We start from the raw sequence: 101818 nt of genomic DNA, 5'->3' as shown, positions 1-101818 counted from the left end.
CAGTCCTACTTCTCATTGTCTCTACATTTCCAACCTCAACTCTCACAAATGCCTGTTCAACTGTTCCTCCTGAGTGAAGCCTTCTTGGGCCACTGCCAATGCAGCTTGTCAACTTCCCTTCCCATCCTCCACTGGACATTGCTGATGACTGCATTAAATTACCTGTCACCTGTCACAGCTCCTTGCTCACTGGCCAGCTTTCCCACTGGTTGGAGAGCACTGGGAGAACAGAATTAAGGTCTGGTTCAGCTCTGTATTCAGACTTGTATCCCAACAGAAGTTCAGGGCATGGTGGCCACTCACTAAATGTTGGCTAACTAGTGAATGAGTATGCATTACGCCCCCACTAGTCTTCTAACAATACAGGCTGCCATCATCACCGCTCCCAATTTTCTCTACCTCAGCACCCCTCTCTGTTGCACCACGGAATTTGTCACAGTCTGTAATTCAGTCTGTGTCCTTCCCCTCCCCCCAGTAATCCATACATTCAGGAGCCACTTCTGTTTTCCCACCAAGGTACTCCCTACATCTATTAAGAGGCCACACACATGTGGGCACTCAGTAAACACTTGTGAATAAGTGAATGAATCTACACTCTTTAGAGCAATCCTTACCTTTCCAGTATAATAAGTTTATTCCAGTGTCAATCATAATTGAGCAAAGCCACTTGAAATAATGTCACTGCCAGATTGTATTCATAAAGTAAGTGCTTTTTGTTCAGTGACCACTTCAAATCCAAGTCTCATCCATATTGATGATAAGACTTAAAAGGGGGGGTTGTTGAATGAGGTCCTTCTTCTCACACAATGTGGGCTCCAGTGACCACTATAGTTGCAACTACACACAGACTCCTTTTATGCCCCTCTGTTTTCATTAGCTCGGGTAACTTGCCAAAGAGTGATCCTTTTGGGCTGAAATTTTCCATGCTGGGTCTTGGCACAAGGTGAATTTTGGGGGAAAGTTTGAATAAAATCCCTTCAGCCATTTTTTAGTTTGATGAGGATTTAAAAAAAAAAAATGACATTTTTTTCTTGCCTTTAATTGGAGACATTTTTAGGACACAGGAAACTCCAAACCAGTTGAACTTTGAAAACTTGAAACTCATGTCTAAGCCCATCTAAGGAAACTGTGGGGTGATTTGGGATTCAAAAAAATTTTTTAATAAAAAAAAAAACTAAGAAGTAATTGAAAAATCTCTTTACAGCCTTAGAAATCAAGACATTTTTTCCCACTTGGGCTACATAAGTCTTTCTATGATTCTAGCAAATTGTAAAAGCTCAGAGCTGTTCAGAAGGGATCATAAAACTTGGATTTCAGTTCCTCTGCCATGACAGATGATATTAGGCCCCTTTTCTCTTTTGTCTCAAGAAGCTTCTCATAGTGTCATACCAGGAATATAGGATTTAAACAATAGTCTCAGAAAACAAAAAAACTGAGGTTCCTGGAATGAAAGGACCACTCCTTCGAAGCCAAATCTACAACTTGCTTTCCAAAGCTTTCTTAGACAAATGCTAACCAAAATATTCTATCTTACATTGGACTTTCTCACTACTCACGTCAATACCAGATTCTTGCTTTCTTATTCACTGGAAACTACCTTAGACTAGCCATCTGCTAGTTCTTACCACAGAATTATTTTCAAAGAACAGCAGTAGGCTGGCAAATCAGGAAGATCTGCGTTTGACTCTCTGCTCTGATATTTACCAAGCAAATACCTTAACCTCTTGAAAACTGAGTTTGCTCGCTTGTTGAACCGGGATAATATTTACTCAGTAGTTATCATAAGGATTAATTTAGGTCCAGTCTCCCCACAGTGCATAGTACATAATATGTGCTCAATAAATGGCACACTTTCTGCCCCTCCCCCATCCGCTGTTGACTCACATTTATCTTGTCTTTATACCACCTAGTTGGCATCTCATGTCTCTGGTTCTCAGTTCATCCGGGTGTCTAGTGCAACCTGAGGCACACGGTCATTTCTTAGCAGAGACGTTGTTGTTGTTCAGTCGTTCAGTCGTGTCCTACAGTTTGCAACCCCATAGATTGCAGCACGCCAGGCTTCCCTGTCTTTCACCATCTCCCGTGACTTGCTCCAACTCATGTCCATCAAGTTGGTGATGCCATCCAACCATCTCATCCTCTGTTGTCCCCTTTGCCTCCTGCCCTCAATCTTTCCCAGCATCAGGGTCTATTCTAATGAGTTGGCTCTTAGTGGTCAAAGTATCAGAGCTTCAGCACCAGTCCTTCCGATGAATAGTCAGGACTGATTTCCTTTCGGATTGACTGGTTTGATCTCCTTGCTGTCCAACCGACTCTCAAGAGTATTCTCCAACACTACAGTTCAAAAGCATCAATTCTTCAGCAGAGACACACAGGACGAAATCAGTGAAGTGCCGGCTGTTTCCATCAATGCTGTGTATTTCCAACAACACAAGCATATTTTCTGTCTTTACCTATTTCCTTGTCTTTCTCTCTTACCAGAAGAATCTCATCCACCTTTGTAAACCCAGGATGTAGCTGGGTAAGTGAGTGGATAAACACACCAGTCAAGGCCTCTTGTTCCTTTACATGATCTGTATCCTGAATCTTGGCCTCAATTTTCAAGTAATTTTATTTTTTAGCTCAGGTATTGCCAGACAGCCCAGATTTGTTTGGCCTGCTCACTGACCTTGGTTGTGTATTCCGAATCAGCCGCATCTCAAACGATCCTCTCTCCTTGCAGTTTGATTTAGCAGTGAGCAGGCAGGGAACCTTCCACTGAAGTCCTTTGTTGGGGCTAAAACTGCCCCTGTTTGAATTTCCCTACTCCACAGACATAAAACCACTTCAAAAGAGGAAAGCACTGTAGGAACTCAAAAGGAAACAGGAGGGGGACTTCCCCGGTGGTCCAGTGGTTAAGAGTCCACCTGCCAATGCAGGGTCCATGGGTGTGATCCCTGGTCTGAGAACTAAGATTCCACATACCCTGGGGCAACTAAGCCCATGGGCCACAACTAGTGAGCCCGCGTAGCCTAGAGCCTGTGCCCGTAACAAGAGAAGCCACCCAGAGAGGAGTCCGTGTGACGCAACGAAGGCCCAGCACAGACATAAATAAATACATACGTTTAAAAGGAAGAAGGAGGGAAAGACGGGGGAAGGGGGAGAACCCAGCTTAAGTCAGCACACCTCCACCACCACCCCTAAAATAATGTCTATCTGATCATTTGTTTATTTTCTTCTGCAAGATTGGGTAGCCTTCTTGCCTCTTCTTTAATAGTTAATTTTTTTTTAATTAAAGATAATTGCGTTCCAACCCTGTGCCATTTCTTTCGGCACATATTGTATTTCGTCCTCATCTCATTTTATAGGTGGGAAGCAAGCTCAGAGAGTTTAGGAACCTTGCCTCCAGTCAGACATCAAGATGCCCTGGTGCATTATAAAAGCCTTTCTGCTTTACAAGGTTTCTCCAGTATTATCCACCACTTCACGTCCTTCCCTTGTAACACCCAACCCTACACATGTGCTCGCACACTTGCACATACTCACAATTAATTGTGTTTCATAGAGTCGAAGAAGCCTTGAAATAAACAGGGGAGATGAGTACCATTAGGCAAAAGATAACCCCAAATCCACTACAGGATTAACTTTGAGGGTGGAGGGGAATGCAATCAGAAAAGAGTGCATAGAAAGCTTCAGCTGTTGTTTGGTCCAATTTTACCTCTTAAGCAGGGTGGTATTTATATGGGTGCTTCTTGTTGGAGTCTATAAATGTTCATTTGTCTTAAATATGTCACAATATGTTTTTTGAAGATTAAGCAGCATCGCCTGGTGCTAACTCTCAGTTCTGGCCATTCACACACACACACACACACACACAGAGTCATGCTCGGTACACACTCATCCACTGACAAGCACACTCAAGCACCGACACACACTACACATAAACATTTGCACGTTCACCTACACGTGTTCAGTCGTAAGAACCCATGCATTCAAGTAGACACACTCACACACGTACAGTGCCTGCCACCACTTCTCCACTCCCTGAGTCGGGGGCAGCAGGGTCCACACAGGGACCCTGAAACCTGGGCACAGAAATGACACCAGCTGAGGGATGGGCCCACAGGGGCAGAGGGCAGGCTGAGGATGCACGAGGCTGCTTTTGGGGGCTGACTCAGCTGATAGGACCAGCGTGCAGTGTTCTCCCTCTGCAGCTCAGCTGGGAAGGGACAGAGTTAAGGAGCACGGGGAAGGCGCTGGTCTTTCGCAGTTCAGGGTGGGAAGCAGTGACTTGTGTGGGAAACAACCTCCTCAGAAACCATAGCAACACCCATTTGGCGGCTGGGATTGGACCCTGACCAGACGTTTATTAAGCAGCCTCATAAGCTGTGGTCTCCAGAAGAACAATACCAAACTGATCAAATGTTAATAGCTTCAATCTGTTCCTCCTCCCAGAACTCCCGCCCCACCCCCCTCTCTCTGGTCTTTGCCTTTCTGCTTCCCCGGCCTCAGCTGAAAACCACCTCTGCCGCTAGCCAGCCCAGAGCTCCAGTTCAAGTCCAGATCATGAGGTGCAGGTGACTTAGGCAGGTCAACCAGGGATAGACCCTGAGGGTCCAAAGAGGTGAGCCGGCTCCAGGATCGTCTGATCCAGTCGGTCTCAAAGTGGCCGCCCTTGAGAATTACCTGGGGATCATGTTTCTGAAAAAAGGCAATGTGTGGATGCCACCCTAGTCCAGTTAAATCTGAATCTCTAGGGGGTGGTCATTTGGATTCTGTAAAACCCTCTAGAGAATTCTCATATGCAGTCAGGGTTCAGAGTCCCTGAATTACTCTGACCGCGCCCCCCCACCACTGTAGAGGTAGGAGTGGGGGAGCCCAGAGAGAGAGAGGGACTGGCCCAAGGCCCAGGGCTGGGGAGACACCAGTCTTAGAACAGAGCCCAGACATCCTCCTGCCAGCTTAGCTGTCTGTTCACTTGCCTGGGCCACAGCATTCCGTGTGAGTCTGAAAAATGTGTTTCTCCCCTTGACTCACCATGAATCCTGCTCTTTTCTGCCTGGAGCTGGAAAGTTGGGGGGTGGGGTGCAGTACAGGGAGGGGAGGGATAAAATATATCCAAGGAGGATGCAAGGAAATGTAATTTTAACAAAAATATGGGGACTGGACATTCCCAACAGCCACACTAATTGATTTCCAGTGTCTGCCACCATCACACAGAATTTATCCACCAAGTGACCTTTACCCAGACACCCAAGTCCCAAGCCCAAACCCTAGGAGACAACTTCAACTCACTTAGTTCTGTCAGTTGGCCTCCTGCAGTTGGCCTCCAAGCCATGAAGAGTTGACCTTGAAAGGCTACAGCCCGCACAGTCCAATTCCCTGGCTGATGCCCAAGTTCATGCCACCTCCAAAGCCCAAAGGCCTCCTAAGCAGTCTCCCTAAATAGGTGTATGTTCTCCAAGCCATCTTCACAGAGCCTTTTAAGTCCTGGAAGATGCTCTGTGTTTAACCTTTGGATTTCAGAAGAGTGACCAACCATCCCAGTCCCAGTATACCCAGGACCGAGGGGTTTCCCAGGATGCAGCATTTGCAGGGCTAAGATCTGGGGGATGATGAAGAGGAGTGGCTGAGGATGGTTTCCCAGGTCTCTGACCTGCACTGCCCGTGTGCTTTGGAGCCACAACTTGGAGGGACTGGGATAGGAGGGAGGGTAACAAATTCAACTGTTGAGCTTGGGAAGTTAGGGCAGTATTCAAGTGGAGATGTTGATAACTAGGCTCCTGGTTCTACGGTCTGAAGCTAGAGGTCTTCACAGAAAGATGGAGATTTGGGAGCTATCAGCATAGAAACAGCCGTTGAATTATGGGAGTGGATAAGGTGCCCAAGGATAAAATTAAAGACAGCTCACAGGAGGACTGACGTTCTAGCCTTGAGGAGTTCCAGTGTTTAAAAACCTGATAGGCATGAGTGAAACCCACCAGAAGAGACAGGAAGAGCAGCCACCATGGCAGGAGGAAAACCAAGAGCCTGTGATGTCTCAAAGCCTGAGTACAGGAGTTCAGAAGGACAGAGTGGTCTGTTGTGGCCAGTGCTGCAGGAAAAGTCAAACCAAATGGCAGGGAAGTGCCTACTGACTCAGGAACATAGAGGAAATGATGATCTTCTCAGAAGTGTTGCAATGAGGGTAGAAGCATCAATAGATCAGGCGTGAGTGGAGGGAAGGAAATGGAGGCCATAGACATAGCATAGGAAACCGATGTGGGGAATTGGCTGGGAAGGAAATTGATGGGGCAGGAGCTAGAGGGAGACATGAGGTGGACGGAGAGTTTGCTCTAAGGTGAGCGATCTGATTGTGGCTAAACACTGATGGAGAGGATGCAGCAGAAGGGCTGTCACCACGTCTCACCTCCGGCTGCACCTGCCCCAGCAAGGACTCCCTGCTGTCGGTCTGTGGGGTACTTTTCTTTTGTCCATATCAAAGGGTGACCCCAAGAGGCCTTCCCCGCTCTGTGTTTACGCAGCCCAGTGTGCACACCTCCACCTCTGCACTCAAAGCCGGGTGGTTTCCATGTCGTCGGTTCTCCAAAGACAAGACGCTCATCTCAATTCTTAGCCCACAGCATTGGCTGCCTAGAGGATGTGCTCAGAAAACGTCTGTGGAATGAATAAACAAACAAGCGCTGTTAGGAATGAATAATGATGAACTTCAGGGCGCACATGGGTGACCCTGAGGACAGTCTGGGCTGGCACGCGGAGGGGTCTCTGTTCTCCAAGAAGTGCAGCCTTGAGAGAATCCAGTTCCCAAGGTCCCCGCTAGGGGCGGGGAGGCTGGGTGGAGTGGACCCCTCACTGGGCCTGCCTTCCTCCCTTCCATTGTTCCTGACAGCTGCTCGTGGAAAGTACAGCATCCACCAGGGCCCATGTGTTCCCCCTCCTCCCCGCTCTCAGCAGGAAGGGAACAGATGGGCGTAATTTATGCCCGAGCCCTTCCCTTGGAGCCCTGGCACTGGGGAGAGGGGCTGCAGGGGCCGAGATCCACCCAGGTTCCACAAACTTCTCTCAGAATCTAGACAAGAGGACCTCAGCGGGGGCCAGATGGGGTGGGGTGCAGGAGAGGGCAGGCAGTGGACGAGGAGGGGAGAAAGAAAGGGGACCTTCATTGTGTGTGACCTTGGCATTCCTGCGCAGGAGCCACCAGGGTGCATGTGTCGCCTCAGAACAATTCTGCAACAAATGGACTCTTGCACCTGCTTCAAAGGTGAGGAAACTGAGGCTCATAGAGGAGCAGAAAGGGCTCCAAGTTCACCCAGCTGGAAACTGGCTTCATTGCCAGGATTCCAAAAAGGTCAGTCAGTTTGCAAACACTGTCCTTGCCACCAGACTCCATGTCTTCAGGCCTCCCTTCACCCTCCCTCTCGTGGGCCATCTGGGGTGACAGGTGAAAGGGACCTGAAGACAGAGGCTCCTGTACCAAGGGGATAACAGACACTGTAGAAATCACACAGATGAGCAGAAGACCAGCCTGGAAACATGAAGGGGCACCTAGAGGGTCAAGTATCGAGCCCTCTTGGGATGGGCATTCCTTTGGCTGGCCTTTGAGGTCAGTCCGCTGCAGGGGGCTGTCCTGCAGCCAACCCTCATGGCTACGTTGGGGTAGAGGTGAGAGTCTGAGGGCTTTTGAGCTCTGAGTCCCCAAAACATACCTCCCAAGCTGCCCCCCCTTGCCTCCTCACTCGATTCCACCCGAGTCGTCTGCCATAGAACCCTCAAGTGTGGGAATCAGTAAACGTGGGTTCAGACCGCACGTGCCAGCCATGTGCCTGGGGACAAACACGTCACGTCCCTGACTCTCAGTTTCTCTTTTCATAGCATTCACTTGTGAGGAGAGGACGGCAGAACCCAACCTCCAATTAGTCCATTTGGCTATTTTGATGTTATTTGATTCCTTTTGCTCTATTGTATCAGTGGTTACTTGTAAAAAAATGAGAGACTGTCCCTCAAAGTACAAATTTCCAACCTCTTAAACTAATCAGAATGCCTGCAACTTGGGCCTGCGTGGCCCATGGCCACAATTTAGAGGGACACGCACGCCTGAGTTTTCCACTGTGCCCACCATCCCATCTCATGTGCCAGTGGGATGGGGCATTTACCACCCTTGCTGTCAAAACCATTTGCCAGAGCTCTGAAACTCTTAGCACCTGGACGGCTGAGTGTCCCGCCAATTATAGTTCATCCGTATCCCCTGGAGCCCAGCACAAGGCCAGCAGATCACTCAGCCCTGCGTTTGCTTAACAAATACCTATGTGTTGAGTTCCTGCTCTGTGCCAGCACCTCATGCAGGGCTGAACCTTGAGCAACACACAAGCCAGATACAAGTCGCATCTCACAAGAATCCATAAGACCAGCTCTGTCATCACCTCCTCCACACAGATGAGAGAGGGAAACTGAGGCACCGAGAAAGGTAGAAACTCACACAAGATTTCATGAAAAAAATGAGGCAGAGGGAGGATTCAAGCTCGGTTCAGTTGGTTCAGTTTCTGAACCAGGTCTCTGCAAACTACAGCTTCTGAGCGAAATCTTGCACATCACCTGTTTTTTGTTGTTGTGGCCATTATTCTGGTTTATTTTCTGGCTGTGCTGGCAAGTCTTTGCTGTGTGGGGGCTTCCTCTGGTTGCGGTAAGTGGGGGTGACCCTTCCTTGCGGCGTGCGGGCTTCTCACTGCTGCGGCTTCTCTCTTTGCAGAGCCCTGGCTCTGGCACACACGGCTTCAGCAGTTGTGGTGCACGGCTGTAGTTGCCCCGAAGCATGTGAAGTCCTCCTGGACCAGCGATCTAACCCGTGCCCCCTGCACTGGCAGAAGGATTCTTATCCACTGGACCACCAGGGAAGTCCCCACCTGTTTTTATAAACAAAGTTTTGCTGGAGCACAAGCAGGCCTTTTGGATTACCTTGTCTGTAGCTGCTTTCCCGGGATAATGGCAGAGTCAAGCAGGGTGATACGGCTCCTCAAAGTCTAAGATATTCACTATCTTTGTTCAGTCACTCAGTCGTGTCTGACTCTTTGCAACTCCATGGACTGCAGCACTCCAGGCTTCCCTGTCCTTCACAATCTCCCAGAGTTCACTATCTAGCCCTTCACAAAACAAGTTTGCCAGCCCCTGCTCTGAGACACTATTCTAAGCATCCTGACTTCGTAAGAGGGTTGTTGTTCTCATGAAATCATACTGGGGATGGGAGTGGGGGTGTCAGATAATTTTTTAAAAATATATTTAAACGGCACATGCTCAACAACAAGGTCCTACTGTACAGCACAGGAACTATATTCAATATCCTGGGATAAACCCTAATGCAAAAGAATAGACTAAAGAATGCAGATATATGTACAACTGAGTCATTTGCTGTACGGCAGAAATTAACACAACAGTATAAATCAACTCGACTTGGATAAAAATAAGTAAATAAATGGAAAGGCATGGGCTGTGGTTGAGCAGGGCTCAGCAGCGCCTGTATCGAGTACCCAGGGAAGGCCTTTGAATAAAGGTCGTGGGGCTGGGATCTGAGTGATGGGGAGCCCATCACACAGAGAAAGGGGAGAAGAGCCTTGCAGGCAGGGATAAGAGCCAAGCAGAGGCTCCAGGGTCTGAACAAGCGTGGAAGGCTCCAGGAACACCAGGAAAGCCAGCACGCCAGAGCCCAGAGGGTGAGGAAGAGGGCACATGGGTAGAAAAGGGTCTGGCCCAAAGGACGTCCTAAAAGTGCGTGAACACATGAGCTAAGCAGGGCCTGGAGGAGCCCAGAAAGCCCCATCTGACATGCGCTGGCTTTTTGCTTCCAGATCCTCCCTTTAAACTGGCAGGACCTCCTCTCCCCGGGCTGTAAAATGAGTTCTCACTCTGAGCCGCCCTTCTGGGACTGGTGTGGGCCAGAGGCAATAAAGACATGACGGAAAAGCCCTCGGCAACCACGCAGGGCTGCTCTGAGACCTGACGGCCGCCCCTGCCCCTGACGTGTGTGCTGAAGCGTGCTGGGACACCCTCCGGACCCCCGAGAGCTGCAGACCCGGAGACCCAGCCTTGTCCCTTCCCAGCCAGGCTGACTCGCAGTATAGCCTTGGCCGACCACCTCCCCTTGACCCCGCCCTCAGCTAAAGAGGAAGGTTTGTAAAAAAGAGAGGGGGCCATTGGAGGGGGCCAAAATGGGGGTGCATGATAATATGTGACCAGAGCAAACCGAGATCTCTGTCATTTACCTAGCTCCTGGGTTTTTGCTGGAAAAGGTACTGCTAAGCACCCATTTCAATGACTGACTTGACAAATCTATGAGTAATTAAACATTGATGAATAACATGAATGATGTCCTGTTAAAGCCAGTTTGCCACTTCTTAGCTGTGTGACTTGCAGAAAAATCACATCCCATAATTATAGCCTCAGTCTCCTCACCTGTCAAATGGGAATACCACCTTAAAAGGGTTGTTTTGAGGGTTAAGTGGAATTGGAGTGATTGTGTGAAGCAGCTGGCACAGCTCTGGCTTCACCATAGCTCTCCAAAATGTCAGCAACTGTCCTTCGCCTCTTGGACGCCAGGATCTGGCCACACACCTGGCACAGCTGGGTGGGGAGATCCTGAAGAGTCTGAGACAAGGACTGGGCTTCTGAAGCCCCTGTGTGTCTGATAAACGCAGAATGGGCTGGTTCTCTGGGACACATGGATGAGAGTCCTGAGAAAGTCCAGGGTAACAAATGGTCCTGTGATGTAGCTTCATTCATTCATTCACTCAATAGTAACAATAAAAAAAATTGTATTAAAGTATAGCTGATTTACAGTGCTTACCTGGCAGGGGTGATATCATGATTTGAAGGTGATTTTCCCAAGGCAAGGCTTATCAATTTCACTCAACAAAAATTGACAGGGCATGCCCTATGTGCCCGACCCTGTAGGAAGACCGGGCATACAGAAGAGGAAGAGAAGATGTGTCAAGAAGCTATTAGACCTCCAAGCTGAAGAAGGATAAATGGCACACAGTGGGCACACGAGTTGAAAGCAATGAGTCATGGCCATTCCCTGTGTTTTCTGGGTGCTGATGTAGCTCAAACAGACAGATTGGTCTTTCCTGCTCGTGGGAAAACATCTCGTCAATCAAAAAGCAGGATAAGGGAAAGACTCAGCTTTTATCCTCCAGACAGGTCTAGATTCAAATGCCAGCTCCTCTAACATCCAACTCTGTGACCTGGGCAAGCCATTCACTCTCTGAACCTCTGATTCCTTAAGGAACTCAACTTTAAATAAGACCTCTGGCCCAGAGGCTGGGAAGGGTGGAACAGGAGGAAGGGAAGCTTGCATTTGTGCATCTGACTCTAGTTATCTTCCACTATCGACTCCCTTCTCCTCTCTCAATAACAGAACCCCTTGACGCTGGCTGAGGACATGGATACCCAGAATAAATTTCAGCCTCTCTTGCTGCTATATTTGGCCAACTGACTAAGCTCTGATCAGTGGAATATAATTGGAAATGTTTTCTGCAGCTTCCAGGAAGTATGCTGTCCTAATCTCTATCTTTCTTCCTCCCTGCTTTCTAGAATGCAGGTATAATGGCTGGAGCTACAGCTGGCATCTTGGATCAGGAGGTGATCTTGAGAACAGCAACAAGACGAGGAGCCTAAGCCCCTAACAGTGTCACTTTGTGAGGGCTTTGGAGGAAGGGCAATGTTTCAAACCTTCCAACTGAATCCAGTTCTTACTAACGAATCACATTCAGGGGGTCAGTGCACCCATGTTCTCATGACTAGTGAGCTCTCAAAGGGTCAGCGCTACTCTGTAGGTGGTGGTCTCCATTTCCTCCTGGCTGAGGATCCATCGGCCCTGGCACTTCAGTGCCTTCCATGAGCCCCTCCCTTGCTCCCAGTTCTCCTTCAGTGAGATCATAGGCCTCACAGGATGCCCTTCCCAGCTAACAATGGCTCTACTGCAGAGGTCAAGTGGTTGCAGGATTAAAAATACGGGCACATGTTTATAAATGCACCCAGATGCGAGTATTTCCAAAAGTGGGGTCCAAATTCCTACACAGACCAAGGCCAGCCGGGTGATTCAGCACCAGCGGCCTACAAAGCACTTGTTCAGTGTGTACCAGGGAATGCCTTCTCCAGCCGAGGCACCATGCCAGGCCCTGCAGGCAGAGGGAAGGAGAGGCCCCATCCCCAAGAACCAGGAGCCAATGGCCAAATGAGGACCTAACATGTTCACACAACACAGTTCATTCATCCCATTCAGTCACTCATTTATTCAGGGACTGTTTCTTGAGCACTTACTATGTACCAGGAAAGGGGCCAAGGAGAAAATAGATACAGAAGGGAATCAGGAATCCAGCCTGGGGCTGCCCATTGAACATGAAAACATCCATCCTCACTGTCTCTGTCCCACAGAAGCCACATATGCCCCTACACTCCCTCATTTTTGAAGTTCAAATATTTCTAACAATGAAAAGGGCCATGGAGCTTAACAAACAGACTTGAGTTTTCAGGAGCTGACCATGGATAGGCAGGGGTCAGAAGTGCTGGGAAAGGACCAGTGATTTTCCACAAGGCCAGAGTTGATCTGCATCGTGGATCAACTGCTGCCTCAGGCGGTAAGACCCTCCCTCACCAGCCTCAGTGTGCTCATCTGTAAAATGGGATGGTAATAAAGAGACAGCCCTGTCACTGGGCACAACCAAGATGGAATCTTGGTTTAGCCACCACCCAGCCAGCTAAGCTGTGTCACCCTGGTGGATTTGTTCAGTGTTTCTCGGGACTTCCCTGGCAGTCCAGTAGTTAGGCCTCTGAGCTTCCACTGCAGGAGTCAGAGGTTTGATCCCTGGTTTGGGAACTAAGATCCCACAAGCTGTGAGGCATGATCAAAAAAAACAACAAAAAAAGTTAATGTTTCTATAAAATGGGAACAATATGCTACCCACCTCATTTGGTACTAAGAGGATAAACTGCTCTCTGTTTATGGAAAAAAATGAAGGATCAGGAGCAGGCAGGAGTAGGGAGGGGGTTGGGGGATGGGAAGAGTCTAAGAGCTCCCACCCAGCATAAAGCTGTGTCCTATTCATGTTTTAAATCTTTTTAAAAATTACTTTTGTAAAGTATGTGTCATACGCAAGCTCCCTCCTCTCTGGGCCTCAGTCTCCCCATTCAGAAAGTGAAGGGGCTAGCCTAGAAGGATTCTGCTGTCTGGCCTCTGTTCAGGAGAAGCCGCCTGCAACATTGAACTGTAGGGTTTTCTGGACTTTCCCCTAGTGTAACTTCACAGCAGAGTTTTATATTTGCAGGGCATTTAACAGTCAGTCATCTCGAAGCAACGTCAGGTAAACATTTCAGCAGGAAGTAAAGGGAGGGGTGGGCAGGGGGCACGTGACCCAGCCGGGATGTGACAGGCATGGAGCGCAGTGTGGCAAGCACGCTGGAGGCTGCATTCCAGCCCTGCTCGCCAGACCAGCCAATTGGAGGGCTCCCACTCTATCCAGAAGTCTCGTTAAGTCCATTTTATAAGTCTTTTTTGACAAGTGAGGCCTTTAAAACATGTTCCTCATTGTGCAGAGGGTGAAGTTCAGTCTAAACATTTGTCTGCAGGAGACACTGGGAGGACCCAACTGCCTGGGGACCATCATAAACTCTGCTCACACTCTGGGACCCCAGGAAGGAGGAGCTTCTTCAAGACATCCTGTCAGGGGCTCTGCAAAGAAGAATTAAATACAAAGAATAAAAAAATTGGTGCCCAAACACCTCCCAGCTAGCTATACTTTCTACGATCTTTAACCTTTAACAGGTATTTTTATCCTAGTTTATCATCCATAGTCACACAGCTGGAGACAGGCTAAGCCAGCATCCAAATTCTGGTACCCTTGGTACCAAAGTCTTCACTCTGTGTTTCCCAGCATCCACTTGCCAGGACACAAGGGCGACACACTGCATGCTGGGAGTGGATTCCCTAACAGCCCAGTCTTTCATAAAGAGTCCTGCGGGAGCCTAAATCATTACACTTTGTGTCGGGCCCCAAAGGAAGACCACTCCCCAACGTGGCCAGTCTGTTGCATATGGAGAGCAAAGCTGAGTCAAAGTCAAATTCAGCATCCATAGGATGGGGCAGCCCTGCTGGAAGGAGATGCACCTTGTAGCAATTGGGAACCAGATTTCAAAGGTCTTGCCTGGGAAGTTTCTTGGGGCAGATCAGGTGAGACGGGCCCCTCGGTGACTCCTGAAAACCGCTAGAGTCACAAACACGCACTTGTTAAGAGAAGGTCAAGGTGGGGAAGTTCGACCCTGAGGGAACCAGGGGACAGGACAGTGGAGGGAAAGCCCACTTTCCAAGAGCCAAGAACTGCCTGGAGAGAGACTTCTCACACCCACCAGGGCAAGTCCCCAGTGCCTGCTTTAGAGGTCAAAGTCCAGCTGCCTAGAGCAAGACACACAAGTCCTTCATGGACTGGCCTCTCCTCCCAGGCAGCTGCCTTCTGCTCACTCCCTGCCATCTGTACAGGGCCATTGCTCAGCCCATTGCTCAGAAAGGTCGAGCACCTCTGATGCTTCAGGCTCTCCTCAGCTTCACACTGAACGTTTCCAAAGTCGACTCCACCCTTGATCGACCTCTGCTCATCCCTCGAGGCCAATCCAACTAGCATCTCCAAGGGAGGTCTTTCTAAGTCCCTGGTTGCTCCTGTTACCCAGTGCTGTCTGCTCCTGTGTAAACTCTTAGGCAAGTTGATGGCTCAGTTCCCACCTTTGTAAATCAGGAATAACAAAATAATAATAACAATGTATCCTTGGGTTGATGTGAAGATTCATGACATGAAATTCATGACATGAAATAAACCCAATGATGAGACACGGCCTGGCCAGCCTCAGTGCTAATCCATCTGGCACTGCCACTCTGGTACCAAGGGGACTGGTAGGGAACTTTCTAACAGGAGCTGCAACCTCAAAAGCAACCCCCTCAGCCTTTGCCTTTGGTGAGGACTCCTTGTTTCTATCAGAGCTCAAATTAAGCTTCTGGACTGCAAAGGCATCCTTAGCCATCCTAGCAGAGAAGCCCTCACCTGTCTGAGGTTCCCGTTCAGCTTGTTTATGCCACTGTGAAGCCCCCAGGCCCCTGTACAGCAACATCTGTTTCCATGCCTCTCTCCCATTACACTGAGATGGGGACCGTTTTCCAAATGCTCACTGTCTCCATGATGAAAGAATGCCAACAGGAGGACTGTTTTTTTCACACGCCCCTGGAGAAATTCCCTATAGGCGGAACACAAGTCCAGTTAGAGAGGAGCAGCAGCAGGTAAACATTTTCTCAGGAAGGAAAAGGAGGGATGGGCAGGGGGCACAAATAAAATCTGCAATTTTTGCCATAAGCTGTTGTCTGTGGAAGCGGGAAAGAGGCAAGGATTTTGTACACACATTTACTTCACTTTGATCCCAGACTTTCAGAGATTTGCAGCATCATATTTTAGCAAAAAACTGAAAGACTCCCATTGGAGGTTTAAATACCATTCAAAGAGCATACCTCCAGTGACCGGGTACTCGCTACCTATCAAAATAATCCATTCCACATTTGATATCTCTGACTACTGTAGTTTCCTTTAATGTTGATCTACAGTTTTTTCCATTAGTCATCCATCTGCCCCTTGAGCCCCGTAGAATCCGTCTGCTTCCTCTTCCCAGGACAGACCTTTCAAGGCAGGGCTCTTATACCCCCAGCCCCATCCTTCCTCCAAAGCAACACCCCAGTTTCCTCTGCCAAGGCTTCAGAGCCCTCCCCAACCTGGTCATCTACTTCCACTTCAATGGATCGCTGCCAATTGGTCCCACTCACAATGCAGAACCCAGAGCTGAGGGCAGAACTTGTGGTTGACTCCAAACAGCTCAAAACAACAATTTTGACTCTCAGAACCAGAAGGCCTTAAAGATCATCCCAGAAAGTCCAGCTCCCCTACCTTACAGATGAGACCAAAGGCTATAGACATGCAGGAATTTACCCCAGGGTGCTGATATCCCAGGAGAACAACGGAATCACCTCTGTCAACAATAAACAATATCATCATTGTTGTTGTTTTCATTGGCAGCCACATCACAGGATGAACTCATATTGGACTTCAGTCTCAGAATTGTGATGTTTTCTTCAATGATGTCAACATTAATCTTGCAATTCCTTCTAGTAAACAAATCAGTAAAAAAAAAAATAATAATAATAAATAAATCATAGATAGGTAGACAGACAGATAGAGAAAATCCTTAGAAACAGGAAGTAGATTAGTGGTTGCTGGAGAGCTGCAAGGAGAGGATGGGGAGGGATTGCTAATTGGTACAAACTCTCTTTGGGGGGTGATTAAAACGTTCTGAAATCTGATAGGAGACGGTTACACAACTCAGTGAACATACCGAAAGTCTCTGAATTATGCACTTAGAAAGGGCGAATCTTACAATATGTGACTTTTTTTTTTCACAAAAGCTGTGATCATCTGGGAAAATATAGGAATAGTTGATGTCGACTTTCTTCAGCCTTTCCGTAGAGCCCTTAGTCAACAGATCCTCAAAGGATCCCAGAGATTCAGATGACTGATATCACCAGTCAGAACAAACCTTGGAAATTCCTTCTTGGATGTTTTTTAAACTTCTGGTTCCAAGTCAGCATTCCAAGAAATGGTCTTGATCACAGTCTGGTTGGGTCTCAGATGTGAACTGCCAGCATCCAAGTTACGAACACTCCCTGTGTGTTAAAAGCCTTAAATAATCAAGTTGCTTAGTCTTCCCAGAAGTCTCTATAGGCAGTGGTTCTCAGACTTGCGAGTGCATCAGAAAGGCCCAGAGGGCCTGTTGAAATACAGACTGTTGGTCTCCACCTCAGAGTTTCTGATTCAGTAGGTCCAGGGTGGGACTCAAGTTTCCAGGTGATGCCGTTGCTTCTGGTGTGGGAATCACACACGACACTTAATTCTCCTGTTTTACAAATGAGGAAATGGAAGCTCAGGGAGAGTCAGTAAGGTGCCCAGAATCACAGGATGTGGCAGAGACTACGGTGAGCTGCCCCAAGAACGTTTCTCACCTCTCTCCCCTCTTGCTGTTCTCAAGAAACAGTTTGAGGACGTCCCTGGTGGTCCAGGAGTTAAGACTGCACTCTCAATGCGGCGGACACAGGTTCTGATGCCTGGTTGGAGAACTAAGATCCCACATGCTATAGGGCATGGCCTAAAAAGTAATTAATCCATTAATTTTAAAAAAGAATAGAGGTTGAAAGTGTTCATTATCCTTGTCCAACATTTCTTGCAGCTGGAGTTGACTAGGTGACATGATTCCAACCAGGGTCCCTCCTTCCTGTACCAAATCCTAGCAGGATGCTGGGAGATTTGTTTTCATGTCATGCTAGAGACATTGAGCAGGAGGACAAAATATCCCCAGGTCCTTGAATATTGGCAGCTGGCCCAACAATCCCAACACTACTGTACACTTTTTGCTACGTATGAAAAATAAACCCCAATTGGTTTAAGCCACTATTAGTCATACATTCCATTATTTATAGCTATCATCCCTAAAGATACACGAGAATGATCAATATGGGGGCGAGGATGTAAGCCCATCAAACCGCTGACTTATTCATTCCATTCTCCATTCTGCCACTAGAAATGGAATTTTTTGGCTCTGAAGTACTCAACACACCTAAGAAATATCTTCACTCCCATCTAATAATGTTCATCAAAGGGAAGTGGCTTGAGGAATTTGCCTCAATTCTCAAGCAAAGGAATTGGATGTGGTTTGAATCTAACCAATGTCCCATAACTGACCCGAGTAAGGGTGCCTTTAGAACCTTATACTCAAAGTGTGGTCCACCCACCACCAGCAGCAGCATCACCTTGGTGACAGAAGCCGAATTTCTGCCCCAATCCCAGTCATGGGAATCAGAATCTGTATGTTATCAAGATCCCCAGGAGCTTCATGTGCTTCACTGAAGACTGAGAACTAGAGTACTGGCTCAATGGTTCCCAAGACTGAGGGTTAGAATCACCCGGAAATCTACAACCAAATATATAAAGCAAAAAAACTGAGTCCCAGACCTCACCCCAGACCTGCTGAATCAAAATTCCACTTCGGTAGGAACCAGAAGCCACATGACTAGTTCTTGATACTATTTTGTTCAGGGACCTTTTTGAGAAATTCGTTAAAACTGTACTCTTTCTTGCAGAGAACTGAACGACTATATATATGCATTCTACTTCCAATTTCAGGAATTCAGTGAAGTCCACCCAGAGTCTTCCTAGGACATGTGAACTGCAAAAAAAAAAAAAAAAAGGAGCTCTCTTTACATGTCTAGGCAGTTACAGAAGTGCATTCAGGATCCTAATAAGAAGAGGCAGCCTTGCTCCTGTCAGCTGGACCAGCCCGGTTAGTTCTCACCTGAAGATGGTTTATGTAACCAGCGAGAGCCCAAGGTCACCATTCAGTTAGCAGCTTCTGCCGCGAGCACAGCTTTGTGCTGCCCGGGCTTTCCCATCACCACAGATTACAGAGCTTTTCATTTCATTTTCACCCAATTAACCTAATTCACATGGAGGATGACTTCCTGCTCAACCACGGCCCATGAGGATGCCATAGAGGCAGGTGCCTTGTTCAATTAAGAGGAGATTTTGAAAAACACATGCACAACACACTCTTCAAAACAAGGTCTTCAACAGGCAGGGGCAGAGCGCCTCAGCCTCCCCCAGCCGACTGGCAGCGCCATCTCCCTCCACCCACACATTTCTACTGCCACCCTTATTTCCGCATTTTCTCATGTAATTGATTACTGGTTTTTTCAGACGTCAGGCTCCTGGAGGCAAATGATGACTTTTCATCACTCATCATTTATATAGTATATAGTAGTATAAATCTAGACCGGGTAAAAGTAGGCGCTGAAAAGATGATGATTGGGTGGATGGGTAAATAGAGAGATGGAAAGATGGAGGTGCTGATCTTTAAGTATAGTAAAATCAAAAGAACAGGAAGAGTCTGGAAAACTCAAAGACAGGCTGTCCTTTGCTCCAGATAGCCATGAAGTCTCAGTCAATGCATTTAGTCTTGAGTCTTGGTTTAATCGCCCACTTCATGGATCACTGCCTTGTCATGGTAAAGGAGCTTGCTATGAACCATGCAGTGCAGGACCGGATGGGTCATAGTGGAGAGTTCTGACAAAACGTGGCCCACTGGAGGAGGCAATGGCAAACCACTCCAATATTCTTGCCACGAGAACCCTATGAACAGTATACAAAGGCAGAAAGATATGACTCCAGAAGATGAGCTCTCCAGGTCAGAAGGTGTACAGCATGCTACTGGGGAAGAGAGGAGGGCGATTACTAATGGCTCCAGGCTTAGGTGAACTCCAGGAGATGGTGAGGGACAGGGAGGCCTGGGGTGCTGCCATCCATGGGGTTGCAAACAGTTGGACACAATAAGCAACTGAACAACAACATCTTGGTTTACCCTCTACAAGATGGATGGCGTCACTAAGAACACACAACTGGACTTCTGTTTACTGTGACAACTGAGTTAGAGAATATATGTAAACACGTTTTTGGAGAGAGCAGCCCTCAGACTAGGATGTAGAAAGGGATGGGTCCCAAACTCTAGCAGAGCTGGGCTCCAGGTCTGGCTTTACCATTGCCGGGTATTTGACCTTGGGCAAGCAGTCTTAAACTCTCTGCGCTTGCTTCCTGTTTTGAGTAATGAGGATGGCAGTGATGCCCTCCCTGGGGCTCTGAAGGAGGCACTAAGACGTGGGCAGAGTGGGCTGCTGGCCAAACACACATCCCCATCACTTAAGCCCCATCACTTTATGCCACGTTGCTGGATGGCATCTATGATCTTGGAGTTGCCAATGAGATGCCAGTGGGATGTGGTTGGATAAGAAAAATTGCCATTTCAATAAATGTGATCAAATTGTGCGGGAAAGCATAATCCAAAAAGCAGATCTTTAATTAGAGGTGGGGAGGGAACAGGCTGTGCTAGAAGAATTCTCACCATGCAGGATTCACAGCTCAGCACTCTACAGAACATAAAGCTTTCAAAGCCAAGTTTCACAATTTTCCACCACATGAGCAAACTTCATTTGCCTCGATGAGGCAATAACTTCACGCTTTTATGTATTTCCCTTTTCGCCCCTTTTCCGGGCCTCCTCACTCACCCACTGCTTTCTTCACAGCCCCCTGCTTCATTCTGTTTCCCTCCAAGCCCCCGAGGTGGCCAAACTGCTCAGCGATTTGGGGCCGGAGTCCTGGGTTCAAATCCACGTGCATGACCTCCCATTTCAGTTCACCTCCCCGGACCTCAGTTCCCTTCATATCCAGGATCATCCACTCAGTCTCAGGGGCGGGAGCTGCTGTCAGCGGTTAGCAAAATATCACAGCTGCTATGGTGGGTGCTGGCAGATCATAGTTTCTCTCCTCTGTGTGTGTGTGTGTGTGTGTACAGGGGGATCCAGCTAGAAGAAGCTCCAGTGGATCTGATTCATTTGCTCACGAAGAAGGGGAAGTGAGAAATCCCCAGACTCAAACCAGTCTTGGATGGAAGCCCTTTGCTGCAAAAGCCTATAGAAACATCCTGGTATTTTACAAGCCTCTGGCGCCTTTCACCAGGGCTGGGAGGCTGATTCGGCTGGAAGGGCTAGCAGATCTCCTCTTGACTGCCGTGGGGTTCTGCCTCTCTCTCTGCCCAGCTGCTGTCTGTCCACAGGCAGTTAGGCATCAGCCCAGGAAGGGATATTCTTGGCTCAGAATGATCCTTCCCAAACACCCAACTCAAGAACCCAGACCATGGGCAAGCTTGTGTTTAGGAAGAGCTCTCACAGCAGAAGAGCAGCAAGGACGCTTGTGAAGGGGCAAGCCTCCGAAGCCCTATTCTGTGGGACAGTGGTCAACTGCCCATCCACATTGCCTGAGTGCCCCATCATCCCGGTGCGGCGCACATCAAGCCCAGGCTCACACACATGCGGCTCTGGGCAGTGCCTGCTATCATCTCCAGCCCCATCAGTTCTCGCAACAGGGAGAGGAGGAGAAACTGCTAAGTAGCCCTGGGAACCTGAGCTCAGTTCTCTGCCTACTACACCCTGGGTTCTTTCGTAGGCACCTCAAGTCACCTGCAGTGTCCTTTCCACTCCCCAGGACATGTCAGACACCCGCATCCTATTATTTTTCAGACTTTCCACCCAAGTTTCTGGCGGCCTCAAGGCCCAGCTTGAAGGGCAAGCGGAAGAAGGCACAAGGTGCCACATAGCAGAATACACACGCTGGGGGGTGAATCGGGGCTTTCCTTCTGCACAGTCACGGGGCAGGAAGACCCAGCCTTCGCCTGTAGTAGCACTGACCACGGCTCCGGAAGTCACCCCTGAGCAGAATGGGGCACAGAAACCATCTGATCAGTGCCTGGAATACCCCAAAGTTCCGGAGTTCACAAGCTGCCAAAGTCTGTAGCCTCCAGCCTACAAAATACTCTTCACACAGCCAACTTGGGCCAAACTAGCACCTCTCAAAGGCTGCACTTATAGCAGGGCAAAATGACGGATTGAGCAAATGTGGTTTGGGCCTATAGGCTAAGACTCCAGTGGTAAATAACAAGCTGGGGGGGGAGAAAACAATTTATCAGTAGAATGATAGGAAGCCCATGGGTAAAACCAGAACTGCACTTTCTCACCGTGCAGAGTGGATGTGAAATTTCCCCCCATTTCTCTGTAAATAAGGGGCTGGCGCTATCGGTGAAATAATTTATGACCCAGTGTGTTCCATTGTAAATGGCTGCTCTGTTTACGGGCTGTAAAAACATCTCTGAACACACTGACCTTCAGCAGGTGAGCCCTGGAGTTTATAGTGCTGAGGAATTGTTTTACTGCTCTCGCACCGGCCATGGTCATGCTGGACACCTGTTGGGGGTCAGAGGTGGGGGACACGGGCCTCCAGAATCTCAGGAAGACAAAACCCACAGAGGAGTAAGATGCCCTCATGCGAACCAACCCGATAAAACAAACCACCGGTACCCGGCCAGAGCCTGGCCAGGGGCAGACATCCAAGCCCAGCACGAGCCGGTTAAACTGACCCAAGCGGGAATTCCCTGGCGATCCACGGGTTAGGACATGGCATGTTCACTGCCGAGGGCCCAGGTTCAATCCCTGGTCAGGAAACTGAGATCCCACAGGGCACGTGGCATGGCCAAATAAACAAGTAAATAAATAGACAGACCTAGGCTAAGGAGTGTGGCCTGGTGGGCACGGCTAGAGTTGGAAGATCCTGTCAGAGGTTTCCCAGGTGGTGCTGGTGGTTAAGAACCCACCTACCAATTCAGGAAACACAAAAGAGATGTGGGTTCAATCCCTGGGTCGCAAAGATCCCCTGGAGGAGAGCATGACCACCCACTCTAGTATTCTTGCTTGGAGGATCCCATGGAAAGAGGAACCTGGTGGGCTGCAGTCCATAGGGTTGCAAAGAATCTGACAGAACTGAAGCAACGTAGCATGCAGGCACGTAAGAGGTCAAGAGAATGGAATCCTAGACAGGTCCTGCGGGAATGCCATGGGCCAAGCTGGGATAATCTAAGTAAATTGATAATTATGAGGAGCAGGAGCAAGAGAAAGCTTAAAGGTGGTGTATTAGGATTTCCAGAGAAATAGAGCCAATAGGATGTGAGTGTGTATGTGTGTGTGTGTGTGTACACCACCAGGCTCCTCTGTCCATGGGATTTCCTATCGCAGGGGATCTTCCTGACCCAGGGATTGAAGCCACATCTCTTGTGTGTCCTGTATTAGCAGGTGGATTCTTTACCACTGAGCCACTTCAGAAGCCCATATATGTATATAATGATATTTATACAAGGAGATTTATCCTAGGAATTGGGTCATGAAGTTATGGAGGCCGAAAGTTCCACAATCTGCCGCCAGCAAACCAGATAATCTCCGTCAGAGGTGCTGAATGCCTGACACCCGGGAACATTGAGGTCCAAGGGCAGAAGATGGATGCTTTAGCTTAAGTAGAGAAAGAACTTGTCCCTCCCCCTGCCCCCGCCATGGTGTTCTGTTCAGGCCCCAGGGGATTAGGTGATGCTCACCAGCATTGATGAGGATGACCTTTACTCAGGTTACCCATTCAAATGCTCAGCTCTCCTGAAGACACCCTCACAGATACACCCAGAAATCAGGCATTACCAGGCATCTGGGCATCCCTTAGCCTAGTCAAGTTGACACATCAAATTAACCATCACAGATAGGGCAATTCCCTGGTGGTCCAGTGGTTAGGATGCTGCCCTTCCACTGCAGGGGGCACAGGTTCAATCCCTAGTTGGAGGACTAAGATCTCACAAGATGCATGATGCAGTCAAAAAAAATATAAAAACCATCACAGATGGGAGCTACAGCCTGACAGCAAACAAATCTAGATTAGAGGCCAACTGAGAAATGTTTTAGAAAGTATTCATGAGTCAAAGAAGCAGAAATGATGCATGGGTGAACTGAATTGACAGAAAAGAGCAGGTTCAGGGCAAAGAAAAATACGTTTTCTTCTTGACCTTTCGACTTGCTCTGAGAAGGTTTCCTTTTTGCCTATCAATGCCTCCATATGGAGATTTCAGAGGGGCCTCCATATGGAGATTTCAGAGGGGCCTCAATGTGGAGCTCACATCCCCAGAGCCAATCACCAGACTCTCCAGGAGGGTGACAAGTACCAGCCTCAGCTGGGCGGATATTCTTTAAGTCTTCACCAGAAAGCTAAGGCAACATTTGGCCAAACCTCTAGAGTTTCACACCATGTTGTCAGGCACAGACCCTTTGAGAACAGATAGATTATATCAGAGACTGAAGACGGCCCAGCTAAAAGCACATTGGAGGGTTCCGAGCCCTTAAAGGTGGTGATGCAACCAAGGACTGTGTATGGTTTGTTCACTTGAAGAGTCCTGGAAGACGTCTTCCCGCTCCACAAGCATCCTGGCCAAATGAGGAAGAGTTGAAAGGGTTGGCTTGCAGTTGCCCAATACTCCAGGCCTCTGGGGAGAAAGAAGGCGGAAGCGGGCCATTGTGTCCAGACCAAGTTATAAAGCTAGTGGCTCCCATTCCTGGTGTTTTTAATACTGTGCCTTTGAAGGGAATTTTCATTTTTTAATTGAAAAACAAAAATTACGGTTGATGACCTGCCAGTTCTTCACACATACAATTATCATCGAAAGCCAGGGGCCTCCAGCTTTCTGTAAATAAACAGGTAGAACAATGTCTGAGAAGACTTGCAGCTTGGGGTTGGTGGGGTTGAGGGGGAGTCCTTCATTCCTGCTCTCCCGGTGTGCATATCACATGTGCACTCATGTGCATGAGCATACACAGACACACACACATGCACACACTTACACACATGTGACTCCTCAAGCAAGGCTTCTGCACCATCATAACCCACACTGGGCACTGGGGCTGGGCTAGTATGGCGACATAACTAATTGGCAAATAAATTATTTAATAAATAAGGGTATAAATGAAAGCTAGAAAACAGACTGTGAGGAAGAGAGAGAGGAGAGGAGACCAAGCAGATGTAGGTTGAAATCTTCCACCCAGAGTGCTCGGCAGTCTATTGGCAAAAGCAAAATTGCATAACACTTTCAAGACTACAAAGCCCCTCCACAGCCCGCATCTCTCGATTCTCATCCCCCTGCAAGAGGTAAGGTCTTTGTGCTGATGTTGTAGAAGAGGAAGCTAAAGTCCAGGAAGGTCTGCCGGTTTGTCCGAGGTGGAAAAGAACAGAGCATGGAACTGAAACTTCTGAAGTCAAAGCTCTGGTGGCTCCTGGTCTTCAGGCTTGGAACCCCTGGATTAAATCTACACAGTGTTAAGCCTGTGACTCCATCACAGTCTAGGAAGACAGGAGAAACTAACAATGTCCATCTATTCATTCATTCCTTTGCTCAATGCTTTTGTAACCGGCACTTGATATATTCCAGGTTGTTTGAGGAGCTAGAGTCACAATAAATAGGATGGTCCCTGTCCTCCCCAAAGACCAAAGAGTGATAAAGATAAACAAGATAATTAGAGACTGGGAGGAGTGCCGTTAAAGACAGAAACAAGGTGATGGAATATAAAGTAATTGTGGGACTTCCCTGGTGGTCCAGTGGTTAAGAATCTGCCTTGCAATGAGGAGACACAGGTTCAATTCCTGGTCAGGGAACTAAGATCACACATGCCAAGGGCCGGCCAAGCCCCTGCATCACAACTACCGAGCCCACACACTCGGTAAGATCCCACATGTCACAACTAAGACCCCGTAGAGCCAAAATAAATAATAAATAAATAATATTTCAAAGCTAAAGAAGGTATATTCTATTTTTTTTTTTAAAGAAAAGAAAAAAGTAATTGTAGGAGTCCATTTGGATGGGTAGCTCTAGAAGCTTCGGAGAAATGTTCATATGAACCAAGAGCTAAAGGATGAGAATGAGCCAGTCTTGCTGAGAGCATTCCCGGCAGAGGGAGGGAGCATGTGTCAAGGGCTGGAGGCAGTAAAGAGTCCGTAGAGTCCTAGATGAGGAAGGAGGCCAATGTGACAGGAATATGACTCAGGGAAAAGAGTCTTCCATGGATGTAAATGTCAGTATAGACCTGGATATTGATGGAGACCATTTGGTTTTGCCTGCCCAACTTCCCACTCCCTTCTTTTGGCTTCAGAATATCATTTTCCTTTGAATAATTATTCTTTCACTATTCTCATGCCATGAGGTTGGGTGGGTTGACCCTGCTCCCAGCACCAGAAGTGAGCAGGAAAAGCATGCTTGGATCATGATTCCCTGCCTCCATCTACCCCACATCATCCCACCAACTATCCCGCCCATCCACCCCACCAGCCTGGACACCACGTTACTCAACTAGGCCAATAAACAAGACTTCCTCCAGAACTTCTGGTAAAGATGTAAGCATGAGTTGTGACTGGGGACCATCACACCACAACAGGAGGACACGCCTTAGAATAAGCCACCCCAGAGCAGAGTAGAGCTGAGAACGAGTCCTGCAGCTATTGTCTGAGCCCCAGGATCCAGCTGTACCTAAATTTTTCGCCTATGTGAGTCATTAGATCCATTTTTTTTCTCAACCAAGTTTGAGACAGAGTTTCTCCAACTTACAATTCATGCACGATCCACCCTTACGCAGCCATACTGACTCCCAGGTGGCAAACTGGCTGAGAAGGGACAGAGTAGACCCCTCGGGAGGCCATCTGGGCGTCAGGAGAGCAGGATCCAAACTTCCACCCAACAGCATCCAGGTTTTTGGAGCAATTGATTACACTGAAACGTTTGGCCATCTGTATACTGCATCCCTCTCACAGGTCAGGTTCACCTGATGGATAGAGGCACCCACACTTCGCGTGTGTTCCCTCCACCAGCCTGGATCACTCTCATATTCTAGGTCTCAGTTCAAAGGACCCTTTCTCAGACTGGCGTCTACCCAAGTGGACTCTACCACGTCTTTTTTAAAAAAATAAATATTTATTTATTTATTTTGGCTGTACCAGGTCTTAGTTGTAGCACGGAAACTCTTAGTTTCAGCATGTGGGAGCTAGTTCCCTGACCAGGGATCGAACCTGGGTCCCCTGCATTGGGAGCACAGAGTCTTAGCTGCTGGACCACCCGGGAAGTCCCCTCACTGGTTCTTTTCCATCCCATCAGTTGGCTCATGGGTTCACAGCATATCGCCGTGGTCCATAATTATCTTGCTTACTTATTTGTTTGTCCCTTTGGTCTGTCTCTCCCAGGGGAATGAAGGCAAGCTTGAGGAAGACAGGGACATGTCTCTTCTATTCAGCTCCCCTAGCTATTGCGTCTCTTGCGCCTAAACACAGTCGGAATACAGCAGGTGCTCAATAAATACAGTCTGTCCACCCTTTGACCCCAGACCTACTCTCCTGACAATTATTCCAAAAAGGCTACTCAAAAGAAAACCATTTAATAGAAACACAGATAGTCCTTGCAAACAAAACTGTTTCAAAATCAAGGTCCTTAGGTGAATAATGCCATCGCCACAAAGTGGTTACTGCAGTCTGAGAGAATTAAAAAGATTAGAAAAATGCCCTCAAATGATATCAAGTGATAAAGGAAGGACTAAAACATTATCTGGATTGTGCTTGTATTTAAAGACAAACACCTACCTGTAATCAAAATCTAAACACATGTGGATAAGTACAGGAAGGGAGGGGAGGCACAAAAATAAACAGGTGATGTGGAGGGTGTGTGGATCCAGGTCTTTTTTTTTTTTTAACAGTACTGCTTATCTCCTTCCAAGTGGATTTAACAGTAAATGGGCAACATGGAATTGTGCAAAACGATCAGATTCAGAATAAAATTAGGAATAGTGTCGACCACAGAACTCTTGTGAAGTTTACATGGGATCCTGGATTTAGAAGTAGGTCTGGTATAAATGTTTGTTCCATAAAATTTAGTAATAAAAGAACTAAATAAAAGCATAATGCTGATAAGCATCATTATCTGAAGGTAGGAGGATGGGCTCCACTCCTACCTGTGTGACCTTGGGGAAAATATTTAACATCTAGAAGCCTCCATGTCCCCATGTGTAAAAGGAGATGATGACAGTATCTACCTTGTCCAGTTCTTTTGAAGCTTCCTTGGATCTGGCAAGAACTCAGGAGAGATCACCACCATCACCGTCAGCAGTGAGCAGTAAGAGTCGTGGGGAACGAAGTTTCAATCAGGCCTCTATTATTCTGTTCCTTGATCTAGCCGAGGCCCGCAATCCCTTTGCTGTTGTTAACTGGGTGCAGAGAAAAAGGCTTCAATGGACACAGATGTGTAGAAAGAAATGAATCACTGACCCTTCAAGAGAGGGGATTTTTTTTTATATTATTCCTATGTCACATCAAAAGGGTACTTGACTCTTGTAAAGTGCTTTGCAATCACTTATTCGCTGCTCGCTGGGAGTCGAGTGGGGGAAGCCTAAGTCATCTGCCCTCTCTTCTGCAGGCCTTCTTTACTCCTGAGCTCTGAGATCAGGCGAAGAAGCAGATGCTGTCCATGCCCAAGAGGAGCTGTCTCCCAAGATACAGAGACACATCAGGAACCACTGAAGGGGCAGGACCGCTTTGCACACGGTCCATCACTCTCCTGAGAAGCAGACAGAGATCTAATCCATCCCGTGTGCCAACGATTCGTCCTCTTAGCGTTGCTCCTAGCTGTCTCTGGCTTTCCCTGACCTCACCGCAAGCACCTTACAGCAGTCCCTGGGCCTCCCTGACCTCGTTGGAAGAACAGGTTTACAGTCAAACTGCATCTTTATCTAAATTCTTGCTCCGCCTCTTCCTAGCTGTGACTCTGGGCAAGTTATTTCAACTCCCCAAGGCCATTCTCTGCTGAGGCTATTACAAGGATTAAATAAGATTTGGGGATGATGCCTAGCACAAGTTCTGGACATAGTATGTGTTCGAAAAGCGACAGTTATTAGTAGCAGCAGTAGCAGTAGTACAAAGACTCGAGAGAGGATATCAGAAGCCAGTTAGGAAGTTATTAAAAATGAGAGGACAAAAGAAAGGAAGGGAGAGAAGGGCGGGGGAGGAGGGAATGTGACCACAAGCTTCCCCAGCATAAATCCTGCTGGTCAACCCCCTTCATTTGCAGGATGAAGTCCATCCTCTTGACACGCCCCACGTGAGGGGCTCCAGGGTCCAACCTGAGCGTCCCTCCCAGGATCCCCTCTTGCTGCTCTCAGCACTTGGACACTCTGCTCCAGCTGCACTGAGCCCCTGGATGCTCTTCCAAAGCATCATGATCTCTCATGGCTGGGCTAGGGGGTCTCATCTCTTGCTCCCTCAGAGCCTGTGTATTGCGCTCAGGAGACACTTAGACACTAAGCTTTCGGGGGATGCCTAGCTGTCAGTCTACCCCATGAGTTCCTTGAGTCCCCTCTTGCAGACTCTGATCTGATTGATTTCCCTCTCCCATGTATCTCTCACTGAGCTCAGCCTGCCTTGGATTGAATGGATATATGAGAAACCGCGCACTGTGCAGCAGAAACAATTCTGGTGGCTTCCCTGGTGGCTCAGAGGTAAAGAATCCATCTCCTGCAATGCAGAAGACGCCAGAGATGCAGGTTCAATCTCTGGGTTGGGAAGATCCCTACAGGAGGAAATGGCAACCCACTCCAGTATTCTTGCCTGGGAAATCCCATGGACAGAGGAGCCTGGCGGGCTACAGTCCATGAGGTCGCAAAGAGTTGGACGTGACTGAGCGACTGAACACACACACAAGGAGAGAGTGAACAATTGTCAAGGAGACCCCGATTCAACTGCTGGGTCAGGAAGACCCCCGGAGGAGGGATAGGCTACCCACTCCAGTATTCTTGGGCTTCCCTGGTGGCTCAGCTGGTAAAGAATCCACCTGCAATGCGGGAAATCTGGGTTCAATCCCTGGGTTGGGAAGATCCTCTGGAGAAGGGAAAGGCTACCCACTCCAGTATTCTGGCCTGGAGAATTCCACGGACTGTATAGTCCCTATGGTAGCAAAGAGCGGGACACGACCGATCGACTTTCACTCACTCACTCGAGCAAAGGCTCTGCATTTACCAAGGAACCTTGTTCCTTCCAATCGGCCCCAGCTCTGCCCAACAGGGTGAATCAGGTCGTCTGCCTTCCACCCTCGTGGGTGCCCACAAGGAGCACGCACAGGCCTCAAGCCACCGCTCTACCCTGCTGATTTTCTTCACCCGAGCTTAAAGGAAAGCAGAATGAACAGCATGTCTGCACACGCTAAAGGTCAGAATCACCACTCCCCACGTGCCAGAGGTCCTTCAACCACTTTTTCTTTTTCCCAGCCACTCTTTCTGGGGCTCAGGGATGGAGGAAGGGGATGAAAAAGAAGGAAAGTGAAAGTGAAAGTCACTCAGTTGTGTCCAACTCTTTGCAACCCAATGGACTATACAGTCCTTGGAATTCTCTAGGCCAGAATAATGGAGTGAGTAGCCTTTCCCTTCTCCAGGGGATCTTCCCAACCCAGGTATCGAACCCAGGTCTCCCGCATTGCAGGTGGATTCTTTACCAGCTGAGCCACCAGGAAAGCCCAAGAATACTGGAGTGGGTAGCCTATCCCTTCTCCAGCGGATCTTCCTGACCCAGGAATCGAACTGGGGTCTCCAGCATTGAAGGTGGATTCTTTACCAACTGAGCTATCAGAGAAAGAAGGACCAGATATTAAAGGGGCACTCCTCTGAGAAGCAAAAACACAAGTTCCAGAGAGTTGGAATCAGAGACCCGTGTCCTGAGAATTACACTATCACAAGAATGCTATTCGCTAGCTCATGACATAAAAGCAGAGTTATTCCCCCAATTCACATCTTCATTTCTCCCCAGAAATTGATCACAAGCTCAAATCCTTCAGGGCTGGATATGATTATCCCTATCCACCTGCAAAGAAAGATATTTTCCTGAAGATTAGATTTATTGTTATCTTCTATAAATACAGTGCTTTGCAGATAATGAGGTAGGAGCCAGTTAAAGTACACTAGAACATGTACAGGAGAACTGAAGATTATCACCACTGTTCCTGGGCTGGGTCATAAAGCTGAACAGATGCCCAAATGAACGCCAATAATCACTATGCATAAATGATCATGTATGCCTACTTTATACCTCAATGTAAATGTTTGTTTTTTTTTAACTATGTAAAGGACAAGATGTGGCTGTTAACATTTCCCACTCAGTGGACATATGACCAACTCAGTGGACATATCTATTGAAAGCAATGCCATATAAACCTAGATTTTCTAATGACAGTTGGAATAAATCTCTCCTTCCCTGACATATCTCAGAAGACTTGAAAATACTGATGTGACACATGTGCAGTTGCTGAGGTATTGAGATTCCCATAAGGGAGTTTGTGCATATACAGCAGCCACAGTGTTTGTCAGTTAGAACATGACTCCTCAGAGTCATGCCTCAGAGGCAGCCTCCCCACCACCCATTGTGTTCCCAGGGGCTGGCATATGGGAGGGAGGTGACAGGTTCGGATGAATGAATGAATGAATGAATGAGTAGGTGGAGTAGACCATTTCAAACATGAGCCTGCTTATCTCTAGGATTCACTGTGAAAACGTAAAGTTGAATTTTAAAAACATATCCTTTCCTGTCCCTAATCCTAGGGTTGCCCCTACACCCATTGGTCAAGCATTCACAGTTTAAAGAACATATATTAATTAGGGTGTTTTCAACAGCAAACGATAAGCCACCCAATCTAAAGTGGCTTAAGGAATTGGAACAAGAATGGGCATCCCTGGTGGCTCAGTGGTAAAGAATCCACCCACAGTGCAAGCCACATGGGTTCATTCCCTGGGTTGGGAAGATGCCCTGGAGAAAGAAATGGCAACCCGCTCCAGTACTCTTGCCCGGGAAATCTCATGGATAGAGGAGCCTGGTGGGCTAAAGTCCATGGGATCGCAAAGAGTTGGACAAGACTTACTGACTAAACAACAAATGGTCTCAAATACACCAACTACTGGGGCTTCAAAGGTTGTTACAGAAGAGGCCCTTCCCACCCCCACACACTATTAAGCATGAGTGCCCATTAAAGTAAGTTTTCAGTTTCATTATCCAAAGGTAGAGAATCTTATTGAACTCAGAGTAACCACAGTTACTCACAGTGACCACACAAGGCAGGTGTAGATCAGAGCATGTGTCTTAGTGAGGCTCCCCTGAACTTACACGGCTGTGTCACTGACTTTTCTTATTCATGGCTTGTGTCTCTAGACTAGAGGAATTTACATCTACGGCTTCTGTTCCAAGGGCGTATTCAAACCAATCACGAGTGAGTCCATTTCCTCACCTGCAGAAGAAAGCAGAGTGTGCTCAGGAATCCTCAAACATCACTCTGCCTTCAGTATCACAGGACACCAGAAAACCCATTTTCTCATATTTTATTTGGGAATTTTGATACAGAATGCTAGCCCACTGATGACAAACCCATTTTTTCCAATTCAGATAACATGAAGATGAAAGAGGTAGGGTGAGTTTGAGGTTGATTTGACAACTTCATCAAGGATCCAGAATTTTTCCATGTCGAATACATCAACTTTGTTCCCAGACTGACTCCCTTCATGGTCACAAAATGGATGCCAGGCACCACAGGAACAGAGAAATATCCAGAGACAGAACAGAGACTTAATCTTCTAGTTTCCCCTTTTGATGAGTTGAAGAAACCTTTCCAGGGAGCCTCCCAGCAGCTCCCCCTTTATTCTGTCTCTTAGGCCATACTAGATGATACACCTGCCCTAAAATCCATTGCTGAAGAAGCAAAGGGTGATTATGGTAACTAAGTAAATGAATGACAATTCACGTGAGGTAGATGCCTTTCACTACCAAACTGAGATTCTGTTAGAAAGGGGGAGTAGGCAAAGTCCGGGCAAGCAATAGGACCTGTACAAAAGGTTCCCCATGAACTGGGGCCTTTCCAATTTGAAGCTGCCTGGGTTCTAGGCATCTCTTCAGGCAGGGAGGCTATGACAGGGAAGGGCTTAGGCACTTGGGTCACCCATGTTGTCTGCTTCTGGCTCCTCCAAGGGCCTCAGCCAAGTCTGTGGTGGAGGAGTGGAGGGGAGCGCTGGTGTGACGATTTCTGGCAGTGCGGCCACTACCAGTTGTTCACGTGTTTACACCACTTCTCCAGGCTTCTGCATCTCACAGGATATGTTAGGAAAAAATATAGTCAGGGTACAAGAGCAAAAGGAGCCACTTTATTGGTACCTCGGGGACACACGGCACTTTTTTACACACCAAATCATTTAATTCTCACAGTAACTGCCAGCTAAGTTGTCACCAGCACTCTGTCATAAATGAGGAAGCTGAGGCATGATTAAACAGCTGCCAACATCCCACAGCTAGAAAGCGGCAGAGCCAGGCCTCAAGCCGCCTGACTCTAAAACCAGCAGCCTCTGAGTGCAGACGTGTTACCCTCCAGTGGGGGACGGAGCACCAAGCCGCCAGTGATGAGAAAGAGACACACACAGAAATTGTGAAGTCAGTGTAGGAACATTGCCTGAAAAGCTGAAGAAAGAGTTAACAATGTTCAGGAACCCAGAGTTGGCATCACATTATGACCCCATAAACAGATCATACACACACAAGGGCCAAACAAGGCACCCTCCACTCCCAAAGCCGCATCCATGGGTCATCACAAGTGGATTTCATAAGACCCCCTAAACCAGTGTCACTCAAAGAATGGTCCATGGACCCACGATGGGCCATAAACTGTTTGTTTCCAACTCAAGATAAATACAGAAAGGAAAGCGAGTAGAAACCTTTATAATGCTTTGACACAGCTGTGATGCTGAAGCCTATAATTAGCAGACTCTCATGGAACGGGGTCTGTTTGAGTATTGAACGCAGGTTGCATCTCCCACAGGCTATGTTCTAGCACTGGCGTGTGATGAATTTTTTAAGTGTTTACCGAAAGTAAATCAATAAATTTTTTTAAACCCCACTTCTTTACCACAGAGCACTGGAAAAGCACCGCCCTAATGTTCTCTGCGTAGACATAATTACTCCCATTTTACAGGCAAAAATAATGAGACTCAAAGAGACTGAGTCACTTGCCCAAGGTCAACACCAAGAAGCAGGAAAGACAAACTCTCTCATTCAACCAACAAATGAGAACCATGAGATCTCTCAGCTCCTAACAACAGAAAGAGTGTTGGCAAGAGGAGCGGTTAAAAGGTAAAAAGGTGGAGGCTTATTTAAAAAAAAAAAAATTTCCTCTACCTCTTCCTTTGCCAAAAGTCCAGCTAAGATGCCTCAGGGAAGAACTGTCTATAGAACAAAAGGGAAATGAATGGCTTCATTCCTGACAAAGACCAGTCTTTTGCATCCTGATGTACAGATGGGCTTACTAATTGTTACTGCAATTGCACTTCCACAAATCAGGAAGGACTCCTGAAAATCCTCCCAAGCTGGCTCTAGAACTCACCAGCCCCATCACTGACCCTAGGACCAATCCGACTGACCCACCCAGCTCCCCAGAACTTGGCCCTTCTTGCCTGGAGAATCCCAGGGACGGCGGGGCCTGGTGGCGACCCCTGCCATCTATGGGGTCGCACAGAGTCGGACACGACTGAAGTGACTTAGCAGCAGCAGAATGTTCTACCATGACCTCTTTCTGGTCCCTAATTGGAAAAACTCTGCTCTGCCTGAAAGCATTTTTAGAATAGATTATTGTTAGAGCAACACTCTGGGTTTCAAGAACTAAGAAGCCTTCATTTTCCTTTTTTATATCTTTTAACTATTAATCTTTACGGATACTATATTTATTAAAAAAAAATTCACACATCAGGTAAACTTGTGTAGTTCAAACCTGTGTTGTTCAAGGATCAAATGTATTTGTGTGTATATATAACATATATATAATATACTTTTATTTATAGATCAATAAAATAAAATCTCTATTTTTATATATATTTGCTCTTGTTAAAAACTCTCAATTCCTATTTTCTTGAGTATTTTTATCTTCCATGAATGTTGTTTTTATTGAAGGCCTTTTCAGCATCTATCAAATTCTCTTAGGTTTTTAAATATTTTTTCTCATGGATTTTTTTATTAAAGTATAGTTGATGTACAGTGTTTCAGGCATACAGCAAAGTGATTCCATACTCCCTGATAGCTCAGTAGGTAAAGATCCACCTGTAATGCAGAAGACCCTGGTTCGATCCCTGGGTTGGGAAGATCCACTGGAGAAGGGATAGGCTACCCACTCAGTGTTTTGGGGCTTCCCTTGTGGTTCAGCTGGTAAAGAATCCACCTGCAATGCAGGAGACCTGGGTTCTATCCCTGGGTTGGGAAGATCCCCTGGAGAAGGGAAAGGCTACCCACTCCAGTAATCTGGCCAGGAGAATTCCATGGACTGTATAGCCCATGGGGTCGCAGAGAGTCAAACATGATTGAGCAACTTTCACTTCATTTCACTTCATAACATATATATATATATATATATATCTCAGGTTGTTTTTCATTATTCAAGTTCATTTTAAAAGAGGGTATATATAGTGGGGCTGCTCAGAGGTCTCCTAAAGATACCCCAAGACAGGGGCAAAAGTAGAGGACCACACTGGGGACTGGAAAACTGTTGCCACCCAGGTACTTCTTGCTCCCTCTCTCGTGGAAACCACCAAGAGAAGGCAGAGTCCCAGGCTTCTCTCCACCTGTCTGCCCCAGTCTCCTTTTTCTCCCATGATCTCTGCTTATCTATTATTTTCCTGCCAATCAGAGTCATCTCCCAATCTCAACTCTACCCTGTAACTTTGTAAATGCAGTACCAGTGCCAACCAGATTCATCTCTATTCCCAAGTCAAACTTCCTGGAGAAGGCAATGGCACCTCACTCCAGTACTCTTGCCTGGAAAATCCCATGGACGGAGGAGCCTGGTAGGCTGCAGTCCATGGGGTCACGAAGAGTCAGACATGACTGTGCAACTTCACTTTCACTTTTCACGTTCATGCATTGGAGAAGGAAATGGCAACCCACTCCAGTGTTCTTGCCTGGAGAATCCCAGGAACGGGGGAGCCTGGTGGCCTGCCGTCTATGGGGTCGCACAGAGTCGGACACGACTGAAGCGACTTAGCAGCAGCAGCAGCAGCAACTTCCTGGAAAAGGACTCTGGTTGGCTGAGCACATCTTTGTAAGCTAGGTTGCTAATCAGTGGTCACCGGCCTACCTGAGAATCAGCGTCCTGGGGTCCAAGGTCGATTTCTGATCTCAACGGCCATTGACAGTAAAGGCCAGGTGTGTGATATGGAGAATGTCTGCTTCTGTGAAGGAAGCTTTAAGAAGGCAAGCCAGCACTGCTAACATGGTCTATGTAGGAATAAATGAGAAACAAATGCATTCCTATTCATCCTTCACTTCCCAACTCTGGTGACACTTTCTCTGGGAGGTCTTCCATGATTTCTCCAGGTTGGCTTTTACTCCTTACATTCTAGCAATTCAGTGTGAATCCCTCTATAGGAACACTCTCCTTGTTAACTAGAAACTGCTTTCCTGGGGCTCTGCCTTCTCCACCAGACAATGAGGACTCTAAAAATTTGGACCATAACCTGTGTTTCCTCAGTGTGTGGCATGGTGTCTGGTGCTGGGTGAAGAAGGAGCTCAATAAATGAGCCGGGAGTAAATGAATAAATGAACACCTGAGTCAGCACCTGACTGAAAGACTAGTCAGCAAATCATGATACTCAACTTGACAAATTTAAGTCCCTCTGCATCTACTCTAGATAAGGGGGTGAAGGAAGATGAGGAGGAATTAAGAGGTCAGAGGATTCTACTAGGACAGGTAAAAAGAAAAGAAGTGATTAAGAAGTAGGTAAACTGCTGGCTATGTTGCACCATCTTATTTCCAGGCACTTCATTTCAGGGTTGTTAGATTCCTTGAAATAGCACTTGAGAGTAAAGGATTAAGGCTTGGATTCAGCTTTCCCATCTATAAAATGGAGTTAATAGTAGCTGCTTTGATGGGTGGCTGAGAGGGTAAAAATGAGGTAACAGGTGAAAAGTGTCCAGCAGATCACCTGGGGGCAGGTATAAAGTGCTCCTGGGTTCTGGGAAGGGTTTTAGACCTGCTGGGACCATCCGGGCAGTCTCTTAATGGCAGATGCTAGCTTGTACGGGGACTTTCACACGGAAGCACTGAATCCTGATGAAATTGTTCTTTACCACAGGGCTTAGGGCACCGGGGAGCTGACAGCAGGGTGTGCTGCCCAATGACAGCAGGAGGCTGGCGCAGGCCAATAACAGTGTTACGATGTTAATCATTAAAATGCTCTGTCTGTTTTTGTCTGGGGACCAGTCATGTCGATCTTTGTTCTCCCTCTATTAAGATGAAAGGTGAGGTGCTACCAAAGCTGGTGACTCCAAGCTGAGCCAAGAGGGTGGCAGGCCTGCCTGGCCACCTGCAGGGCAAGGCTCTGTCTCCCTCAGTCCCCAGCATTCTTGGGGTCCTTGGGAAGGACAACTGAGTAGGGAGGAAAGGGAGGGAAGGCAGGTTAGTTCCTCCTCCCAAGAGGCCCAGATCCACTCAATCAAATGAGAGTCCTCCTTGGCTGGCTGGCAGAAGACAGTTAAAAAGCAAGAATCAAAAAATTTTAAATAATGTTAAAAATTAAAATACATTTTACAATTTTTAATTTTAAAAAACAAAAATAAAATTTTTATTAAAAAAAATTGAAAGCAGGGTGAAGATCTATACCCAAGAGAAGTGAACCATATCTTCACGCAGAAACTTGTACACAAACTTTCACAGCAACATTATTCACAAGAGCCAAAATGTGGAAACAAGCCAAATGCCCATCAACCAATGAGTGGATGATCAAAATATAGCATACACACATGGTGAATTATTATTCAACAATGAAAGGAATGGAATACTGACACTACAAGGGTGAAGTTTGAAAATATAATGCCAAGTGCAAGAAGTCAGTCCCCTCTCCCCCCAGAAAACCCCACATATGCTATGATTCCATTTATATGAAATGCCCAGAATCAGCCAATCTATAGAGAAAGAATGGAGATTAGAGTTGCCAGGGCTAGAAGACAGGGGACTGGGGAGCAGACCCTAATGGGTACATTAGGGCCCTTGTCAGGCACCTGTTGACTGATACTCCCTAGAGGCTCTGCTGCAGCCTTCTCCTCTCTTTAAGGGCCTTCCAGCTGGCTCTGAGCTCTGTTTGGCACTGATCTGAGTCGGAAGCTTGGTGAAGGAAGAAAACATGAGCAGAGGCTTTAGACTCAAGCATATCTGGATTCCAGGCAAACTTCTACTTCTTCCTGGCTAAGTGCCCTGGAAGGGGCACTTAAGGGGGATGGGGCTTCTCACCTCTAAACTCCATTGTTACCCTTTCACAGAAGAGTAATCTGAAGCTCAGACAATTAAAGTCAAGTGCCCATACTGCTAGTTGATGAAAGAACCACTGGAAGACTTGGCTTCCACTGCGGGGGACACAGGTTCATTTCCTGCTTGGGGAACTAAGATCCCACATCACAGAGAATGCAGCCCCAAAATATAAATAAATAAACCCAATAAATCTGGCTTCCAGAGCTTATGATCTTTACCACCACACACTACAACATCTCAAAACTCTGAAATTGGACAATAATGTCCGTGTAGTGCATGTTTTGGGAGAGAACTGACAGAGCCAGTGTACATAAAGCATCTTGGTGCTTGAAATACAGTGTCCAACAAACGGCACCAAGCCTGCCACACTTACTGGCACCCCTGGCATTCAAAGCACGTTCTGCTGTTGGAAGGGGTTTTTTTTTTTTTTTTTTCAGACTTCCAGGTGAGGTGTGTCTGGGGAGAGATGGACAACACTAACTGTCCGGTATTCCCTGAAGTTCCCGTGGGGTCCTGGGACTCCCCCTACAGAACAGACCCAAGAGAGTTGACTCATGCTTTCAAGGGAAACTGCTGGCATCAACTTCAAGGGATCTGGACCTGACAAGAGCTCTGAGCTAGATGGGGCTTCGTTGGCTAAGAGGAGGAGTGGGGAGGGCTCCCAGGAGGTAAGCTGAGGGTCCAGTCCACTTGGCCCTATCAGCAACAATGGTTCTCAAAGTCAACCTGGAGGCAGAAGGAAACTTTCAGTGAGAAACTTTCAAAGGAGCCTAGAACCCCAGCTTGGAAGTGGATGAGAGAGTATGGCACTTAGTCAAAGGAGAGCTGCATTTCCCCCTTTGGGGAGCAGGAGTCAGGAAAGCAGCAGAGAGACACGGAAGGAGCCTAAAATCATTTCTAGCACTTAGAAGGAAGGAACTTCTAACTGTTCCCAGACTCCATTTCTCCATTTCTGACATGAAGCAAATAACACTAACCTTACAGAGATCAGAGCACCAGATACATACAGCAAGTATCCAGCACAGGGCAGGCACATAATAATGATAAAATTTATTTGATAATTTATTTACTGTGCTAAACTTTACAGGTACATTTGATATTCTCATTGAATCCCCACAACCACTCTATGAGGGAGATCTCATTATTAGCCCCATCTCACAGACGACGAAACTGATGTTTAAAGAGTTACAAGATTGCATGTTTAAGATCATACAACTAGGGAGCTGTCAAGCTGGGATTTGAAACTGGGCAGTGAGATCTCCGAGCCTCCATCTGAACTGGTTCCACTCTCCCTGCCTCTTCTCAAGCGATCACACAATCAACCCAACGCCAGTTCACAATGACGAGGTCATTCATAGTAACTTAGACAGTGTGGAGGAATGGCCGAGACCATTTATTGACTTCAGACAAGACCAGCTCCTCCTTTATGGAGGTGACGTAGTATTATCTCGTCAAATCCTTGCAACAGTTCTGTGCAATTGTTGTTTGGTTGCTAAGTCACGTCCAACTCTGTGACGCCATGGACTGCAGCACACGAGGCTTCCCTTGTCCTTCACTATCTCCCAGAGTTTGTTCAAACGCATGTCCATTGCCTTGGTGATACCAGCTCTGTGAGAGATGTAATATATTAACTTCACTGTGCAGATGAGGGAACAGAGGCAGAGCAGTGAAGTGAATCATTCAAGGTTATGGTCAGGCAGTAAGAAGAGAAACGAGAGCCCACCTCAGCCTTAGGTTGGGTTTCAGGGAAAGAGTTGCTAGATAATAAGTTATCTCACCTCTGGGAGGCCAGGCAGCCTTGTGTCTACACAGGAAAACAAAAGTAGATAAATGCAGGAATTCACAGCCCTATAAAAAATGAATTAAGATAAAATACATGTACCCTTACTACTTAATGAGGGAGGTTTATGAACACAAATGCATGACAATGACTCAGAGGAGCATAATTATCTTATCATAAGTTAAAGGCAATCAATTTTCATCCCTAAGTAAACATCATATTTCCTTGATCCTAAAACACACCTTTTTTTTTTTTTTTTTTTGGTCATTTCTGAAGTTCAGGGATAGGCACGTTGAATTTGTGTCTTTCTTCCATCCCTTAAAAGCTGGTATTGAATGGAGCCTGGGTCCGAGAATGGGTGTTGCCTTAGAATTGAAGTTCCTGCTTCTTGCTTCTGTCCTAGGTAAAGGCCCCCCTCCCCCGCCTCTCCTCCTGTCTTCCTTTCCTTCTCTCAAGTCCAAAAAGGAAAAGTGGGCATCCTTGTTAGGAATAAGAGGTAGCTAGAGGGATCATGGAAGAATTAAGTGGTTGGGGATAGCATAAATAGAAGTCTTCTCTCCCCCAGCCCGGGACTCCCCCTATACCCTGATCCATAATGCAAAGACATGGGAGTAGTTGACTGAGCCTGGTTCCACCCATCCTAGGCCGGAGGAGTGTGGTCAGTGGAGAGAGGGTCTTTGTGAATCCAGATGCTGCAGACTCCTCAGCAATGCCACAGTAGAATTTGGTCATCAACCTGAGGTTCTGGGTTCCCAGAATGGATGCTTCTCATTCTCCTGCTTCTGATTGGTTCTCTCGACATCCCTGTGGGGAAGGACCCTGCCGCTGGCCCAGGAGAGGTGGTGCTGTCCTCCCCGAGGCAGAACAGGCTGTGTGCTCCCTGGGCAAGTCAATTATCTCCTCCCAAATGCCCCCAGCCTCACCCTGCCCCAGGTTCTCTCTCTCTCTGGATTAACAAGGGGCCTCCTTCAAGGGCCTTCAGTCTCAAATGTGGGGTTGACCGTGATCATGGACTCTCAAGGTTCTCCTCTCTCCTGAACTCTTAAAATAAAAGAAAGAAAAGACTCAAAGAAAGTACCCAGTCAGGAATCAGAAGTGCCAAGTTCAGTCCTGACCTTCACCCTTTCTTGTCTGTGAAATGGGCACAGCCCTGGCCTATCTCTGAACCTGATTTCCTACTTCCTTTCCAGCCTGGCATCCAAGGCCTACAGGCTGTGACCCCAGAGCTGCCGGCAGCCTCTGCCTGGGCAGGGACTTCCGATAAAGCCCCTGGGCTGTAAGCTTTGTGGAAGCAGCCTCTGGCCTGCCTTGTTAATGTGTGTTGATGAATCGCTCAGAAGCCACACTCTGGCCTCCTTTTAAATAGCAGACCCCAAAGACAGGCAGATACAACCTCAGTGTAGGCCTCTTAACAAAACTCTGGCCCAAGGAGCTTTGCCTCCACTCTTGGGTGCAGAGCCAAGTCTCAGCCCAAGCTGTGGGGGATGGTGTGGGGGGAGGGCAGGAAAGGGAGAGCAAGGGGGTGGGTGAAGTCCCCAAGAGCCCAAGGATAAGTCTCATCAAGGCGAATGGCTGGTGGCACCCAAATCAGCTAGAAGCCACTGAACCCAGCCAGTGCTCAACAAGCACACAGCTCCCCGGGGCAGTGAGTGCTGGGTGAGAGCCAGGCTACTGGATTCACTCTGCCGCCTACAACCTGTCTGACCTTGGGCCACAACTTCACCTACCTGTAAAATGGGAGTAAGTAGTACCTGCCTTCTAGAGCTGTGGAACGATCAAAACAATGCTAGCACAGAGCTAATTCTATGGTATTGTTCGCTGCTATTACCTGCCCGGAGGCTCACATACACTATTATCTCATAGAATCTTCAGGACAGGCCTGGGAAGAAATAATTGTTTTCTAGATGAAAAACCTGAGGCTCAAGTCACACTCCAGCTTTGTAGCAAGGCTGGGATTGAGTAGTTCCCTGTTCTTGCTCATTTCAAGTTCCACGGTCCCAGGTCCCCTCCCAGGAGGAGGGAAGAGTAAAGTACAGTGTCATGGGAAAAGGGAAAGAAAAATAATGAAGGGAAATTGATGCCACTGAGAAAGGCTCAGGGTGGGAGAAACTGGCTGGTGGGCAGGCAGATGGAGCATCTTTTCCCATCGTGAGCACTGCCTCCCATGGAGGATGCTGGCTGCAGGCTGAGGGTCTCTCAAGAGCTACAGGTCTTTCCCAGCAAGGCTGTAGTCTCTGAGGCTCAGGAAAAATCCTGCTGCCGATGATACCACAGATCAGCATCCACAAGGGAGGAAGGAGAACAGGAGGAATGAGGGCCTGTCCTCAGCCCCTTGGTCTCCAAGGAGATCCAACCAGTCCATCCTAAAGGAAATCAATCCTGAATATTCATTGGAAGGACTGGTGCTTTGAAGCTGAAGCTCCAATACTTTGGCCACCTGATGCGAAGAGCCAACTCTTTGGGAAAGACCCTGATGCTGGGAAAGGTTGAGGGCAGGAGGAGAAGGGGATGACAAACGACGAGATGGAATCACTGATTCAATGGACATGAATTTGAGCAAACTCTGGGAGATGGTGAAGGACAGGGAAATCTGGCGTGTTGCAGTCCATGGGGTCACAAAGAGTCGACACAACTGAATAATAGCAACAACAGTAAAAGGACGGGCCCCAGGATGGCCCCAGGCTCCTCGGGCCCCAGACATTTCACTCTGGAGAGGGGAATGGGGTAGGGGTGGCCACATGGGCGGGTGGACAGGCGGCACCCCTTCCCATCCCAGCCAGCAGCAGGCAGGCCTGTGGGGAGGCGAGCGGGAGTCCAGAGGGCGGGCAGCTGTGACCACAAGCCAGGCATCTTTCTGGCCACAAGGTCTGGCAAAGGGCAACCAGACTGCCTTCTCAGACTGCAAAGAGAAGGCGTCTCTTCATCTCAGAGGAATTCCTGCCTAGTGCCACTGGTCTATTCCCAGACTCGCCAAACATTGGAGCAGGAAGGGGTTTCCTGAGGTCAGCCAGCGGGACCTTCCATGTGTGGGGAGGAGAGGAAGGTCACCCAAGTCGGGAAGGTGTAAATGAGACCAGAACCTGGGTGCTCCCACACCAATGCCTAGTCCCATGGCCTTTGGGGGAAGTAGCAGAGACTCAGGTCAGGTCTCCATGACTCTGGCTCTGTTCCCAGCTAGCAGTTCTCTAGAAGCATCCTTCAGCTTGTAGATTCTATAGTTCTGAGACAGAGGGTGACCGGCACGCACCCGGGTGTGCATGTGTATCTATTCATTCAACAGTAAATATTTATCGAGGGCCTTGGGCCAGGCTCCACTTCAGGCCCTGGAGATAAAGCTGTCCACAAAAGAGATGAAGCACCTCCTCTTGGGGGGCTGACATTCCAGAGAAGAGACTTACAGTCTTCGGGGGTCTATGTAGAAGGACCCTCGTGTATCGCTGGTGCCCAGAGGCTGGTAGTTCGGAAACGTCCCATCCGTACCATTAAGAGCCACACCCTTCTCCCGGCTTCCTTGTGCATCTCAGCAAACTTGGACAAATCTTGTGAAAGCATTTCCTGGGCCCTCACCCCACACCCTGAGCCCCTGCTCCCACAGCACCCCAGACTGCTTCGTCTGACAAGCCTTGCAATCATTGATTCTGTTTGCTGACTGTGTGAACAACCTGAAAAGAGCCTGCATCACTGTCTCCTCTGGTCCCCAGTGCCTGGGAGACAGGAGTTCCCTAGAACCTCTTGTTGAATACAAGTCTGATTGAATGAAACCATTGATTCTGAGCTCTGATCGCTCATCTGGAAAAAAACAGGCGATCACTATCTGGATGACTCCTGACTGTCCCACAGATCAGATGAGACAGGAGACGAAAGGACCTTGGAACTAGCAGGCTGTTCTGCCAGCAACAGTTCTTATTATCCCCCATAAAAACGGCACCATTAAGTGCCTCTCTCTGGGAAAGGACTGAGAAGTGGTGCTCCTGGCACCGGCGGGGAGCGTATGCTGGTGCAGGAGCGGCACATGTGCACACAAGGCCCAGGGATGCTATGAGGAGGACAGGCCGCCTGGGCCAGCAGGGCCCTGCTGAGTCAGCCCATGTCAGAGGGCAAAGGGGAGGAAGGGAAAGAGAGCAGGCACCGAGTCCCCATGGCCACCCATCCATCTGTCTGCTGCAGCCAGTAACCTCCAGCAGGACGGAAGCACTGCCCGGCCGTAAATGACTGCTGGCTCCAGGCTGGCCACCCGCCCTGGCTGCCCGCACGGAAGGGCCGGACTTTACCCAGCAAATCGGGAAGGAACTGGAACCTCTGAACTTGGGACTTGGGCTCCGTCGATAAGGCCAGTGGACAAACAGAGGGCAGGGGCTGAGGTTCCCCTTTATACACACAGAAGCCCGGCTCCAGGCTGATACTGCCGAGATCTTTGCCCTTTAGTTCAAACAGGAAATCTTAAAATGGAAAATGAGCTGCGTAAGGAAGGGGCGCGGCCACCAGCTCACAGGGAAGACGGAGCAGGTTGTTCCCAATAGAGCTTTGAAAGGGGAGGGATTCAGCCAGCCAGGGGTGTCTGGGGGACAGAGAAAGTGGCGCTGGGCAGGTGAGAGCAGCCTCAGACTGTCTTCCTTGTGGCATACGAGGCCGCTGGAGGGCCAGGGAGAAGCAGAAGGCTCATCTGAGCCACAGTATACCACCTCTTCCACATGGGGCTTGTGGGGCTTGAGTTCACCCATAGGAACCTCAGTTTCTCCATCCATAAATTGGGCTAGTAATGCCATCCCCATCAGAGAGCAAACAAAAGGATCCAAATGAAGGCATGAGTGTGTGCTGCAAACTGCAATGGGCTTGACTGGCATCCTGGCAGAGCCCCCCCGCAGCCCAACCACCACCAACACACACACACCCCTGCATCCCACCAGCCCCCAAAGGTATTTCACAATTGAGAGGGGAAATCCCAAATAATATCTCCTGCTCCCCAAGCCACCCCCATCCACCCCCGTGGTAGCAGTTCAAAGAAGAGAAAATTGAGAGAAGATAAATAATTAGAGAACCCCAGCAGTCTCCCTGCTGAGGTTTCCAAGTAATTATTCATCTGTAAATTACCCCCTCTCGCCTTAATTCTATCTCCAGATCCTTTTGACAAGGTAAATTCATTTATTTACATCTCTAACTATCCTGCTTTGGTAAACATTCCAACAAGCTTGGATGGCCCATTAAAGAAACAAAAAGTTGGAAGAAGTAAGGCCGACAGGAGAGAGAGAGAGAAATTAACTCGTGGTCATTACTGGCACTTACAGAATTAACCTTGGAGGGTAATTAATGAAGACTCCAAGCCAAGGCAAACCTCATCCCCTGCCAAAAGGGAGCCCGTCACGGCGGGGTGGGAGCTGCCGGAGGCCCCTGTTCTACTTGGCCCATACCTCCCACCAGCAGTAGGGCTGGAGGGGAGATGACTGGAAGGTTCCAGGCACGGGGGTGGGCTGCACTTTCATTTTCAGGAAGAACACTCCTTATCTGGTGAAGTCACTTCCTTCTCATTCACCGACCCCCAACCCTGCCAGACCACCCCCTGCCAAGGCCTGGCCACTTCCGGACCTGGCACATTTTAGCTGCTGAATGCATGGGTCAATGTACTGTTCATCCTGGTGTCTGAAGGCATGTCAGATGTGTTCAGTTCCACAGCTGCCCCTCTGATGAAGGCCACCATCCTCCTTTGCCTAGACCAGTCCTCTCAGCCTCCACACAGAATTACCTCCTAAAAAGCAAACCAAAAAAAATCCAGCAAGGTAATACACTTCAGTTCTGATCACCAAGGAGAAAGTCATGGTTAAGACAGGGATCTCTGGGTGATTCTCCAGTGCTTAGGTGGTTAGGGTTTTGCAGGAGGTCCAGTGGTAAAGAATCCGCCTGACACAAGAGACGTGGGTTTGATCTCTGGGTAGGGAAGATCCTCTGGAGAAGGATATGGTGACCCACGCCAGTATTCTTGCCTGGAAAATTCCATGGACAGAGGAGTTTGGTGAGCTACAGTCCATGGGGTCACAAAGAATCGGACACGACTGAGCATGCATGAACCATATCCAGTGCTTAGGGCTCAGAGCTTTCACTGCTGGGGCCCAGGTTCAATCCCTAGACAAGGAAGTAAGATCCCGCAAGCTCTACTGCCAAAAAACAGACAAAGATCCCTGGGCTTGAAGTCTCGGCCTTAACAGACCATCTGTGAGGCCTCGGGTAAGTTACTTGACATCTCTGAACCTTAGCTTCCTCTTCTAAGAAGAAAATAGCAATAGTATCTATTTCTTTACAGTTGTTGTTTGTGTTATAAGTTAGTGAAGGGATGCTGAGCACTTAATAAATATTAGCTATCAGCAGCAGCACGATTATTATTGTCATCAACATCACTGCTTAAAATGCCTTCACTGTTTTCCCATTGTCTTTGGATTAAAAGTCAAGCTCTTTAGCTCAGCACCTGGACCTGCTGGCCTCCCAGCCTCAGTTCTCACTCCTTCCCCACTCTTTCTAGTCCAGCCACAGAAATCCTTGTTGTTCAGTCGCTAAGTCGTGTCTGACTCTTTGTGACCCCTTGAATTGCAGCACGCCAGGCCTCCTTGTCCTTCAAGAAGTCTTTGCAATTTCCCAAATTCTCCTTTCTCTCTCCACCTCAGCTCTCTGCCTTGGCTGCTTTCTCTGCCTCCCAGGACCCAGACACGCACACATAACAAACCTAGAGAAAGTAAAAGGCTCCATCCCATAAAGAGGATCCATCCTCAGAGACTTACCCAGATTTGGGCAGAGAGTATGTGCAAAGCGGAGTTGGACCTTGAAACCAGCCTTTCTACATTTGTTGTCTTCTAAAGAGAGCTTTCCAGTTGCTTTGCAATATCCAACAATTCTATGAAAAGAGAAGGTAGATATGACCACCTCCACCTGAAAATGAAGGGACTATGGTCCACAGAAAGCCAGTGCCTTGCCTGCGCTCACTGCTTAGCAGCTGTAGGAATAGTATTTTCAGTCATCCCAAACAGCAGAATGGAGAGAAAGAACACCCACCTGAAGGTAGACCTGAGTTTGCATCCCCAAGAAGACCATGGACAAACTTTCAGCTTCAAGTTTCTTCATCTACAAAGCAGAGATAAGAATGATTCTTTTGCAGGATGCTTTGGAAAGATGATTGAGATACCTGCTGTAAAAGAAAAGGGCTCAGCCTATTGGAAACAAGAGCAGAGGCATGAGAGGAGAGGGGGGCTGCATGGAGGGATGTGGAAGTGGCCAGAGGAAAACAGGAGAAGCAGCCTCTGCCTTCATCCCTGGGCTCAACCACCTTCACTGTCTTCAGTTCACTCTCAAAGGTCAAGGGCAAATGGCATCCTTGGCAGAGAGGCAGGGGGCAGTTAAGACCAGAAGTAGAGGCAAGATTGGGGTTGGGGACACCAGTCTGGGGGAGCCAGCATCCACGAGGAAGCCACAGTGATGGGACTGGGTGCAACTTCCTAGGAGAATGCTAAAGACGGAGGCCGCAGGCACACCTGGGGCCAGGAGGCAGGAGAGACTTGGAAAGGGCAGGGGCCTAAGACACAGCAATGATTTTGGAATTGTTACCATGACCACCAGCCCAGAAGTAGCAGTTCTATTTAATCCACATTTTCTTTCTTCCAAGTGTTTTCTAAGAGAGTTTTGCTTAAAAGAACAAATGATCCCACCAATGCTATGATTCATGTTAGGGGAAAGTAAGACAAGTTCACTTCACCGTCCAACTAGGACATGGATTTCTCAGAACAAGGTTTAGATCCAGAGCCTGGCCCAATTATCTGGCCCCAGCCTCAATATAGTGAATGAATGAAGAAATTAAAGAAGAGTGAACACTAGGATTAAAAGGGGAAATACCTAGAGAGCCCTTAAGTTCATATTTTCTTCGTATGAATATTATTGTAGTTATATAATAACAATAATAATCTGATTATTATTATTATTTTACCTTATTTTCCAAATTACAGAGTAAGCTATTACATGAATAGAAAAACAGTTTTGAGTTAAACTAACCTGAATTAACTCTTGCCTTTTCTGCTTACTTCCCTGAGCCTCAATTTTCTTGTCTGTTCAATAAATATTGTTTTTTATTTGGAATCAGAATTGGGAAGATTCAAGATTATGTATATAAAGGGCCAGCCATATGTTTTTCACTTAAAACATGAAAACTTGTCTTCCAAACCATAAATCAAGTCCAACAAAATTCACAAGCACAGCACATATGCTGCATTCTCTGACCACAGAGCAATTCAGTTGAAAATAAATAATGAAAAGATAACAAAGAATCTTATGGTTTTGGAAATTTATGAGCATACTTCTACAGAAGTCAAAGATCAAAGAAAGAATTAAAGTAGAAATTAGAACATAGATAGAACTGGTTGTCAATGAAAACGTTATATATCAAAATGGATTGAACACAGCTAAATCAACACTCAGTGAGGATACGTAACCTTAAATGATTAGTTGAGCAAAGAAGAAAGGTTGAAATGCCATGAGCTAAATACTTAATTTAAGGATTAAAAAAACAACCACAGGATAAACCCAAGGAGAGCAGACATAGGAAAGAAATGAAAATAAGAGCAGAAATTAATGAAGTAAAAGATAAAAATAAGATAGCCCCAACAGAAATTGATTTTTTATGAAGTCTAATAAAACTGATAAACTTTCAGTGAGAATGGTCAAGAAAAAAAATGACAAGGCTTAAATAAATAAGATTAAGAATAATAAAAGGGGGAAATCATGGATAGGTAGAAATTAAAAAGATGAGTCATGTGGATGTGAGAGTTGGACTATAAAGAAAGCTGAGCGCTGAAGAATTGATGCTTTTGAACTGTGGTGTTGGAGAAGACTCTTGAGAGTCCATTGGACTGCAAGGAGATCCAACCAGTCCATCCTAAAGGAAATCAGTCCTGAATATTCATTGGAAGGACTGATGCTGAAGCTGAAACTCCAATACTTTGGCCACCTGATGTGAAGAACTAACTCATTGGCAAAGACCCTTGGAAAGATTGAAGGCAGAGAGATGACAGAGGGTGAGGTGGTTGGATGGCATCACCAACTTGATGAACATGAGTTTGAGCAAGCTCCGGGAGTTGGTGATGGACAGGGAATCCTAGCGTGCTGCAGTCCATGAGGTTGCAAAGAGTGGGAAACGACTGAGGGACTGAACTGAATGGAAGAAGACGAGAAATACTCTGAAAAACTTTCTGCCAATAAATGTAAAAATAGACAAGCTAGAAAAGCATAATCAGGGAATTCCAAAGCAGTCCAGGGGTTAGGACTCTGCATGGGTTCCATCCTGGTTGAAGAACTAAGATCCCTCATGCTGCACGGTGTAGCCAAAAAAAAAAGTGTAATCAACCAAAATTGTCTGAAAAATTAGAAAACCTGGCTTTTCCTTTAACCATTGAAGATATTAAATCTATAATTGAAAACCAACCCATAAAGAACTGACAGGCCCACTGGTCGCAAAAACAAGCTCTAACTTAATACTGAGAACAGGTAATTACAGGAAATTCTCTGGTGGTCCAGTGGTTAGGAGTCTGTGCGTCCACTGCAGGGGCAAGAATTCCATCCCTGGTCAGGGAACTAAGACCCCTGAACAATATATTAGCAAGTAAACTCCAGAAATTATAAAGAAAGATCATATACATGACCAAATGTGGTTTATCTAAGAAATGCTATGCTGGCTTAAAGTAGATATTTATTATGCTGCTGCTACTGCTGCTAAGTCGCGTCAATCGTGTCCGACTCTGTGAGACCCCATAGACGGCAGCCCACCAGGCTCTGCCGTCCCTGGGATTCTCCAGGCAAGAACACTGGAGTGGGTTGCCATTTCCTTCTCCAATGCATGAAAGTGAAAAGTCAAAGTGAAGTCGCTCAATCGTGTCCGACTCTTAGCGACCCCATGGACTGCAGCCTACCAGGCTCCTCCGTCCATGGGATTTTCCAGGCAAGAGTACTGGAGTGGGGTGCTGTTGATTTATTATGCTACTCATCGTCATAATGCATTAAGTGAGAGAAATCACAATATCATATGAGGAGACACAGAAAACTCTCTAAAACTTCAACACTAGTAAGTGTTTGGGGAAAAAAAAAAAAACTAGCAAACCAGAAATAGAAAGAAATTTCCTTAACTTGAAAAAAGGATATTTACAAAAATCCAAAATAAATATCATACTTGATGGTGAGTTATTAGAAGAATTTCCTTTACAATCAGCAAAGAAGTAGCTATTTTGGTTTAAATTTGATTTCTTTTAGAGGTCCTACCTCATGCAATTAGACAATACAAATTTTTTTAAAGTATAAAAATTATCTTTATTCCCAAATTATATGAATATCTACCAAAAAAATCAATGAAAACTATGAATTATTAGAAATAACAAGAAATTCAGAAAAATTGTTATCAAACAAAACTCAAAAAATTTCATTTAAAATAATTATACTTTTATAACCCAACACTCGTCAGTTGAAAATACAATTTAAAAAATACAATTTACCATGATAGCAAAAATGATTGTAACAAAAATTGTGCAAATCTTTATGAATAAAGCTATAAAACTTATTAGATGACATTTTAAAATATTTAAATGGAAAGAGAGAGTTCATAGATAAGAGACTATGTTCACAGATAGAAAGTTTCCATAGATTGATGTCAAACATCCCCAAACTTATCTACAGATTCAATACAATTGAAATCAAAATACCAGCAGAGTTCTCAAGGGACCTTGAACATCTCATTCGAAATGTATGACCACAAGCAAAAGGCCAATAGTAATTGAGACAATTCTGAAGAATAACAAATAATAAAACTTGCCTTTCCAAATACCAGAGCTTATTATAAAATTATGAAAGTATGGAGGGGACACATCTATACCTATGGCCAATTCATACTGATGTATGGCAAAAACCACCACAATATTGTAAAGTAATTATCCTCCAATTAAAATAAATAAATAAAATTATGAAAGTTAAGATAGGACACTATCCACATGTGGAGAGACATATATGCCAATTGGGAGATAACAGAGCCTAGAAACACACCTATGTAGAGTGAAAAAGTTGGCTTAAAGCTCAACGTTCAGAAAACGAAGATCATGGCATCCGGTCCCATCACTTCATGGGAAATAGATGGGGAAACAGTGGAAACAGTGTCAGACTTTATTTTTGGGGGCTCCAAAATCACTGCAGATGGTGACTGCAGCCATGAAATTAAAAGACACTTACTCCTTGGAAGGAAAGTTATGACCAACCTAGATAGCATATTCAAAAGCAGAGACATCACTTTGCCAACAAAGGTCCGTCTAGTCAAGGCTATGGTTTTTCCTGTGGTCATGTATGGATGTGAGAGTTGGACTGTGAAGAAGGCTGAGCTCTGAAGAATTGATGCTTTTGAACTGTGGTGTTGAAGAAGACTCTTGAGAGTCCCTTGGACTGCAAGGAGATCCAACCAGTCCATTCTAAAGGAGATCAGCCCTGGGATTTCTTTGGAAGGAATGATGCTAAAGCTGAAATTCCAGTACTTTGGCCACCTCATGAGAAGAGTTGACTCATTGAAAAAGACCCTGATGCTGGGAGGGATTTGGGGCAAGACGAGAAGGGGACGACAGAGGATGAGATGGCTGGATGGCATCACTGACTCGATGGACGTGAGTCTGGGTGAACTCTGGGAGTTGGTGATGGACAGGGAGGCCTGGCGTGCTGCGACTCATGGGGTCGAAAAGAATCGGACACGACTGAGCGACTGAACTGAACTGAACTGAACTGAAAATAGCAAAGACTTTCATGGCAGGTCAGCAGGTAGACATGGACTATTCGATAAACGGTCATGGGATGATCAGTTGTGCACACAGAAGGTGTAACAAAAGTCTTGATATCTAAGTCACCCTTACCAAAAAACCAGTTTTGGGTATTTTAGTGACTAAAATGAAAAGCAAAACTTTACAATGTTTTACCAAAAAAATATAGAATGTATTATTGATGGTTTCAGGGTAGAGAGGGAATTCTTAGATCGGAGACACTAAAAAAGCATTAGCCTTTATCAAATTGATATGTTCAACAACTTCTGTCCCTCAAAATACAATACAGAAACGTGAAAAAGCAAAAACTGGGAGAAAATATTTACAACGCTAGCCAAGGAATGGTAGTTGGAGCATATACAGTACCATTATATGGTAACTTTGTGTATCAAAGTTATACAACCATGCTTATCTTTAAATGGCAGATGTCTCTTTCTCTCTTTTTGTTTTTGGTAGTTTCTAATTTTCTACAATGAACATGTATGTCTTTTATAATCAAGGAAAGAAAGAATAAATACTTTATTTAACAAGACAGACCCCCTAATTGTGAGGGTAAATACCAGGCAGCTGAAAGGAGAAAGAAAAAACAAAACAAAACCCACGAGGTATAAAAATAACTTTCCCTGGGTTTGATCTTCCAGCAACAAGCTACAATCTCAGGAACTCTTTCTCCCCTGAGCTTTTCTGAGTCCCATGCAACAAAATAAGGCAAAATGTGCCCGTGGAATTATATTGTTCTCAGGTAGAAAAGAGAAACCTTTTGTGCATTTAAAGGAAAAAAGCATACTGGTCCTCCCAAGTCTTATTTTTAGTTTTACTATAATTCGGTCTCCCAAAGGCTCTGCAGCCAAGTGAACTCGGAAAGTTTGTTTTTCATTCTTGAAGCGTCATTTGTTGCTCTGCTTCGTGTGGCGGTGAGTGCCATGCAGCCTCACTGCAGGCAGGGACTTCCCTGGAGATTAGTGTGTTCCCTGGCATTCCTCTGATTTGGCCCCAGCCCCTAGCTGGCCTCCACAATTGCTACATTATTTCCTGGGAGGAGATTCAGAACTTGGAGCAGTAAGGGGATGAGAGCAGCGGAGAAGCTCAGCTGGGACTGTGGTCCCCCTGATACAGCCCTCAAAACCCAGACACCAAGAGGTGAGTAGTCTGCCTTTTGTCGCCCACGGGGAACCCGGTATGGAACCAGATGCCACAGGCTGTGACCAGCTTGGCCTCAAGCCTTGCCCTGACATGCCCAGATGCTGTCTTTTAGCCCCTTGGTGACATCCCGCCTACCCAGATGCCAAGAGGCCTTAAAAATCTTCTCGTGGGCAATGTATGGAGAGAGGAGGACGAGTTGGAGAAGGAAAGGAGAAAGGAGACAAGAAGAGACTTATCTCCGTAATAACAGCCAGTGCCTTCTGCGTGCCAGACTTTATCCCAGACAATTTACTCTACAGTATATCATTTAATCCTCAAAGCAACACAATGGATTCGGTAGCTGGTTTTGTTTGGTTGGTTTTGCCTGTTTTTCAGAGAACAAAACTGAACTTCACAATGTTTATGCATCTTGCCCATGTCGTTTAGTCACTCAGTCATGTCTAACTTTTGTGACCCCACGGACTGCAGCACACCAGGCTTCCCTGTCCTTCACTGTCTCCCGTATCTTGCTCAAACTCATGTCCGATGTATCGATGATGCCATCCATCTTGCCCGTAGTCATGTGCTATTAAGAGCAGGAAGTAGGACTTGACCCTGACATTATGTGTTTGGGCTTAAATCTGAGCTATGATTCCTTCTACTGACCCCTCCCCAAGCACCCATCACAGGTGCCTGGAGAGCTGAGGTTTTTCCTCCAAAACAGAAAAATAAAAATAAAAAGGTGTATGTGTGACCAGTTGTGTCTGACTGCGACACCATGGACTATAGCCCAGCAGGCTCCTCTGTCCATGGGATTTCCCAAAAGAATACTGGAGTGAGTTTTCATGTCCTTCTCCAGGGGATCTTCCCAACACAGGGATCAAACCTACATCTCTGGTGTCTCCTGCATTGGCAGGGGGAATCCTTACCACTGAGCCACCGGGAAAGCCCACATGTGGCTTGGCTGCCCCCAAATATTCAGGGGCTCCCTGTTTCCTGAACTTATTTGTCAGGATTCCATATCTACCTCTACAGTCTCTCCCCAAGATGACCCCTGCCCATCTACCCAAATCCCAGGTCTGTGCAGGATGGCTGGTCCCCACCTTGGGCCTCCACCCTTCCAAGTTCAAGGCTGTCTCTGGTTTTAATTGCCAGGTAGCTTCTCTCCTTTCTCCAGTTTCCTGGAATGACTTCTTTTCAGCCCAATAAGTCAAGAAGCCAATCATGGATTCCATTAAGTGCATTAACTCCTTCATTCAACCAGCAAATTTTCTTAAACAGCCACAATGTGACAGACCCTGTGATTTAAATCCTGAATAAATACTCCAGTGAAACTCATAGGGAAGTCGAGAAAGACTGTTCTGAAGATCTGGTGGTTGATCGGGGATCTTAAAGTTGAGCAAGAAAAGTTAACTAGAACAATTGGAGGAGGGGGTGTTACTAAGAGGATCAGACCAAAGGAACCACCATGAAACAACAGACAGACCAGAGACAAAATGTAAACTCGCTGTGGGAATAGGGCCAAGTTGTTCTACCAAGCTTTATGAATCTCAGTTACGAAATGATGTGTGTGTGTGAGTCGCTCGGTTGTGTCTTGTGACCCCAGGGGATGTAGCCCACCAGGCCCCTCTGTCCGTGGAATTCTCCAGGCAAGAATACTGGAGTGGGTTGCCATTCCCTTCTCCAGGGCATCTTCCTGACCCAGGGATGGAACCCGGGCCTCCTGCATTGCAAGCAGATCCTTTGCCATCTGAGCCACCAGGGAAGCCCTACTAGATAATAGAGTGTCATTATCCAGTCAACTCCAGATCCCTGATGTCACCACCATCTGTTATCCCTGCCCAAACCTCCACTGAAGAAAGGGACTTCACTTGTCTTGCTCACTACTCTATCTGTAGCACTGAAAAAAGTGCTAAATTGGGAGTATTTGTTGAATGAATATCTAATGGCTTTACTCATCTGCTAGACCAATGGTTCTCAAAGTCTGATTTTCTAAGCAATGGTGGCCTGGATCTTGCTAGAAACACAAATTCTCAGGCCACATCCTAAGCCTACTAAATCAGGAACTCTAGAGTGGGGGCCAAGGAATTTATATTTTTCACAAGACCTCTCCCCACCCCCACCCCCACCCCCACCGTGACTCTGGTGCCCACTTGACTTTGAGAAAACACTGATCTAGAGATGAGCTCCTAGAGTGCAAAGGCTGGCTTATTGAGTTCTAAGCACACAGTGCTGAGCAAGCGTATCAGCTCTAAAAATTGGTTGTCCTTCCCAGAACTCACATTCCAAGCAAAATTCAAGCCAACCTGAAGAATGTCAGAACCATACCCACTCAGGGAACAGGGCCTCCTCCCTTCACCAGCCCCCAGAAAGATGCTCCTACCTTTGCCAAGGATGCCCTTCCCTTCTAGGTGCAATCAAAAGAAAGAAAGAAAGTCAAGTCACTCAGTCATGCCCAATTCTTTGCAGCCCCATGGACAGGATCCTCCATCCATGGGATTTTCCAGGCAAGAATACTGGAGTGGGTTGCCATTTCCTTCTCCAGGGGATCTTCCTGACCCAGGGATTGAACCCAGGTCTCCCACATCGTAGGCAGATGCTTTACCGTCTGGGCCACCAGGGAAGTCTCCTTCTGGGTTTCCCAATGATCTAGTGGTTAAGAATCTGCCTGCCAATGAAGGGGATCCAGGTTCAATCCCTGTTCCAGGAAGACTCCACATGCCTCAGGGAAGCTAAGCCCATATCCCACAACTACTGAGTCCTAGCACCCTAGAAACAAGACACGCCACTGCAATGAGAAACCCATGCACCACAACGAAGAGTAGCCCCTGCTCGCCACAACAAAAGAAAGCCCAAGTACAGCAACGAGGACCCAGCAGAGTCAAAAAATTAAAATATTTCTATTTTTAAAAGTCTCCTCTGGAAAGACTTTGAAAGCAATTCCTAGAAATGATCTCTTGATGTGTTAGAGTAGACCCTTCATTATGGGCAGCATCCCATGGAGGCACATAAATTAATTTAGAGGCATGTCCCTTTAGACATGCACCGTCCAACATGGAAGCCACACATGTGGGTATTGAGCACTGCCAATGGGATTAGCACAAATCAAGATGTGCTATGGGTGTAAAATCCACACCTGATTTGAAAAAAGAAAATTGTAGTAGGAATAAAAGAGCGTAAATTATCTCATCAACAACTTTTATAGTGACTACATGTTGAAATGATAATTTTGGGATATATTGGGTTAAATAAATGTATTCTCAAATTAATTTCACCTGTTTCAGCTTTCAGATGACGTTATCCTATATGGCTCACTTTTTTTTTTTTTTTTTGGCTGCTCTGGGTCTTGGATCTACATTGCTGCCTGCGGGCTTTTCTCTAGTTGCAGAGAGCGGCAGCTACTTTCTAGTTGTGGAGCATAGGCTTCTCATTGCAATAGCTTCTCTTGTTACGGAATATAGACTCTAGGATGTGCGGTCTCAGTAGTTGAGGCACATGGTCTTACTGGCCCTGCAGCATGTGGGATCTTCCTGGAGCAGGGATACAACTCATGTCCCCTGCACTGGCAGGCAGATTCTTAACCACTGGACCACCAAGGAAGTCCTGGCTCGCTTTTCTAGCTCTATTGGGCAGTACTCTCTGCTGCTGCTGCTGCTAAGTCACTTCAGTCGTGTCCAACTCTGTGTGACCCCATAGACGGCAGCCCACCAGGCTCCGCCGTCCCTGGGATTCTCCAGGCAAGAACACTGGAGTGGGTTGCCATTTCCTTCTCCAATGCATGAAAGTGAAAAGTGAAAAGTGAAAGTGAAGTCGCTCAGTCATGTCCTACTCTTTGAGACCCCATGGACTGCAGCTTACTAGGCTCCTCTGTCCATGGGATTTTCCAGGCAAGAGGGCTAGAGTGGGGTGTCATTGCCTTCTCTGGCAGCACTCTCTAGACATTCAGAATTCCACTGTGGTGAAGGCCAGGGCTCACTCACCTTTGGATCTCGACAACCATCCCCTCTGTGGCATGATTCCCCTCTGATCCTTAAGAAATGAGTGTAGAAAAGTGAAAGAATTCAAAACACCTCAAGGCTTAGAAACAACTGTTGATCTTCTTAAACATCGATGCATTGCTATCAACATCTGGGACCAATTCAGCTTGTTCCAACTCAAAGTCAAAGAAGGAGGACAAGCTTGGGAGTTTAAAGGCCCTGGTTCTGGGCTGACCCCCTAAGCAGCCAGATGATCTCATGAGCAACTCAGTCTCCTTCTGAACTCCAATAATTGCTGCTTTGCCCATTCCATGAGCTTTATGGGAGCTGAATGAGAAAACGAATGGGAGCCTACTGCAGAGCCTCTCAGCATTGGAGGCGTGTAAGACATTCCCCTCCATGCCTCCAGTTGTTGTCTGGCTTAGATTTTCTAGAAAGCTACAAAGTGTGCAGACATCGTGTTCCTAGGATTTATGGCTCGGTTTACAATGTTTTGGGTGAGGCCAGGAGCTTTACATGCACTATTTTTCTTTGTTTTAAAACTAAATTTGCTTTCTCTCAAAGAGAAGAATTCAAGAAGGAGGAGGAGACTACCAAGGTGGGAAAATCTCTGGCTCCCTTCCACTTGACCCAGACAGCGTATTTTGGTCTATGCCTAGGAAACGGGAAAGAAACTTGTCTTCTTCAAGTAGCAGGCTTTAGCCTCACTAGTATCAGGAAATCCAACAGTCTAGGAACTTCTCTGGTGGTCCAATGGCCAAGAACCCGCCTTGGAATGTAGGGGTCGTGGATTCAATCCCTGGTTAGGGAACTAAGATGCCATATGCCAAGGAGCAATTAACCGCTAGCGTGACAACTCCTGAACCTGTGGACCACAACCAGTCTGTGTGCCACAGTGAAAGATCCCACATGATACAACTAAGACCAGTGCAGCAAAATAAATAAATATTTTTAAAAATTCAACAGTCTAATTCTATAGTTGTGGTTGGTACAATTGCCGTCAACCTTCATGATTCTCAAATTATTCCTCCTTATTTATGAATTCACCTAGCTACTAAAATTGATCTAGAACCCCCAAATCAAGGCTCACACGGCTATAGAGCTCATTCACAGATAATTGCAGAGCAGCAAAAAATTTGAGTTCCCTGATATATGTGGTTGTGGGTTATCCTGGGTCCCCCCAGATTCATAAATCGAAGCCCTAATCTGAGAATGTGACTCATTTTGTGACTGTTATTTGCAGATTAGGCCTGTAAAGAGGTAGTTAAGTTAAAATGAGGTTGTTAGGGTGGATCCTAATTCAATCTGACTGGTGTCCTCATATGAACGGATTTGGGACACACAGACAGACACAGAGATCATGTGAGGTTGCAGCAAGAAGGTGACCATCTACAAACCAAGGACAGTGGCCTTAGGAGAAACCAAGCCTGTCAACACCTTGATCCCAGACTTCCAGCTCCAGGACCGTGAGAAAATGAAACTCTGTTGTTTAGCCGCCTAGTTTTTACTTGTTGTTGTTATGGCGGCCCTAGCAAACTGTTACACAAACATTCCCAGCTGGGGTCGTGTGTCAGCTCTTAGACTGTAAACAAGTGTCCTTTTCATGGTCTGTTTAGCCACGTTTTTTTCACATTTTTTTTGTGCTTTCGGTTATGATTTTGTGCTTATGATTTCACTGTTTAAAATGAGCCCGAAGAGCAGTGCTAAAGTGCTATCTGATGTTCCAAAGCACAGAAAGCTGTGATGATGTGCCTTACAGAGAAAATACAAGTTAGATAAGCTTCATCCAGGCGTGATTTATGGTGCTTTTGGCTGTGAGTTCGATGTTAATGAATCAGCACTATATATTAAGTAAGATGTTTCTGAACAGAAACACATTACAACAAGGTTGTATATTGATCGATTGATGAAAATGTTGTGACCAGAGGCTTGAAAGAACCTAACCCTGTATTTCTCATAGGAGCAACAGCACAGTTCAGTTCAGTTGCTCAGCCATGTCCGACTCTTTGCGACCCCATAAATCGCAGCACGCCAGGCCTCCCTGTCCATCACCAACTCCCAGAGTTCACTAAAACTCATGTGCATTGAGTCGGTGATGCCATCCAGCCATCTCATCCTCTGCCATCCCCTTCTCCTCCTGCCCCTAATCCCTCCCAGCATTAGGGTCTTTTCCAATGAGTCAACTCTTCACATGAGGTGGCCAAATATTGGAGTTTCAGCCTCAGCATCAATCCTTCCAATGAAAACCCAGGACTGATCTCCTTTAGGATGGACTGGTTGGATCTCCTTGCAGTCCAAGGGACTCTCAAGAGTCTTCTCCAACACCACAGTTCAAAAGCATCAATTCATTGGCGCTCAGCCTTCATCACAGTCCAACTCTCACATCCATACATGACCACTGGAAAAACCATAGCCTTGACTAGACAGACCTTTGTTGGCAAAGTAATATCTCTGCTTTTGAATATGCTATCTAGATTAGTCATAACTTTCCTTCCAAGGAGTAAGTGTCTTCTAATTTCATGACTGCAATCACCATCTGCAGTGATTTTGGAGGCCAAAAAAATAAAGTCTGACATTGTTTCCACTGTTTCCCCATCTATTTCCCATGAAGCGATGGGACCAGATGCCATGATCTTCGTTTTCTGAATGTACAACAGTCACTAATTCAGTTTTCATGGTGACTTTATAGACCATTAACAGAGCAAATAATGAAAATCAACTGGATCCAGCAATTCTACTTCTGGGCATTTGTGAAAAGGAAATAAAATCACTATCTCAAGAATATATTTTCATCCCTATGTTCATTGCAGCATTATTTACAAGAGCCAAGATATGAAAACAACATGTCCATCAATAGATTAATGGATTAAAAAGATGTGAGATATATATGTAACGGAATATTATTCAGCCGTATAAAAGAAGGAAGTCCTTCCATGTCCTACAACATGAATGGACTTTGAGGGCATTGTGCTAAGTGAAATAAGTCAGACAGAGAAAGATAAATAAATACCATATGATCTCACTTATATGCTGAATCTTAAAAAGACCAAATTCATTGAAACAGAGAACAGATTGGTGGTTACCAGAGGCAGAGGAAGGGAATGGGAAAAACAAATGAAGGTGGTCAAAGGTACAAACTTCCAGTTATATGATGTTATATACCACAAGACAATTACAGTTAACAATAGTATATTGCATATTTGAAAACTGCAAACAAAATAAATCTTTTTTAACATTTTTTATCTATTTATTTTGGCTGTGCTTCGTGGCTTGTGAGATCTTAGTTCCCAACCAGGGATCGAATCCAGGCCCTTGGCAATGAGAGCACAGAGTAATAATTACTAGACCACCAGGAAATTCCCAAGAGTAGATCTTAAAAGTTCTTATCATAAGAAAAAAAAATTATAACTGTGTGGTGATGAATGTTAGCTAAACTTATTGTGGTAATCATTTCACAATATGTACATATATCAAATCTTCATGTTATACACCTAAAACTAATACAAGGCTATATATGTCAATTATACTCAATAATTTAAAAAAATGTTTTAATCAGCTATACATGTCTTTAAGTAAGTGATTTCTGAATTCTGCATTTTTCTGTGTATCGACCTCTCTGGTCTCATCTCTTTTGAACTGACAATCACCAGCTTATAACTCAGTGAAGTTCAGCAGATGTGCTCAGAAAGAGAAGGAATAGCTGATCATTTCTCACTGTTGTGAGTAGGAAATTACCCTGATTTGTTTCATATTGTTTGAGGAAGACTTATGTTGGTCAGACATAGGCATCAGTCATGTGGACTGAAGAATGGAAATTAGACCCTTATTGGGCAAATCGGCTCTAAATGTCCTGTTATTAAAACGAAATAAAATGCTGCGTCTTTACATTCTACTGGCACATGGAATCCAACACAAGATATCCAGACAATAATAAATGAGACAGCCTAGCTCATTTACTAGCTACTTGGTATGAAAGGACACTTGCCTTGAAAGAGGGGAACCTTTGATCCTACTTCCTGAGTCACTCATCTGGCATCTCTCCTGCCCAATGGAGAGGTCAGGGGTTATGGAGTCAGACAGACACAGGTTAGAATCTTGTCTGCCCCACTCCCTGGCTGTGCAAACTTTAGCCTCAGGATCTTCATCTGTTCAGTTCAGTTCAGTTCAGTTTTCAGTCACTCAGTTGTGTCCAACTCTTTGTGACCCCATGGACTGCAGCACGCCAGGCCTCCCTGTCTATCACCAACTCCCAGAGTCTACCCAAACTCATGTCCATTGAGTCGGTGATGCCATACAACCATCTCATCCTCTGTTGTCCCCTTCTTCTCCTGCCCTCAATCTTTCCCAGCATCAGGGTCTTTTCAAATGAGTCAGCTCTTCGCATCAGGTGGCCAAAGTATTGGAATTTCAGCTTCTACATCAGTCCTTCCAGTGAACACTCAGGACTGACCTTTAGGATGGACTGGTTGGATCTTGTTGCAGTTCAAGGGACTCTCAAGAGTATTCTCCAACACCACATCTCCTCATCTGTAAACTGTAGCTAATACAGTAAGTCCCCCACATAGGAACAAATTCCATTCTGAGAGCTCATTTGTTCAGTCCAATTTATTCGTAAGTCCAACAAAGTTAGGCCAGGTACTCAACTAATACAATCGGCTCTATAGTACTGTACTGTAATAGGTTTATAATATTTTTCACACAAATAATACATTAAAAACAAACACAGAAAATAAAACATTCTTAATCTTACAGTACAGTACCCTGAAAACAGTAATAGTATGGCACAATGGCTGGCATACAACGGCTGGTATGGTGTTAACAGGCAAGAAGAGTTACTGACTGGAAGAGGGAGGGGGTTGGGAGATGGTAGAACTAAAGGATCATCAGCAATAAGAGACAAAGGGCAAGCTACAGTTCCACTCATTCCTGACGCTGGTGGAACGCATATTCAAATCTGTTCACATGCAGAGGACTTAAGATCCCCAGGAGAAAGGAATGGCAACCCACCCCAGTATTCTTGCCTGGACAATTTCACGGCCAAGAGAAGCCTTGAGGGCTACAGTCCAGGGGATCACAAGGAGTCAGACACAATTGAGCAACTAACACTTTCACTTTACTGTAATACCTATTCCAGGGGTTATTGAATGGATTGAGGAAAGTTAAATATATATTGCAATCCCTAGCACATACTGGTTTATTCTGTAAGTGAGGATCATTTTGTGAGTTCACGTTTATTTGTGAATATCATCTCTTAGCAACCCTTTCTCCCTGGGAAGGAAGGACTCTGTGTCAAACTTTCAGTCCTTTAGCAAAGTTCTACTGTGTACCTACTGCTTACCAAGCCCTGTATGATATAAAGAAGCAAAAATGTAAAGTTCATGCAATCTGGTTCTGAAGGAACTCTCTCTAGTGTCCATGATAATTACCTTCATATCTTAAATAATAATGTCTTAATATCTAATATAACCCTGATGACACAAACAGCATGATAAGATAGTCAAGGAATCAGGTCTAGGGCCGTAAACATTCCACAGAAGATATTACTTGCATGGTGGTGGGGCTGGGGAAATCTGAGAAGACTTCCTGGAGGAAGGAATGCTTCATATAAGCCTTTAATAAGAGAAGTACAGCTGAGATGAGAAAGAGGGCAGATAAGAGAAAAAGTGAGTCGCTTGATTTTCATAGGAATGTGTATCAGAGCCATGAGTGGAAAACCACACAGTGAAAATACATTGGGTTAATTTCTTTCTATTGCAAGAAATTCAGCTCAATTCAATTCCTTATCTGCCATGCCAAAGCCAGTCTTACTTCTTCCCTCTTTCTTTTATTGAAGTGGGAGGAATTTTTAAAATTTATTTTCTAAATTATATAAATATTGAATGTTCAATTAGCATATTTAGACAATTCAAACAAACAAAAATAAAATTATGATCATCCATGTTCCTCCTCCATGAAGATACCCACTGTTAGAGATAAACCTCTTCCTAAAATATTATGTGTCTATTTGTGTGAGAGGGAGAGAAAGAGAGAGATACAGAATGATATTTACAAATTAAGATCTTAGTGTGTGCCTATTTCAGAGATTAATTTTTATCACTTGATTAACATGTTGAATATGTTTTCAGTGTCAGTAAAAACAGAATTCTTATCTTTAACAACTATGCAGCATTCCATTGAATGTATATACCATCATCTATTTAACTCATCCTTTCTTGAAGAATTCATTATGCACCTGTGGCTTTTTTTTTTTTTGGCCACACCGTGCAGCATGTAGAATCTTATTTCCCCAATCAGGGATCAAATTTGTGTCCTCTGCATTAGGGAGCTCAGAGTCGTAACCGCTGCTATTAACTTTCTTATAAAAAATAATTTTCAGTCAATATAAATTATCTAGAAATAACAAGGACCTAATCAATAAACTGATTTTACTTCACATCTAAGGCATCCAAGAAATTCAGACCTTGACAGTAATGCCTATCTGATAATGTGCACAGCAGTGCTAAGTTTTCCTAGTAGCTGACTTCATCCTCCTTTCTTTTCTTTTTTTTAAAGTATTTATTTATTTGGCAGTGTCAGGTCGTCATTGGGATACACAGACTCTAGAGCACACAGGGGCTTAGTTGCTCCATGCCATGTGGGATCTTAGTTCCCTGACCAGGGATTGAACCCAGTCCCCTGCATTGGAAAGTGGATTCTTAATCTCTGGACCACCAGGGAAGTCCTCATCCCCCTTTTTAATTAAAAAACAAAAACAAAAACAAAAACCAGATACTTTAATGCAGACTACCCTAAAATTGCATTATGTAGAAATCAAGTTGTCTTAGAATACATGTGGGCTTCTCTGGTGGCTCAGATGGTAAAGAACCTGCCTGCAGTGCAGAAGACCTGGATTCAATCCCTGGGTCAGGAAGATCTCCTGGAGAAGGGAATGGCAACCCACTCCAGTATTCTTCCTGGAGAATTCCATGGACAGAGGAGCCTGGTGGGGTATAGTCCATGGGGTCACAAAGAGCCGGATACAACTGAGTGACTAACACTTTCACAGGACTTTCTCCATCACCTATTTCTTTAATGCTTGCAATTTTATTCAATAAATGTGTGTTAAATTTATACCCGAACAAAGTAAAAAATTTTTAAGACATGGGAAGTTGCAAGAAAAATAAAATCCCTAATCTTCCCACCCACTGTTAATATTTTGATGTATTTCTCTCTAATCTTTTTCTATGCCTACTTGGGAAACTAATTTTACACAGCTGGGATCATAGTATCAATATAATCTTATATCCCACTTATTTCAATCATAACATCAGCATTTTCCATTTATGAGCTCTTCATAAACAGTTTTAATGACTGCATAATATTCCATGGAGCTGCTGTGTAATCATTTACATAATGCTTCCCCTATGTTTGAATATTTAGTTGTTTCAAGCTTTCCTCTATGATACATAAAGTTTCCATCTTGATGCATAAATCCGGGTCTGCACTTTAGATTATTTCCTTATGAGAAATTCCCAGAAGAGAAATGACTAGCTCTAAGGCAATGAACATTTTTCAGGCCTGTGATACACATTGCCAAATTGCTTTCCCAAAAGGACTGTACCACTTCACACTCCCACTGACACTGTTGCTCATTCCGTTTATAACAGCATCATGTGACTGAAATGGCCAATAGCAAGGTTTAAATAAATGATCATACATCTCACCAGTGAATTATACAGCCCATGAACTTGATTATGAGGCCTGCATAACAACATGGAAAAATAGTTATGTTGCAGCGTCAAACAGGAAAAGCAGAAAACAGAATTTATGTAATTGCTACTGCATTAAAAATTAAAAAAAAATAATAACTCTGCATAATGATGAGAACTGGAAGGACAAAACAGGAAACATTGACATGTAAGGATCAATGTGGCAGGGTGATGACTTCAAGATTTATCACTGCTCCTCCAGTTTTAATTATTCTCATTTTCTCTGTTAATTTCACCCTATGTTGCTATAGCACTACTTAATATTTCAAAAACTTAGCACACAGGCAAAATATTCAGGCTACAAGATGGCACAGGGCAGGACTTCTCAAAAGCAAGCTGTGCCTGCCGACGAATCCTAGCAGTTTCCAAGGCCAGCCCCAGCATTTTCACAGTTAAAGGATCATGGTGGTCTTTTCTGAATTCCCAGAAATAATGAAGTCAATGAATGGAATTTTCTCGAATGTAAATTCTCCCATGATCTTTTCCTCCAACCTCTGGCAACTGCCACCACTCTTCTGCTGGCAGATGACAAGAATGAAGACTTCACAAATAGTAACAGAAAACCACCAAACAGCTGGTCACATTCTATGGATCCTGCCCTTGTGGTTGGACCATTTTGCTCTAGTAGGGAAGAGAGTCATATTTTCTGCTAGCAAAACTGTCCCAAATCTTGTGCTGGTGCGAATATCAATATGTTATGATGATCATTCAAGAGCACTGTGATGTCAGTGGCCAGGCCTCACCATCTGAAAGACTTGGGCAAAGCTGGGTTCTGACCTTTTCTCCGCCCTGTTCTGAGTGGGAGAAATACGGAAGATGACTTAACCCAAAGCTGATAGGGTCTGAGTCCCAAAGTTGACTGGAGAAGCAACAGCCTTCTTAAAAACCAACTCCCGGTTTCCCAGTGTCTGCTTGAACATTTGCCCGCCTCCTGTCTGTCTCTGGGCTTCCCTGATAGCTCAGTTGGTAAAGAATCTGCCTGCAATGCAGGAGACCCCAGTTCGATTCCTGGGTTGGGAAGATATCCTGGAGAAGGGATAGGCTACCCACTCCAGTATTCTTGGGCTTCCCTTGTGGCTCAGCTGGTAAAGAATCCACCCGCAATTAGGGAGACCTGGGTTCGATCCCTGGGCTGGAAGATCCCCTGAAGAAGGGAAAGGCTACCCACTCCGAATTCACAGAGTCAGACACAACTAAGCGACTTTCACTTTCAGTCTCTCTCTGCATTGGCCTACAGTGACTTGAAGAAGAGCTACTTAACATCTTTCTACTTTAAGGGTGTTCCAGGAACCAGTAGCATCAGCATATCCTTGGAACTTGTTAGAAATGCAGAATGACAGGCCCCGCCTCAGACCTATGGAGTGGGAATCTGCATTTTAACAAGAAACCTAGGTGATTCACAGACACAGTACATTTGAGAACCACTGGGCTAAACCACAGGACTGATGTCATTTCTTCTGCCCAGACACTTTTAGTGGCTCCTTGTGGCCTGAAGGAAACCATCCAAGCTCAACAATTTCATCCCAGCCTACCTACTCAGCCTCTTCTCAATTAATTAATTCCCCATATTCAATACTCTCTGAGTACATAAGGCTTTCTCAAGCCCAACACAGCACAACTCTGTATGTGTAGTGTTTGCTGCAAGAATGCCCTTTTCATAAATGGTGAAATCACCCTCAGTCTTCAAAGCCCAGCTCAAAACCTCTTCCAGGAAGCCTTCTGGGACCCTCTTCCCAAGACACTCCCTACTCATCCTTCCTCTAATCTCTGAGGCCCTCAAGCATGTGCTTAGTCACTCAGTTGTATCCGACTATTTGCAACTCCATGGACTAAAGCCCTCCAGGCTCCTCTGTCCATGGGATTCTCCAGACAAGAATACTGGAGTGGGTTGCCATGCCCTCATCCAGGAAATCTTTCCAACCCAGGGATTGAACCCAGGTCTCCCACATTGCAGGCAGATTTGTTACCATCTTAGCCACCAGGGAAGTCCAAAGCCCTCATAAGCTCAGTAATCTGTGTGCATACATGTGTGTGGCAATTTCCTCAGTAAAGACCCTGATGCTGGGAAAGACTGAAGGTAAGAGAAAGGGGCAACAGAGGATGAGATGGCTGGATGGCATCATCGACTTGATGAACAGAAGTTTGAGCAAACTCCACGAGATAGTGATGGACAGGGAAGCCTGGCGTGCTGCAGTCCATGGGGTCTCAAAGAGTCGGACACGACTTAGCGACTGAACGACATCATCTCAGTAGATGTCTAATCCATGTTCCCAAAATGAAAATGGATGAATGAGTGAATGAATGAATGAATGAATGGTGCTACCTCTGGTTCCACCACAGAAGCGCTGACGTGACTTTTCCCTTTGGAAAGTGCCCTATCTCACAGGGACATTGTGAAAATCAAGTAAGCTTCGTTCTAAACCCAGCACTTCCCAAGGGCTCTGCCTGGAGCTACAGCCCCATCAGCATGACCCAAAGGGATATTAATACAAACAGATTCCAAGGCCCCACCCACAGAGATTCTGATTTGGGAGGAATTCTGCCTTTTAGCAGGCTTCCCAGGTATGTCTGTTGGTAAAGAATCTGCCTGCCAATGCAGGAGACACAAGAGACACGGGTTCAATCCCTGGGTCGGGAAGATCTCCTGGAGTAGGAAGTGACAATCTGCTCCAGTATTCTTGCCTGGAGAATCCCCATGGACAGAGGAGCCTGGAGGGCTACAGTCCATGAGGGCACAGAGAGTCAGACATAACGGGGCACTTGTGCGCTGTATTTTAACAAACTTTTCTGGTGGTTTCAGTAGAAAGCCCCATCTGGAAACAGCAGGCCCGTGAGGCTTGTGAAGTTCAGCTCACACCCCTTGACCCAGGTCAGGAATAGGGTGAAGTAAGAGTGTATGGATCAAGGAGGCCCTCACATTCAAGGTCAGGGAAGTGCAGGGTCTGAGCCTGAGAGGGAGAGCCTGTGAACCTTAAAACTATGCCCTGTGCCTCTCTGGCTGCACCCAAGTGCCGGTCCTGCCCTGACCACCCAGAAAAGCAGGCCCAGGTCCAACGGGTACCCTTGCCTGTACCCAGCCCTCAGGAGAACCCGGCCGCATGGGGAGCTCGGCCACTGGCCACAGGCAGACCCAGGGAAGCCGAGGACAAGGTGTTCTCACAGCTTTGGAATTCCAGGCCCGACCACTGCAGCCCCATTGACAGTCTGTTTTCCCTGAAGTGAGGAAGAGGCAGGCTGATGCCAGCCTCATGCCCCATGAAGTCTGACCACCTCGGGGCACCAGGGTCCTTTGAAGAAGCTGGGGCTTGGCACCTCGAGTAAGATTCCTCGGTTCTTCAGACCTGAAGCCCAGCCTTGAGGATTTCTGCTGGTGGCACACCATCAGGTGGGAATGTCCCCAGGGTAGCCGCACATGGGGCAGGTGAAGGCTAACTTTCCAGGCTGCTCACTTTCCCTTCGACTCCCCAGAGCACGTAAAGCTTGCCCCCTGATCTCCTTCTTTGTTTCTCACGGGCTGTGTGAGGACTCTGTGTCAAGCTCCATGGAAGGCACATCACACGTGTATTTCTTTAATACCATCACTATGAACCCGCTATGCTGCTGCAGCTGAAGCACCAATACTTTGGCCACCTGTTGCAAAGAGCCAACTCATTGGGAAAAACCCTGATGCTAAAAAAGATTGAAGGCAAAAGGAGAAGAGGGCAGCACAAGATGAGATGGTTAGATCACATCATGGACTCAGTGGACATGAATTTGAGCAAACTCCAGGAAATGGTGAAGGACAGGGAAGCCTGGTATGCTGCAGTCCACGGTATCGTAAAGAGTCAGACATGACTTTGCAACTGAACCCACCAGGTAGAAACTATTTCACAGATGGGGACACTGAGGCTCAGAAAGGTGAGGGAAGTTGTCCAAGATCACAGAGCGAGTCCATTTGTAGGGGTGAGATTTAAGCCCAGGAGCTCTCCCTGCTCCTCCCCCTGCCTCTCTGAATTTACTTTTTCATCTTTTATGCCCCTGCTTTGTATTTCCGAGCTCCTTCCTCTGTTTTCCTGGATCTGTAGATAACAGCAATCAGTGGCCTTGAGGTTTGGCAGTTTCCCTGGAGGGAATTTCCTGGAGTCTAAAGCTGGATTCTTAGGAATTCCCTGGCTGTCCCTGGATTAGGACTTGGTGCTTTGCTTTCAGTGTAAGGGCCCTGGTTCAATCCCTGGTCAGCGAACTAAGATCTTGCCAACTGTGTGGCACGACTAGATTCTTTAGAAGTTGTGCTGGGTGTGTGTATGTGTGTGTGCAGGTGTGTGAATGGGTGCACTGTGGTCTCTGGATATCTTCTCAAAATAATGTCCTGCCATTGAAGGAGACATAAGAGATGTGGTGTGGATTCGATCCCTGAGTCAGAAAGATCATCCCCTGGAGAAGGAAATGGCAACCCACTCCAGTATTCTTGCCTAGAGAATCCCATGGGCAGAGGAACCTAGGGGACTTAAGTTCATGGGGTTGCAGAGAGTCAGACACGCCTGAAGTGACCTAAAACGCATGTGGTAAATTACCTTTGATTACAATGGAAAGCAATTGTGCAATACCTCAATTATCAAAATATTAAAGTGCAAATTTGTGATGTAATAATACAGACTTCTTTATTATTGCATTAAATATAAGCTGTAATATGAATCTAATTTCTAAGTAGTGATACCATAAATGATTTGGAGAAATCTGCAATAATTATCATTTGAAATTAAAAATACCTCTTATATCCAGATATAGCACATATACACACTTGTACACAACTACCACACATCTGCAGAGGCCAAACGGAATGAAATCAACTACCTTCCAGGAGACTAATAGGAATACAAAAGGGGCTGCCTTGAGTTCCAGCCCAAAATTCTCCCTCTGATATCACCTTAATGCTTTTTCATTTAAAGTGCTTACACGCAAATTGTCACACGGTCTCCAGGATTGCCCAGAAGGAGGGGAGTGTGACCCTCTTCTTGAAAAGGTGGGAAATGAAGGATCTCATTCAAGGTCACAGCTAGTGAAAGAAGGAACCAATGATTTTGCAGACTTCTCCTGCCCTTTCCAGCATCCCTGCACCTTGTCAGCCCAGAGCCAGTAACACAGCATCACGTTTGAGTGGGGAGACGAGAAAGTATACGTAAATTTCCCAGATTATGCAGAACTGTGCAGAGGCTGACACTTACCCAAGCAACCTATTTCACAGGCATCACCAAGAAAAACTAGCTTCCAAAAGCAAACTGAATGGGAGTGAATTACATACCAATCCAAGACATGGTAAGAGAAGACATGAATCCCCTGAGTATCAGGCTGGCTGGCACGGGTGCCAGGGATCAAACAGGTTAGCTGAGTATGAGCTCAGCTAGTGGATAGACAGTGGAACATTTCAGATAGCAGAGAAAGAGGTTGGCAATTTCTCTGATTCACAAAAAACAGGGAGCAACTGAAGGCTTTGTGGGAAGGAGAAATCCCTTGAGCACTGTATTTCAAGTTCACAAAGCTCAGCTCAGGGCAGTCAGCACCTACGGTCCTTCACGGGGCACTGGTCAGGGTTCGAGGCAGGGAGCTGGGCGTGGACGGCTGGGGAGTGATAGAGAAAGGAAGAAGACAGAGCCCCCATCACCAGAGAGCAAACAATCCCCACAATACCTCCAGTCTAAGGACAGAAAGGAGCTCCAGGAAGGCTTATTGGGTAAGTCGAGGTCTGAATAAAGGCTGCTGCTGCTGCTGCTAAGTCGCTTCAGTCGTGTCCAACTCTGTGGGACCCCATAGACGGCAGCCCACCAGGCTCCCCCGTCCCTGGGATTCTCCAGGCAGGAACACTGGAGTGGGTTGCCATTTCCTTCTCCAGTGCATGAAAGTGAAGTGAAAGTGAAGTCGCTCAGTCGTGTCCGACTCGTAGCGACCCCAAGGACTGCAGCCTACCAGGCTCCTCCGTCCATGGGATTTTCCAGGCAAGAGTACTGGAGTGGGTGCCATTGCCGTCTCCATTGGTATTGTCTATGAAGAGCTACATATACACAGCATGCCACAAGATAATCAATTACTAACCTCCTTCGTTTTTTCCAGTTCATTCTGCAATGCTTGCTTTGCTATCTCAACTTCTATGAGCTGTTGCCTCAGTTTCTCATTTTCATCTTCCATTGTTGTTCGCTTTTCTTCCACATTTTCCAATTCATGGTGCAGTCTCACAGATGTATCCTTTGCAACCTTGAGGTCTTGCTGAATAAAAGACTAGATGATAAGTTGGCATCACCGATTCAATGGACACGAGTTTGAGCAAGCTCAGGGAGATGGTGAAGGACAGGGAAGCCTGGCCTGCTGCAATCCTTGGGGTCGTAAACAGTTGGACACAACTGAGCAACAGACAACAAAGGGTGGGGGCAGGGCATTGAGAGCAATGAGGGTCTCTTTGGAGGAGAGAGACCACCAAGCTGCATAGGGCTGTGGTACCACCAGCCCCACTCTGCATACTTCTTCACCTTACTCTGTGCCCCACGAGGCTGACCTTTACAGACTACACCAATAATAACATTGACTCTGACTGCTGTTTGGGTTCAGCCTATAGAAGACACTGGCAGGAGGCTGGAGAGGATGGGGAGAGAGCCTAGTAAACTGCCTTCCTCCTCTTGACCCTTCAGATCTGGGGGAGTAGGCAAGACGCCCCCTGCTATTAGACATAAAGTACTGCCCTAATAGCTGCTGGGTTTCCCCAAACCCCATCCAACTCTTTGTAAAAGTCATTTTTTAAAAATACCCTCCCTGGACTTCCCTGGTGGTCCAGTGATTAAGAATCCGTCTTCCAATGCAGCAGACACAGGTTCGATCCCTAGTCAGGGAAGAGCCAACCTGCCCAGGAGCAACTAAGCCCTTGAGTCGCAACTTCTTAGCCTGTGTGCTACAGCTACTGAATCCCGCATGCCTAGAGCCCATGCACTGCACTGAAGAGTAGCCTCTGCTTGTCACAACTAGAGAAAACCTACTTGCAGCAATGAAGACCCAGATCAGATCAGTCGCTCAGTCGTGTCCGACTCTTTGCGACCCCATGAATTACAGCACGCCAGGCCTCCCTGTCCATCACCAACTCCCGGAGTTCACTCGGACTCACGTCCATCGAGTCAGCGATGCCATCCAGTCTTCTCATCCTCTGTCGTGCCCTTCTCCTCCTGCCCTCAATCCCTCCCAGCATCAGAGTCTTTTCCAATGAGTCAACTCTTCGAATGAGGTGGCCAAAGTACTTGAGTTTCAGCCTCAGCATCATTCCTTCCAAAGAAATCCCAGGGCTGATCTCCTTCAGAATGGACTGGTTGGATCTCCTTGCAGTCAGGGATCAAGACCATTCCCACAGAAAAGAAATGCAAAAAAGCAAAATGGCTGTCTGGGGAGGCCTTACAAATAGCTGTGAAAAGAAGAGAAGCGAAAAGCAAAGGAGAAAAGCAAAGATATAAACATCTGAATGCAGAGTTCCAAAGAATAGCAAGAAGAGATAAAGCCTTCTTCAGCGATCAATGCAAAGAAATAGAGGAAAACAACAGAATGGGAAAGACTAGGGATCTCTTCAAGAAAATCAGAGATACCAAAGGAACATTTCATGCAAAGATGAGCTCGATAAAGGACAGAAATGAAGACCCAGCACAGTTGTAAATAAATAAATATTAAAAATATGTATGTGTGTATAAAAAGTAATACTCCCAAATTCATTATGTCCTGCGAGGACCATGCGAGATACAGCAGACCTGGAGGAGGCCCATTATCTAGAGGCCTTGTGATGAGAGCCTAAGCCAGGGGAGAAGCAAGGTTGTTACTGTATGAATGCTCAGTATTCTAGAGTTAGCAAAGTCCTTTCCCAGTCATGGATTTCGTGGTTCACAACCACCCGGTAAGCAACAGACAAGTTTGAGCAACCAACTCCACCTCACAGAAGCAGGAACGAGGCCCAGGAGTATGTGGAGACTTGACCAAGAGACTCAGCTAGTCAGCAGAGAGCCAGAGCCTCGGCTTGATTTTTGAATTGCTAAGTCAGTCCATTTTCTACCAAGGCAATTTAAAGCAGGCCTGGGATGGAGGAAGAAATTCAGGAGACCTTATATACACGTACACATTCACCAAGAATTAGTGATTCATTCAACAAACATTTATTGACTGAGTTTCCCGACTTGTATTAGAAACTGACAGATAAAAAAGATTAGATACAGGGAGAAGGAGGATGAGTCAGAGCAGAAGGGGTGGCCATGTGGAGCGGTGGACAGACAGCAGTGGCCCTGGGGTCAGAAGACCTGGCCTCCAGGCAAGTCTATGAGGTGTGGCCCTGACATTGTCCACTGCTGGACTCTCAGGGAGTTTGCAGGGGGCAACAACAGCTCCTGGTTTTAGACAAAATAGTCAAATCAATTTCAGATGGCAACTGCAAGGTTGAAATCCCTTCAGCAGCTCCAAATGTCTTAGTATGATACCCATGACCTGTGCTGTTGTGCTCAGTCGCTGAGTCATGTCCAACTCTTTGCGACCCCATGGACTGTAGACCGTCAGGCTCCTCTGTCCACGGAATCTTCCATGCAAGAATATTGGAGTTGCCATTCCCTTTTCCAGGGGATCTTCCCGACTCAGAGATCGAACCTGCATTTCTTGCATTGGCAGGCAGATTCTTTACCACTGTGCCACCTAGTTCTCGCTTATCTCTCCAGTCTTGGCTGCTGGAGGCTCTGGGATTCTTGCTACCGTGACACTAGGAGCCCCACACAGTTCCCCATAATTGCACTTCCTCTCTTACCCACAAGACTTTGCACTAGATGTTCTCTCTGCCTGACAAGCTTTCCCCTATCATCATTCCACTTTCCTCACCTGGAAAATGCTCACTCAAACTTCATGACTCAATTCAGGCAGTTACCATATCCTCAGGAGTAACCAGTACATACCAGGTACCGAGAAAGTCTCCAATTTTTTTTTTTTTTTTTTGACGGGGGGAGTTAATGATTTGATTGATTAATAAAAATAAAATAGCTAGCATATTGTGAGTATATTCTGTCTCCATGGCATAATAATAGAAATATCATACAAACTTTGTGGAACTAGAATCTTGAAAGTGGTTGAAAAGTAAGTGGCCGCACGTTCGGATGGATGAGTGTGTAGATGGATGGATAGGTGAGCTGAGGATGGGTGAGCAGATGGATGGTGAATTAAATGAATGGCTTCATGGATGGATAGCTGGGTGAATGAAATAACTTGCTTGAACCTGATCAAGTTCAGTCATCTTAAGGCAATGAGAAAAGGCAGAAGTTGAACTGGGAAGACTGGGAGTGTAGACCTTGGTATTAAAAGCACATTTGGAACCTTGCTAGCCAACATAAAATGTTCTCGTGGGCAAGGAACCATTTGTGCAAAGGCCTTAGGAAATTCAAATCTGCTGTTCCAGGTGAATCCCTAAGGATGATGCCCGTCTTCAAAGAATGACTGACTGACGGGACTTTACTTAATGGAAGCACAGCAAGGTTAGGTCAAGGAATAGAAATCTGACTTTGAGACTTCCAGGAGCTGACAAAGACATTTCTATGACTCCTGCGACAAGACAACAATGAACAAAGAGATGGAAGTACAGGGAGCATGTATGAGGGGATGTTAAACCAAGGTGGATCAGCACTTTACTATACACCTGAAATTAACACAACATTGTAAAAAAAAAAAAAAAAAACATTGTAAAAAAAAACACTGAAAAAAAATTGAAAGAAAAAAATTGCATAAAAATTTTTTAAAAAAGCAAAAACCCCAAGGTGGCAATTCCTCGCCTAGTGTCAGAGTTTCAAGATGAAATTTGTGCCCACAGCATCAGGTCCTAAACCAGCCTGCCTCCTCCTCAATCCGTCAACAGGCTCCCTCTACCATGGGCTTGCCTGAATCCCAGAGGCTTCTGACAGCTGAGTCCCACATTCCGCAGCTCCTTGGAAACCCGCAATTCACATTGCTCCCCTCCCCCAACCTTTAAGTCATCTCCTTTTCCTCCCCTGGTAAAGGGTAATCAGTAGCTTGTCAAATTCGTGCCTCTAGACCTTGCCGTGGGCTGGAGAGAGCTCCCTGGAGACCCATCCAATGCACTTGGCCCAGGATTACTAGGGTGGGGCTGGATTTCCTTTGGAGCCAAAGATGAAGCATCAGCAAGAGTCTGCTTTCTATGACGGCCTGCGTGCTGAAAGAGGAATCTTTTTTGTTTTTTTTTTAAGTATAAGAATGACTTTCCTTTTAAAGTTAAAGGGAGTGAGAATTCAGACTTAGCATGGAAAGCCAGTGAGAAGGTTTCTTTCCAAGGTTACTTCCGCCTTGATCAAGTCCTTTCCCATGGTTTTTGTTTTGATCTCTACAGGAGCCTTCTGAGTAGGCTCTCCCCTTTGACTGTATGATAGGGTTACCTGGAGAGTTGTTGTTGTTGTTTTAACCTGGAGTGTTTTTTAAAACCCTGATGCTCTGATCAGACCCAAGAACAATTTACACAGGAATCTGGGGGATGGAATAGGGCCAGGCTCCAGCTAATTCCAATTGGGCCTCCCTGGTGGCTCAAATGGTAAAGAATCTGCCTGCAATGCAGGAGACCCAGGTTTGATCCCTGAGTCAGAAAGATGGCTTGGAGAAGGGAATGGCAACTGACTCTAATATTCTTGCCTGGAGAATTCCATGGACAGAGGAGCCCAGCAGGCTACAGTCAATGGGACTGCAAAGAATCAGACACAACTGAGCGTCTAACACAACACAATTCCGATATCAGCCCAGGTAAGGACAGGTACTCTGGGTGTCAGCAGCATTTTGCCAAGGCTTGGGAAACTCCACAGGGCCAAGATAAGCTGGTCTGAGATATCACCACCAGTTGGGGGAGGTTCAAAGCCAGGACCTCTGTTCACTCACAGACCATCAGTCACTCTGTGTTCTTTGAGGAGTGGCTCTCAGGGGCACGGGAGACAAGTAGTTACTGACAAACAGCTGACCCCTGAACACCACCAGTTTGAACTGCGCAGATCCACTTATATATAGTTTTTTCAGTAAACACATACTAGAGGACCATGACACCCATAGTTGGTTGAATCTGCAGATGTGGACCACAGAAGTCTAAGAGCCACTGAAATGATACATTCCACACAATGAACCATAAAAATAATTATAACAAAAATAGGCTGTGTGAAAGTCTTTAAATCTTCCGGTTGTTATCAAATCCCATTAAAGTCATACAGCAAGGAAGATGAAGGGTTTCTTCCATCAACAAAGTGATTGGTAGGCTGTTTCTTTGTTTTTGAGTATTCTATTCTACCAAGTTTTGCCTGTTTCCGCAACATTATTATATCTGATAGGTAACTGAATGTATGATTTTCTGCTTGTCAGCCCTTGCCAAAAACCCAGCTGAGACAATTAATACTTGAAACAATCTAAGACAATGCAAACATTTCTTTTCCCTGGGGTCTCTTGAAGCTATTCCTACATCAAACAGAATACCAGAAAGCCGCACAGCTTAACTCTGACGCTTTAATTCATCATGTAGGGACTTTCCTGGTGGGCCAGTGACTAAGACTCTGTGCTCACAATTCAGGTGGCCCAGAATCGATCCCTAGTCAGGGAACTTGATCCCACACTCTGCAACTAAGGGTCCGAATGCTGCAACTAAGGGTCCCTAAATAAACATATGTATTTTTTAAAATTCATTGTTTAAGTCCATCAGAGTCTGTCATTTCTCGATGATGGAGAAAGCCACAAAAGAACACTCCTATTTCTTTGGTAACAGTTTTTTCCAGGGGGGTACTTTTTATTTCAATGCTCCTTAAAGTTTTATCTTATAACTTCTCAGAGTTTACATTGAAGGAAAAGAAAATGACTACTGAAAAAGAAAATGAGCTGGTTCACTCTTATTTATTGTCCAATGTGACCTATAATTCATCCTTTTGCATTTCCCCTTGATTGCTAGGGATCTTGGTTCTAACTTGTATGTAATAACACAACAGATACTTTTACACTATGGATCTGGACCAACTTCCTTCCCCACTACATTTCATTACTTTTGATCTGCCTTCCTTATTTTGACAGCTCTAGTTTATGCCACCTCAAATCTCTTTTAGAAAAAAAGTAATAAAGCAGAGCATAATAATTGAGTAATGGATAAAGAAGGATACCAGTACCCAGACTTAAATGTAACCACATCTGCTTTCTGAATTAAATAGAGGATTCAAAACTAATTGCTAATTTTGAGTGCCTGAAACTTAACAAAAGGCTATTGAAAGCAGATTAATGGCTTTACTCACATTAGAGATAATTATCTTCAAAAAATACTTTCTCATTCAAAAATTTACAGACTTTAGCACAGTACCTGACATACTGTCAGGACTCAGTAAATACTTGGTGAATAAATGAAGGCAAGGACAACAGCCTTCAAGGTCATCAAAGAAAGCTCAGTTGATAGAAAATTTGAAACAATAAAAATCTTTCAAAAAGATGATGATTATGATCATTAGTTGTTGGTGTATATTGTAGGCTTCCCAGCACCAGTTCTATACAAAGCACTGAACAAAGCAGCATATTAGAGCTTCCCTGGTGGTCCAGTGGTTAAGACTCCATGCTTCTACTGCAGGGGGTTCGATCCTGATCAGGGACCTTCCCACATGCTATGAAGGGCGGCCAAAAAAAAAAGTTAACAAAAATCCAGCATAATTGGGACTTCCCTGGCGGTCTGGTGGTTCAGACTTCACCTTCCACGCGGGTTTGATCCCTGGTCAGGAAGCTGAGATCCCACATGCCTCATGGTAAAAAAACAAACAAACAAAAAAAAAAAACCAAAAAAAAGTAAAACATAAGCAATACTGTAATAAATCCAATAAAGACTTCTTTAAAAAAAATAGCATATTAGTCCTCCACAAAGCCTGTATCATTATACTCCTTTCATGATTCAGAAGCCAAGGCTTAGAGTAGCTAAGCACAGCTAGGCAATGTTGGTGTTTGGATTCTGGTCTGTCTGATGCCACAGTCCACATTCTTTATCACCATGCTGTACTTCAAATATTTTTGAATATTTTTTACCACCTCTGTAACTTGGTCATGCGTCAGGACACGAGATTGTAAACAAAACTAAATGCGGCTTTTTTTCACCTTGCTGATTTTTTTAGACAGTTTCTTGCATCTGCATCCACAAAACAGGAGAGGGAGTAATAGAGGGGAGGATATATATGTACATATATGACATATATATGTATGATATGATATATATGTATATGATATCACTATATATATGAATATGTATGTTGCATAAAGCTCGGAAGTCTTCATTCAGTCATAAGTTCCTCCTCCCTTCAAGTATACCAAGTGATTTTTCACATCCATTATTTGAAGAAGGGAATAGTAAATCACTTCAGTATTCTTGCCTCTAGAGCCTCATGAGCAGTATGAAAAGGGAAAAAGATACACCAAAGATGAGCTCCCCTGCCCCAGCTCAGTAGGTGTCCAATATGCTACTGGGAAAGAGTGGAGAAATAATTCCAAAAAGAATAAAGAGGCTTCACCAAAGCAGAAATGATGTTCAGTTGTGTGTGTGTTTGGTGATAAAAAAGTCCAAAGCTGTGAAGAGCAATATTACATAGGAACCTGGAATGTTAGGTCCATGAATCAAGGAAAATTGGAAGTGGCCAAACAAGAGATGGCCAAGAGTGAACATCAACATTTTAGGAATCAGTGAATTTAACTCAGTGAACTAAAATGGACCATTATATCTATTACTGTGGGCACGAATCCCTTAGAAGAAATGGAGTGGCCCTCACAGTCAGCAAGAGTCCAAAACGCAATACTTGGGTGCAATCTCAAACACAAAAGAATGATCTCGGTTAATTTCCAAGGCAAGCCATTCAACATCACAGTAATCCAAGGCTATGCCCCAACCACTAATGCCAAAGACGCTGCAGTTGAACAGTTCTATGATGACCTACAAGACATTCTAGAACTAAAACCAAAAAAAGATGTCCTTTTTATCAAAGGGACTGGAATGCAAAAGTAGGAAGTCAAGAGACACCTGGAGTAACAGGCAAGTTTGGCCTTGGAGTACAAATGAAGCAGGGCAGAGGCTAACAGAGTTTTGCCAAGAGAACACACTGGTCACAGCAAACACCCTCTTCCAACAACATGAGAGACAGCTCTATACATGGACATCACCAGATGGTCAATACCAAAATCAGATTGATTATAGTCTCTGCAGCTGAATATGGACAAGCTCTATACAGTCAGCAAAACAAGACCGGGAGCTGACTGTGGCTCAGACCATGAACTTCTTATTGCAAAATTCAGGCTAAAATTGAAGAAAGTAAGGAAAACCACTAGACTATGGTATGACCTAAATCAAATCTCTTACAATTGTACAGTAGAGGTGAAAAATAGATTCAAGGGATTAGATTTGGTAGACAGAGTGCCTGAAGAACTATGGATGGATGTTTGTAATATTGTAGAGGAGGTGGTGACTGAAACCATGCCAAAGAAAAAGAAATGCAAAGAGGCAAAATGGCTGTCTGAGGAGGCCTTACAAATAGCCAAGAAAAGAAGAGAAGCGAAAGGCAATGGAGAAAAGGATAGATATATCCATATGAATGCAGAGTTCCAGAGAATAGCAAGGAGAGATAAGAAATTTTTTTAAGTGAACAATGCAAAGAAATAGAGAAAAACAATAGAATGGAAAAATGATAGAGCTCTTCAAAAAATTGGAGATACCAAGGGAATATTTCACGCAAGGATGGGCAAAATAAAGGATAGAAATGATAAGAAAATAACAGAAGCAGAAGAGCTGAAAAGAGATGTCAATAATATACAAAAGAACTATACCAAAAAAAAAGTCTTAATGACCCAGATAGCCACGATGATGTGGTCACTCACCTAGAGTCAGACATCCTGGAGTGTGAAGTCAAGTGGGCCTTAAGAAGCATCACTACAAACAAAGCTAGTGAAGGTGATGGAATTCCAACTGAGCTATTTCAGATTTTAAAAGATGATGTTGTTAAAGTGCAGCACTCAATATGCCAGCAAATTTGGAAAACTCAGCAATGGCCACAGGACTGGAAAAGATCAGTTTTCATTAGGGTACTTAAAGCTGGTGCACTGGGACAACCCAGAAGGACAGGATGGGGAAGAAGGTGGGAGCGGGGCTCAGGATGGGGGACACATGTATACCTGTGGCTGATTCATGTCAATGTATGGAAAAAACCACCACAATATTGTAAAGTAATTAGCCTCCAATTAAATGCATTACGTTTTAAGAAATCAGTTTTCATTCCAATCTCAAAGAAATGCAATGCCAAAGAATGTTTAAATTCCCATACAATTATGCTCATCTCACATGCTAGCAAGGTAATGCCCAAAATCCTTCAAGCTAGACTTCAACAGTATGTGAACCAAGAACTTCCAGATGTACAAGCTAATTCAGAAAAGGCAGAGGAACAAGAGATGAAATTGCCAACATCCGTTGGATCATAGAAAAAGCACGAACATCTACTTCTGCTTCATTGACTATGCTAAAGGCTTTAGCTGTGTGACTCACAACAAACTATGGAAAATACTTAAAGAGATGGGAATACCAGATGACCTTACCTGCCGCCTGCAAAACCTGTATGCACGTCAAGAAGCAACAGTTAGAATGGGACATGGAACAATGGACTGGTTTAAAATTGGGAAAAGAGTACATTAAGGCTGTATATCATCAATCTGCTTATTTAACTTCCATGCAGAGTACATCATGCAAGATGCTGGGCCAGATGAAACACAGGCTGGAATCAAGATTGCCAGGAGAAATAACAACAACCTCAGATATGCAGATGATACCATTCTAATGGCAGAACGTGAAGAGGAACTAAAGAGCCTCTTGATGAGGGTGAAAGAGGAGAGTGAAAAAGCTGCCTTAAAACACAGTGTTTAAAAAACTAACATCATGGAATCTGGTCTCATCATTTCATGGCAAATAAATCGGGGGAAAGTGGAAACAGTGGCAGATTTTATTTTTTTGGTCTCCAAAATCACCGTGGACAGTGACTGCAGCCATGAAATTAAAGGACGATTGCTCCTTGGAATAAAAGCTATGACACACCTAGACAGTGTATGAAAAAGCAGAGACATCACGTTGCTGACAAAGGTCCATATAGTCAAAGCTATGTAGCTATGTTTTCTCTAGTGGTCATGTAAAGATGTGAGAGTTGGACCATAAAGAAAGTTGAGCACTGAAGAATTGATGCTTTCGAATTGTGGTGCTGGAGAACAGTCTTGATAATCCCTTGGACAGAAAGAAGATCAAACCAGTAAATCAACCCTGATCAAACCCTGCCCCAATCAAACCAGTCAATCAACCTTGAATATTCATTGAAAAGACTGATGCTGAAGCTGAAACTCCAATACTTTGGCCACCTGATGCGAAGAGCTGACTCATTGGAAAAAACCCTGATTCTGGGAAAGATTGAGGGCAAAAGAAGGGGGCAGCAGAGGATGAGATGGTTAGACAGCATCCTCAATTCAGTGGACTTGAATTTGAGCAAACTCTGGGAGATAGTGAAGTACAGGGGATCCTGGTGTGCTGCAGTCAACGGAGTCACGGACACAGCTTAGCAACTGAACAACAAAATGTCATTTAACTCTGAAAACCTATAGGGTTGGTTCCATCATTTCTGCCTTCCAGGCGAGGAACCCAGTCCATGGAGATGGAATGATCATGATGGTGCCTGGACAGTCCCAAGCCAACCTGGTTCCAGAGCGCAGGTGCTAATGCTTTCTCACAGCTTCTTCATGCTCTCAGCCTGGTGCCATAAGGACTCACAAGATGGCATGTGTGCTGTGCTTAGTCATTCAGTTATGTTCGACGTTTTGCGAAACATGGACTGTAGCCCACCAGGCTCTTCTGTCCATGGGGATTCTCCAGGCAAGAAAACTGGAGTGAGTTGCCATGCCCTCCTCCAGGGGATCTTCTCAACCCAGGAATCAAACCCAGGTCTCCTGCATTGCAGGCAGATTCTTTACCACCTGAGCTACCAGGGAAGCCCAGATGGCTTGTAAACCATGAGAAATATATATGCAACCCAAATGTACAATCATAGACACATTTTGGGCAGAAGTGGAGGCTTTAGGTATGCAGAGGTCAGGAATATTTTGGAACAGAGATGAGCCAAAAGGAGCTGGGCCTCTTACACTGACCTGGGCTGAGCTGAGGATATGCAGATGTAAGGAAGGAAGGGCCTACATTGAAAAAGCAACTGTGTTTGGATTCAAGCGGAAGGACTATTTTTATACGATATTAACCTGTTAGCTGTTTTTGTTAACTAAAACCACCAAACTTTGGGACCTCCTTGGCAATCCAGCTATTAGGACTCCACATCTCCACCGCAAGGGGTCTAGGGTTCGATCCCTAGTTGGGGAACCAGACCCCACATGCTGCAACCAAGACCTGGCACCCGCCAAATTAATTAATTAATTGAAAAAAAAAAAAATACCACCAAGCTTTTACTTGCAGCTCACACAGCAGAGCACACCCACCCCTAAGGCCTTCAGATTTCCGGCCTTAAGCAGTTGAGTTTAAGATCTGCTGCATACATGTAAAGCCCTCCCATCCTTCCCAAGCTCCTGAGTCTCTCTTTCAACACCTTAAATTTCTCATCTCCCCTTCTCCTCTTAATCACCACCCCAGGGAGGCCTTGAAAAGAGTGAAAAGGGGCAGTCCAGGGCTCAGCTTCCCTCACACTTCAGGGGGGCCAGCTGATGAATTAGGCCATTCCTCTAGATTTTCTGGCAAGTTCCCCAGGGAGCCTGTTGGTCCAAGCCCCGATGCCGCTCTCTCTGCCTTGAAAGCCTTTCTTCCCTCCTCAGCCTGTAATTCACTCTCTCAGAAGTCAGCTCAGTCACCAAACCAGAGTCCATCTTCCTCCTCTTGCGCCCACAGCGCTGACCACATTCAAGTGAAATCACTACTTCTCACCTCTCCCGCTAGCTGGGTATGTTTCAGGTTCTGAGGTTTACACCTTACTGTTTTTGCCTCCCTAGCCTGGGGCCTTGCGCACAGTGGGCAGATTAAACAACCGGGGTCCACAGCTCAGTTCTTAAATGTGTGTCTATACATAGCAGTAGTCCTCACTGATGAGAATTCATGTTGGCAATGGGTATCTTAATGTGCACATAACTTCACATGACACCACCTGCCCCGATGCTCAGCGCGGCCTTAGGATCTGGGTATCACCAAGAATGTTTTCAGGTGAGGAAACGGAGGCTCAGAGAATGACGGTGGCCCCAGGTCACACAGTGAAAAGACGTAGGACTGGGATCCTGGCCTCCTGGCCTTTCCTGGCCCCCACCCCTGCCCCCACACACCACTGGCCCTCCAGGGACGTTCGCAAGTCTGTGCTATGCGCTGTTTCTCACACGTTGCCATGGACATCTCTAGTCCCGTCTAGGTAACATATACAGCTCACTCTTACGAGAACAGCCTCGCCCTCTGTCTGCTGTTTCTAACTTGATGTCACCAATAGACTCTGTTCCTGGACTGAGCTCATCTCTTTTCATAAAGCAGGACTGTCTGGACAACTGCTCTCTCCTTCTACCCAAGCCCGAAGCAAGTCCTGGGGAGTGAAGGATACAGATCTCCTGCTAGAGAAGGGAGATTCCAGTTCAGGAAAAAAAAAAAAAAACCCTCCCAGGAATTCCCTGGCAGTCCAGGGGTTAGGATTCCGAGCATTCACTGACGAGGGTACGGATTCAATCCCTGGCCCCATAATCCCGGGTTTTTTTGTGTGTGGCATGGTCAAAAAGGAAAGAAAACCACCTTCCTGCACACATCTGAGCCTAAGACCTCACTCTAATCTGCCACCCGAGGGAAGTGAACTGTCAGAGGGGTCCCTGCTTGCTTGTCATGCCCAAGAAGTATCCCTGGAACTGGCATGCAGACATTAAAATCCTAACTCAAATGCACGAGGAAGCTTGGTATTTAAAGGAGGTCTGCTGATATTGATTAAACTAATGGAAGATTCCTGCTATAAGTAGAATCTCTGGCCCAGAATAGTTCATTTATACCTAACGGGTTTGCTTCAAAAAAGGCCCACCAGCTCCCACTTCCATGCTTGGGGTACTAGGACATGTGATCTTCCTCAGGTCCCCACTGCCTGGAATCAGAGCTTCATTTCCTCACCCTGCTTCCTTTTGCTCCCCAAACGTCCGTGCAGATCTGAGGTCCTGGCCTTGGAGTTGAGGAGGGGCCTTGGTGTGGTACCCCTTTGGGAAAAATAAAAACATACGGCTGGCAAAGCCTGTAGTGGATGATACATAGGGAAAGAAAGACGTGTCTACATTTCATCATGGCTCCGTCTCTAAGATCAATTTCATTTTTACATCAGGGACAGAATCCGGTGGCTCTTACTCATGGTTGCGTCACTGAGGGCAGTGACCATGTTCCCTACACTGAGTGGCCCTCACACGTGTGTTGGACGGGGGAGGGTGGTGACGGCTCTGAAACATCATTCAGGACAGTCTCTTCCCCATCCCTGGTTGAGGAAGCTCCCACCCCTATTTCTCTTAGCAGCTGGTTCTAAATCTCTACCCCATCCTCAAACTCACAGCTGCATCCATCCCAAAAGGCTCCCTCATCCTCAGCAAAGAAGACATCCGGTCCTGGATTCTCAGGGTTCCTCAGCTACCCTTCCAGTCCTGTCTCTCTTCTTCCACCTGAGCCTGCCACCGCCCCAATCATCCCCTCGGTGAGTTTTATCCTCTCCCTGAAGTGTCTGGAATGGATTCCTTTCCACCAGCTCTTCCCATCAATAGTCAACCAAGCTCACATCTCTCACACGACAAAAGTAAATATCCCTTCATCCCAATTCCCCTCCAGCTAGTTCCTCAGCTTCTGCTGCAGTTGGTTCAACTCTCCCACAACCCACAAGCTGGCGTCAGACCCATTCTGCTACCGAAACAGTTCTTACGAATGTCACCGTCATCTTCTGTTGGCCAAAGCTAGTGGTCAGTCTAAGTACCAACCTCCTCCCCACTCACAGCCACTACTCCTTCCATCGTATTCCCTAACACTTCATCCTCAAATTCCTAATTGCTCCCACAGATGCCTGGCCTCAGCGGCTCCTTGAGCAAGACCAGCAGATGTTCTGCCTATAGACACACATGCCCCTGGGAAGGCATAGTAGAATCTTGGAGAGTCCCAGACACAGTCATGTGACCAGAAAGTTTAGCAGAGTTGAGTCACCGTGTCTTAGAGCATCCATCTTCAGTTTAGTTCAGTTCAGTTTAGTTGCTCAGCCGTGTCTGACTCTTTGCGACCCCATGAATCGCAGCACACCAGGCCTCCCTGTCTGTCCATCACCAACTCCTGGAGTTCACTCAGACTCCTGTCCATTGAGTCAGTGATGCCATCCAGCCATCTCATCCTCTGTCGTCCCCTTCTCGTCTTGCCCCCAATCCCTCCCAGCATCAGGGTCTTTTTCAATGAGTCAACTCTTCGCATGAGGTGGCCAAAGTACTAGAGTTTCAGCTTTAGCATCATTCCTTCCAAAGAAATCCCAGGGCTGATCTCCTTTAGAATGGACTGGTTGGAACTCCTTGCAGTCCAAGGGACTCTCAAGAGTATTCTCCAACACCACAGTTCAAAAGCATCAATTCTTCGGCGCTCAGCCTTCTTCACAGTCCAACTCTCACATCCATACATGACCACAGGAAAAACCATAGCCTTGACTAGACAGACACTTGTTGGCAAAGTAATGTCTCTGCTTTTGAATATGCTGTCTAGGTTGGTCATAACTTTCCTTCCAAGGAGTAAGCGTCTTTTAATTTCATGGCATCCATCTTCACATACCCCTAATAGAGCAAGCTGCCAACTCTGATGTTGAGATCCTGGGAGTCTCTGCAGTTCCCACTTTCCAAGATTCCAGGAATGATACAATCCTCCTTTAGATATGTTAAAATTCCAGAAAGCCTTGCCCTGGTCAGCAGCTTTATCTCTTTTTTGATTTGCATATCTCTGGTCCCATTCCTACTTTGCTAGTTTATGTTCTCCTGTTAGAATGTGACTTCATTTACAAGTGCCCATAACACTGGCATGCTGGTGTTCTGGGTATCACCAGCAAGGGATCTGTGACTGGTATGAGGTCATCCACCTGCGGTTAGTGATGTTTTCACCTACTGACTCTCAAACTGTCCCTTGATCCCTGCTCCATCTCCCTCCTCCAGTTCTTCTCAAAAGCCTCCTCAGCTCTTTTCCCATCCTATTAATACAAGGCCCCAGCCTCAGTTCAAGCAGAAAAAAATGGGTCACCCTCTGGGTTCCCTCCCATAACTATAAACTTTATCACACTTGAGTATTGATTACTCTTGACATTCTATTAGGGCCATTTAGGGCTTATTGTCACATTTATTTTCATTTTAAAACAGAGTGTTAAAAAGCAATCTATGACTGACTGATACCTACACAAACATCCAGAGTCATTATGTCAATAACCTGGTAAATGTTTCACTCACTGGTTTCCAGCTGCTATGGGGAGAGCTCTTACCATTTGCCAGATGCTCAGATGCTGCCTGAGAAACAGATCTATTAGATGCATTTAACAGGACAGAAGGGTGCAGTTAATCAACAATTTTAGGGCTGTTGAATGTTTCATATTTATTTTTCTAGAAAATAAGAAAAGTATGCTGGATAAAGGGTGAATTAAACTTGGATTCATCTTGGACAAACTGGACTCTAGTCATGACAGTACCACTGCCTGGCACTGTGCAGTCTGTGGGACTCAGTTTACTCATCTTTACAATGGGCACAAATAACAAGACTGCCTGTCTCACTGGGGATTGTTGGGCTAATAGATGCGAAAGGCTCTCATGAGCTATAAACTCAGACTGAGAATCAAACACCTTTGCCTTCACCCAACTGGGTCACTTTAGACACAAGATGCCTGCATTATGTCACAGAATTCCTTGGGGTACAGTGATATAGGAAATGACAAATAACTTTGAAAAGGCAGGAATCTGGGGCAAGTCTTGGGGCACTCAATAGCAGTAACCCTTTATACAGAAGCAAATTGAGAACACATATTCCTACCTCCCCTCCCCAGGAAGATTCACAAACAAGCAAGAAAAAAACTTCACTATCTACTTTGAGCCGAGGACCATCCAGGCCCACCCTCAACCTCCTGGCCTGGCAGCGCAAGTCTCCTGAAGTGTGGATGACCTAGGGGTGGTTACTTAAGCCCTCCGCCTCATCTCATCTGTCAACCGGATATACTGAGAGAGCCTTTGCCACATGTCAGAGCATTAAGTGAGATCATATATTTGAAAAAATGCTGGTAAACATTTAACTATCTACAGAGCTGTCTGCATGTTAACGATCAGCATATTTACAGTAAGTGTGTGGCATGAATATGAAGGAAACTCCACTAGGCAGAAGCAGAAGTTCTTTTCAAAAAACCTGATTTGGAGTAAATCTCCCTATAATGGATGGAGCTGCAGGGAAGGAACATGGATAAGGGTCAAGAAAACAGTGGCTTTGAGATTTTAGGCTTGAATCCTGTCTGTCACTAGTGGTGACAATTTGCATAATCTTAGGCAATTTATTTAATCTTTCTGAGCTTTGGGTTTCTCCTCTGTAAAATGAGAATAATAATAGTACTTACCTCACAGGATTGTCGTGGTGATTATTCAAGATTATGCGCTTTAAACAATTCACACAATGTCTGGTTCCCTGTAATAGATAGTTTCAGTCAGTAGGTGGGTTGGAGAAAGGAAGACAGACTATTAACTGGTAAATTATTTATATCTTGCTCCATACTGTGGCTCACTCTCACCTAATGAAATATATAAACAGTATACATATTGGCAAGAATTAAGCGATCATACTGGTCTTCCCTGGTAGAGCAGATGGTAAGGAATCTGCCTGCAATGTGGGAGACCCAGGTTCGATCCCCGGGTCAGGAAGATCCCCTGGAAAAGGAAATGGTAACCCACTCCAGTATTCTTGCCTGGAGAATCCCATGGATCAAGGAGCCTGGCGGGTTACAGTCCATGGGGTTGCAAAGAGTCAGACATGACTGAGCAACTAACCCTTACCCCCTAAAGAAATAGTCTTGCTTGTAATGATGGACAGATGTGGAGTGATTTTTTTTTTCCTTTCTTCAGTTCTTGTCATAATGTTGTTTACAAAAGAATACAGTTTTGACATATATACACATATATGTATATATGCTGTGCTCAGTCGCTCAGTTATGTCCTACTCTTTGTGACTCCATGGGCTGTAGCCCGCCAGGCTTCTCTGTCCTTGGGACTTTTTAGGCAAGAATACTGGAGTGGGTTGCCGTTTCCTCCCCCAGGGGATCTTCTTGACCTAGGGATCAAACTTGTGTCTCCTGTGTCTCCTGAATTGGCAGGTGGATTCTTTACCACTGCGCTACCTGGGAAGTCCATATATATACATATATATATTTAATAATTGTATTTATTTATTTTTGGCTGTGCCGGGTCTTCGTTGCTGCATGGGCTTTTCCCTGATTGCAGTGAGTGGAGGCTACTCTTGGGTGGTGGTGCACAGGCTTCTCGTCGTGGCTCCCAGGCTCAAGAGCACAGGCTCCAGAGTTGCAGAGTACGGGCTTAGTTGTTCCTTAGCATGTGAGATCTTCCTGGATCAAGGATCGAACCCTTGTCTCCTGCATCAGCAGGTGGATTCTTTACCACTGAGCTACCAGGGAAGACCCTATATATATATATTCTTTTTTTTTTTTAATTTAAAAAGAAAAAACAAACCTTACCCTGAAATGTTGTGGCAGTTGGCTCTGAAGATGCCTTCAAGACCGTAAGTCTTAAGTAGGTGGAGACAGAAATCTACAACTTGCAGGGAGAAAAGTTAGAAAGTGTTAAAGTAGTCGAGTCCCAGTGCATTTGGGAAAGCATCCATAGGGGTCTAAAAGCACCTTCTTGAACACAGAAGGTACTCAAGGACTGGGCTGTCTCCTTTCTCCCCCATGAGCACCTCCACCAGCATCACAAGCTAATCATCAGCTGACTCTCCCGAAGCCTCCTTTAATCCAGGGCAGATCTTAGTCTGTTTGCAGTTCAGGTCTCTGATCAACATTATCTCCCTCCAGAGCCCAGCCCGGATCATTCTATCTCATTATCCCTTTTTCTTTTATTCATAACACTTATACACTATCTAGAATTATCTCATTTGTTTACATGTTTATTATGTACCTTTCTTTCTCTAGAATATAAACACCATCAGATCAAGGACCTTATCTGTCTCACTTGGCCACTGTATCTCCAGCAATGGAACACTGGCAAGGCACTCACTCAGTATGAGGGGATGAGTAGGGGACAGATAAGCAATGCCCCACCTCCCACCTGACTGACATGCACACATACCTGGGCACAAATCCAGGCATTTTAGCCAAAGAGCAGATGGGAGCCAAGGCCAAGGTATAGGTAGCAACTGGCACAAGAGGCTCCGGTCATAGAAACCTGTAAGTTTCAGCAACATCAGCTTTGTGTAACTTTGGACAGAAATCTGCTGGTTAGACACAGCCACATAGACCTGGTGTCTGGGCTTTGGTGCAGGCGTGGATACGAGGCCAAAAGTCCATGTCCTTCCTTGAATTAAAAAAAAAAAAAAAAAAAACAACAAAAGACAAAATCTGGCTCAAGGGAAACAAATTCTTGGGAAATAGCACAAGCTTACTTTGATTCAACCCACATTTACTGGGCCAAGTTCTGTAGCAGGAAGAACAAGATTCAGAGTGTATGTCTCATAGGGTGATAGGCCTAGAATCGGAATAACTAACAAAGCAGAATAAGGAGAGAGTACTAAAACAGCCCTTACTTCTCCTGGAACCCCGACAAAGGATTCAGAAGCTCCATTTAAAGCTAAGTCCAGGCTCCCCATTCTTGTAGAGGTGCGAGTGCCATCAGTAGGCAAACCCACAACAAAAACAGCCCTTGAGAACCTCGGTCGTCCTTGCTGTCATTGCAGACTGTCCCACAAGTTCTGACATCCTTCTCCAGCTCTGCAAACAGTGGCAGGCCTGGGGGGCAGATTGACAAACCGCTTCCCGCTATTGGCACAAAGCAGGACAAGATCTTGAACCACGCAGTTCCTCGGAAAGAACGGCCAGTTCTTCTGACCACAGCCTGGGCGGTTCTAGGGGCTGCTGCTTAGCCCTGGCAGGTGAAGGCAGGGCTCTGTGCTCCAGGAGAAAAATATCCCGGCATCTCCTTTAGCAACAGGCCTGCTTCCGAAAGGTTGTACCTAGGGGCCTTTGTGGATCTTTTTTTAAACATTAAACAAAAAAAGAGAGAAAGAAAGAGAGAAAAAGTCCCTCCCAGCCCATCGTCTTGCGAGCACACACCTGTTGCAAAGATTTTTGGAAAGAGCTTTGGGGTCTATACATCTGACTTCAGTTCTGTTTCACTCACCACTTTTCTTAAGCAACTACCCTTCCCCTCTCTGTACCTCAGTTTCCTCATTTGTAATTAGAGGGACCAGTGGTGTTTTTCAAACTACAAGTTTTAATCCAATGATAAGCAATAAATTCAGTAGAGTGGGTTACAACCAACATGTTTTTTTTGAAAGGGAAATAGAAGAGTTTAGAATATAAAATATCTGAATGCATTGCAATTAATAGGTAAGTATTATCCTGTAGAACTTTTATTTCATCTATCGACATGCTTACCCTGAGATCAAAACAAAATGTGTTTCACACTGTGGGTTACTGTTTTGTTTTGTTTTTTTAAAGTTCAAAACATACTATTTGAGTTTTCAAGGCTAGGACCAGTAGGTTCAATTCTACTCCTGGCCTAATTGCCAATTTCCCATTGTTTGCCTGCAGACCGAGCCCAGCTCCAAGTGAACCTGTGATTTGGCTCATGAATAGATATACCTAATCTCCAAAGTGAATGAGGGTGCGCTCTTAAAAGGCCTGCACCATGACCCATCCTCCGCAAATGACAGGACTTTTGTGACTTCTCACAGTGCACGTTAGCTGGGTTTGTTTTTCGAACTTCATATAAATGGAATCACAGTATGAACCCTAACTGTGGACACAGTGACCTAGAAAGGAGATGCTCAATGCTGTGTTTATTGTCCAGCATGACATCAGCCAGAAAGCATTGCGAAAATAATAATATTATGATTATTGACTGAAGGCCTGTTGGGTGCCAGACTCTGTGCTAAGGGACTTAAAAACATTCAAGTTCATTCTCACAAGGTCTATGGGATTTGAGGTGTCTGCTACGACCCTCGTGTTTCAGAAAGAGAAACTGAGGCACAGGGAAGTTGTAATGTGATGTCCTCAAGGTCATGCAAATTGCGGAGCAGGGCTGGAGGGAGCCCTTATCTGTCTGCCCTGAGACCCCTTTCCATTAGGCACTTTTCCAAGGGGCTGGCGTACTTCGCAACAAAGTATATTGGAGACCGCTTGGAATCAGCCCTGTGGAGTCCTCTCCTACCTGGCTCTCACCCTCATTTGGTGGAATCCAGTTGGTTTACACTGCTGAGGAGGCAAGCAAACTACCCTTCACGAAGCCAGGGGGTTCCGGAAGACCTGAATTAGCCAAGAGGTTTAATTGGGGGATATTCTTACTACACGAAATTTCTTTCAGAACATTTGGTCCTTTGGGACTTCCTCAAATTGCCAACGATGCGACAGAAAATTCCATCTCCTTCTCCTTGGTTGCTTCATAGTATCCAGCAGTTCCCCTACCTTAACCTACAAGTGATTGCCGCCTTTGGCAGCTCCTTACTAACCAGAGAAATTTGACTGTTTTTTTGGGTGGGGGTGGGGGTGGGGAGGGGGTAGGGGTGGGGAGTGCTTTTGCTTCCTTAACAAATACAATTACATTTCACTACTTCATTGGTGAAGCCACATCTAACCAATGAGATTGGTTGGTAACTTGTTCAGTCTACTCAAGAATAGAGGATAAAAGGATCCATGTATCAATTTTCTTCATATTAGAGATTTTTAAGAGTCATTTTTTGGGTTGTTTTTTTTTAGTATTAGCCATCCCGATTACAACATACCTACTATTCCAGAGTTCCAAGGAAATTAGTCAGGCCTTAAAATTAAACTTTAACCTTGATTCAAATTAAAAATACAATTTGCCACATTAGTTTCATATGTTTGTATTTCCTGGCCTCAAAAACACTACTGGCCCTGACTACAGTAGTTGAAATCCTACTTAGCACTCAATAACCAACAAAACTTCCTGCACCCCCAGGCAAAGCTCAAAGAGTGGTCCTTTCGCTTCCATACTGTTCTGTAAAATAGAGGCGTGCACCTCCAGCTCCTAATCACCATCACCACCCCCAAACCCTGAACTCCCCTCAGGGCAGTAACCACACTGTATTTATATTTGTCCTGATATTTACCCCCAGCGCTGGCAGGATCAGGTTTCCCGCACATAGCAAGACTTCAGAATACATTGTCCTTGAATCGAATCAATTTCTGAGGAAACTTTTTATTGAAATATAAGATGCCCACGATCGTAAGTGTTTCAATATTCACAAAGAGAAAGAACATATATCAGGCGCTCCCAACCCCCCCAACCCCATCCCCCACCACCTCCCCCACCCACCCCAGAAGGTCTGCACCATGGCCCTTCCTCCAGCAAAGATAAGACTTTCCGGAGGTAACTTTGCTTGCTTGTTGTTGTTGTTGTTTGGAACTTTGTATAAATAGAATCACAGTGTGAGCTCCCTCGGTTTGGACTTTTTATACTAAACATCATGCTTGTGAGATTTAACCTCACTGTTTTGCAGCGTGCTGGTTAATTTATTCCCATTTGCTGGCCAGCATTCCACTGTGGCTGTGCAGTTATATATTTATCCATTCTACTGCGGATGGACACTTCACTTTTTTCTAATTTGGAGCTCTTCTGAATAGAGTTACTATGAACATTCTTGGGTATTTCTTTCTGTTAACCATTTACCCAGGAGTCCTATTGTTCGGCTTTGGTGGATGCTGCCAGTTTTTAAGGGTTTTGAGGTGGTTGTGGAAACTGAAAAGCTGTTTCTAAAATTTACATGGAAATACAAAAGGCCAAAAATATTCAAGACAATCTTGGACAAAGCTGGAGGTCTTACACTACGACATATTATAAAACTACAGGAATTAAGACAGGGTGGTTTAGGCACAAATAGGCCAGTGGCTTGGAAGAGAGAATTCAGATAGATGCAAGCATAAATATTACTTGATTTATGATACAGGTAACATAGCCATGTAGAAAAGACATAGTGATGTTTTCAATAAATGGTGCCAGATCAATTGGATAAACACATGAAAAAAAAGCTTAACCACACGTAAAAATCAATTCCAGATGGATTATAGATCTAAACGTTAAAAGGAAAACAATAAGGTTTTGTAAAAAAAAAAAATGTATAAAATTCACTAGATATGAATATGACTGGAATACTTGAAGTAGGTAAAAAATTCTTATAAATAGGACATAAAAAACTCTCATCATAAAGGAAAAATTTTGATACACTGAACTACTTCAAAAATAAGAATGATTCCTCAAAAGATACCATTAGGAATTGAAAACACAGCACTGATTAAGAAAAGATGTTTGCAAACATAGACCCAACAAAGGACTTGTAAACAGAATGTATACTGAACTCCTACATGTCAATCATAAAAGAGAACCAATAAAAAAGTGTGCAAAAGGGGAAAGAGGAAAAGGAAAAACTTGAATGGGCACTTAAACACATACACACACTATGGCCAAATGGCTAATAGACATATGAAAAGGTGCATCACGTAAATGCAAATTAAAACCCTCAAGCGACATCCCTGGACTCAGGAAAACTGCTAAAATTGAAAGTCACGTGATACCCGGTGTTGGCGAGAATGTGCAGTAACCAAGCTCTCCTACACCGCTGAGGTTAAGGAGCAAATACTGGTCTGTTCACTGAACTTTTATCAGGATCTGCCCCAATTTTTCCCTCTCCCCAGGTCCCAGGAGAGTGGGCTGGAGTGAGCGGGTGGTGGTTGGAAAGCGTGTACAAACCTCCACGTCTTCTCTTCGTTCTCTGCGTTGGCCCAGGCTTCACACACTCCCTGAACCGTATTTTCCGCTAGATCCTTTGCTAGAGCCCACGCAGACGTTAGAAGTAAGATGCACTTCGGACCAGGGTGGCCTCCCTCAAGAGCTCCTGAAACAAAAAGGCACATACTACAAAAAACATGTAATTCTTATCTCATCCAAAGACCCAAAGCTTTCTGATGCCTCTTAAATATGTCCCCAAAATGAATTCCTAGAATTCAAAGTTATGCTCATTTTTATTTCCCTACAGGTTCAAGTTGCAAAATTACCCTCCTGAAAGGTTGGATCAACTTTCACTCCCACAAGAGGCAGACACATGCCCCATTTATCAACGTGCTAGGTGAAAAACAGTATTTTGTTTCATTTAGCTCTTTGATCACTAAAAAAGCTGAACTTTTAAAAGCTGTTTATGGGTCATTTTAATTTCTTCTTTTGTAACTAGAAGTTCACATATTTTGTCCATGTTGTCAGTAATTTTGTCTTATAATTCTGAAAGAGGGCTCTATGTAGCAAGGATATGAACTTCTCACTTATTACATACTGTACATATACTGTGGATATTTTCCCCAATATTTGGTGTTTCCTCCTTTAATTTTATTTATAGCATTTGTTCTTATACAAATGAATTTTAAATATTTATATAGTTAAAAAAAAAAGAAAAATCTATCTGTTATAACCTTTGTATTTTTGCAAAGTATTTAGGAAATCTCTTTCCATTTCAAAATTATAAAAATGGTTATACATTTTTCTAATATGCTTACATTTGTTATCTTTAAATATTTGAATCACTTGGAGTTCATTTTGCATAAGTTAAGGCTCCAGTCATGTGTGTATGTACTTTTTTTTTTTTTTCTTCCAGAATGGCAGCCAGTAGTTCCAGCACCATTTATTGAAAGATGTATACTTGACCAGGTCATTTATCTGTTTTTTGGGTAATACAGTTGAATAGTAAGGTTCACTATCAGAAAGATCTCCCTGGCCTTCCAGCTGGCAGATTGACCCCAAGCCACCAGAGTGGAGATGTGGACCAGTAGGAGGTTCAGTTGCAGCAAACAGTGGGGAACAGGAGAGTGCTGGAATTACAGCAAGCACGGGGCGAGGTGAGGAGTGAGGACTGACTGCCCTCGTTCCCTCCCTCTGGTCCCCGATATTCACTTCATCTAGCTGTCTTTCCACATCTGGAAGCTTCACCAACTGTCAGGGGAGGGAATAATTAATCCCAGTAGCTAATCCTGGAGAATCTGGAATCAGATTACTGTATTTAAATCCTGACTTCGCCACTTACACCAACCTTGTGATCCCCACTTACACCAACCTTGTGATCTCAAGCAAGTGTCTTTATATTTCTGGTATTCAGTTTACCCCTGAGAAGTGGGGATCATAGTAACACCTACTGCAGAGCACATGGAGGAGGGTTTTAAGGAACTAAATCATACGCAGCTCTTAGGTTGGTGACTGGCACAGAATAAACTCACAGAGTCAACATTGTTATCAGTTAACTTTTAAAGAAATTCGTGACTGTCTAGTAGAACAAGACATTAGTCCTCCCTTGGGCTGGGTCTGAGCCTGAGCAGAGCAGTTAGAGGAGTAGGTGGAATTTCAAGCCGATGGGAAGGTTTTCAGGTCAAATGGTTGAAGGCACTGGTCTAGAAGATGTTTTCTTTAGGGAGCCTCTATTCTTTAAGGCATACTTATGCAATAAAGCTTACAAACGAAGGACTAGCATACTAATTAATGTTGCCATGTCTTGGGGCTTCCCTGGCTCTGACGGTAAAGAATCCACCTGCAGGGAGAATGGCATTGAAACATGCATATTATCATACATGAAACGGATGGCCAGTCCAGGTTCAATGCATGATACAGGAGGCTCGGGGCTGGTGCCCTGGATGACCCAGAGGGATGGTATGGGGAGGGAGGTGGGAGGGGGGTTCAGGATGGGGAACACGTGTGCACCAGTAGCAGATTCATGTTGATGTATGGCAAAACCAATACAATATTGTAAAGTAATTAGCCTCCAATTAAAATAAATAAATTTATATTTTTAAAAAAAAGAATCCACCTGCAATGCAAGAGGTCTGGGTTTGATCCCTAGGTTGAGAAGATCCCCTGGAGAAGGAAATGGCAACCCACTCCAATATTCTTGCCTGGAGAATTCCATGGACAGAGGAGCCTGGTGAGCTACAGTCCATGGGGTCTCAAAGAGTTGGACACGGCTGAGGGACTAACACTAATAGTGTATTCCACCACCCTCATCCCACTTTTAAACATAACTGCTAATTAGTTTAGGTAAAGTTTTGGTCAGAAGTGGAGCCACTGGTGTTTGTCTTTCCTTCTCATATTTTTCAGAGAATGAGATAACAGCTACAGTTGATTGATTTCATCATAGGCAGACCTTTAACAATTATTTCATATAATACTCTGTAATATATCCAAGGTTGTCATTATCATCCCCAAGGTCAAGAAGAGGAAAGGGAGCTTCCTCGAAGTGAGGAGGTAACTTGCATGCAGTTTGCCATAACTAAGAACCAAGATTCAACCCAGGTCTCTCTAACCCCAGGACTCAAGCTCTAAACTCAATGAAGAACACATGGATATTGAGCTGGAATTTTGGAAGCTGGGAAGTCCAGCTTGGCAGATGGGAGAAATTACTTTCTGAAGGATTTAGTGCCTTCTATTTATTTACAAAATGGTCATGCCTGGAAGGACTTCGGAAGGAATCTGTCCAGAGTCTTCATCGTACAGATGGAAAACCTGGAGCCCACAACAGGATGTGTCTGAGCCGATTACACAGGGAGCTCTCCGCTGAGTCTTGATCTCCTCACTCTGTACAGTAACCTCCATGTAACCTTCATGTGGCCTCAAGATAGAAGGGGAAACATGCTCAGTGCTACACAGACTGTATATCGTCCTGGCCCAAAGAAGCTTGCAAATCACCAAGGGAGAAAATTCATGCCGACAAATAACAGTCAAAAAACGAAGATCATGCCATCTAGTCCCATCACTTTATGGCAAATAGATGGAGAAAAAGTGGAAACGGTGAAAGGTATTGTTTTCTTGGGCTTCAAAGTCACTGCAGATGGTGACTGCAGCCATGAAATTAAAAGATGCTTACTCTTTGGAAGAAAAGCTATGACCAACCTAGACAGCATATTAAAAGGCAGAGAGGTCACTTTGCTGACAAAGGTCTGTGTTGTCAAGGCTATGTTTTTTCCAATAGTCATGTATGGTTGTTAGAATTGGACCATAAAGAAGGCTGAGCACTGAAGAATTGATGCTTTTGAACTGTGGTATTGTAGAAGACTCTTGAGAGTCCCTTGAACGCAAGAAGATCAAACCCAACAATCCTAAAGGAAATCAGTTATGAATATTCATTGGATGGACTGATGCTGAAGCTCCAATACTTTGGCCATCTGATGTAAAGAACTGACTTATTGGAAAAGACCCTGATGCTGGTAAAGATTGAAGGCAGAAGGAAAAGGGGAAGACAGAGGATGAGATGGTTGAATGGCATCACCGGCTCAATGGACATGAGTTTAAGCAAGCTCCGGGAGATGGTGAAGGACAGGGAAGCCTGACATTCTGCAGATCTTGGGGTGGTAAACAGTTGGACACAGCTCAGCGAATGAGCAACAAGTAGAAGGGTGAAAAGCACTTTGGGGTCTTTGGAGCACTTTATCCCTCTGACCAGAATCAGGAAAGACTTCTTGGAGGAGTTTGCATAAGAGCTGGGTCTGCAGTAGAAATGACAGGAAGGGCACTCCAGATGGAGAAGGGGCTGCTGGTAATGAAAAGCTAACATTTATTGAGCTACAGCATGCAGACTCCATTATAAACTTTACTTATTAATTCCTTTAAATCCCACAGGACACTATAAGGTGGGTACCGTAATTATCCCCATTTTAGAGAAGGGGAAATTAAGACACGTAAAGGCTAGATAGCTTGTCCATGAACATATGGCTAGGAATTGGCAGGTTCCAGGATGAGAATACCAGCCGGAATGACTCCTCATTTCTTGATGCCTGAGGGGAGGACCCAGGGAGGAGCACTGGGAAGAGGACACAGGATGAAGAAGTAGGATATAGGTTCTTTTTCCAGGACAAGTCAACTTCTAATTGACCCTGGGATTTTCCTACCATCTAGGGACTTCCTGAGATAGGCAAGGCGTACTCAGTTAATGAGAATCAGGAGCCCAGACCCACTGGCCTCTCTGGACCTTCCAGAAGCTACCAAGGCTGAGCTCAGAGACTCTGGTCAAAGGGCCACAGAAGCCATCTGGCTCACTCTAGGGCCACAATGTCCAAGAAACCATCCTGACTGATGTTATACCAGCTCCAGGGGTTTTCCTAATGCCAACCATAGCTGTGGCTCAGATCCCCTGGAGACAGCAAGGTTTGGAGATAAGAGGACAAAATACAGCAACAGCCCAAGTCCAGCACTGAGAGCTGTGTGACCTTGGGCCAGTTCTGACCCTGGTTGGATTTCCGGGAGCATCTGGCAGCGGGGATCAGCCTGACTTCTAGGCTTCTTGGGAGGAATCTGTGGAAAAAAACTAATGAGGGCGTGCACAATGCCTGGCTCCCAAAAGTGCTCAGTCAATGCTAACTTCTTGCCCTTGACCTTGAAGCTCGTCATCTTCTTGGAGAAGGCTAAAAATTGGATAGACTCACCCCATTCCTCAGTTTCTTGTTGTCCCTTAAAACAGATCCACAGGCCCTTGGAATGCTGACAATGTGACTGCTAATCACTAGAAGCAGGAGACAACAGACACCGACATGGGAGGCACCGAAGGCCTCAGCACCCATGTACATTCCCCTGTCAGCATCTCCTGCTCCAACGTGACAGCAGCCTTTCTTGGGCAGCACCCACTTCTTCAAGGCAGGAGTGGCTTTCTTCAACTCTCTTCCACCCCAGAGCTTCTCAAGTTACCATTCGAGTTCCATTCATCATTAACTGCTCATGAACACCTATCCAATATTTTTGACATGAGCTAACTCAGAGGCAAATGGGAAACCCAGAGCAGTGTCCATAGACAGATGACAGATAAACAAAATATGCTATATGCATACAATGGACTGCTAGCCTTAAAAAAAAAGAATGAAATTCTGACACATGCTGTAATACAGATCGACCTTTATGAAGATAGCAGGCTCCATGGAATAACCCTAATGCAAGAGGACAAATACTATATGATTTCACTTACGTGTGGCACCTAGAGTAGTCAAATTCATAGAGGTAGAAAGAAGTTACCAAGGGCTGAGAAGAAGGGAGGATGGGTAGTTAGTGTTCAATGCGTACAAAGTTTCAGTCTGAGAAGATGAGAAAGACCTGGAGATGGAAGGTGATGGTTTCACAACAAGGTGGATGCACTTAATGCTCTTGAACTGCTCACTTAGAAATGGTTAACATAGTTTGACATCAATAAATGAACACCCACAACATCCTTTAAAAAGTGGTTAAAATGGAAGCTCTGTGTTATATATATATGCTGTGCTGTGCTTAGTTGCTCGGTCATGTCCAACTCTGCAATCCCATGGACTGTAGCCCACCAGACTCCTCTGTCCATGGGGATTCTCCAGGCAGAATACTGGAGTGGGTTGCCATGGCTTCCTCCAGGGGATCTTCCCAACCCAGGGATCAAACCCAGGTCTCCTGCATTGCAGGCAGATCCTTTACCATCTGAGCCACCAGGGAAAAGTGAAAGTGAAGTTGCTCAGTCGTGTCTAACTCTTTGCAACCCCATGGATTGTAGCCCACGGAATTTTCCAGGTAAGAGTACTGGAGTGGGTTGCCATTTCCTTCTCCATGGGATCCTCCTGATCCAGGGATCAAACCCAGGTCTCCCACGTTGCAGGCAGAGGCTTTATCTCTGAGCCACAGGGTTACTATCTGAGCCACCAGGGAAGTCCATTATATACATATTTTACTACAATTTTAAAAATATGTGAGCAGATTAACAATGGGTTAAACAACTGTGGCACATCCAAACAATGGAGTGCTGGAAATTATTATTACTATTATTAAAATTAATATTCAGTGCTGAAAATTAATAAGCTATCAAGCCATGGAAAAGCATGGAGAAAACCTAAATGCATATTACTACCAGAAAGAAGCCAATCCGAAATCTACATACTGTATGACTCCAACTATATGACATTCTGGAAAAGGCAAAACTGTGGAGATACAGAAAAGGCAGCAGGGGTCACCAGGAGTTGGGGAGGGGTGGAGGGATGAACAGGTGGAGCACAGAGGATTTTCAGGGCAGGGAAAACACTCTGTATGATATCATAACGATGGACACATGTCATTATGTATGTCATTCTACATATATTCAAACTCACAGAACGTGCAATTCCAAGGGTGAACTCTAATGTCAACTAGGGACTTCGGGTGATTATGATGGGTGAATACTGGTTCATCCATTGTAACAAATGTACCCCTAGATGTTGACAATGAAGCAGGCTATGCATATAGGAAGTATACAGGAAATCTCTGTACCTTACCCTCAGTTTTGCTGTGGCTTCCCCGGTGGCTCAGCGGTAAGAATCTGCCCGCCAATCCGGGAAATGCAGATTTGATCCCTGGGTCTTGAAGATCCCCTGGAGGAGGAAATGGCAACCCACTCCAGTATTCTTGCCTGGGATATTCCATGGACAGAGGAATTATGGGCTACAGTCCATGGGGTTGCAAAGAGTTGGACATAACTTAGCATCTAGAAAACAACAAAATTGCTCTGAAAAAAAGTCTTTACAAAAATAGGGGGCAGAATACAAATGGAAGTTGCCTGTCCCCAGAGGTCTCCTTGTCTGGCTGAGACACAAAGAGATAAGCCATGTGTTAAGAGATCTCGATGATGCAGGCAGCCTCAGATATCTTAGACTGGCCCTTCTGCTGCTCAGAGTATAGAAAGTTCTCTGGAGGCAGTGAGTCCCTTCTATATGGGGAGGCCTGGAGCCTGGGTGTAGCCATCTCAGTGGGTCCCCTAACCCTTCCTGGAGAAGTCCCTTCAAGTTGGGGCACAGGGCCCAAGCAGTCCTGCCATCAAACCACACCAGCTTCAGTGCTCTATGGGAATTCATTCTGCTAAGTGGGCTTGGCCTTCACAGAAATGGATGTTGTGGACTCGACACTCCCCAAATGACACCCCCTTCTGCTCCTGAATTTTTCACCCAGCCCAGCTCCATATTATTCAGCTCTCCTCTTTCTACCCCATCTCCCCCACCTTCTTTGAAGAACTCATAGCCATCCTGACCTCTCAATACCCACTTCCAGAGCCCTAGGTGGGAAGGGCTGTGTGGGTGCCAGAGGGCAGCTATCCACTCACTCGAGCCAATCCCAGGACTGGAGTTAGAGCTGACAGTGAGATGTCCTAAAGCATTGGGACAAAGACGTGCAAAGCTGAACAGAGACAGGATGGCTCTTCCAGACCAAAGTTGAACTGGATTTAGGATAAAGGAAGGAAACTGCCCCTCAGAAGAGGCTGGAGGCAGGAAAGGAAGGCATGTCAGCCTCAAAGTCAAACTGTTAATCGCCCAGTCATCTCTGACTCTTTGGGACCCCAAGGTCTCTAGCCCGTCAGGCTCCTCTATCCATGGGATTTCCGGGCAAGAATTCTGGAGTGTGCTGCCGTTCACTTCTCCAGGGGATCTTTCCAACTCAGGGATCAAACCCTGGTCTTCTGCATTGCAGGCAGATTTTTTACCATCTGAGCCACCAAGGAAGTGTCAGCCTGCAGGTGCAGGAAAAGTAGAGTCATTCATTCATTCATTCATTCAACAAATAACTTCTAAGCCCTTATCAGGCGCCAAATGCTGAGAGGTATGGGTATAGATATGAGAACACAGACAGAGTGAAGGAAGCAGCCTGGAGTCCTGCTCTTGTGTAGCTGACAGCTGTGACATTCTAGGGAGACCATAAGAAAGATAACCAAGACAAAGAAAGGATATGTCAGACGGTGACAAGGCCACGAGCTCGGCAAGGGGAATAGAGATTTCCAGGTGCGGGAAGGGAAGATTGTAGTATTTTAAAGGCCAGTTATGCTGAGAAGTTGGTACCTGAGCAATGACTTAAATTGAGAAACTGCTATTTGGGTGCCTGGAAGAGCATTCTGGAGACAGGATAGTGCAGATACAGAAGACCCGAGCAGGGAGGATGCCAGGACTGTTGGAGGAGCTCCTAGGAAGCCAGGGTTGGAAGGGAGTTTTTTTCAAGTGGGGAGCAGGAGATGAGGTCAAGAAGGAAACAGGGAGCTGGGTTGTCTCAGGCCTGGTAGAGGATGGCAAAGACTTAGTGAGACATAACAGTTGATCCCAGCACTGTTCAGTGGGGAGGGGGGCCTCACCAGTGCATTTTTAGCCTTCCTCTCACAATGGCAGGATGCTTTTTTTTATTATTACTATAGTCCTTTAATCTGTAAGTGAGCAAGTGAGTGAAGTCGCTCAGTCATGTCCGACTGTGCAACCCCATGGACTG

The 101818-nt window shown here is 45.6% G+C and overlaps 2 long non-coding RNA genes across 2 annotated transcripts; both read right to left on the bottom strand.

The window, feature by feature from the left end:
• Nucleotides 1-13490: 13490 nt before the first annotated feature.
• LOC132346001 (uncharacterized) lies at nucleotides 13491-15242 on the bottom strand. The gene is made up of 2 exons (XR_009495673.1): nucleotides 15057-15242; nucleotides 13491-13696 (listed from the first exon to the last, which is right to left on the bottom strand). It is a non-coding gene; the product is annotated as an uncharacterized lncRNA (long non-coding RNA).
• Nucleotides 15243-38410: 23168 nt separating this feature from the next.
• On the bottom strand, nucleotides 38411-93585 carry LOC107132732 (uncharacterized). Its single transcript, XR_001500912.3, has 9 exons — nucleotides 93314-93585; nucleotides 88679-88903; nucleotides 88069-88147; nucleotides 86941-87008; nucleotides 46670-46738; nucleotides 46399-46511; nucleotides 45215-45374; nucleotides 39630-39699; nucleotides 38411-39459 (listed from the first exon to the last, which is right to left on the bottom strand). It is a non-coding gene; the product is annotated as an uncharacterized lncRNA (long non-coding RNA).
• Nucleotides 93586-101818: the final 8233 nt, after the last annotated feature.

The sequence above is a fragment of the Bos taurus genome, chromosome 8 (assembly GCF_002263795.3).
Source record: "Bos taurus isolate L1 Dominette 01449 registration number 42190680 breed Hereford chromosome 8, ARS-UCD2.0, whole genome shotgun sequence".
Lineage (NCBI taxonomy): Eukaryota > Metazoa > Chordata > Mammalia > Artiodactyla > Bovidae > Bos > Bos taurus.
This window is presented reverse-complemented; position numbering and strand designations above follow the sequence as displayed.